The following is a 144,179-nucleotide window of genomic DNA, read 5'->3' on the forward strand; positions in this document are numbered from 1 at the left end:
GGCAACACAATGAGTACACATCACAGTGGACAAATTGTGCCCAATTGTGTCGTTGTCCCTCCAGCAGTCCAATATCATGTATTACTGGAACCATGTCCTGTGGTCTGATGAGACGAAGGTAAACTTGTTTGGTTCAGATGGTGTCCAGCATGTGTGGTGGCGCACTGGTGAGGAGTACCAAGACAACTGTCTCTTGCCTACAGTCAAGCATGGTGGTGGTAGCATCATGCTCTGGAGCTGCATGAGTGCTGCCAGCACTGGTAGCTGTGGTTCATTGAGGGAAACATGAATTCCAACATGTACTGTGACATTCTGAGACAGAGCATCATCCTTTCCCTTCTGAAACTGCGCCGCATGGCATTTTTCCAACTCGATAACGACCCCAAACACACCTCCAAGATGACAACTGCCGTGCTGAAGGTAAGGTGATGGACTGGCCAAGTATGTCTCCAGTACTAAACCCAATTGAGCACCTGTGCAGCTCAGGTGAATTCCATGCCCAAGAGGATTAGTGCTACATAATAATGATGTTCACACAAAATATTGACCCTTTGAGCACAGTTTGGACATGTTCACTGTGAGGTGTACTCACTTGTGTTGCCAGTTATTTAGACATTAATGGCTGCGTGTTATTTTCAGAGGACAGTAAATCTACACTGCTATACAAGCTGTACACTCACTACTTTAAGTTATATCCAAGTTTCATCTCTATAGTGTTGTCCTATGAAAATATATAATAAAATATATGCAGAAATATGAGGGGTGTACTCACTTTTGTGAGATACTGTATGAGGTAACTGCAATTCAGTAATATTATTTTCATTGTGTGAATGCAGGTTTCAGACACAGCTGAGCATGTGAATGCACGACAAACATGAAAATAAGTTTTCCAGCCATCTCTGATGTCCAACAGTGCAACAGAGGCTGTGCTCTCCATCCAATAAGCAGGGTTGGGATAGCTGCTGAAAAAAATTGTAGTTAGCTTTTTTGTAGTTTTTTCCCCAAAATTTGTAGCTAGGTACAATTTAGCTACTTTTCCAGAAAGAGTAGTGACTTTTTGAAAAGAATTGCGCCACTTTTTTGCTACTTTCAAAGCACAATTGTCAGAATGTTTGTTCATGAATCTCCACCTGACACACCAAACAAGCCCAACTGACAGTGTGAACAAGACACTGTATTTAATCCTGTGCCAGAAAGAAAAATAAAGCTGCAAATATAAAAAAAAATGTAAAAATCACCAAAAAGTGTAGCCAGCAATCAAACTTACACACACAAAGGCGTGATGTCTAACAAGAATTAAAACTAAATGCAAAGTCAATCATTCCAGATTCTAACAAAAATCAACAAAAATAACTGAATATAAACCAGAGAATTTTGTGCAAAGCGTTGTCAACTGTTGAAATAAAACTGCTCCAATTTAAACATTTCAGCAAGATACACTGATCAGGCATAACATTATGACCACCTCCTTGTTTCTATCCTTATTGTCCATTTAATGAGCTCCACTTACTATATACAGTACTGTGCAAAAGTCTTAGACACCCAAGACACATTTTCAAAATCTATTTATTTGTGTAGTATGTGTTTATTTGCCGGTGGCACGGTGGGTAGCACTGTCGCCTGTGCACCTCACAGCAAGAAGGGTCTGGGTTCAATTCCCCAGCCAGGTGTCCAGGGTCCTTTCTGTGTGGAGTTTGCATGTTCTTCCCTTGTCTGTGTGGGTTTCCTCCCACAGTCTAAAGACATGAAGTCAGGCCAATTGGACATGCTAAATTACCCCTATGTATGTCTGTCTGCCCTGGGATGGACTGGTGACCGGTCCAGGGTGTATCTTGCCTTCCACCCAGTGACCACTGGGATAGGCTCCAGCGCTTCATGACCCTGAGGGTGAAGCGGCTTAGAAAGTGTGTTTATTTGCTGTGAAAAGTGTTGATATTTGAATAAACATCATTTATAGAATATTAATTAATAATGATTATATATATATATATATATATATATATATATATATATAGTGATTTTGTGGATGTTAGTGTGGAAGCCCAGTATTATATGTAGTTTAAAAGCAGCTCCTGGTTTGACCAATCAGTGCTCAGTAAATTGAGCTCATGATGTAATTGCTGATATTAACGAGTCTCTGTGGTGGCTGTGAAGGTGTCAAGGAAAAATATGGACCCAAAAATTCTTGTTACTTTTTATTGTTTTTATGTTCATTCATCTGTTTCTCTGCATACTTTGTTAGCCCCCTTTGACCCTGTTCTTCAGTGGTCAGGACCCCCATGGAGAGCAGGTACTATTTGGGTGGTGGATCGTTCTCAGCACTGCAGTGACACTGATGTGGTGGTTGTGTGTTAGTGTGTGTTGTCTTGTATGAGTGGATCAGACATAGCAGTTTCAAACATCCCTGTGTCACTGCTGGACTGAGAATAGTCCACCAAGCAGAAATATCTGGCCAACAGCATCCTGTGGGCAGCATCCTGTGACCACTGATGAAGGACTATAGGTTGATTAGCTCATACTGTACAGCAAGAGATGTTGTCTCTGGCTTTACATCTACAGGGTGAACCGACAATGCAGGTAGGTCTAATAGAGTGGACAGCGAGTGAACACTCCAGCAGCACTGCTGTGTCTCATTCCCTCTTACCAGCACAACACCCACTAACACACCACCACCACGTCAGTCACTCAAATAGTATGTGCTCTGTGAGGGTCCATGGGAGTCCTGACCACTGAAGAACAGGGTAAAAGGGAGCTAACAAAGTATGCAGAGAAACAGGTTTACATTGTGTTAAAATGTCATGATGAACAAACCAGACAAATTGAAATTATCCAAAATTACTTGGAAAAAAAAAAAAAATCCATTCAAAGTTTTTTCCTTCTGCTGTGAAGGTACCATTTCGAAGATGCAAGGTCTTCTGTAAACAGGGCCTTTTGGAAGCCTTAAGTAGGGTTTTTTTGGTGGCTGTAAGGCCTTAAGCAGCTGCTTATTTCACTTATTAGGTAAAGCTGGCACTGCCCAACAGTAACAAAATCATGTACAGTATAGGTCAGTGGTTCCATCTCCTTTGTGACTGTAGACCTCTTGCTCTTGTTCATATGTGATGTGTATTCTTATTACAGTGGATTCTCAAACTGGAACTGGAGTTTTCCTCTTTGTTGTTAATTTTTTTGGTGGCTTGCTGCTCTTTGATTTATCCATATTTCTCTCACATGCACTGTCTATGCTCCTAAAAAATAAACACCTCAAAAATTGTTCTTTGCCTGATGTCATGCCTTAAGAACCTGTCAATGGATGGTTCTTTGGAGGATTGCAGTTGTTACTGCCAAGGGTGGCACAACCAGTTATTAGATTTATGGAATTTGATGCCAACAACACATTCCAAGCAAGTTGGGACAGCAGCATGTTTACTGCGTTTCATCACTGCTTCTTTTAACAACAGTCAGTAAGCTTTCAGGAGCTGAGGAGACACTGCTGTAGTTTTAAAAGTGAAATGTTTTCCGGTTCTTGTTTGATATAGCATTTCTGTTCATCGGTTCAGGCTCTACTTTGTCATATTTTTCATTTCATAGTACACCAAATGTTATCAGTGGTGACAGGACTGGACTGAATGCAGGCCAGTTTAGCACCCAGACTCTTTTAATACGGAGCAATGCTGATACATGCAGAATGTGGTTTTACATTGCCTTGCTGAAATCAGCAAGGCCTTCCCTGAAAAAGTCTGGATGGCAGCATATTGCTGTTGTGGGAACAAAAAGTAAAAATCCTACTTTACTTTAAACGAAAGTCAATGGAACCAGACTTTTTTTCAAGTCATGTGAAAAAACAATAGTCATTTTCAAAATTTATCAAAAACTGAAAAACATCAAAAACTGAGATTTGAAGTTTTGTTCCGACAACAGTGATATGTTGCTAAAACCTGTATATATTTTTCGGCATTAATGGTGCCTTCACAGATGTGCACATCATCTGCCTTTGTCTTCTGTAACTCAGTGGATTATTGTTTAGCCAGACTAGGTTTTGGATGATTACTACAATTAACACTGGGCTGCCATGAGGAGAAGTTTGAAAATGGCTAAATACACTGACATATAAAATCACTATTTAATGTATGTTATTTGTATTTGTTCTAGTGTTAGTGCTTTTCTGAGCAAACAAACCTGTAGTGCCCAGGAAAAAAAGATTTTGAAATAAACTTTTCTCAGGTACCTGAGGCTTTTGCACAGTACTGGAACACATGATTTATGCCTAAAAAACCAAGATTCACAGAGGTGAAGGAGCTTAGGTAAAACATTCAATAAAGCTCTCTTATACTGTGTGTGTGTGTGTGTGTGTGTGTGTATGTGAGAGAGAAAGAGAAAGAGAGAGACAGAGAGAGAGCAGAGTGACAATATCAGTCAGTCATTCCACAGTTAAACTGTTGCCAAAAGCAGCAAAAAGTGCCAGAATGTCATAATATATACATATATACATATATATATATATATATATATATATATATATATATGTGTGTGTGTGTGTGTGTGTGTGTGTTTTCCTCATAGATGCTTATGTAATTCAGTCTCTGCAAGGGGCAGACTGAATTAATGCAGAACCTACAGCGCTTTCAGAAATCAGCTGCATGTTGCCTGAATCTTCGATGCTGATTGATTTATTTATATGCATTCTGACAGAGAAACTTTGTATTTGTATATTGTTTAGTTGAATAATTCATGTGTAATTATGTTTAATTGAATCAATCATGTGTAATTAATGGAGATGAATGTATTAATGACAGTGCATCATGCTGAGTCTGCTGAATACTGCAGAATAAAAATAAGACTCTACAGAAGTCGGTTACTTTGATGAACGAGCCAAGACTCTGTTTGAACCAGGCATTGACAGGGAATGTAATAAGGCCTCAATCACGAAGATACAGCACAGCAAATCTAAACACTTTTCGTTTTTCAAAACTTCGTCCTCCCTTGAGCAATCTATCTGTTTTGTGGCCTGGTTTAAGGGTGCTGTTTGTGCTGATGTGAGAAGTAACAAAATTGAGACAGATTCTCCATCAAAAAATGTAATAAGTTTTCATGCACATTAACCGTGAAGCATAGAGCCACTAACAAAATTCAATTCCAGCTTTTTAAATTAGAACATGCTCCTCTCATCTCGCTGTGTCCGTTTGCTGGTGTACCTTATAGCATCCAATTTAATATGCAATCTAACTTCTGGCAGCCAGGAGGGCTCCTACACTTTACAGCTGATGGAAACTTAACCCAACTATTCATTATCTACACAAAATGGTACATGCCACATTTGCTTTGCTGCCTAAAATACTAATGTTTATATATCAAAAGGCTGGAAAAAAGCACTTGCACATACAGTTAAGCCCAGAAATATTTGGACAGTGACACAAGTTTTGGTATTTTAGCTGTTTACCAAAACATATTCAAGATACAGTTGTATAATCAACATGGGCTTAAAGTGTAGACTCTTAATCTGAGGGTATTCACATCCTAATTGAAGGAAGGGTTTAGGAATTATGGCTCTTTAATATGAAGCTGCCTCTTTTTCAAGGGTCCAAAGGTAATTGGACAATTATCTCAAAAGCTATTTCACGGGCTGCATGGGGTATTCCCTCATTAATCCATCATCAATTAGGCAAGTAAAGGGTCTGGAGTTAATTCCAGGTGTTGCATTTGCATTTGGAAGCTGTTGCTGTGAACCCACAACATGCGGTCAAGGGAGCTCTTAATGAAAGTGAAGCAGACCATCATTAGAAATCCATCAGAGAGATAGCAGAAATGTTAGGAGTGGCCAAATCAACAGGTACATTCTGGGAAAAAAGGAACACACTGGTGAGCTCAGGAAGTCAAAAGGGCATGGACGTCCATGGAAGACAACAGTGGTGGATGATCTCATAATCCTTTCCATGGTGAAGAAAGACCCCTTCACAACATCCATCCAAGCTAAGAAAACTCTCCAGGAACTAGGTGTATCAGTATCTAAGTCTACCATAAAGAGAAGACTTCATGAGAGCAAATAGAGAGGGTTCACCACAAGGTGCAAACCATTAATCAGCCTCAAAAATAGAAAGGCCAGATTAGACTTTGCCAAAAAACATCTAAAGAAGCCTGGAACTTCTGGAACAGCATTCTTTGGATGGATGAAACTAAGATCAACCTGTACCAGAATGATGGGATTGAAGATAGTATGGAGAAGGCTTGGAACGGCTCATGATCCAAAGCACACCACATCATCTGTAAAACATGGTGGAGGCTATATCTTGCTTTGAAAAGCTCCTTGTTGTCAAGTGTGCAGGCTGCTTGCTGTTAGTGACCAGCCAACATTTAGTGCAACTACAAAACTTTCTCATCAAACTGATAAAAGCACAGAAGTGTGTATACTGGGCTGAGTCTATGCGGAATGTAATTTCTGACTTATTTTGATATTCAGTGGTTACTATTGAAGCTAGGCCTTCAATTTGAGCCATAAATGTCAAAGCATAATGCTAACTTCTGCTAATGTGCATATGAGGTTCTAGTAGTTTGTTAGCTAATGTTTGTAAGTTAATGGCATTTTTTGGCAGTTCTATATTAAATATAGACATTTGAAGCCTCTAAAAGACTTTCGATTAGCATATATCATCACACGTATATGAGCTTGTTGGACATCCCTTTCCAAAACCATGAGCATTAATATGGAGTTGGTCCCCCTTTGTGGCTGTAACAGCCTCCACTCTTGTAGGAAGGCTTTCCACAAGATTCTGGAGAGTGACTGTGGGAAACCTTGTCTATTCAGTCAAGAGAGCATTTGTGAGGTCATGCACTGACGTTACATGAGGGCCTGGCTCACCATCAATGTACCAGCTCATCCCAAAGGTGTTCAGTGGGGTTGGGGTCAGGGTTCTGTAAAGGCCACTGGAGTTCCTCCACACTAACCTTGCCAACCAATGTCTTTATGGAGCTCAACTTGTGTACAGGGGCATGGTCATGCTGGAAGAGGAAAGGGTCTTCCCCAAACTTTTGTCACAAGGTTGGAAACATATAATTGTGTAAAATGTCTTTGTATACTGTAGCATTAACATTATCTTCACATGAACTAAAGGTCCAAACCCAAAGCCTTATAACAGCCAGAGATCATACCTCCTCCTTTACTGTTAGCATCCACACCCAGATTCATCCATCAAAGTGCCAGGTAGTGAAACATGAAAGTCCATTACCTTCACTTTACACTACTCCAGCTGTCGCTTGGAGTAACAACCTTAGTCAGCTTTACCTACTTCATGAAGCTCCTGATGCACAGTTCATATGCAGATGTTGCTTCCAGAGGCAGTTTGGGACTAGTCTGTAGTGAGCAACGAAACAGAAGATACGTGAATTTTATGCACTACATGCTTCAGCACTCTGTGGCCCCCACTCAGAGTTTGCATTGTTTGCCGCATTATGACTGAGTTGTTGTTGATCCTAGATGCTTCCATTTTACAGCAATACCACTTAGGCCCAATCCCATTTCACTCCTCACCCCCACCCCTGAGCCCTTAGCCCTCCGTTTTGCGCGTTCACGTCTAGCATTAGGGGGTGTCCCAGTTTTTGTTGAGACAGAGGGGTAGGGTGAAGTGTTAGGGCTACATGGCCCTCCAAACGGAATGCTGTGTGATGGCTGTGTGAGCGACCAAAGAATCCCACAAATGTAAGTATTTTCTCCGTTATGAAACTAACCATCATATTATCTTAGTTTAAAGTCATTTCAATGTATTATGGTCATTTTCTTCACAACAAGCACAAAAAATCGTTAATAGCATGCTAATATCTCGGTACCTAGCTATAGCTAACTTTCCCTTTCCACCTTAAATAGTCCAGCAGTGTTGACGCCTGAACCGCCAGAAAGTAACTGTAGCACCATTTAAGGTGGAACGAGAAAATTCAAACAAGAAGCTGCGAATAGCTGACTTCAGCTTCGTATCACCAAAGAATTAGGAGTGGGTGATAATAAATAATTGTGTCTCTCTTTGAAAGCATATGATGCCCTAAGCATATGATGCCTCACTAAAACCCAGAAGTTTTCCCTTCTTGGCTCTCACTGAAGACTGGCCGGGTCGCCTACAGAGCAGTGCTAGCGGCCTGTTAATGAAGCGATGTTTTTTCTTTTAATTGAGGGTTGTCCCATTTCACAGGGCAAAATATTAACCACCACCCCTTGTAACTCAGGTCCAAGGGGTTAGGGTGACACTCGAAAATAAGGAGTAGGGGTAAAAACAAGAAATGGGATTGGGCCTTACAGTTGAACAGGGCAGATCTAGCAGGGCTTTATTCACTGATAAGTCATGTTGTGATTCAACCTTCTGTCAGATCAGCTGCCATGATTAAACAATACTTGCATCATGTGCTACTGTTTGTTTTAATAAAAACTCTTCCATCATGTTTGAATGATTTCTGGGGGAAAGAGTTTATTCTGACCATCTTTTTGGGAAAAGAGTGATGGAGATGTGTTTTAATACACTGGGACTTGCGTGTATTCTTTTTCTTAATCGCATCCTAGGCTTTGTCTGTTTCAGCTGGCTGTTCCAGTAGGTATTTGTGCCTTTGGCAAAAACAAAAGAATGCTGTGGATTCCAACAGCCTTGCACAGTTACATTTAGAAAGCAATTTCTCACTTGAATAATGAATTGTTTGCTTTTTAACAGGTTGATGGCTTGGATGTTAATGAGCACTGTTAGAAGGGGGTCTGTGCAGTGACCCCTCCTGTAGAGGAGTAATGAGGCTGGATGTTGTACTCCCAGAAAGATGATAAGCTACACCACGATTGAAGGAGAAGGGCGGGATTTTCACTCACAACTAAATGAAGGAGAAAATGAAAGCTGACATGGTTGCACTGATTTCAATATTTAATGCCACTTTCCATAAGTCATACAGGGCCTCTGGAGGCATGCAGAGCTGAGTAGTGTGTCATAAAGCCAGTTCAGGACAGTCTTTCTTTAGAAACATGGCGTTCCTTTAAAAGAGATAGTTTTGGTCTTATTTGCACAAAATGCTACAAAGACAGGATTTGATCTACTGCTAAACGAGGAGTTTAGTGTTTTGAACCAAACCTAGATGCATCGCAGTACATCTCAGTGGCTTGACGTGGACAGATAAGTTTTGGATATGGAAAAAAACCCCATCATGTTGGTCAATGTGCCCAAACAAAATCTTATTTCAAAGAATTTCTCTGAGGACATAACTAGAGTACTCAAAGAGTGTCATTAACTGGTATTTGTCATTATATGATGAAGGTAAATCAGATTAATTAGAAGAGAAGTTCTAGTGTTCTTCTGTTTCACACTTTGTTCCTTCAACACCTTTAATTGAATATATTTTGTGCAACGTTGTGGAGCGATGAGGAGGCGGATGCATATGCATATGAGATTTATTCGGGGCAAATCCAGGCTCATGATCAAGGCAGTCCAAGTTCAATGAGCCAACATGGAGAAATCGTGACATTTTGATAGAAATGTGATTTACTAAACTGTAAGTGAACTGGATTTTTGTCAATAAGTGTTTTTATAGCGTTTAAATGCTGTTTTTTAATTTAATTTAATTATTTATGATTTTTAGATGTGAGGTACCTCATGGGCCTGGCTAATTAACTGACTAACTGAATGTTAGTAGTTTTAACACTGTAACATACACTGTGTGGGAGAAGTAGCAGCTGACAGAACATTTTTACAGCTGACTTTTTAAAGTAAAAAAAAAAAACAATATCAGGCTGTTTTGGGACTTACATCTGGCTTACTTTCCCTCTTTGCACCTCAGCCTGCCTGTGCTTTGCCACAACGTGGCAAACAGCTGGAAAGAGAAGTGATTCGGCTCACTGTAATGAAAATACATCATTGACTTAAACTGTGCACGGCTATTTTGGATTTTGAAAATATACAAAAATATATTAAATGCACAGTCCATTCTAAAGCAAGCATGGATCTTTACTACACTCAAATGATTATATATACCAACCTGCCTCGGTGTGATGATTGCTTTATCTTATCACAGCCCACTTTGTGTAAGGTGTGATTGTTTTCAAAGCAAGAGGTTCTCACACCCCCCGTTGTGTAAATATTATATCGGTGATGTAAATTACGCATATAATACAGGATGCATATGCATAACTCACCTTTAAAAGTAAGAAAGAGCCAAAATATTGCAAAAAGGCGAAAAAGAACAATATTGAAATGTTTTTATATTTATTTCAATTATTTTCATTCGCTTCTCTTAAATGGTTTATGAGAAATATTCACTCAAGACGTTTGACATATATCATTTATTGCAATTGCTACCATTTACTGGTGAAGAAAAATAGTAGTAATTTCCAGCTCTGGAACTGTTTTAAGTGTTACATTTCAAAATGCTGTGCTTCCATTACTAAAACATTTAGATATAGCAATTAAAAAAAAAAGAATAGCTGTATAATGGGAAACACATTTTCATTTTTCTGAAGGTGGTATTTTTTGTATGCTTAATTAACACATGAATCCCTAATAAACTCAGGCACTGAAGAAAGCCTTTATTACCTTCATCTTCATTCATTAGTACTTGTTTCAGTAATTTACTCTTGTGGTTGTTAATATATGACATTCATTTGTTCCTGATTAATGACTCATTATTTTCTGATTAGTTATTCATTAGTTAATGCCTTAATTACTGACAGGGCAGGTACCCTTAATGTAGTGTTACCTAATAAACTAATAGAATGGGCTTTAAGATGGCTCCATGGATGGCTTTGAAGGGAAATGACTAGGCCAAGTGGATGAGGGCTTGTTAAAATCACTATTGAAATGCAGGTATAAGTTTGATCTGACATCAGTCTTTAATACATTCATCATGTAAATTTATACACAACGACAATAGAAATATGACTATTTACATACACACACACATATATATACACGTATATATATAATTCGTAGCACAGAACTGAAGATCTGACACTAGTTTAATAATGCAGTGATTTTCACATCAATACCAAATGCCTGTTTCTCAGTGTGATAGTGGAGACTTGTTACTATCCCCAGATTAACCAGCTGCTAGACATTTCATGCCTTCTCCTACAAATGACCACATTTAGCAAACAACACCTCAGAGTGAGGCGGACAAACAGTGCTGGAGCCACAGCAGCTGTTTTGATGGCCCCTCGCTGTCCACAGAGCCAGCTGATGAACGGCCATGACACAAAGAAGATGTCAATCAATCCATCACTCTGCGGCAGGGGTAGAGAGCAATGTCAAGCCACTTCCTTCACCATGAATATCAGAGAGCAGTTTGCTAATCAGAAACCAGCAGGCCCTATGGGATTTTCAACCACTGAAATCCAAGCAACGTTTGAAAAAGAAAAAAAAAAATTTAGAAAACAGCTTGACCTCTACTGAGGTCTTGGCTTGAATCTTTTGCCAAATTTCTGGGTGCCGAGAAGGTGAAAAATGTATGCACTGTGATAAACAGGCCAAAGTGGACTGGGTCATGAAAGCACGGCATGAAAGCATGAATGCTATACACATGAAGGTACTTTTAGGTAGGGTTGCGCCAATGATTTTTTTTTTTTTACGGCAGATTCATCCATGCGTAATTAGCATTTGCAAATTTATGTAAATCCTACTCCCCTTTTTATTGCTGGCTCCATCCATAGCGCTTCTACTGGAAGACTAAAAAGCTGAGTAGCACAAAGAAAAGTTTTATACGTCCAAAGATGAGTACACTGCATTTCCATTCAAAAATAAACTGTCTTTACAAGATATTGAGTTCAGACACTGATAAAATAATAATGTTAACTACTTAAAATGGGAGGACAAAGGATTCTAGAAACCATGTTTGCATCAATCAAACCAGGGAAATCATTTAGAGTGGTAAAGCTGTAGGTTTTCAGGTTCAATAAAGAGGTTTTGGCCACATAAGCTCCCCATGAGATTTAAGCTAAACATTAAATTTAGTGAAATTTTAGATGCTGAGGGGCTGAGGTTAGCCAGTGATGAGGATTCGTCCTCCTGTACAAGGTCTTTTTGTAAATGTTAATAAAATGCAAAGAATGCAGTTTTTACAGTATTTTAATTATGAACACGAGAACTATACTGTCTGGTTTACCATGTGATTGCTCCAGTTATGAAGAGCTAACTAGCTAGCATTTAACATGAAAAATTGTGCAACATCAGTTACACATCATGCTAAAGAGTTTTAGAAAATACAGTAAGCCCAGTAAACTTCAGCTTAGTGTGTCATTATATTTTCTCATTCGCACCATTTCTTACCTCAGACGGATTCACTGCCACGTCTGTTCTCACCACGGATTCTTTGTGAGGAGTTCCGTCAGTTTTTCTTTCACTCGATCGAGGAAGTAGTGTTTGGAAATGGATGAGATTGGCCGAGTTGTGTTGGTCAAAGTTATGCAATGTTTTGAAAAAGGTGTAGCATCAGTTTTCAAATACTGTGGTAGTGCGCTTGCCTGTCCTGTGTTATGTACATCATAAATTCAAAATAAATTAAAAAATGAAAATAACATTTGAATGTTCAGAGCAAAAATCTGCTGACTGGACCCTCTGTGATGACGCATCCCTACAGCTTTGTGATGTCCTGCTAAAAACAATACATTTTAACATTAGAAATATTAAAAATAAAACAATCCTTCTAGCAAAACATGTAAAAGCTAACTTCATATTACTTAATTAATTTACTGGCAGTCTTACTGTAATTGTTAACTTTGTGCTGTACAGAATTTTGAGATGAGCTACAAGCAAAACTAAATGACCTTTTATCTATTGTTACAAAACTGTAGCAAGGCCAGGGAAGCAAACACAAATAGCTTTGTTCAGTGTTACACAGGTTTGGCCTCAGATGGTTGAGTGCAGCTGTGACCTGTCTTAATGCTGTGGGCAGAGATCAAGGGGTGCCAGTGAAAATGCATTACTTACTCTTCTCACATGACAACCACCTCCATCCACTGACAGTGGTAACAAACGACTTTCATACAGCACACTGACCCTTCGACATTCAGCCAGAACAATCCTCAACCCGTTCACCTCCACTTGTTTAGAGGAACAATTACAGTCCACAACCCTTTTGATGAAGGGACAGATTTAACAGTCAGGCTTTTAGACGGAGCTGAGTGTCACCACTAAAGAAGCTATAAAATACCGAAGGAAATGATGTCATGACACTATAGTCACTCATTTTGGGAGCTTTATTTATCTGAAGCATATTTTATCCTCTCTCCTATTTTCATCATAATATTTTCCCCTCAAAATTTTGATGATTTACAAATGCAGTCCCCATGCTGTCCCATGTTTAAATGTATATGAAAAAGCACTAGAAACTGTGAAACATTTATATACATCACACAACAGATGAGAAGAAATCAGACTATTAACACAGAATTTCACTGTTCAAACTGTTCAAAGCTTCCCAAACAGAGAAGGTTTCTGGAATGTTACTGAACAGAACTGAATCATGAAAATGCCCTTGACCGGAATCATCTTTTAGCAGTTCTGGTTCGAAGTTTTCTCTTGATGATGAGATGATCACTTTCTTTGTCGTCTTGATCTACTCCAATGATCTGTGAAAGAAATCAGCAAATAAATTCCATTTCTACATAAAACTTGACTCATTTCCTATTAATAGTTTACTCTCTCTATAACAGATAACAATAAATATACCCTGATAGCCTCTTCCTCACTATTGTAACAAAACAGGACAAAGAAAAACATTCCTAAATGGGAAGTTCCATCCATTTTTAAAGATTCTGCACAATTTAGTTGATACATAAACAAAGTAATTCAGAGCAGTTTGATGCTTCATTGTAGAAGACTCAAATTTCTACACAGTGATGATGATGACAGGAACCAAGAGTTGTGATATATAGAACTAAAATATAAGCATTTTATTTACTAAGCACAAGTGAAACCTAAATGTCTGAGTTTTGATATGGCATGAAATATTGGAAAAATAGTAGTATATCTGAAAGAAAAAAACTGGGGAAGAAATGCATCTCTCCATCAAGAATGCATTTTAGAAATACATTTTTGGCCAAAAGCAAAAATATAAAAAAATGAATTATGCATTGGGGGACAATTTCATAATGGAAACTTTTAGTTCCGGTCGCTGTGAACAATTCTGAATTGGTATGTTTCTCTAGAACAGTGCATTTCACATCACACCATAGTTACACACTGAATGACTATGTTTACATCTTAACGATTTAACTATGCAGAACGTTTGATAAAATCAGTGGACTTCCCCTTCTTACATTTGTAATGTCTTATTACATTGTCAGTGTCAGTAAATATCAGACTCTTTCTGCTGTTCCACTGAAACTTTCACACAATAGCATAATAAATAGATTTTCATACGACAGTCATGTTATGTAGAATGATCTGCATCACAAAAGCACAACTGACCGGATGAGAAGGTATATCAAGAGGGGAGGAAATCTGGGTCTTGAAGAGCTTGCGTTTGGATCTCTTGGGTTTGTTTGTGTCCATGGTGATCTGTGACTCTGGGGACTTCACAGCAACCATTGCCATGATTTTTTTAGCTGCACAGAAAGCAGAAGCATGGGTTATACAGATATATGGGCATCTGCAAGTCACGTTCAATAGCATTGACAGAGCTTAAAATAAAGAGCCAGTACTGACCTTTGCTACCTAGCAGGGTTGGAGAGCTCTGGATAAAGTCACCAATCTTCTGCAAAGTTCCATCTTTTCTTCCTTTCAGGCTAACGGGAGAATCCTGGTGCTTTAATTGATTGCCCTTTTTACCAAGCACTGAGGGAGACTTGAGGGACAAAGAATATTGACACAGAAATGACCAATGAATGCCCTTTCAAAGTTAAAAATCAAGAATTATTGAACACGGCATAAAATGATGCTGATCACATCAGTTTTGGTGGGTTAGTGGGAAAAAGATGAGACACATACACAGGAACTGCATATTAATAAAAAAATAAAATAAATAAAATAAATAAATAATTTTGGTCCCTGAAATGAACGTGAAAGTCTGCAAGTAATGCACTACTCTGTTGTACCTGTTGCATCACAAAGAAGAATTTCTGAGTATTATAGAGCAGTTCCATCACTATATTGGCCAATCCCAGTATTTTCTCAGACTGAAAAATCTTAAATCTTACTGGGAAGTGCTGAGCACAATTAGTAATTGCCCAATACTTCTCAAAGTGATCAGCAATACAGTATGGGCCAATTTCCTTGAACTAAGCTGCCGTTCCAATGGTGAATCACTATAGAAAATTCTTTATAGTCTAGAGTCTCTGGAGGCTGTACACTAGATGTTAGAATTACATTGCTGTTAGGATTTGACTGAATTCAGCCACAAGAGTACTATTGAGATCACATAAAATAATATGAGATCATATACCATGATGCCACTGCAACTCAAAGAAACTGGATGGAGCTCCATCACTCCAGAGAACAAAGTTCCACTGCTCCACAGCACAATACTGGGGGGCTTTACATAAGCTGTGAGTGTGCAGAACTGAACATGTCTATCGGAAGTGGGGGCCCATAAAATGGCTGAATTCAGTAATTACTAATTATTTAGCTAAAGGTGGCCAATCTGACAATAATTATGATTATCATGATAAATTATATCACATTACTTCACAATATGTTTTTGAGTATATCGTGATCAGCAGCACCTGAGCACTGAAAAAAGGCACGGTTCATTAGGAAGAGAGCTTAATCAGTCCTGTTTACTAGGATTTAGTTCAGCATGTAAAACATTCAATAAAAATCATTGAGCCTCATTCATCAACTGTTTACTACTTAAAGTTTTCATGAAGATTCTGATTGGTCAATGTTGTCTCATTTGGGATTTGTTCTTGGGACAGAATCTACATACAGAACAGAATCTACACACACTCAAGAGCACAACGTTGCAAACAGTGTTGCAGTTTAACAACACATCATGAATGTGATGAAGACTTTTGCTTATGATTATCTCAAGGACAAATTTAAGAAAAAACAAAGATATTGGTGAATGAGGCCCACTGTATTCAGAGTTTGATGGCTATTTTTTTGTTGTTGTTTAAACGTAGCACTACTGGTTCTTTTTTGTCTGTTCCAACTTACCAAATCTCAGGACATTTGTGAAAATGTTTTGAAGTATTGTGATATTCTGTATTACTCCCATATCACCCCTCCCTATTTTGCAGCCTAAAGTGCAAGCACATTACCTGCACAGACTGCACATTAGCCCTGGAGTTTCCTCTGAGCCGCAGGTTCTTTCTGTTCTCTGACTCCACCGACTTCTAGATCACACACAAACAGTATAGATGTAAATTTACAACCCTACAAAATTTGATTAAATTAATGAATCCTTTAGGAAATAATTCAATGCATCAAATTCTCAATTCGGGTCTACTATTTTGCTACAATTCAAAGTTATTTATTAAAAAAAAAAAAAAAAACCCACACAACAAGTGTTTTTTATTTGTTGTTTTTTCATATAACTATAATTTGTGACAATCAACTCAAATTCCATCTTTCAGCTGAATCAGCACTCTCACAATCATGCATTTTTACATCCTGTAGTTTGCAGCATTTAATACAGACCTCCATCTCAGCGCTCTTCCTTTTCCTAGCTGTGCGTCTGATTTTGACCGTGACTGACTCCTCATCTCCTGGCCTGCGGACATTGACGCGGTCAGGCTTGAGCGGGGTGAAGCTGATCTCCACTTGTGGTTTGGGGAAGCGTTTGTCCTCTCTCTCACTCTCCGTGGAGAGCACTGAGGAGTTCTGCTCAGAGCCATCAGAAAGAAGATTGATGAGGACAAGCACTTGCAGGCTTGCATGTGTTAAAGACGATTTGAATAAGTGCACTGATACAGGGTTCAGACCCACAAAATATTCATCAGGAAATGAAAGGCATATAATACCACACCAGCACTCACACATTTCAAGAACCTCCAAAAAGAAAAACCCCTCAAAATCAACCGATTAGCCCTGGGTGATGTAATCTGACATCATCGTTGATGGACAAGTAACTTGATTGCGATGTGTGAAAGATAATAATCACCGTTTTGGTAAAATAACTGAGAAAACTAGAGGGGACTAAATGTACCATTGAGCAGCTTGAAGAAATATGTTGGGAAATTGGGGTTAACATTTAAGACATGTGTGGCTTGCACATGAGTAGTCAGTTTCTCTCTCTCACACACACACACACACACACACACACACACACACACACACACACACACTCTTACTTAAAATTTTCAATAAAATTGAGAAAGAAGAAAAAAAAAAACAAACAACACACACACACACACACCATCGATAATCACGTTTTTAATCCAGAAAATACTGTACTATTTTTAGATGGTGCTTAGGCCCAAATTGGACAGATGATTAGATATGACTAATAACTCAGACTGCAATTCTAGGCTACTATGTTTGTATGTCTAACATTGTCATTACACTGCTGATCCATTTTATGATAGTCCATGTGACTTTAGTCTTGATTACTATGTATTATAATTGTGTACATATCCATTTTAATGAATACAGTGGGGTGCAAATATCTGTGGCCACAAGTGAAAATGCACCCATTTCTTTTCTCATTTAATAGCAGTTTTCATATTGCTAATTAAATTAGCTTAATCTGAGCGAGATGTAGAATATTTCAATACATTTTTGAACTTCTTAATATTAGTCATTTTGCTTTAACAAAAAATGCTGACCTTCTTGTACAAGGTCAATATCAAATTTTCATTTTACCTGTACCATTTATTTGTTTTAAATGTTTCTAAAAGCTTCTGTTTACTTCCAGGCTGAAATGAAAATAATAAAAAAATAATCCCAGATTTTCAAAGTGGTCTCACATATCTGGACCCCAAGATATGTTCATAAAAAAAAATAGCTTTGGTCTAGCATTCCTATATTAGTGCATCCCTACTAAATACACTCATGACAAAACAATTCTAATGTTGACAATACTTTGAAATCATCAGCACTAGTAATTTTGCTGATTAAGTTCTGGTCCTGTGTGTTGCATTGACTAACTGTTCTGTGCTGACCTCCTGCACTAGAGAACCAGAACTTCTTTGGATAACTTTTTATAAAGCAGTAAGTAAATGATTCTTCTCCCTTTGCAAGTGAAAATCCATGTTCTGTCCTATTTAGCATTTACTGATTTCCACATTATTTTTATAAATGAGTTGTTGTAGTTATGAATCTGTTATACACCAGTGAGTCAAAACATGATGACCACCTGTGAGTCCTCTGTGAGCCACTAAAACAGCCCTGACTCTACAACACCACTGAAGATGCCCTGTGGTGTCTGGCACCAAAATGTTAGCAAAAGATCCTTTAAGCCCTGCAAGTTGCAAGGTAAAGATGCCAAGGATCAAACTTGTCCAGCACTTGCCACAGATGCTTGATCGGATTAGGATTTGGGGACTTCAGAAGCCATGGTAACACCATGAACCCTTCTCCAAGTTCCTCACATATTTTCTGAACACTATGTGCAGTGTGTCAGGGTACATCATCCTGCTGAAAGAGGCCAATGCCAATGGGGAACATCAGTGCCATGAAGGGGAGTGAACTCAATCCGCAATGACGTTCAGGAAGTCGCACATGCCCTCCACCGGCTTAGTCTTCTTTTCACAGTGCATCCTGGTGCTATCAGTTGTCCAGGCAAATGGCGCTAACATACCCGGCCATACCATTGGACCAGGCAATCTTCCTCCGTTTCTTCAAGGTCAATTTCCAGCACTTTCCATTTAAGAGATACTCTAATCCAGTGATCAGGCCATAATGTTTTGGCCCGTTTCACAGTTGCTCAGGTCATTACTCCTGCCCATTTCTCCTGCATCCAACACGGCGACAAAGAGAACCGAATGTTTGCTTACCGGCTAATATATCCTAGACGTTGACATCCACTGTTAAGAAGTAATCAGCATTATTCATTTCATCTGTGAGTGGTCATAATGCTTGGGCTCATCAGTGTATACTCCTAGTTATGACTGTAACTGACCATTTTTATAATCCATTAATCCAGACCATTATTATTTCACTGGTAATGATTAAGTTCTGCAGTCATAGTACCACTGTCTGTGTGACTAGCAATTTCTTCTGTTAATGTGGGACATGTGGGACCAAACTACAGAAGCCCTTTGTCCATCTGTCAGAATGACTACAGCCATTATATGAACATTAAGGTGACTGTTTTCATGTTTAACAAAGCAGTGACTTGATGTCTTCAAAGACTAATTGTCTGGTTTACTTCTGGTCTAAGCAATGTAGTTTATATCTTAATCTAGAGAAAGCATCAAACCTTGCTGTCAAACATCTTTAGACCTTTTTTCTTGTTGCTTAAATGTGGTTTTTAAGCCCTATTTGGACAGGATTAAATTGACATGGAGTCCTGGGTAATTAAATTTTCAGCATTTTTGTCAGTAATTTTCTCCCTCCTGCCCCGAGAAAATTACAGGCCATATTCACTTACTGTTTTTCACCAAATTTAGTCCCGCCCGGATACAAATGATTTTTGAAGCTGATACTGCATAAGGTTGGAAAAACTGTTTCATCTGACCACTGCTACTCACCATATTTAGTCTTCTAGCATATTTATCCCTTATCCATATTTAACATTGTTCAATCGCAATAATTTGGATTGGGTGGGTGGATAGATCTTTATTGATCCCGAAGGGAAACTGTTACAGAAACAAGACATAATAATAAACTTGCATATACTACGCAGAAAAATAGAAAATAGAAATAAATCTAGACATAAGTTAAAGGCCAATGATTTTTTTTTTTACGGTCTTTCAACTATTTACTTAATCATGGTAGCAGTTGCTTCCATCCTCTCTACACTGAGAGAACAGTAGAAGGAGGACCAACATCTGAGAAGCAAGATCTTGCAAACCGATTAAAGGTGCGACTATAATGGCAGCTACATGTATAAAGCCGTTATATTCAGATATATCATCAACTTTTCAGGCAAATAGAGCATGATCACTATGACCACCTGTGACGCAGATTCAGGTTCTCGCCCCTACTGTAGTAATTTTCTTGTTGTCCAGATGAATGAGTATTGGTGTGTGTGTGTGTAATATTATATATATATATATATATATATATATATATATATATAAAGAAAAGGGATTTGAGGTTACTTTTTTTGCTTTTTGCCACGGCTCAGTCATCCCTCTTTGTGGTAAGTTCATAAGTTCATAAGCATTTCACCTATGAAGCTTGGATACTTGTTGAATGAATAAATCACAACTACGGACCACAACCTGCTTTGAGAAATAGAGCATAACAGAGGAAGTTTACCACTTCAGTTTGCTCTTTGCCATGGATCTCTCTCTGTGATTGCCCTCTCACCTGGTCTGCTTTCTCTTTTGGCCTTTGGGCTCCATCAGGGGACATACGCTCTCTTTCCAAGCTCTTCTCCAGCTTCTTATCTGCCTGGAACATCAGAAGGAATCGGTTTCTCTCATTATTAAAGACAAAAAACAGCAGAGAAGCCAGTAGGATTTGGAAATGCAGTCAGATCAAAGACTCTGGTTGTGCTTACTGTTGAGCATCTTGCAGTTTGTTCCCCTTTCTGTTCCTCCTGGTCCAAGTTACCAGCGTCAGAGCCAGCAGCTCCTTCCCTTTGGCACTTTTCCTTTAGCTTCATGAGCTCTGAAAGGAACCATTAGGTGTTGTAGTCATCATTAATTAGAGCAACATGGAAAAATGTGCACATTAAATTGTCCATTTTAAAGCAAGACCCTCCTCTCACCTTCACTTAAGGATTCAATCTCATTCAGTCTAGCCTCCAGAACTTGCTCTTGTTCTATTTGTATCCTCTCTTTGTCAGTGAGATTGAGGCACATTTCTTCAATCAGCTTCTCCTTGGCCAGAAGTGCTGAAAACAAATCAAATGTCAGCTCTCCTTATTTTAAGAACACAATCTAATGCCATCAGTTTAGGGGGTTTAAAATCAAGAGGCTGCGATAACCACTGAATTGTTTCTTAAATAAGCAAGCTTGTTTTAAAGGATTACCCTGACAAGCATCCTGGTGTTGCTGGAGATCTTTTGAGCTGACTGCGTTGGCGTGTTTCTATCAACAGGGAAAAAGGAATAAGTAAACAACCTAAAATGAAACCAGATAAAGATCTCCAAGTTAATGACACTAAAGAAAAGTGCTCACAGTCTTCAGCTGTTCTATAGCCTCCTCCTTATAAGCCAAGCTGTTCAGTGCTTGATCCTTCTCCTCCTTTATCTCACAGAGCTGTTGCTTCAGCTTTCTGATCTCTTCAGTTAAAGATGTTATCTGGGAGGGAGCACATTTGTTTTACATGTCAGTTCCAATATTGGAACCTCAGCTATTCTAATAATTCAGTTACATACAAAGCACAGTTACTAACCTCTTTCTGTAGTCGTTCAGTTTCTACTCTGCTCTGAGACAGTTTTTCATAAAGATCAGAGATATGCTTCTCTTTTTGCTGCAGATCAAGACTTAAACTCCCAATTTTATCCAGCCCATCATCCACCTGTTTTTCAGACCTGTCGGAACAGAAATCAATAATAATAATCAGGACTGATACCGCACACCCTCAAGTGTCATTCAGCATTACATACATAATGGCTTAGTTAACAGAGCACATTGCATTACATATTTTAAAAAGACCACAAGTCTATTTAACACTATTCAAGTTGGATTAGTTTTATCAGGAGTCATTCAGTAATGTAACGTGTAAGAGATCTGATTGGCCAAGGGGTGTGTGCAGTGTGTGTGTGTGTGCACACAATCTCCTTAGATCAGCCATGTCAAACTGGAGACCTTCTGGGCCAAAGTGCTGCAGAGGTATACCATCATCTAATGCTCTAATTTAGTTCAAAAAGGCCTTGCCAATTCAACTTTGCCATTATACCAATACAGGGTTTTAAAGTATAATGAAAACACTGTCTGGCTACTTCTCTGTGCCGTTATTAACAAAATAGATTAAGGACAACAGTGCAATAGATAAAAGCTCAGACAATAGGCATTGACAGTGAATACAGATATGTGCATGAAAAAAAGTGTAGGTCAGAAGGCAGAAGTACAATTTAAAGTGCAAACTATAGTTATTATATTATAATAAATAAACTATAATAAACATGTAGACTGAATGAGCTGAAGGCATGTTTAATGAGGCAGTGTACTGAAGTCTGCAGTGTTCTATGGCACATGTGTCAGGCTCCAGCAAGCACGGGAGCCTGACGCACGTGACCTAGATTATCACTGAATGCACAGATTGAAATGCTATAGTCAGGATCTACACATCAGTGTTACACGTCAAGACCATAAAATATTGAGCTATACTGAACAACAAAATGTGTGCATGGCTGTTTTAATTATCATGTATCATTACATTATCATTAGGGGTGATTACGCATCAGTGGCCAGTATTATTCACAGATCAATGAGAACATTTATCAGAGGTTCAATACTGAAACTGCAAACAATTATGAACAATATTTTTGCACCATATTTTTGCTCATGTGCACAATGACGCACATGTAGTCACTAATTGTGGCCATTTCCATTTGTTTTTGTTTCAATAAGAGTATATACACCCTCAAAGCTACAGCAGGGCTGTGCGTAATGTAAAATTTGCACAAATAACTTTTTTGGCACAGACATTAAAACGACATAAAATGCTTCTAAAAAGGAAGCAAAACAAATCATTTTGGTTCTGCGGAAAAACAGAACAAGTATGTTTGTATTTCAAAATGTTTACTTGGTGTATCAATAATTAATTATCTCCATAATAATTCTGATTTCCCACAAGGAGGCACTGTTAGCACGAGTTTTTCCTCCATCTTCGAGCACAAGGAAACCCACATCAGCATTAAAAAGTGAGTACTTCCCTAAGATTTCTGCATACATTTTATTATAACTTTTCATGTGACAACACTATAGAAATGAAACTTGGATAACTTAGTCAGTGTACAGCTTGTATAGCAGTATAGATTTACTGTCCTCTGAAAATAACTCAACACACAGCAATTAATGTCTAAATAGCTGACAACACAAGTGAGTCCACCTCACAGTGAACATGTCCAAATTGAGCCCAATTCTGCCGTTGTCCCTCCCTGTGTCATGTGACTTGTTAGAGTTACAAGCTTCCAGGTGTGAATGGGGAACAGGGCTGTTAAATTTGGTGTTTTGGGTACAATTCGCTCATATTAGCCACTGGATATTCAACATGGTACCTCATGGCAAAGAACTCTCTGAGAATGTGAGAAATAGAATTGCTGCTCTCCACAAAGACGCCTAGGCTATAAGAAGATTGCTAAAACCCTGAAACTGAGCTATAGCACAGTGCAAAGATCATACAGCGGTTTCCCAGGACAGGTTTCACTCAGAAGGGGCCTCAACAGGGTCGACCAAAGAAGTTCATGTCTATGTATTCAGCGGCATATCCAGAGGTTGGCTTCAAAAAATAGACGCATAAGTGCTGCCAGCATTGCTGCAGAGGTTGAAGAAGTGGCAGGTCAGCCTATCAGTGCTCAGACCATACACCGTACAATGCATCAACTCGGTCTGCATGGCCGTCGTCCCAGAAGGAAGCCTCTTCTGAAGCTGATGCACAAGAAAGCCCACAAACAGTTTGCTGAAGACAAGCAGTCAAAGAACATGGATTACTGGAAACATGTCCTGTGGTCTGACAAGAACAAGATCAACTTGTTTGGCTCAGATGATGTCCAGCATGTGTGGTGGTGCTCTACTGAGGAGTACCAAGACAACTGTGTCTTGCCTACAGTCAAGCATGGTGGTGGTAGCATCATGTTCTGGAGCTGCATGAGTGCTGCCCGGCACTGGGGAGCTGCGGTTCATTGAGGGAAACATGAATTTCAACATGTACTGTGACATTTTGAGCATGATCCTCTCCCTTTGGAAACTGTGCCGCATGGCATTTTTCCAACTCGATAACCCCAAACACCTCCAAAATGACAACTGTCTTGCTGATGTTAAAGGTGATGGACTGGCCAAGTATGTCTCCAGACCTGAATCCAATTGTGTCTAACATTCACCAGCTCCATGATGTCATTATGGAGGAGTGGAAGAGGATTCCAGTAGCAACTTGTGCACCTCTCGTGACTTCAATGCCCAAGAGGGTTAAGGCAGTGCTACATAATAATGGTGGTCACACAAAATATTGACACTTTGAGCACAATTTTGCTGTGTTCACTGTGAGGTGTATTGACTTATGTTGACAGCTATTTAGACATTAATGGCTGTGTGTTGAGTTATTTTCAGAGGACAGTAAATCTGTACTGCTATTCAGGCTGTACACTGACTACTCTGTTATATCCAAGTTTCATTTTTATACTGTTGTCCCATGAAAAGATAAAATATCTGCAGAAATGTGAATAGTGTACTCACTTTTGTCAGATACTGTTTCAGAGCTGGTTTATGAGAAGCCTGCCCACTTTCTATTTCCCTCGTTATATCTGAAACACGACTGCAAAACAGCGCAGAGCGCCCATGAGCGATTACTTAATGAATGGGAGTAAATGGTTTTCAAAGGCTAAAAACAAAAAACTGTTTGTCATCACTTGCCCAGAACCTTCCTTTAATTTTGAAAAATAAAAACACATTTCACTGAAAAATAAAGCAAAGAAAACTCACCAATTTCCACCTATTATTATTTTCTGCAGCGCACAGGTTTTGGGCAATAGGACGGTGGTATTATTGCTACTGAGTGCTGATTAGCTGATGAGCAGAACAGCTCATTGGCTGTTCACGCTTACACACGTCATGGATGTACGTGAGGTGCCATTTAAGCTCTTAAATATAAGAGCAATGTTTGCTATTACGCTATTCAGTGTTCAGGAATAAAATGTATTCCTTTACATTAAAAATGTTTAAGCATTTATAAACTATGATATCAACCCATTCATTTTGGACTCTCTCAGGAGCGCTCTCTTGCGTTTAAGAATCTCGGATGGCATTATGGAGCAGCAGTTCTCATCTCTTCAAGTTCTCTGGCACATACGGCTGAAGTCATACGTTCCAAATTAGGAAATTAAATAGTTTATTAATTAAAAGTAAAGGCTTACTGTTAAATGTGATTTAATCAGCTTATTATTTTAAAAACAGACTAAAGATAGTAAAGCAGCAGGAAATGGGGTGCTACAAAATATTGTTCATTATTGCTATGTTTATATAGAATGGAATATGGAAATTCTATACTGGTAAATCAACAATTAGAGTGAAATAGATTCAAACAAGTATTACTGGAGGAGCTCCAGTTTCAACAAAGCTTAAATAACCTCTTTAAAACAAACCCATTTTAAACAGCACTTTGCCTTACCATTGACAAAAAAGTTTGGCAAGTACTTACTTCAAGAGCTCCTGAGCTTTAGCTTCCAGTTCTGCATCCTTATGAAGAAGCTCTTCTTCCATCTCTCGTCTCCTCTCCGCATCATCCCTTGCTTTAGAGCTCTCGATAGTCCTCTTCTCCTCCTCTTCTTCTATTTTACACCGCTCTTTCTTCAAAACCTCCTCGGTTTGGCCAAGTTCTTTCTGAGTGTGCAGCAATTTCTTCTGCAAGGCTGTGCAGTGGGCCTCTCTCTCAGCAAGCTCCTTCTCCAGCTCCAAGACTCTCTCAGAACTACGCGTGAAGGCCTGTTCATGCTGCCCCAGCTGTGCTAACTGCTGCTTAAGACCTTCCAGCTCTGTTTGAAGCTCAGACAGACTTCCCTTCATCTGCTCCACCACAAGCTTCTCAGCTTCGTAATGGCCAAGAACGTTCTGGGTCTCTTCTCTTTGGGCATCTCGCTCCTGTTTAAGCTGATTGCACTGGTTCTGGATGTGGCACATTTCTTCTCTGGTCTGACTGAGCTCTTGCTCCATGGCCTTTATTTTCCTGCTCTTCTCTTGGGTGCTGGACATCATCACCTCACACTCTTTGCGGAGGGCCTCAATGGTTTCCTGGAACTCACAGCCTTTCTTTTGTCCCTGAGTGCTAAGTTTCTGGCGCAGTTCCTCAGCCTCCAGCTTCAAGGATTCGATCATACTGGACTGCTCACAACACTCTTCTTCACGTTCTCTGATAAGAGCTTTGGCTGTTTGGAGCTGCTCGGAAAGCTTGGCTGCCACACTCGCATGGGTGCTTAATTCTGTTTCCATAGCTCTGAGCTTGGAGTTCATATCACTGGCTGCCTGCTGAAGCACATTGAGCTCGCTGGCAAGAGCCCTATTCTCATTTGAGAGTTTCATGGTCGCTGCTTTTTCCGTTTCAAGTGAGGACACAGCAACTTCATAGGCACGAGCCTGCTTTGTGAGATCCTGCCTAAGATCGTTCACCTTCTGCATAAGTGAAAGCTGCTCCTGTTTGAGCTCATCCAAGCATTTGTCTTTTTCTTTTAAAGCTTGCACGAGCTGCTGAATTTCTTGGTCTTTCGTTTCCCATTTGCCATCATTAAGCATACATCTGCAGTTGTTTCTGTAATGTAATATTTCTCCTTTAATGGTGTCAATAAATGTTTTCTGAAAAAAGGAAAGAAAAACAAAACAGCAATATAATTACTGCAAGTTCACTTAGGGTGCATTTATAGTTGTAGTTTGGTTCCTTGTGTCTGGAACAGCAGAAAATAATACATTATTGCATTTTAGTTCTGGTTCACTTAGCCTTCATACAGACACATTCAACATTAACTCAAAAGATGTAAACAAAAGTCATACCATTAAAAGGTCACAACTGATTGGACAGATTTTATGATGTACAATATTGGAAATGCCTGCTGAGCTTTCTGAATATGTTCTCTATTCTATCAGGGCTTGTTGGTTTTATTTATATCTTGTATTATCTGTCTTGTGGTATTAGAGCAATAAGCAACAAGACCAGAAACAGCCCCAGAAACGTGTCTTTTCAGCAATCGCAGGTCTGAACGCCCCCTGAAATCACTTTCTGCAGTGCCCTAAAACATATTTTACATGATAGCATTGCCTGCCATGCTTTCCTAAACTGCACAATATATACAGGATTTCTGGTCAGAAACTTGAAAATTGCTTTTGTTCTTGGTATTGTTTTTTTTTTGTATGGGTAGGTGGTTTTTGCTATAAGTTTAATAAATAAAAATTAACCATGTGAAACTGATGTTACTGTAGCTGTGTGTTGTTTTGCTTTTGTTGTAATCACAACATCTTTTAAGCCCCATTCATGTTTTGTGAAGTAAGGGGTTTTGTGTTACCAAGCTCTATACAAGACAACTTAAATCCGCAAAGCGCAAATCACTGCAAGCTACAAACACATTATTCAAAACAACCACAAACTGAACCATGTGGAAGCGGAACTAACTCAAATACACAACTCGTATGAAGTATACAGCCCTTCACAACAATTAATAAAGTATACTCACTTCAGTCACACATGCACACAAAAGCAGATAATAAATAAATAAACATGCTTCGCTCTGTACACCGTTTCTCCTGTACGTGCCATGTGCAAAAGGGACCACAATGACACTGGACTGGAGTTTTTTCCCCCCTCCAGCGCAACTTAAAAATTTTTAAAAATTAAAAAAAAAAAAAAAAAAATTAAAACCTCTAACTATCATAATACATGTTGATCATAATGTCACACTGTCAGACTCGCAATACCAGTTGAGTGTTAACGTGTCATGTAAAAGTAAATTTATAAATATTGATACGCGCATCAACATGACATATTGCTGTACTGATATTTTGAACAGTCTTCAACTTCAGCACATTATGCTGGACAGTGAAAAGACCTATGGATAAATCAACGAAGAAAGTAAAAACGGAAAGCTACAGCTCCCCTAAAGTACTTCTACATAAAATTCCACAAGCTTTATCCACCATTTTTATAAGAGAAATTATTTAATCTGCCTTTAAAGGGAAAAAGCTTAAAGACAACATTTTCCTGCAAATTTTGATGGCCAAAAGCAATGACTACATTCTGGTAATTCTTTTTGTCCATTCAGGTTAATAAATCATGATTAAGTACAGAAAAGAATGTGATTAATCATGATTAATTATTTTAATTGCTTGCCATCCCCAATTACAACCTGTTATGATATCAGGTATCAGTAGCGAAGTAACATACTGCAAAATAAAGTGCAGTTAATTTGTTAAAGCTTACATCTTCAGTAGCTGCCTCAATATTTTGATCCAAAGTAGTCTGTAGCTTGGAGATCATTTCGTCTTTCTCTTGGCAGATTGCCATGAGCTCCTGACACCTTGTTTTCTGATTTTCATAATTCTAGAAGAAAAGACACAAAAATAAAATCAATAAATCAAATCAATCAGTTAATCAATATATGGAAATGCAATTATACTGCAAAACAATGACTGCTGTGAACAAAAAACAACCGTGTTGGCCTCCAGTAGCTTTTCACTAGATTTTTGTAGCTCCACATGCACAGCTTCCATTTCTGGAATGAAATTGACAATACAATTAGAATTACAAAACACTGTCATGCTGGGTTCAATATGATAGGATCAAAATCTGTAAACACACCCTTGGTTTTGATATTGAGGAGCTGCTGGCTTTTGAGGAGCTCTTCTGCCATTTCGTCCAGCTGCGTCCTCAGCCTGCTGACCGCTCCAGGAGAGTGGGCCCCCCTCTCTAGACATGTCTGTGCTGCCTCTGCATCTTTCTTTATCTTAGCCAGGTCATTTTGCATCGCTTCAATCATCCCATCCAAAAACTCTGTCTTAGCCTCCTGAATGACAGAGGAAATAGCACAGTATTTCATAACACAGCATAAATAAGGAAGGCCTATGTAACAGATCACTCATATTTACTTGGTCAAATGATGATGCAAATGGCATTCAAAAAACATTCCTGTTAACTGGCTCAAAATAAAAGGCATGTCTTCACCTTAGTTGCCTCTTCACCAGAGCTTGCTTCTGCTAATTCACTGGCATTTTTGTTGACTAAAGTCTTGAGTATTTCCAATCTCCTCTCAGCTCTTTCTTCAGCAATTTCTTTCTCTCTCTGAAGACGTTCACTGTGGAAACAAAGCATAGTCTGGTTGGCAGGTTTAGAGTTAAGAAACTTCCTTGATGAATAAAATGTGCTTTGCTTTACTTGTAATCCTTTTCCATGTTAGAAAACAGCTCCATGAACTCCGTGGTAACTTCTTCCCTGATTTGAGATTCCATAGCTAGTTTTTCAGATTCTGTCTTGAAGAGCTTTTCTTGAAGCTCATTGACCTTCTGTTGCAGCTGAAATAAACAGTCACAAAATGTGTTAGATGCATGCTGGAACTAAATTCTGCTGTGAAGTGGATCTACAGGAGTATTGGTGACCAATGGCCTAAAGCACAGGTTTTCAAAATGTGGGGCGTGCCTCCTGGTGGCGAGTGAAGGAATTGCATGAGGGTGCAGCACACAGTTTGAATGCCTTTGCTTAAAGAAGTAAAGATCACTGGAATGATGGGAGAGATAGAAAAATGGCAAACGAATACTTCCACAACTGCATCAGAAGACTTTTTGCTGTTATCCATTAACCTATGCATTTAATAATGTTAGTTATGCAGTTAATAAACAGTCAAATGTAATGTCACATGAGATGCGGTGGCAAACTGTGACTAAAGCTAGACTAGCACACCTTTGAGATTCTAGGTGTATTTTTGCACTAAGCTAATGATGATTTGCATGAACATTTTTCAGAACTTTGTGTATACACAGCTTATCTTTGCAGTTTGGCAGTGACTCTTTCAGAAATGAGCACTGACAAAGTCACCAGTTTTCCAATTCTAACAGCTGACTGAACAAGTTAGGCTACCATTCGCAGCCTAGAATGAGGTTTTCTTGGCTCACATATTTGGTCTCATGCACTGGAAATCCAAACAGTTGTCAGTTTAAACCATGTGTAAGGGCCTCACTCCAGCTCGTGAAGTCTTAACCAATATAAAAGCAAGCGTGTCTGTATTTAAGATTTTAACTAATTTTCAACCAACCCTTAATGAAATAGTTTTAAATACATTCTGATTATACAAAATAAAAATAAACAAAAATTGCAGACTAAATCATTAGACCTTCTCTGTAGGCTAATGGCTAATAAGCCCTGTGGGTTCCCTCTGTGATATGTCCTTCTGTCACATTCAACAGGCCAGCTAACCACCTACAAACAAAAGCTTCTTAATGGAAACTTTCTAAAATAAGCCCACATATTGACAATTTTGTATCTGTTGGAACAGGAGGGTTGACCCCAAGTGCTGAAAAAAAAAAAGAAATTGGTCTTATAGGGAAACATTCTGAATAAAGAATTTGAGGCAGCTAGCAAGCTAACATCTTGAGTCTTATGCTGACTCAACTTCAAATATGGATTTCAGTATTCCAAAATACATTAAACTCATTAGTTAGGGTGATTACTGCTGACCATAAGATGTTACGAGCCTGAAACTTCCATAATTAAATACAATATACTAATAACAGGATGCATTCAGACATCAGGGATACCATACCTCACACAACTCTTGATCATCTCCAGCTTCTAAAACAGTGTTTTCTGCCATACTCTCATCACCACTCTCTTCCTCTTCCTCCTCCTCCTCCTCCTCTTGTACTTCCATGTCTTCATCATCCTCATCCTCCTGTACATCCTCTAAACTTGTCTCCCACCCAATGAGGGTGCTTCTCCTTGTCCACTCTCTTTTGTCCACATTATTGATCACCATAGAGACGTCTCTGGCTGATTTTTTGGGCATAGCACTAAATACTGGCTTCGGGTTCAGGACTACAACCTACGACACACAACCAAAGACACAGTCAGATCATAGCTGATAATCAATCAATTAGAAACATTCTGTGATTTTAGTGACTCAGATTTACAACAAAGTGGCTCCATGCTCTGAAGCTATAACAATTTAAGTCTCTAACCTAATTGCTCCACTACCAGATTCAAAATCCCTCACACACATTTTTAACAATGCAGCCTTGGAAGCGGGTTCAGGCACCCTCGTTTCAGAGTGGCACACTAATGTACACATCTATAATTACGAGCAAAACGGTAAAAGTTTACAGACATACTTAAATATAAAAGCAGGGTTTCACTGATTTGTCTGCCCGCATATTTCCTTTATGTTTCTATGATAAAACGGAATGAATAACCAAACAATGATTCCAGTTCAATTAGTGGCACTTTGAACATTATAATATAAATATAATTATATAATTATAGTATAAAATATACAATATACTTATTTCTGAAACTTTCTGAACATTACAAGCTTGAACTAATCAAGGGTTTCAGATATTAAAATCTTTTGCTATTATGTGAAACTAGTAACTAGTAAACTGCCATGGAACTAATGACCTGAATATGGCAATGGGAAAGAGGAAGTTATGGAGAAACAAGAACATGACTGACCTTCTGAGCCACTGCAGAGAATTTCAGGACGTTCAGGGTTTCATCGAACATAGAAGCGCACTGGTTGACATTGACAATCATGCAAGCTTTTCCACGGCCACAGAAAAAGCCTTGCAAGTAATGAGTCAGTTTGCTTTCTCTGAAAGGAATATGCTGTTGGAACCTAATAAAAAAGGAGTACAAGTAAAACTCGTTGTAGTAAAACTTGTTTTCAAGGAAGGTCAACATGGCCTTGAAACAAGACATCTGAAAAATACACAAAACATGGATACATATGGGCCCATCCAGTTTGCTAATTTAGCAGCTTTGTCAAAAACTCACTTTGACTGTGTCTGATTCAGTCTCAATGCATTGATGCACTTCCCCAGAGTTAAAAGAGATGTGTTGATATTGCCAGCTTCTTTTAAGCGGTCTCCTCTGTTCTGGGTTTTGGCACATCGCTCTGATCCTGCCAGATCACATAAAGACAACCTGGAGCAATAAAAAGATTTAATTAATAACACTTCTAAGCCACTGAAGGCCAAGGGACTTCCACATTGCATTGCATTTCCTTTTTTGCTGCTTTACATGATCGACTTGGATATTAAACACCAATGGAATCTGGTACTGTGATTGGTCAAGACCATAGCACACAGCATTAAAAATAAAAATTAAAAAAGATTGTTAGAAATATCAATATTTTAAAGGCTAATGTTCTGAAACGATTAAAGGGCCTATAACAGAAAACATTATGATTTTGACTTTAAATAAAGTGGTTTCGTGTAGTTTGTACATATGGTTGATGGTCTCAAACATATTCCCCAGTTTATAAACGCCGTATATAGAAACTAACCTGCAAAAACAGTCGGTTTTAAATTCAGTTTGTCATGAAACTCAATGCATTTACATATGTCCACCAATTTAGCACATTGTTTAGTCGCACCGATTTACACTGAAATTATAAAGAGCGTTTACACCCAGACTGCTTTTTGAGTGAGGTACAATACAGACAGCCAATCAGAACACAACTCATTTAAATACCAGTCTTAAAAGGCAAAAAATAAAGTAGAAGATACATGTAGAATGTGGATGAGTGCTTAAAGAATACTTTGCAGCTCTAATTGTCACCAAACTAATAAATAACGTAACAGTCAGGTGAGGGATCAAATTACGATTTCTGGCAAGGAAACAGCATAGTGTGAAGTTTTCACAGTAGACTGTGATTTAAAGCCAAAACAAACAAACAAACAAACAAACAAACAATAGAAGATTCTCACTCGCTTATTGTCTGGACCCGAGGAACACCCATATCTTCAATTCGCAGGATTCGGATGGAGAAAACACTATGGCTGAAAACCAAACAGGTTTGAGTTATATTTCAATCAATCAACCAATCACCAAAAACATAGATGTATATTTTTCATAAAGCTAAAAACATCTTTATAACAACTTCATTTAAACAGATGTACCTTCTGCTGGATGCACTGTTGAGCTTTGTAGATGAAAAGGTCTGATTTTTCCGTCCAATCTTCAAAACTTTATATGCTTCATCTGCACTGTTTACGTGCACCCATGTGAGATCTGTAAAAATATTGTTCATATTAAATTCAGTAAATGAAAATATGAGTAATTAATTCTTTAGTGCTCCGGCAACCCCCGCGACCCTGACAGAGGAGCGGATTAGAAAATGGATGGATGGATGGATGGATAATTCTTTAGTGTGCAGCTTTGCCTTTTTCTAATTATACAATAGACGGAGCTGGTAAGCAAATGCTTTTCAAAAGGGAGTCTTGTATTATGTACAGAAAAATAGCAGAAGCAAGCTAACCATATAAACATCTGGTTACCTTTTACAAAGGTGTTGCCTTTCACATCTTGGCACAGGCGCAGAACATTCCTTCTCTGTGAACTATTTGAAGCAAAGTCCAGCAGATCATGGATGTTTTCATTGTAGATCTCACAGAAGGAAACCCACACTGAGAACTTGACATGGGAGTCCTCCTCCAAGCAAACACTCTCTCCTTCCAAATCACTACAGCTGGACCCTAAAGCAGAAGGGAACAATTGTACTCAGCATCAACTGCTGTATCTTATAAAATAGAAAAAAACAACAACTAAGAAGCAAAAAACAAAACTATAACTACATAAGCACAAGGTCAGATGGTACTTGCCTTCAAGTAATGTGCTACAAGCAGAGTGTGAGATGCTGGAGGTGCTTTTCTGTAAATCACTCTAAAGGAGAAAAGGATGAACAAACATGTTAAGACCTTAAAATGATATAGCATGAAATGCAGGAAGAAAATACACTGGTGTGTAAAATGCAAATCTACAAGTGCAGATTAATCAACATAAATTTCAGATGTTAAAGTGATTAATAAGCAATTATAGTAATATAAAACAACGCAAGCATTAATTTAAAAAATACTGGGCTATATTTAAGCATAAAAACAACTGTTTTATTGTCTGTATTCAACGGCTGTGTAAATGGTTCCTTCTGTCACACTGGATTGGACCAAAATAATGGAAGTGAATAGATCTATTATGATTACAGATGCACCAAAAAAAATTTCAGCTGAAAATGATCACATTTTTTGGCTTTTCTGGCTTAAAGAGAAAAAGGCATAAAATCTGGCTCCCCCAATAAAGACTCAATATGACTACTATGAAGTGAAAAATAATAGCTTAATAATAATAATATAACATATGATATTATTATATAATATTATATAATATAAAATAATCTTAATGATACAGAAAATTATCCATAATAAATAAAAACACTGTTTACTTTGTTTTCCAGTGCAGGTGTGTTTGAGCAGCAGCAGATCACCAGTGAAAATGCTGGTTATGTGAAACTATCTCACAGTTTCAATGAGCAAAATTAAAGAAGTTACTGTTTAAGAATATCAAGAGAAAAATTCTCCATTAAAGGTTATAAACCACTTGAAAACATTACTCCCACACCACCCGCATGCCAACACCATCTGTAGCCTAAGCCAAATAATGTAATTCACTGCCTTGGATGACCAGTCATTCACTGTTATTGAGGACCCTGGATTTCATGGCACATACTGTATACCACAGTATGTTTAATTCCATAAATATTTACACATAATAATTGCAGTTTACATGTATTGTAAAACTCGGCCCAGTGTGTCCCGAACTTCAGTTTCGGACAGAATTTTCATTTTCGATACTTGACTAATTCCAATCTTGTATTTGAAAAACGTACAAAAACTCTCTTCTTATATTGTACCTCTTTGAATCTTCTTAGTATGTTTTTCTTAATTGTTGCTTCCTCGTCCTGCTGATCTTTAGTCAGTCTTGTGAAGTCTATGCAGCGATGGGGCTTGATGTTATTTTGAGTATAGATTCGTCCCTCAATACTGTTAAAGATCACATTCAGTGACCTTGGCAGAATTCCCACATCAGTTTCAGGACCTTAAAAATAATAAGAAAAAATAAATAATGCAACTTCACTGCTGAAGAACTCTGATGCTCATGAAAAAGTAGCCTTGAAAGAAAACCTCACCTAAAAATGTAAATGTCTTTCCGGCATTGGTAACTCCATAAGTGAAAATCAGGGAGTTTTCTCCCCCCAGCACATCTTTCACAAGGGCTTTCGTTGTTCCGTCAAATATCTGTCTTTGTGATGTTTCTGGACCATACACCTGCAGAATTAACGTATTATTAACATAACACAAACAACATATATTCTGAACCGTGTTCACAAGTGTTCCCAACCGGTGTTAATGCTACAGAGTAAATAACAATAGCTAGTCTTATACCTTTGAAAACTGGAATCGTTGTGCAACTTGGGGCCCTAGTTTTTCACTTTGCCTGGCTGTTAGTGACGTTCTCGGGGCCTTCAGAACCACAGTGTCGGGGGAGTTGACTGAAATGCAATCCTGTTTAGGGAGCGTGGTGTTAAAACAAGTTTATTACATATCTGACCATCTGATTTAAGAGACTGTAAAGTGCACTGAACTGTGTCCACACCTGCGATTCACCAAAATTGCTCTCTGTGGAAGTAAACGGGCGTATCCTGAGATAGACCTGCAAGTGCTCCTTCTCCAGTACCACAGGTCCCTACAGGCAAAGCTCAGTTTGATGCACTCAGCACAAGACATTTCCAATAAACCAAGGAATGAAATGAATTTAAAACACTGTTTAATGCTTAAACATGCTATCAGCACTGTAAACGTAGTGTTATAACACAAAAGCTCTTAGCGTAAAATAAAACACATGAGCATTGCCTTGGATGTGAAAAGTTAACCTTTACAAAAAGAACTCCAGATTTTCTAAAAAAAAAAAATCAATAGAGCTGTATAATGTTTTTACACTCATTTACATGATTGTTCCTGTGTTATATCCCTATAGCATTGTCTTAGAGCAATGTAAACATCAATACTTTGTATTCCTCATGGTCGCATAGCGTAGCATGCTGTAACTAATATTGCTATAAGGTTAGATCGTCATATGGGATGAAACTGTAAGCCATGAAATTTTACCTGAGATGGAGGTATTTTGGAGAATTCGACAAAGAGATCTTTTCTTAAATCTTCTACAATAACAGATCCTACTCTCTCCGGTTTGGAATTCAAGCTGAACTCCATGGCTCTGAGGAAAAATGAAAAGACTAGCTAGTTAGGTAACAACAATACGCCAACTTCAACTAGCGAGATCGGTTACAACCTAGTTATAACCCAGCATTATCACTGTAACTACTTTATGTAAAACTAAGCTACAAACCTTACTGACTGCTAGTAACACTTATCTATCGCGGAGACACTTTGGCCATAGTACAACAAACGTAGCACAGCGTGCTGTTATATTAACATTATACAGGTCAAAACAGGAGATGGAGGGTTCCGCCAGCAGCAGCTAACCTAACTAACGTTAGCTAGCTAACGTTACACGTTAACCGAGTTAACGGCCACCTCCGTCCCTCGCTGAGAAAAACAAACAACTATCCACGAGTAAAAAAAAAAACAAACTGACAACACCACTTTGTTTGAAATCGGTTCCTCTCTTCGCCTGTAATGTTAGTGTTTTATCTGCAGTTACCGCCGCTGGCGAACCCGAAACACCTCTCAGCTTTTGTGTTCACATCTGCCGCGGTCTTCTGTTTAAATTACACCAATCGAATTGTTCCCAACGAGCCGAAGTGCTTGCCGGGAGCGGAAGTGGTGATAGTGTAGTTTTCGCTAGTTCGACTTCAAGGAATTGACGTCATGTATGAACTACATATCCCAAGAGCAGCTGTCAAACGCGTAAACCCATGTGTTTACACGGCGCCCATGCCTCGAAAACGGTGCTGCTAGCTAGCTGTGCGTTAGCTGCTTTCTATAAAGTTACAGTAACACAAAATAGTGCTTTACAACAACACACGAGGATCTTAACGTTAAATGAGAGAATACGTTTAGCGTTTAAGAGCAGATCATTTTGATTCTGACTTTGGAGAAAATTTAACATTGAGTTGTCTGTTTTCGGCAAAAAAACAAAGTAAAAATGTCTGTGTTTATGGATTTAAACATCATCGCCATCGCTGACAAGGCAAAGCTGCAGAGCACAATAGAGACAGCTGCTCACCGTAAGTTTAACTTTTAGCCAGTTGGTTTGCTAACTAGCAAGTTACATGTTGCCAAACATCTGGTCTTCCTGAATACAGTTGCCTTCTATTGGGTAGTCTTGTAGCGTTAGTTTAGATAGGTTACATGGCTAAGTGAGAAGTCCAGAATCACGATAGGCATCTGTACTGTCCAAGTCTGTTCTTCTCTTTATAACTTACGATATTAACATTTTATTTATTATAACATCTGTTGTAAACATGCCTACTCACCTTATACGGTAACGTTTCTACCACAACAGCATTGAAAGTGAGTTTTTATCATTATGTAAAGACAAGGAAGGAACTTTTGAAAAACTGCAAGCACTTTGGTGATAATTAGACTTTACCTCAGCGGTTACTAATCCTGGTCCTGGAGATCTACATTGCTAAAGACCTTAGCTCCCACACTAATTAGCCGTAGGTGAGCCATTTAATTATTGCATTTAGGAGCCTTTATAGAACTGCGTGAGGAGTTTTACAGGTGGGTGAAGGTAAAACTTGCTGAAAGGTCCTTTTCCTGGAAGAGGGTTGGTGACTGTTGCCCTACATCAGTGGTCGCCAGGCCTGGTCCTGGAAAGCCATCTTCCTACAGAGTTTATTTCCAACCTGTATCCAACAAGCTGCTCCACCCCTTACTTACCACTAATACCTCTGATCCAGCCAATCAGGGAACGTATGTTAAAAGAGTTATTTGTATTTCTTGCAAATAAAAAATAAGTTAAACCAAAAAGTAGAAACAAAAGGGCAGTCAACAGAAATACAAGGCATGGACTTGATGTGTAAAATTGATGTTTTGGAATTTTGCTATTATCTCATTTGTAGGGTAAATATTGCGAAGGATCTTCAAATGCACTTCTCTAGCTTAATTGGAAAAGTAGAATTTATAGGGTAGAAGCTTTTCTCCAAATAATATCTGTGATTAATGCATTGCAAAAGACTTCCTCTGGAGTGATACATTTGTGAGTGAAATGCATTCCTTAGTAATTTATTGCTACGTTTTAGGTCATGAATGCTAAGACTTTCCACTAAAAACTTGTACTCACCCCTCACAGCATCTTTTAGAACAACTGCGTCTTGATAAGCCGAACAAACCCATTTGGAACTCGTGTTATAACAGAATTAAATTCAAGAATACAAGTTTCCCTTTTCATCAGACAGATCAGAAAAATAGTCAGTTCTCTAAGAAAAGTGATGTGTTTTTTAGCAAGACTAATCCATGTAGTTCTGTCTCAAAAATGACCATAAACATTTCTTTTTAAACATCATATCTAATTTTATTTTGTTTCAGTTGGCTACTCCACGGTTGCAATAAATTATGTGGTTGAAGGGCAACAGAAGAAACAGGTGATCCTTTGTGCTTAAGCTTTGTCTATAGAGATGCTGTGCATGTGTTTGAAATTTGACGAATTAAACATTGTACTTATGTCTTGATGTTGATTACAGCTAATTCCTAAGCCGCAACCAGTGGCAGAGCTCTTTGAGAAATTCCCAATCGTACAGGTGACTTGAGAGAAAATTTATTTGTGATCATTGAACTTCTATGTGGCGTTTTTTGTTGAAAAGCAGTCTGAGTCTTCTAATCCATGTTTCCTTTCACATAGGGTAAATCCAGGCCTATTAAAGTGTTGAACCGTTTGACAGTCGTAGTCACAGATGCTTCTCACTTTGTAAGTGTTAATAAAATGTCAGGTAGTAAAGTTCTTACAAGCTAGAATTACTAATAATCTAATGCATAATTGAAACATATTCTTATGTGTCATTCACTTTAGAGGTTGGCCAATGCGTACAAAGACTTTGACATTTTGGCTGTGTTTCCCAAAACAGAGAAGCTGTTCCATGTAAGTCAAACAGTTTCTATGAATATGTAGATAAATATTTATTGTTCTTTTTAAAAGTTCATCCTCAGTGTTTCAAGCCCTCTAATAATCTACAGCCCTATCAAGAAATTTAATCTATTTCATTATGTTTCATTCCAACAGGCAGCCTGCATGACCTATGATGTGGACATCATCTGCATAGCAGCAACAGAAAAGCAGCCTTTCCACTGCAAAAGATCCCCGGTCAATGGGGTTAGTTCACATTATATTCATGAGTCACTGTTGCATAGTGATTACACTGTGATACACTTAATGTGCTTAGCCTCTGAGCATATATTAATATATCAAATAGAGTAGGTCTATCACAATTTGTTGATAAAACTTGATTTCTCAGTTAAAAAAAATCATAAAATACATTTTACCTTCGCAGTGAATCGGCAGTGATTTGGCAGTTGAGCTCAGACACTAGACATTTTTAAACCTTGAATACGACACCAATATGATACTTTTTTCAGCATCTTTTTTGAGAAGCGACTTCAGCCTCCTAATCTGTTTGTAGCTGAGGTAAATCTTAAAGCAGAGCAATTAAGTCTGCGTTTGTGTTTATAATTTTAGCCTGTACTAATACATCAGCTCATACTTAGACATATTTACAGCCAAGATGGTAAAATGGACATAAAATATTGTGGCTGTCAAGGAGGTTTGATTATTTGTTGAAAGGACAAAATGGCTCTTCTTTACATTTGGGTTGCTGATCCCTGACCTAACTGAGTCTTAGAAACACTTGACCACTTAATATAGTCACTCAATTAAGGACAAGATACCTCTTCAGTCATGTAGCCTATCTAAAGCAGTAAGTTTAAGCAGTCTGTATGTGTTTTAAAAAAACGAATCATTGTTGATGATAAAATTGGTTACTGCTCTGCAACATTCATCCAACTGACATCCTTTTTTTATGCTATAATGAAGGAAGAAGCATGACCAGAAAAATAACTTGGGGGAATAACTGCCTGGTCAAAGCTCTCACCTGTAATATGCAAAACAAAATATCATAGCTGGTTGGGCTCATTTATGAACTCCACAGAGAAGGATTTATTATGTGAGCATAGTTCGGTCAAACAGTGCATGGCAGCCAGTAATAAATGATAGTATTGATACAACACTGACAAACATAGTAGTATTTAAGTTCTCTTGCAAAAGTCAGAAAGCTGCCCAAAAAAACTGGATCAAATGTTTAATCACATTTAAAATATTACTACTAATGGAAACATTTATTGCACAAGTAACTGTTCGCATCTAAACAAAATTGCTTTTATGAAATACCGATAGACCTTGGATCTCTGCCACTGTGCATTATGGTTGTACTGTAGTGCTGTCTCTTTTAACTCTATTCTCTTTTCTTTTTTCATCCTCTTTATTAAATTGTTTTGTTAACTGTAACTTTTATCCATAGTATCAAAAATAAGTACAGATATTTTTACTTTGCTATAAAAAATATTTAGCCCTAATACAGGTCTAAACAGTTGTCCTACTGGTCTCTCTTACAGTAGAGAAGCAGGCTGCAATGGACATGCTTATTTATCTGCAGCCTTAAAAATACTGTGTAATGTAATTGTTAGATGGGAACTTGATTACTAATTAAATCAATAGTGGCAGGCCTAGAGAAGACCTAGATGATATCACTCCTATTTCCCTTATTGTGATTGTGTCTTTGTCCATGTTCATTCTGTAAGGCTATTGAGAGGGGAGTGCACTTTGAGATAAGCTACACAGCAGCCATCAGAGATTCCACCATGAAGAAATACACCATTGCAAATGCCATCAATCTGATGACCACATGCAAGGGCAAGGTAAGTTGTGCTGCACTCTTTGCTAACACAGATATTCACATATTATGCTCATAATGTCTGATATGTTGAAATAACTGTTTTTTTCCCCCCAATTTTTTAGAATGTGATTGTTGCCAGTGGAGCTGAGGCAGTAAGAGAGCATGTTTTTCTTTACTTTTTTCCCTTTAATGCTTGCCGTGAGGAATTGGCCTAGTATGTAGTCATTTATTCCCTGATATTCTTCTTGCTTTCTTATTTAGCCCCTTGAGATGCGTGGCCCGTACGACATTGCCAATCTGTATCCTTTATTGTTTGGGGCTATCAAGAGTTGTACTGTGTTTGAAGGCTTGTATGAGTTGGAATGATCCTTAATGCAGAGTCTAGGGGGCTAGTGTTTGGCCTCTCAGAGGGGGACGCTAAAGCTGCTGTGTCAACTAACTGCCGATCGGTCGTACTGCATGGAGGTAAGTAATATACATACTCTTTAGCTTTCATTATCACCATGTTGCAAAAGCAACCAAATTATCTTGTTGTGAAGTTTCTGTTCATGCTTATGTTGCTTATTAATCAAGTACTCTGAATTGGTTTTATACTTATTTAATTGATAGAAAGTATCTTGTTACTCTTAGTAATGTTGTTTCTAAGTAGTATGCTTTTTTTATGGTGTTCCACAGGGAGCCATTCTTAGTCCATTTCTTTTTTTTATTGTATTCATTTTGTTTATTTTATTGATATAATTTCTTTTTATGTTACAAAAATGGGGTTGCTTTTATTTTATTGGGTGCTTTCTGTTTATTATAATCTCTTTAGAGCAGTTTGAGCAGCATTCTGTGTGTGAAAGGTGCAAAAAAAGTACAGTAAATTTTATCAGACACTGTTTTAAATTCAGTCTTGTTTCAGCTGAAATCTCAAGATAATACTTGCTGTTTATAAACCTTATATTAAGATACTTTTTTTGTTTCTTTTATATTGTAGAAACCCGAGCAACAGCGTTGGGTATCATTCACACCATGAAGAGACCCCAGCCACCCAGTGAGCAGCCAGAAGAAGAAACTCCAGCTGCCAAAAAGGCCAAAACTGAAACAGATTAATTCAGACACCAAGTAGGAATAGGTTTTTTTTTTTATTCACATTGTTCAACTAGTCAACTTTTTTCTTTTTTTTTTTTGTTGTTGAATATCTTAAAGCTCCAGAACCTGATTTTCTGTAAGTTTTTTTTTTTTAACTTATTGGTAGTAAAACATAAAACATCAAAGTATCAGTTAAAAGGGTATCAAACCAAACAGAATAGTGCAAATAATGTTTACTCAGAAAATAATATATAATAAGCAACAATGAGTTTATTTGAAAACAAGAAACCAATAAAAACAACAAACAATACAAGTCTTCTTAAGTGCATTCAGCATGTCAATAAATACAGATTATCATTGAAAAATGTATCTAAAACACTGACATTAGTAAACATAGCACACAACCTGAGGCCAAGTTCTGTTTCTTCAAGAAATGTACTACTAAATGTCAATGTGTAGTTCAGCATGCAGCCAAAAATATTCCCTTATAACCTTCTCAATCTGCCACTAAGTGTGAGTCAATCCATGATTCACTTTGCATTGCTTTCCAAAGCCTTACAAAATGCTTCATACCGTCTCACTTTCATATTAAAACAAGTAACTGTGTAGTTCCAGAGGATGTTTAGCATCACAACACATACATTTTGTTTTACTTTATTTTACATTGCGCAGATATTGCTGTGCACAATTAAATGTTTTCATTTCTTTTTCAATTCACTTGGCTTGAGACTTGTCATTAAAGTTGTCAAGAATGGTTTTAGCTCCACTCTGCCACTCCAAAATACTGTCCATGGGTGATTTCCCCTCCTGTAGAAAACACGTTTTATGTCAGTTCAAGAAAAGCATGTATGTCTGCAGCAGCTTTGTCACCAAATCCCTAAATCACTGCCATATAATACAAAATGCTATAATGTATTATCATTCTATTGAAACAGGTCTGGTATATAAGTTAATTCCCATAATGCTATTCACTTGTACTGAGCACTATTTGCTTGGCCAAACTAAGGAGTGTGTTCCTCAAAATGTCAGTAGATGGCACTGTGCATATTCTAAACAATCCTTGAAGACAGGGCACATGGGCCTGAGACCACTTTTGCATCATTTTCTACTCTAGTATTAGAATTGATCGAATTGTACAAATATACAGGAGAAAATTGAGCTGGGCTTCAGCGCAAAGAATGAGCTTTTTCCTGGGCTAAAAAGATTTACAGTAGGGAAGGTCCAGTGAAATATAAGTCAAGATTACGCATAATTTTCTAGCTGTCTGGAGAAAAGCATTAAATACACTTACCCAATTCTTCACTTTCAGGTTGGCTCCATGCATCAGGAGTAACTGGATGAATTTGAATCTGTTCAGTCGGACGGCATCATGCATTGGTGTGTCTCCCTCCTGAATGGAAAAAAGATTTAATATGCCTCGCGTTTTGGCTTTTATTGTGTCTTTGCAGAAATGGTGATAAGGGCACAATATATGGCTTACTCTGTCCTTTGCGTTGACATCTGCTCCGCAGTGAATGAGGTGTTCAGCACATTCATAGTGACCTGTCCTCACTGCCACATGCAGGGGAGTGCTCTGGAGCTATAATACATTGGGTTTAAGAAATATATCAGTATTGCATCTGAGAGAAAGGATGCCAGTTAATTATGTGACATTAGGACTCTCACAGAGAAGATTTTTTTTTTCTTTGACTGCATAATGGGCCAGCCTACAAGAGCTACTGACCCCATTTACACCTGACTTTTTCATGTGACTTGTTTTAAGCACATGCATTAAGGCAATGTACACATTTGCATGCCTCAGACACACTTGTATAACATCTGGCTAAAATATGTCTCAGGCCACCTCCATAATTATGAGACCAACATGAGTTTTGAGCAATCACATACAAAATGACCAGGTATTAACGGGGATGACCAGGTATTAAGGTATTAACACTGAGCCTTTCAAACAGTAGGCAGCAGTATACCCTTAATGATGATGAAATGAAGCAACTAGGGAGTGGGGAACTTATTTTCTTTTCCATCTGATAGTTATACTTTTATACTGAAGGATTTCTTCTACTGAAGAATGTAGATTTCTTCTTGATTTCTACAGTTAAAACCAGTGAAAAGTGCATTAAAAATATTATTTGAAGGCATTTGGGCCTTCGCAGTAGTGTAAATAAACTGTTGTATGTATTGTATTTATGTATAAGTAATCTAAATGCACATCCATGAGACAGTTGCAGTACTGCAAGGATTTCCTGTGCTGTAGACACTATGATACAAGTACCATGCAGTCCAATAAAACTAGGCTTTCCTTATTTTCTTACCTTGTCTCTGGCACTAAGGTTGCCATTGTGGTTCAGGAGCAGCTCTAGCACAGGCAGGCTTCCTCCGCGAGAGGCCCAATGAACAGCAGTTGCGTCAAGCTGGATTGGAACAAAAATGATTAAGAAATGCATTTACTTGCCACTATATTAGATACACATTGTTGGTAAACATTAGATATGTACAATTAAATCAAATCAAATAAAATTTTTATTTGTATAGCGCTTTTTAGGAGAGCTCGACAGTCAGTCATCCATCAGTGTCTGGCTGGACAGGTGGGCAGCTCATGTTTTTTTCTTTATAATTCATCCTTTAGCCCTTCATCAGTGGTCAGTTTTAGACAACAGGACTACTGTTGAGTGGTTATACATGGTAATCGTCGTGCTTTTTACAGCTGGTCTGGTTTTGGCGGTTGCCAGGAGAGCGGTACTTGTCTGACTGTATTCTGTCAAGTGTAAAGTTTGGTGGATGGAGTGGGGTTTTCACAAGTTGGGCTCGGCCCCTTAGTTCCAGTAATAGGAACTCTTAATGCTTCAGCAGACCAAGACATTTTGGACAATTTCATGCTCCCAACTTTGTGGGAACAGTTTGGGGATGGACCCTTCCTGTTCCAACATGACTGCGCACCAGTGCACAAAGCAAGGTCCATAAAGACATGGATGAGTGAGTTTGGTGTGAAAGAACTTGACTGGCCTGCACAGATCCCTGACCTCAACCTGATAGAAGACCTTTGGGTTGAATTAGACCGGAGACTGCGATTCAGGCCTTCCTGTCCAACATTAGCGTCTGACTTCATAAATGTGCTTCTGGAAGAACGGTCAAAAATTCCCATTAACACACTCCTAAACCTTGTGGAAAGCCTTCCCAGAAGAGTTGAAGCTGTTATAGCTGCAAAGGGTGGGCTGACATCATACATCATATTAAACCCTATGGATTAAGAATTGGATGTCAAATAATTTCATAGGCATGTGAAGGCAGACCAGCGAATACTTTTGGCAATATACTGTATCTGATCACCAGCGGTTCTGTGGTGGACAGAGTGGAGGGGGCTTCTAATTTATGAACTAAGAGATGGACTACAGTCAAGAATTGTAAATCTACATAGTGCACCATATTGTAGCTGTTTGTAATAAAAATGTTTGATGTATTACGATGTAGTAGTGCTGGATTCAAATACATTAATGAGGTAAAAATACAAGAGAAAAGATGCCATAAAGGAGGCGCATTTGTGTTTGCTCTCTGGAGTCTTGATTTACCCGTCAACACCTGAGCTGCTATCACACCAAGTAACAGAGTGAAAATGGCAGGCCTTGAATAGCAATGTGTAAGGCGTCTGCATACTTGTACTCCATCTCGTATGCAGTTTTGCAAGCATGTTAGAGAGAAAACTTTGTGAGGGTAATATCAGTGGGGACCTAAAAATACATGTCTAATTTAGAATTGTCATGCTTATATTCAAACTATAGCTAGCATTCTAGTAAAAGTCTTCTTTCTTATGTCTAATCAGGATTATATTTTTCCCTGTGGATGCTTCCAAGCTCTCCGATTGGTTAGGCCTTCTGGAACTGTACAGGAGGCCTTACACATTTGATTAAGTAGGGACACAAGTAGGAAGTGACAGAGGAATCAATCAATCACGTTTCAGGTACTCTAGGCCCTCTGGAAGTCCTGCATATGCCGTTGTCTACGAATGTGTGCAGGGACATGGGAAGTGAGGGTGCTGAAGGTGCGTTAGCACCCCCACATTTCAGGATTGACTAACTGCAAATGCTAAAATTTATAAAGATCTGATTTCAACACTGATTTGATCATAGTTAAGACCTATATCTGCTTGTTTTAGTTGACGTTTATTCATATTGTAGCATTCTGCTACTGGCTGGCGCTGGCACTGGCGCCTGAGACTCTGGAGTTGTGGCTAGGCAGATAATCACAAGCAAAGTCTCATGGTAGCATGCACCCTCCAACAAGGGACTATTTATGTTGTTTATTCTTGTTGTCTGTTAGTTATAGTTACACGAGTTTGTTACTTCTGTTATTTGGTGTTGGTGAAATGTGGGCTTTATGGGGGGTGTGGTCACTGCGGGTTGAAGTGTGTGGCTAAAGGTCATTTCCCCCTTGAGTTAAGTCTGGGTTCTGTGTTTCTTTCTGTTGGTATGTTCAATAAAGAGCACTTGTTGTAGTGGCTCATAGATTAATTAAGTTTTTACATTTATGACCTAAACTGAGGCTGTTATTGTCCCAGTTTGCCACAGGTTAATATGTGGATTTATGAAACAGGAGATCATTTTGTGCAACCTGGTGGAACCAGTTCTAGTCAGAATCAATTTCATAGTAAATTCCTAGTAAATATAGTAAATTGTGGCCTTTTTAGGGATTTTTCAATATTTTATCAGGTGTGGGTTGTACCTTGTCCTTGTTTTCAATTAAAGCCCCAGCTTCCAGCAGCCTCTTCACAATCTCCACATTGCCTCTCGAACAAGCTCTGTGTAGAGCTGTGCGGTTGAACTAGAGAGAGGGAGAGAGCGATTATCAGCTCTGTGGGGATTTCAGAAGCTAGCTAAGCTGTTTGAATAAAGAGAAGTGGTTTGCTTTGGTACTCACATTGTCACACGCATTTGGGTCCGCACCCCTGGCGAGATAACTCTCAATCATCGACAGTTTGTTGTCCATAGCTGCCTTCAGAAAGTCATCTTCATCAACAAAATCACACTGTGGGAAGAACCAACACACAAGAGCTTAACATACTGTAACTAAATTACAGTATATATTCTCAGGTTATATTTGAGGCTACTTAGACAAAGTATTGCCCATGCATTATTTATATGGAAATTTGGATAATTACGGAAGATTTTACAAAAATCCCAATGTTTATGAACTTTCAAGTGTTAATGTTATTTCTCACCACAGTGTGAAATGCTGGAGGTGTTTTGAGCTCAAGTGTCTTTTGGACTTTCTTCCTCTGCTGAAGTTCTATAATCTTCTGGAGGTTGTCAACAATGTCTTGGCTTAATTGACCACCTTCATTAGCTTCTTCATCCTGCTATATAATAAAAACAGATGGTGATTGGTATTTATCTTGTTGTTTTAAGCACATAGTCCTGGGATGGAATATGGATGTTTTGACTTACCTTGTTGATTTCATCATCACCGTCATGTGTACTATAGATTCTCAGCTCATCTTCTCTGTCTTGGCTGATAGATGCCTTATATGTCAAAGACTCTGATTCTTCATTGACCCCACATTTCTTGCTGGTAACCTTAAAAAGAAAGAGAAGTTCTTTGGTGAAATTGAATATGCATGACTCCTATTTTAGATAAAATAGTTCTTTATGGATGGCTTATTAAATTCATGGAGCCTCAGGGCAAATCATGAATGTTGTCTAACTGAAATCATAGACTGTTCAGTCGTGCAAATTTTTTAAGACTATTTTGATGGTTTTCTGCATAGTTTAATCTTAGAGATGTAAAAAAATTATTAAAATAGTTTGATGTGAAATGCTTGACTGAGGAGTAATTTACCAGCGTAGATTTTTTTACAGTGATAGGAACTAGGGGTTGTGATGCAACAAATATAGCAATTTTCACTACCCAAATTGACCAGAGATTCTACCCTTTTTCTGTGGTATATAAGTAAGGTTGATGCACATAAATCATGCTGAAATTGGGAAAAAAACAGTTTTCTTTAAGGTCTATAACAATATCTCAAGCATCATTTAGCTTATTTATAACCATTTCATATAGTAGCTTGCTGTGAAATAGCTTTTAGACACAAACACTTCAGGTGTCTGGTTCCTATCACCACCATTTTGAACAACTCTCAGAGTATTTCACACCAACTTACTCTAAATATCTCTATTTACATTTAAATGATTTAATAATAAAAACATTTTGAAAAATCAGTGGAATTCCCCTTTCTGTCTTTCTGAGAAGTCATGGACTGATGTTTTTCATAAATGTGTGTGAGTAAACGCTCAAGAAAATCCAGAGGGGTATCTCGTGAAGCAGGATTTCTCATTTTATCTGGATAAATTGATGGTTCTAATAGAAACATACATAACTTCTCCTATTGAACAGGTTTGACTTCGGGCTTAAGTCATCTAAACTCAAACCTCTAATCCAAAAGTGTACACAGCAAAAGATCCTGACAGGAAACATCAAACAATCTTTAGTAGCTTCAGAAGTTTTGGAATAACAGTAACAATGGTAAACCACCAACCCTAGTGCACCTACCAGCCCTTGAACCCGTAGCACTCTCATGTGTGTCGTGTAGAGTGAATGGAAGTCCAGTGATCTTGCTGTCTCTTGTGTACCCAACTGTACTGCACCCAAGCCCAATATCTCTTATATATGCTTTAGGATGATATCAAGCCCAGTTTGCCCTTCCCCTTCTAAGCAAGTCATGCTGTCAACACTGAGGTGAATGCACGATTAGATGTCAGTCATGTTTTGAACGGTACGGAATGTAAGTTATAAAAAAAACTCAGAAGGTGCCTCAAGCTGCCAATCACCACTCAGTGGCAGGAATGCAGGTGAAACACAAGTGGGGTTGACTAAGTTTATGCTACTATATCAAAGGAATTTTAGCAATTACCATCCATCTGCTCATGCATGCATGCACCAGCTGACTTGGGAAAACGTTAATATTTAAATGACCTAAACAACAAATCATTAAACAAATACATGAAGTAACTTAATATAGGATGTATTTTCCCTTCAATTTCTTTGAAGTCTTGTACAGAAAGTAGCAGACAATCTTTTACAGAAAGAAGAGTCAGTGTTATTCCACTCTGGCTTTAAACAGTCGAAAAACATTGCAAGTTAGTTTGTGTTTAATATCAGTCCAAATATTCTCTATAGGGTTTAAACGTGGACCTAAACGTTGACTAGGCCAAAATAACCAGTGATTATAAACCATTTCATTTTGGACTTACATTTACATTTTGCCAATGTTTTTGCATGGGATTGTACATTAGTAGAAAACGTCACTTGTGTCCTTCAACCCAAAAACTCAGTAGATCAATAGGAAAGCCCAATGTGGACCCAATGAAAAGGCCAGAGGAAATAGCAAAGAACACAGCCATAGTAATGGTCAGTAGAAACCAATCGACAATAATAAATCCACAAAAAATGTCCAAAAATCACTTGGAATAAAATGTTCTTTCATTAGTGTTCATTTAAACAAACAGCTTTTCTTCCTTTTCCTATAAAGTTACTATTTTGGAGATTTCGTTATTACAGCTACCGTGTAATTCTCAGACATGTAGGAAATGTTTATTGAGAGAAAACTGATATCATTAAAGGAGTCCTTGTTTATAAGCTGGTCTTCACAGCGACTGTGGGGTTCTCTCAATAATATCTCTATAAAATCTCATCGCCTTACTTTATAGGCTTGTTTTCATCTCAAGTTTCTCGCTTCACATTGCCGGTGCTGTCACCAATAAAAGATGACTATTTTTGATTGAGTCAGTGCTGAATTATGTTGGACTAATGGGTCACAAGGGTGTTCAGCATGTATGATGGTGGCCTGTTTTACAAGCGTGCCCTACATTGGAGCCTGTAAATCATAAAATGGTGAGGACTCCATCGTTAAAGTCAGCAAATGAGATGATAAACAGCTTTGACTAACGCTGAGGCATCACAAAAATTGCATGTGAGGCATCTGTTGACTGAGTGACATCTTCATCTTTGGCAGTGTGGGTGGTAGACTGGAGCATTCTTTAGAGCACAGAGCGTCTCAGTGACTAACAAAATATTCATATGTAACCACTATATTTGATATTTGTCTCCAGTAACGGCACTAAAAAGAACATTTCATTGCCCTAGAAATGTTTTGGATATCGTACACCATGAGACTGTAAGTGTGGAAGCACCACAGCCACACATACACTGAGCACAATAGAGGAATAGTCTGCTCTCCCTGAATGTATTTCTGTTCCATTTGCTGTCATGAGCACAAACCCCAGGTGCCACATCAGACAACATCCGCCTTTTCATTTAGCCCATACAAACACAACACAGCAGGTCCTTTGTCCCCCTGGAGTCCTTCTATATAAACAGTTGTACTGATCACACTTTGTAGAGCCGGTAGAGCGTACTAGATATAACAGCAAAACAAGTAAAACCCTCAGTTTTGTCTGCCTCGTCCAGCTGTCAGTGATTCGTTCTTATATGTCTATGTGTTGGACAATTATTAATTATTAAAAATCAGAAATGATTTCTTTCTGTTTGAAATGCGTCAGGATCTCACTGTTTGTATCCACTGCTTATAATCATTTTACATTTGTTGTCAGCATGAACTGCACTTGAGACAACTCTTTTGATGAAAGCTCATCTTAGTGCTGGACTGTATTCTCCATAGTGCCAAAACTGTGTGCAACTGATAAAATAAATGCAGCTCAGATTCTAGAAGGTGACCACCACATGAATGTTATACTACTGAGAGAGATATTAAACTTGAATTAAGAATTGTTCACAGTGGTGAAAGGAACCAGACGATTAAAGCTCCTGCAGAGAAAGCCATGACATGAAGTGGTGATGAATGTGCGGACCTGATGTCTGACATTGTTTTATGATTGTTTTGTGATAATCCTTTGTCCAAAAAATGTTTAAGTACATTAATGATGGTGGGGTACATACAGGGTGTTGTAAGGCAAAATGTTCTCTAAAGAAAACCTGTCCCCCCAGATTTACCACTATTTTAACGTTGTCATTGGTGGTTTTGGATAGAAAATAAAATTGGTATATTTGTGTTGTACAAAATGCACAATTCCTGATATTTTTGGACCAAATTTCCACATTTAAAATCTACAGAGAATATTTGATCTCACATTAAACATGAACTAGCTTCATGTTTTTCAACTTGTGAAAGCCATCAATGCTGAGTGGAAAAACAGTGACTCTTTTTTTCTGTAAGAGGTTGTCTGCAAGTTTGGACACAAGACTTTCAAAGTTTAAAGTATTCAAACATAAAAAATATCTCAAATTAAGTCACCTTATCTACTTGTTTGATGATTTGTTGCTAAGACCATTAGAAGCTTATTGTTTTGCCATTTTGGGCTTGGCAATTTATTTTGCTTGGGAGTGTACAGACCCATCATGATCCTGGGTTTCTATCACCACCACTGTAAACAAATCTATAAGTATTTCAGTAAATTTCTCCATAATAACCCATTTCAACCCACATCTGATCAATGGTTGAGATATAAACAAAGTCTTTCAGAGTTGATTGTTATGAAATGGCTGATAGCAGAAAATTGCACTCTAATTTCTTTACAGTGGTGGTGATATGAATCCATAGTTGTAGTGTTTACAACATTATATACATCATTTTATTTGCAATACAAAATGACCAGTAAACCTCTGGGTGTCTTCTGAGTTTTTATATGTAATGTTAATATTGGCAAATCGGTGGCAAAGTCTCTGCCATAAATTGCCTTTCAGTAAAACAATGTTGCAGCATCAAGTAATGTATTCATAAATAGTTATGTAATAGCTATCTGTGAGGGAGCTTTCAGAGGCATTAAAACACTTTGAATGTCTGATTGCTATCACCATTGTGAATAATTCTGACTGTTTCTGTAACCACTCTGCATGAATTTATTCATCTTGAAATTTGATGATGTAAATGTGGTATTCCTCTTTAATGGGTAGATATTTCATGCTGCTGTAACAAAATGACTCCATACAGGGTTAAACAGCTACTATAAATGACAATCATTTAATTATATAAATGTTATTACTTTTCAGGTTGTGGTGCTGGCCATGTTTTTATCTATTGCTAAAAGAGTCACTGTTCTTGCTATGCTCAAAAGAAAATGTTAGCTCAGTAGGTAAGGTGCAGTATTATCACCTGCCATAGACTCTATTCAGAGTATTATTCCAAATTTCAGTCAGGTGAATTTTGATGACCTTAAGGCACAATTACTTTAAATTTAAACTGAATACCATGGTTGCATTTTAGATGACCACCTCTTTTCTCTTAATTTCTTATATACAGGAATAAGCCAGTGTCCTTCAACCCAAAAACTCAGTAAGTAAACATTGAGATGGGTCAGGCCTCTCTCTGCTGTAAATATGAGGTACATGATGTCAGAAAGCAATGCATAGGAAGACGCCATATTCTGATGCTGTCAGACTGTCAAGGCTTCAGAGCAGTAAAAGACAATGTGAGAATGTTAGGCATTTTCATGACTTGTTTTTGTGGGACTGATGTGCTTTTGAGTACCAAAAATGGTACACAAATTTTATAATTTTCAAATGACAATTTGACAATATGATAATTTCCCGGTCTTTGTTGCCCCTGTCCCAACTTCATTGGAACGTGTTGCATGCATCAAATTCAAAATGAGTGAGTATTTTCAAAAAACATTAAAGTTTTTCCTTTCAAACATTAAATATCTTGTCTTTGTGGTGAATTCAATTCAATATAGGTTGAAAAGGATTTGCAAATCACCGTATTCTGTTTTTATTTATGTTTTACATAATGTCCCAACTTCATTGGAATTGGGGTTGTATATAAAATATATAATAATAAGTAATAATAAAGTAAATAATAAACAGTGAAATAGTGCAGTATTATACTACAGTTTGTTTTATGTATGTGAGCAGTGTAACGCTCTAACAGAAACCCAGACGCTAGCGGATAAGAGGTTAGGCGATTTATTCGTCTACCTAGCAGCCAAGTCAACAAAAAGGGGCAAAATGCTAAAAAGTAGTCCAAGTTCAGCCCAAAAAACCAAATAAGCAATCCAAGTAACCAGCAAAAGTACCAAGTCAACAGACGTAGTAGAAAACACAAGTTCAAACGGTCAAAATCACGAGTAGACAACAAGGAAAAACCGCTCAGTAAGTTCCCGATAGAAAACAATACCTCGCACTGACTGATTGTCAGAGCCAGGCTTTAGTACTCTGCTCTAATAAGGCACAGGTGACATCAATCAAAAGTCTGGAGATTGTGAGCGCAGATAGGTGCACGAGCCTGAGTCTGGAGTCACAGGATCTCCCAGAGTATTCTGGGAGTTGGAGTTCACTTGACGAGCTGAATGCGTGACAAGCAGCATATAAATAAAATGATATATTTCTGACAGTAGCCCTACACTTGTGCAGGCTGACACAATGTGTCAAGCAACCCCACCTACATCAGGATGCAGCTCTGTATTTATTTCTTTACTGAGCTATCATTACTTATCCTTGGCTTTCAAGATATATCAAAATGCAGCTGAATTAAATCAGATTTTCAATAATCTCTCTTTACAGTACAGTATAAGATAAGATAACATAAATTAAGATAAGGCTTCATTGTCATTCGCATCACATGTGGTACATGAGGTGGAATGAAATAGTGTACTCAAGGTCCCAGTTAACTCCCAAAAGTAACAATAAACAATAAAGAGAATGTGCAACGGCAATGTAGCAGCAAATAAATCAAGAGGTTATGCCTTCCTCAAAGCAGCACTATATATTTATTTATTTTTATTTTTATTTGAAAGAGGTAGCTTTCATAATTAGAGAAAAAAAGGAGAAGAAAATTATGCTGTGTGAAATGCTGCTGTTGGTCTGCCTGCAAAGCCTAAATCATTTAAAAATCAAATATGTTAGATTAGATTTCACAGGAGTTTTTTAGACCACCTTAAACATATTCATGTATTAATGTGGCATGTGAAAAAAAAAAAGATGTTTAGGCTCGATATTTATGCCTCAAATACATAATCGACTTTATACAGATGAAGATATGATGACAATAATAGATAATTCACTCACATCTACAGAAGACACAATCCTTATTATGTTCTCTTCAATATGTATTTAATTTCACTCATAATCATCAGATTCATCCCCTCAGGGAAGGGGTCTGAAGCACAAGCCACATTACAAAATGTTGCATGTTGTACATTATCTGCTCAATTACACTTTACCACCAGAGAGGTCTCCAAATTGTAAATTTAAAAGCTAAGTTGAATGTTGGTTGAGTGAGTGGTCATTTCTTTACTTTTGCATTTCCACTCGTTTTTTTTTTTTTTCTAGGCTACTTTTATTTCTACAGGGTTTAGGCTACTCTGCACACTTATGATTGTTAATAGCCTCAGTGTGCTCAGAGGAGTATGCTAAGTGCTCAACCCCACCACAGTGGCGTACCCCACACAGACTGCTCTGCGAGTTGCTTAGCAACCAGACACATTGCCATTGTCCCACTGAGAATAGGACCAGTCCGGACACAGACCTGACACAAATCTCTGCACTGTTGAGCAGGGCTTTGACTGGGTGTGCACTCAGGAGGCTGAACACTCAGAACAGCAGAGAGTGAGTTCAAATAAGTCACAGCTGAGCTGATGCATCTTATATAGAGCTTTTAATAACCTTCATTCTCAGAATATCACAGTCTTGTAAAACTCTATCTGTATGTATGTAAAAATATCTGTCTGCCATTTTACGGGGCTTATCCCTGTCATGTTAACTGCAGAGTTACAGAGTTACTTCTCATCCTTGTTCATCCATGATTATCAGTCATGTTGAGTTTCATTCTGTCCTTGTGGTTCAGCATCTGTACTGCTTTCCACACTGCAGCTTTCCACATTGCAGTCTTGTTGGCCTAACTGAGTAGCACAGCAAAAATTAGAGCAGTTAGGAGAACTTTTGAATAAAGTAAGTTATCTGAACTCAAAAAAGCTGTGAAATCGGTTACCTTAAAAGGTTCCTATCATAAAACTATTTTAAAAAATATTGCTCACTGTTTGAAAAGTGTTTCATCAATTCTACTAAAAAATACTTTAAGTTGTAACAAGCAATTGAGCTGGTTTTATTCAACTAGTTGTGACTCTAGCTAATAAGCAGCCGCTTGGTGCCCCGTGGCCACCAGAGGGCATTCTGGGTTATTGCTGTACATTATGTTGACTAAGATGCTCAATTGAGGGGAAAAGAGCAACTGGCACAGAAAAGGGCACATGCATCTGGAGCCAAAAAAGGGGGAAAAGAAAAAGAGAAGATGAGGAGAAAAACCTTAAAAACAAAGGCATGTTTTGAGATTTTGTGGTGATAACGTTATGCCATTTGTTTTGGCTTGTAGTTGGACAAGAAAAGTGGACCTGGGGTCTGTCTACTGGAGCACTTTCAATGACAGTTTTTTTTTTGTCAGCTTCACAAAATCTAACTAACACAGACATGGTTAACTGGTTTTACAGCAGCAGTTAACAGCTTTCTCTGGTAACCCTTTTAATGGCCAGGACCACCAAGGAGCCCAAAGTTTTATTACACAATTCTATAACCTAAGAATAGCTCAGTTTGCATTGAAGCCCTGTAGTTACTGAATAATTAGCTTTAGTATGTAATACATTTTAAAAGAGATTGTAAACGGTTAATCCAGGATGTGTATGTGTGCACATGAATGCTTGACAATTATGACAAACAGCCAGTCATGTGAAACATGAGGATGAGTTGCCAAAAAAGGAAAAATATATCATATAATAGCTAAATGTGTAGAAAGTAAAACATTTATAATGGTGAAAAGGCAGGGCTTTCATCACTGCCGCCATGGTCAGATAGATCCAAGTTTAAAGTTAGTTTGGTGAGCAAGAAAAATGCATGGTTCACCGAGCTCTGGGTTCAGAAAACTGAGAAGGTTACCTGTAATTAAAACTGTAACTTCTTTTCTTGCAGGAAAAAATTGATTCTTAGATGCATCGCGATGCGGACGTGAACAATTCTGAATCGATTCACAAATGTCAAAATTCGATTTTCTTTCATTTATACTGCAGTGTTGACGGAACGCAAAGAGCGGAAGTGGGTAAGTGCAGCGCACGGACAGTCTGTGGCGGCACATAACAGAAACACTGGATGAGTGAGAAATCTGACTGGCTCCCTCTGCGTTAAAGCCAGGTTAGGTCAGCAGTCACAACTCAAATGTTAAGAAGAGCCATTTTGTCCTTTCAACAAAAATCAGACCACCTTGGGAAACACATTTAATGCCCAGTATGTCTCAGTGTGTATGAATGTCCTAGTATAGGCTAAAAATTATGAATGAAAACACAGACTCACTTTGCTCCGATTTAAGCTTTAGCTCTGCTAGTTACAGCTGCTCTCATCCCGTCTCCGCCAGAAAACTTTTCCTCAGAAGTAAAGCAGCTTATTGTAAAATGTCTCTCATCGTTCGACTGTTACGAGGCTGAAGTCGCTCCTTATTCTCCAGCTTCTTGTTCGAATTTTCCCGTTCCACCTTAAATTCTGACTGAAGCACCAAATGTATATGCGGCACCATTTAAGGTGGAACGGGAAAATTCTAAAGAGAAGCGACTTCTGCTTCACAACTTTTTAGTGTTTGACAGTCTCGTTGTAGATTTAATGTTCCAGGAAACCAAATAAGGTGCTTATAAATGTGAATAAGTCTCTAAATGTTCATTTTAGCTAAATCTCCCTCTGTCTTTTTTCGTAGCTACTGGCCAGGAGAGACTGTGTTGCTAAGTGACCTGCAGTCTCATTGAGAAATGGGGCTTTCGCGCTGTGTTGCAGCAACCCGTCTCGCAGACATTTTACTGACACAGTGACCCCTGACTGTCTACAACGAGACCAAATCCGGAGTTATAAAATCACTAAAGAAAATGGGCAGGACGGCTGTAACATGTGCTGCATGGACATCCATTATCACAGGATCTTATTTCACCGTAACTGTGCATTTTATCACAGATGAGTGGTAGCAGCGTCTAATGTGCTCCAAAAAAAAAAAAAAAAAAAAAAAGCAGTGAATGAGAGCCGTCCAGTTTACTTGCCACATCACTTCTATTTGTTTTACTAATAAAAGACATTGGAAGTAAATTCATTATGGATCATTACAAATACTTTGCTTTAAAAGTACCAAGCCATCACACAGTGAGGAAAAAAAAGATCCTGTATAGAAAAAAAGATGCAGCAATAATCATTTTATAATCACATCTGAATCGTAATCGGATCGAATTGTGAGGTGCCAAGAGATTCCCACCCCTAATATATATATATATATATTATATATATAGAGACACAGATACATATTTATTAGACAACTTATTGATGTCTCTCTCTAAAAATATTTGAGTTTGCACAACAAAATAAATTGTAGTGCCAATTTCCACTAACCTTTCTTGTTTACTCAGCTTCTGTAAATAATTAGCAACACTGACTGATTCTGTCAGCACAAAAAAAAATTAGATTGGCAAACAATGTTGAAAGAATATATATATATATATATATATATATATATATATATATATATATAGGATAATATAGGATATAAAAATTACAGTCCATGTGCTGGGTGTAGACACTGACATGCTACAGGGCTTGAGACATTTGATATTTGTACATTTTAAAGTTTTGAACTTTTTTGCATGATGGACTGAAAAAAAATCTAAGTAAATTTTTATTAAATTGCAAAAAAAGCAAACATCTTTAAAAACACCCTACTCCATTATGTGCAGGTATCAAAAATCAAGCGACCTATCTTTAGCACACAATGAGGGGTTGAAGTAGTATGTGAACATTGTTAACGTTTCAAAGCGGACCATTCACTCCCCACCTCACACAATCCATAACTAGAAACTAAGCTGCAAAAACAACACTTCAACATATTCACATTTATCTACCGTTTCAGCCTACAGCAGTTTATCTCTGCCTCTCTGTGAAGTTAGAAATAATGCTTCAGTGGACATCATTTTGAATATATAGAAAGCGAAGAACACAATCACAGTAAGGGTACACATGCTCTGAAAAACCTGATTACCAGTCCACCTCTCTTCATTGGATTATGCAAGAAACTTAAGTGTGCTGTTCACACTCTTATTCAATAAAAATGGACCTAGCCCAAAATATAATGATTTTTACTGACTGTTTTGGTTCACATTTAAACCCTATAGAAAATATTTGATCTCACATTAAACACAACTAGCGAAGTGGAACAATACTGACTCTGTATAAGTTGTGAACATGTGTGATGTGTTGTTTAGTCTCTGTATTTAAGCTCATTGGATTTAAAATTAAATAATACCTATGACATTCAGGTGCTGTCTTTATTTAGTGGTCACGTGAGTCGCTGGCAGTTTGTCGGAGACGCTAAGCATTTACAGCTGCGGCTGTGAAAGAGCGCACATGCAAAAGAGAAGAAGTCAAGGTGTTGAGTATGTGGGTCACTTCTGCATGGCTGTGGGTCTTTCTCATGACTGGGACAGCTGCTCCCATGTGTGAGGTGACGCCACTCTGAGATGGCATGCGGCACATTTCCAGCCCCTGCTGTGAGGATATGGGGAGGTGTTACCTTACTGATTTACCTTCTGAAAGGCATATGAACCTGTCGCCACACAGTGCTGCTACAGCATGCCATTCTCTATATTAATCTGAAATACGAAATGTGAACTTAGTGCTGACATGTAGGACGGTAGAGGAAGCACACTGTGGTAGATTTTCATCAGGCCTTTTAACACATATCAGTGTTATGCACACAGTGCCCACACAAGATGAACATGGATTTGGAAATCTAATGATTACAAAGGCTATACCTGAATCATATCAACCAGTCGTATCACTGCCTATTTACACAGTATCCTGGGGCAGGAGGCACAAATGTCAAATGTCAATTGGTCATTTTTTAACGGCAGTACAGATGTATCCTTTGCAGCCTTATATATCCTATAATTCTGTGTGTCAACACCAGAATTTGACCCAGAGCCATAACTCGAGAATCTTTAAGCTTTAAATGTGTTCTTCATACTCAGACATCTCAAAAATGTTCTTTAAAGAATCATCCATTTAAAGGTTATTTAGGGAACCACAGGCAGTTCTTCTATGGCCTCCACTTGAGTTTTTTACTTCAAGAGTGTACGTTAAGAGGGATTAGAGCGCACATCTATGTGAACTGCTAGCTGGAAAGGTCACTATGTGTTCAGAATTGTTTTCTAGAAATTAAAATGGTCCTTTACATTTTCTCCATGTTTTCCTGACTTTAAAATAAGTGGAAAACAAAGACAAAGCTAAAGATACAGAATATAAGTTGAATGTAAATGTAACTTATTGTTTAACTAATGCAATTAATTATGTAATCTTTTAAAGTGCCCACATCATAGAAAGCCACACTTTCCTTGCTTTTGGAAATAAAAATGATATTAATACATTTTAAAGGTTTAAAACACTTCCCTTTTCACTCACCAGTCCACACTGTCCATAAATGGAAACCAAGCTGAAATAAAAGTCCTATTTTCGTTCAATGTCATGAAAAAAACAAATTTCATATACCTGCCTATTCAGCCTACAGCAGTTGAATACCATTTCATTTTACATAGTGCTTCAGTCTTGACTGCCTTTTGAATAAAGCACAATACAGGGCAGCCAGTCAGCTGAGCTTATTTACATATTTCAGTTTTAAAGGCACAGTGAAAAAAAAGAACCTGTTTGAGGCAGAAAAAGTTAGAAAATCATCAACATCTTTGTTAACCGCTCAGTCCAGATAGGGTCATGGTAGCAGTTGAGAGAGCAGAGAACCCCAGATGACCCTGTCCCCCGCAACTTCCTCCAGCTCATTCCTGGGAACCCCAAGCCGCTCCCAGGCCAACTTGGAGATATAATCCCCCCAGCGGGTCCTAGGACGACCCCGGGGTCTTGTCCCGGTAGGCTGTGCCTGGTACACCCCCACTGGGAGGCATCCAGGGAGCATCTGGATCAGATGCCCGAACCACCTCAGCTGGCTCATCTCATGGTGGAAGAGTAGCGGCTCTACTCTGAGCTCCACTGGATGACCGAGCTCCTCACCCTATCAAATAGAGTGTAGCCCACCACCCTAAGAATAAAGTCAATTTCCGCTGCTTGTATTCACGATCTCCAAGTCCATAAAACACATGTAGACTGGGTTGGCAAACTCCCATGCTCCCTCAACAATCAGTGAGATGGTGAAAAGCTGGTCCACGTCCAGGATGGAATCTGCATTGTTCCTCCTCAATCTGAGGTTTCAACTATCGGTCAGAGTCTCCTTTCCAGCACCTTGGCATAGACTTTCGCAGGGAGGCTGAGCAGCGTGATACCCCGATAGTTGGCACACACCCTCTGGTCCCCCTTTTTAAAAATAGGGACCACCACCCTGGTTTGCTAGTCCAAGGGTACTATTCCCGAGGTCCATGCAATATTGCAGAGGCATGTTAGCCATGACAGCCCCAGAATATCCAGAGCCTTAAGCATCTCTGGACAAACCTCATCCACCCTTGGTGCTTTGCCACTGAGACAAACTACCTCAGTGACCTCCACCAGGGAAATGGAACTTGACACACCAGAAGCCTCTGGCCCTGACTCCTGTGAGGGAGGCACGTCTTCCGGATTAAGGAGGTCCTCAAAGTGCTCCTTCCACTGACTGATAACATCCTGATTTGAAGTCAGAGTTTCTCCACCCTTGCCAAATACAGCTTGGGTGCAGCCACCCTGACTGCTCCTAAGTCACCGGACAGTTGTTCAGAACCTCCTTGTGGCTGAATGAAAGGCTTTTTTCATGGCCTCACCAAACTCCTCCCATGCCCTGAATTATGCTTCTGCCACTGTTGTGGCTGTCACCTTTTTTGCCTGTCAGTACCAATCTGCTGAATCGGGAGTCCTTCAGGCCAACCAGTCCCTAAAGGCCTCTTTCTTCAGCTTGACGGCCTCCATCATCACTGGTGTCCACCAGGAGGTTCTTGGGTTACTGCCCTGACAGGCACCCACAAGCTTTTGGCCACAGCTATGCCTGGCAGCGTCCACAATGGAGGTTTTGAACAGGGTCCATTCAAACTCCATGTTGCCTACCTCCTCTGGGACATGAGAAAGCTCTCCCAGAGGTGGGAGTTGAAATCGTTCCGAACAGGGACAAGCAAGCAAGCAAGCAAAATTTATTCATATAATGCTTTTTACAACAGGTGTTGTCACAAAGCAGTTTTACAGAACAATCAGTATTACAGAGAGAAGAGAAAAGAAAAGAAAATCCGGGCCTCCGACAGTTGTTCCCAGCACACCCTCACTATTCACTTGGGCCTACCAGGTCTGACCATCAGTCTTCCCTGCCATCTGATCCAATTCACCACCAGATGGTGATCAGTTGACAGCTCAGCACCTCTCTCCACCTGAGTGTCTAGAACATATGATCCCAAATCAGATGAAATGACAACAAAGTTGATCATTGACCTTTGACTCAAGGAGCTCTGGTACCATGTACACTTACAAACATCCTTGTGTTCGAACTTGGTGTCCAATAACCATTCATCATTCGGGTTTAGATCGGGCAGGTCGTTCTTCCCAATCACGCCACTCCAGGTCTCCCAGTCATTGCCAACGTGAGCATTGAAGTCTCAAAGTAAGACTATGGAGTCTGTAGGTGGGACCCTTTCCAGAATCCCGCCCACTTGATCCAACAAGCCTGAATACTCTGACCTGTTGTTTGGTGCACAAGCACAGTCTTCACTCCAGACCTGGGAGACCCTACCAGGAGCATATTGCTCCAGACGACTTAGCTCTGAAGATCCCTAGACCACACAAGCCCTTCCGCCACGACAAGGCCCCCGATCCAGGAAGGAAGTTACATAAACTCTCATTTCATGAGAAATGTTCTCAAAATGATAAATATTAGATATTTCAACTACATTTAAAACGATGTGACTTGCTAAGACGTCACTGTCTGCAGTGTAGTTGGTTGCACCACTCAGGAGCCCAGGAGCCCTCAACTAAAACTGTGTATCCAGGGGCCACATCATTGTCAATTGCCCAGAGATCTAGTGAGTCACTAAATCCAACCCTGTGTATGCATTTAAGTTATTTGTGATTGTCTTTAAAAAAGCATTTATTTCTGATAAGAAAGGGCATGTCACGCATCCAGCAAACTCCAAACGAACTCCATTTCCTAGAACGCAACAGGAGATCATGTGACTGCTCAGCCACAATCAGAGTTGGACTCTGACACAAACTCCATCACCCAGGATTCTATGGGAACTCACATGACCTCTGACTCATGTCTGCTCTCCTAACAGTGCTCACAAACCCCAGAGTTATAACCGGGTTCACCTGTGTAGAATGTCGTGTGACTCATAGAGTTAGTATATAAGCCCGGGCTTTACTTAGGTTAGTTGTGAGGTATTGTTGCTTGTGAACTACTGAGCATTTCATTCTGTCTGGCATTGTTTTGTGTTTTTGACCCCTGCTTTGCTTACCTGTTTACGACTTTGTGCTTCATTCTTTTTTGTACCTTTGCCTGTCTTTTTGGATCCATGTTTTGACTTTTGGCCCGTTTCTCGTTTACGATTTTGTCCCTTTTTGCAATTTGGAGCTTAAACCTCTCTTTTACTGTGATCTGCTTGCATCTGAATTCTGTTGCCTTGTCACAGGGCAATTGTAGGATTTTGCTATTAGAAAATTTTAGATCAGAACTTTTAATTATTCAGGAATCTATTTTTTCCTGCCTGTTATTATTCTTAGAAATGCTGGAGACTTAGGAAATGTAATTAAATATGTAATAACATTAACATTAAAAATAACTCAACACACAGCCATTACTGTCTAAATAGCTGGCAACACAAGTGAATACACCTCACAGTGAACATGTCGAAATTGTGCTCAAAGTGTCAATATTATGACCACCATTATCATCTAGCACTAATCCTCTTGGGCATGCAATTCACCAGAGGTCCATGGGGTGCTACTGGAATCCTCTCCCTCTCGTTTATTGTACATAAAACTACACAAATGTTTTTAACTTTATTTCCCAGGGTATATTTTGGTTTATCCATCTGAATTTACATGACCAAATCATATGGCAATTTATTCAGTAACTATGTGAAATAAATGTAAATTTTCGTTTAATTTATTTATGTATTTTTTTAAAAGAACCCATCAAATTAACAAAAATGTGTTTTATGATCATCCACATAGATGCTCTTTGTATTATTTTCTAAAAATAATTTTTACAGAGTTAATCACTGAAGAGACGCCATCTGTTTATAGTTTATAGCCCAGATTTGTGGAAAAATGGGTCGACTTTCAGTAGACAAAAAATTGTGTTCAGCTTCTTTTATTATAAAGGTTTAAAATTACCCATATATTTGACTGGAAAGAAAACATGTACAGCTCTCATATGATATGACGAAGTGCGTTTTGGAACCACCGGTCGTCTCAAGGAGTTAAGGGATAATTGAGCTCAGCGTTCCACTACTGAGAAGAGCTGTGTTGATTCTCAATGGCACACATAAAACCTTTTTAATACAATTTGTCTGTCTGTCCTCAATCTATATGACTCACCTTTGTAAAATTCAGTTCCTTGTCTTCGTCAGAAAATAAATCAAAGGAGTGGTGCTCCATCAGTGTTACTAGCCCGTCACACCTAAAACAGTGACAAAACATTAGCTCTCCTGCTTTTACTCACATATGCTTAGAAGTCACAAAATAAAGTATGAAAAAAGTGTCTGTGAAACAGCAAATAAAAAAAGAAGCATTTCCTCTGTTCACTTGTGTGTATATTTGCCTGGGTTATTTGGCAGTGGTGGGGGTGATGCAGACAGATTTCCATTTCAGGTCGCCTTTGTTCATAATGGAAATGTTAGTGTCACTTTACTCTGAGTGCTCTTTTGTAGATGATTAATAAACTCTTAACAAAGTATCAGTAGCACATCAACAACATATCAGTGACATAGCAGTAGTGCAGCATCTGAATATATTGAGGCAAATATCTTGAAGATGTACTTTAAATACATTACATTAAGTAGGTGTATTGTTGATATGTTACATGAAGAGGACTTAATATGTTATTTCCATTAACCTAATCCTAACTCTTACCTTAAGCTAAAACCTAATCTGAATCTTGGGCCTGATCTAAACCCTAACCTTGACCTTAACCCAAAACCTAATTCATAATCTTGGGCCTAGTCCTAACCTTAACTTTGACCTCAACCCAAGACCTAATCCTAACCCTTACCTTGGCCCTAATCCTAGCCATACCTGTAACCCAAAACCTAATCCAGTTAAACTCCAGTTACAGAATGGGGTCAGCAGCATATCTATAACAGCTTGTTGAGGATATTGAGATGTCTGTAATATACCTGTTACATGCTCAGTGACCTCTCAGGTGAACATCTGCACATAGGAACTCAGACACTCGAAATAAAGTTGAAAAACAACTGAATTTAAATTTATTTAGACTATGAATAAATTTTATTCACCCATTTAATTAAAAGTCTCTTTATAATCTACTAAATGTTAATATTTTAGTGAGAGTCTGTTGAGTGTTTATTTAAGCTCAAAAGGAAGACTCAAAATAAAGTATCACTGAAATGTTTGCATGTTTTTCTTGCTTGACAGTCATATTCAGATTCACAGTCACTCTTGCATACAGAGTGAGTGCGGCTGGTGTAGAGAGGGCACAGAGCGCTGGTATGTGTGGTATGTTTATTAATGAGGTAACTGCTAAGAAGTGCTCTGAGCTGCTGAGCTGACCCTTTCCTAGCCCAAAAGCACAGGTGACATTCCTAATATACATGACTATGGGCATAAACAAAGTTATGTACACTGACAGTGCGCTTTTGTGTGTTTGTATACATACATACATATATATATATATATATATATATATATATATATATATATATATATATATATATATATATATGCACAGATCATTACATATATAGTTCTTGCAAATATCTATTGTCTTAACACTTAAATGTTTAGTGTCGTTAGTCTTTTGGTCTCCAGGACTATATGTTAAAATGTCTGTGACTTCTGTGATGTTTTACTATATTATAGATATACATTCCCTCAAATGTAAGCTGACAATCAATATTAGTCATTCAGTTCATTTCAAATCCAGTGTTTCAGTATCCAGCCAAAACAACATAAACAAGTTACTGTCCAATTACTTCAGTTCCGTTCAGAGTGCTTTATTAATCCCAAAAAGGGCAATTCATTTGCAGCTTTCCCCATCCATATACACAACTATACATATACATACACATACATACATGAAAATGTACATACATACACATACATACATACACACAAATACATACAAACATAAAGAAATGAATAAAATGACTATGACTCTAAAAATGCATACTTAATGATTCTATTACATCCAGACTTATTTCAAACTGTTACAGCACTAGGTTATAGATGGTATTACCTTCTAAACAGTTATAGCTGTCCTTACCTTAGCAACTGCAGGACCAGCAATATGCTCCTTCTGTGATAAGCTGTGAGCAGTGATGGTCTTTTGCCTTGAAAATTGCTCAAGGTCTGTAATGTGGTTCACCCACTATGGAAACACCAAAGCCACTTATGGTGATGTCCTTGCTTCTGTGTGTCAAATTCTCTCCCACCCACTATTTCTTTGAGGCAGCACTTTTTTATCCTCAACACAAGCTGTGTGGAGCTTAAACTTGCTGCTCCCCATTTGTCATAAAAAGCTGTCAAAGGCAAGTGTGACCAGCTGCAGTGATCAGTAACTTCCTTTTTCTCCACTCTCTCTCTCTCTCTCTCTCTCTCTCTCTATATATATATATATATATATATATATATATATATATATACTGCTCAAAAAAATAAAGGGAACACTCAAATAGCACTTCCTAGATCTGAATGAATGAAATATTAATATTCTCATTGAATACTTTGTTCTGTACAAAGTTGAATGTGCTGACAACAAAATCACACAAAAATCATCAATGGAAATCAAATTTATTAACCAATGGAGGCCTGGATTTGGAGTCACACACAAAATTAAAGTGGAAAAACACACTACAGGCTGATCCAACTTTGATGTGATATCCTTAAAACAAGTCAAAATGAGGCTCAGTATTGTGTGTGGCCTCCACGTGCCTGTATGACCTCCCTACAACGCCTGGGCATGCTCCTGATGAGATGGCGGATGGTCTCCTGAGGGATCTCCTCCCAGACCTGGACTAAAGCATCCGCCAACTCCTGGACAGTCTGTGGTGCAACGTGGTGTTGGTGGATGGAGCGAGACATGATGTCCCAGATGTGCTCAATCGGATTCAGGTCTGGGGAACGGGCGGGCCAGTCCATAGCTTCAATACCTTCATCTTGCAGGAAGTGCTGACACACTCCAGCCACATGAGGTCTAGCATTGTTCTGCATTAGGAGGAACCCAGGGCCAACCGCACCAGCATATGGTCTCACAAGGGGTCTGAGGATCTCAGCTCGGTACCTAATGGCAGTCAGGCTACCTCTGGCGAGCACATGGAGGGCTGTGCGGCCCTCCAAAGAAATGCCACCCCACACCATTACTGACCCACTGCCAAACCGGTTTGCTGAAGAATGTTGCAGTCAGCAAATTGCTCTCCACGGCGTCTCCAGACTCTGTCACGTCTGTCACATGTGCTCAGTGTGAACCTGCTTTCATCTGTGAAGAGCACAGGGCGCCAGTGGCGAATTTGCCAATCCTGGTGTTCTCTGTCAAAGGTGTCCTGCACGGTGTTGGGCTGTGTGCACAACCCCCATCTGTGGACGTCGGGCCCTCATACCATCCTCATGGAGTCGGTTTTGGTTCTTGCCCTCCTACGGCCTTATAGGTGGATCGAGGTGTCATTCATCATCCTTGTCACGCTCGTCGCCTACTGGCCAATCAGAGGGCGCTACCGGACCAAGAGAGGGGCGGGACTCTGTGCTCAAAAGCTGCGCAGTGGCACTTGTTTGGAAGCCTTCGGCTCGCTTGTTCTGTTCACGCTGTGCTGCTCAATTTGATATCGCTGTGTCGTAAAGTTTTGTGCCTCAGTTTAGCTTTGCTGTTATGTGTAGTGCTGTTGTCATTGTTAACCATTTGGTATTGGTTGTTGTTAATGTCTCCCCTTTCTTCTTACTGTGTTTGAGCTGGTTTCCTGCTGGAAGGAAGAGTAGTTTACATCGTGCGCGCACTTACACTGCCACACGCAGGTAGTTTAAGTGTCTAGACACACTAGTTTAGAGGCGGGCACCACCCCCTGTATTTTTGGTCTAGTTTAGTGTAGCAGTCAGCTATTTTGTTTTGGTAGTTAGACAAGACACAAATACTAGCCAGTGTAGTTCTTTGGTCCATTTCTTCAACGTCCCGGTTTGTTGTCTTGATGTTTTGTGAACATTTGTGTCTGTAGTATACTGTGGATGTCCTTGAAATAAATCTGTTTTTCTGTATACTCTGGTTACCTCACTGGTTGGCCATCTCCACCTACTCACACCACACGTTACTGTCCCCACACCCTCCCTTGGACTGTAGCTATTTGTGGGAACGTAACATTTGGGGGCTCGTCCGGTTGAGATCATTGATACATTACTCATACAACATCAGATCACTGAACTGTCCCATGGTGTTTGTGGGTGGCCTGGCACTGGTGTTCTAACTTTATGTATGCATACAGTATGGCAACCTTTGACTTACAGTTGTTCATTGCTTCACCTAGCCTGGAGGCGATTGAGAAGTGTCGCAAGGATGACTTATTGGAGATAGCAGCATATTATGGAGTTCAAGTAGCTAGACAGTCTGTTAAGAAAGATGTCAGAATTAAGGTCATTAACAAGTTGAGGGAATTGGGTGTTTTAGAGTTTCCCCAGCCTGTTACTACTTCTGTGGTGGAGAGTGGTGTTGAAAAGGTGGTGACTCCTGTTGAAGTAGCTACGGAGCAAGCTAAGCCTGAGGTTGATCTCAGGGCAACATTGCCTCATTTCGACCCTTTTTCTCCTGGGTCTACAGGATCACTTCATGAAGCTTGTGCTAAAGTGCGCATCACACGTCTCCAATTGGAGGCTCAGGAAAAAGCACATGCACGACAGGCAGAGCTGGACGTAAAGTTGGCCATTCGGAAGATGGAGCTTGATGTTGATCGGGAGGTCCGACTACGGGAATTGGAGATCCGAGCAATGAAGATTGCTCCTCATCCAGCTCCCAAGCCGGACATTGCACCATCTCCTCCTTCTTCCCCACGGTCTTCTCCAGCAGCTACTCTGGTGGCATCTGCTTCTGCTCCTTCAGCTTTCAGTCCACCTGGTTTGATGTGAGTAAACATATTGCACTCGTACCACCATTCAAAGAGGCTGAGGTAGATACATACTTTGGTGTGTTTGAGCATATTGCTACCGCTTTAAACTGGCCTAGGGAGCTCTGGTCTCTCTTGCTGCAATGTAAATTAGTAGGTAAGGCTCAAGAGGTTTGTTTGTCTTTGCCGTTGCATGATAGTTTGCAATATGACTTGGTTAAAGCTGCCAAACTGCGTGCATATGAGTTAGTTCCAGAGGCATATAGACAAAAATATCGATCGCATAAGAAAAGCTCGTCTCAGACTGTTGAATTTGCTAGAGAGAAAGAGACCCTACTGGATAAATGGTGCACTGCGTGTAAAGTCTCTGACTTTGCTTCACTGCGTTAACTAATTTTGTTAGAAGAGTTCAAAAATTGCTTGCCTGAGGATGTAGTCATTTATCTTAATGAGCGTAAGTTTGTATCTCTTTCTGAAGCAGCAGTTTTGGCTGATGAGTGGATGCTAACGCATAAGCTGGTTTATAAGACAGCTAGGGCAGACTCGCCCGTGTTGCCTGAATGACGGCCTAAACCGTCCCAATCTGCACGTTTTTCTGATGAGTGTTTCTACTGTCACAAACATGGTCATCTGATTGAAGACTGTCCAGTTTTGAAACGTAAACAGGAAAAGCAAAACACTGGTCCAAACAAAAGTGTTGCTTTGGTGGACGGGCATCTCTCAGTTAACCCTACAGCTTCAACTGGTACTCCTGATCCAAGCTACCAGCCTTTGGTTACTCGGGATACTATTTCTCTTGAGGGTATTGAGCAGCTTCAGAGTCCTGTGACAATTTTGCGTGATACTGGTGCAACTCATTCATTTGTTTTGGCTGGGTTGTTGCCCTTTTCTGAGCAAACATTCTGTGGTTCACATGTGTTCTGCTGTGGTATTGCAATGAAATACGTTAAGGTTCCTTTGCATCATGTTTTGTTGTCCTCAAGTCTAGCCACTGGATTGTACGGAGTTGGAGTTTGTCCTTCTTTGCCTGCTGATGGTATTACATTTATTATGGGGAATGACATTGCTGGGGGGAAGGTTCTCCTAGTGTTAGAGGTTTTGGATAGTCCTAAGACTTGTTTGCCAGATGAATCCTCAGATCATCCTACTGTGTTTCCAGCATGTGTTGTCACTCATGCTAGAGGTCAACTTCTAGAAAATGTGGTTGATTTGTCTGATTCATTCTTGGCTAAGGACAGTTTGCCAGACCCTGCTCTGTCAACACCACCATTTGCTTCATCAAATGACTGTAGACAAAACAGAGATATTGGAGATATGGAAGCTGATAAGTTAGTCATCAGCCGAAATCAACTTATAGTGTCTCAGAAGGCAGATTCTGATCTACGTAAATGTTTCTCTGGGCTAAGCAGTAAAGACGAAAATGCGAAAATGGTCTCCTCATGTTAATGCAGAGGCAGAAAGTGTTTATTAGATTGTGATACCTACTCCGTTCAGACAACATGTACTACAGGTAGCACATGACCATCCTTGGTCAGGTCATCTGGATATTACCAAGACATATTCCCATATTCTTAAACATTTCTTCTGGCCTGGCCTTAGAAAGGATGTAATTGAGTTTTGTCATTCTTGTCACTTTTGTCAGTGTACAGGAAAGCCCGATCAGGTTATTATCCTATTCCTGTCATCGGAGAACCTTTTGAAAGGGTGCTGATTGACTGTGTGGGTCCATTACCTAAATCTAGATCTGGAAATCAATACTTGTTAACAGTTATGTGTGCTGCAACTCGTTTCCCTGAAGCTATCCCTTTGCGAAAGATTACAAAACTAGTTGTAATGAGAGCTCTGATCAAATTCTTTAGCACTTTTGGTCTGCCAAAAATCGTACAGACTGATCAGGGTATAAATTTTTTATCCAAGCTTTTCTCGCAGGTTATGGTCACTCTCAACATCACTCATCGAGTCTCAAGTCCATATCATCCTGAATTACAGGGCGCATTTAAAATCTTTAAAATCTTTTTTGTGGGATCGTAACATAGCACCTCCAGCCTCTGGACACTACGCTGACAGACACAGCAAACCTTCTTGCCACAGCTTGCATTGATGTGCCATCCTGGATGAGCTGCACTACCTGAGCCACTTGTGTGGGTTGTAGAGTCCGTCTCATGCTACCACGAGTGTGAAAGCACCACCAACATTCAAAAGTGACCAAAACATCAGCCAGAAAGCATAGGTACTGAGAAGTGGTCTGTGGTCCCCACCTGCAGAACCACTCCTTTATTGAGTGTGTCTTGCTAATTGCCAAATATTTCCACCTGTTGTCTATTCCATTTACACAACAGCATGTGAAATTGATTGTCAATCAGTCAACTGTCAGTGGTATTATAGCAAAGTAAAAGCGATTGGGAACAACAGCAACTCAGCCACAAAGTGGAAGGTAACATAAAATGACAGAGGGGGGTCAGCGGATGCTGAGGCACATAGTGCGCAGAGGTCGCCAAATTTCTGCAGAGTCAATCGCTACAGACCTGCGAACTTCATGTGGCTCAAGAACAGCATAGAGAGCTTCATGGAATGGGTTTCCATGGCCAAGCAACTGCAACCAAGCCTTACATCACCAAGCATAATTCACAGTGTCAAATGCAGTGGTGTAAAGTGCCTCCACTGGACTCTAGAGCAGTGGAGACATGTTCTCTGGAGTGATTCACGCTTCTATAATGAGGAGCAATGAGGAGGTGGACGCATATGCGGAGAAAAGCAAGATTTATTTGGGCCAAATCCATGGTCATAACAGTCCAGGTTCAATGAGCCAACATGGAGAAATGGAGGGACAGACATAACAAGATAAACACAGACTGAAACACACAGGCCGGAATAACATAACACTAGCATACAAAACACTTCAGTACAAACAACACATCCAATACACAACACACACAATACACAGACCAGCCACCAACTATGAAAAACACAGAGCTTAAACACAAGAGGGCTAACGAGAGTTCACAGGTGGAAACAGGTGGGAACAATCAAGGGTGGACACAAGAAACAAGGGGGCAGAACTGGGAGGAAACCAAAAAATGGACATGTAAACAGAAGCACATGGAAGACTGGGAGGGGCCAATCTGGCAATCCAATGGATGACTCTGGGTTTGGTGGTTGCCAGGAGAATGGTACTTATCTGACTGTATTGTCCCAAGTGTAAAGTTTGGTGGAGGGGGCATTATGGTGTGGTGTTGGTTTTCAGGAGTTGGGCTTGGTCTCTTAGTTCCAGTGAAAGGAAGTCTTAATGCTTCAGCAAACTATTTCATGCTACCCACTTTGTGGGAACAGTTTGGGGATGGCCCCTTCCTGTTCCAACATGCCTGCGCACCAGTGCACAAAGCAAGGTCCATAAAGACATGGATGAGCGAGTTTGGTGTAGAAGAATTTGACTGGCCTGCACAGAGTCCTGACCCCAACCTGATAGAACACCTTTAGGATGAATTAGAGCAGAGACTGTGAGCTAGGCCTTCTCATCCAACATCAGTGTCTGACTTTACAAATGCGCTTCTGGAAGAATGGTCAAAAATTCCCATAAATACACTCCTAAACCTTATGGAAAGCCTTCCAAGAAGAGTTGAAGCTGTTATAGCTGCAAAGGTTGGGCTGACTTCATATTAAACCCTATGGATTAAGAATGGGATGTCACTCAAGTTCATATGCGTGTGAACACAGATGAGCGAATACTTTTCAGTATAGTGTAAACTGAATGTGTAATGGTGTCAATATTTAATATTTACATATATGTCAAAAATATAAGGAAATATATTACAAACTTAACACATTTGAAAAATGAATGGAAACATTTTATTTGCATGTGGGTTTGAGGAAATGTCATAAAACCACTTTTAGTTTCCTATAGAACCTTTCAATGGATGGTTCTTTATAGAAATATTTTTTCTTTAAGGAAGAATTTTTGAGACATGTGCATGTGAAGAACTCTTTTAAACTTTTAATGTAAAGATTCTATAACAATTTGTTTTTTCCTACAATCATACATTTATTTATTACTAGACTACAGATGAATCTCAGACGGGATTCTGCATGGAGAATGTAATGCTAGATTTAATAAAAATGCTGCCAAAAAGGTTTGATATTTTCTCATGAAAAAAAAGCATTTGCTCTTAAAGAAACATCATATGGGTCTCTATCACAGTCTTCAGGCTTTTGATGTTCCTTTCTTTCCCATTATGAGTCTAAAAAGGCACACTAATTATGCAATAGCCAGCAAGCTACTCATATCCTCTTTTTTTCCTTTAGCAGGGGCTCTGAATTTATTATTGATTTTTTAAAATACAGTATCTGGCAGCTGCTAAGGGGTAATATCTCATTTTCAGCTGGTTCCCCAGCAGTTCTGGCCCCACCCAGGGAACACATTAGAGGAATGAAGACTATGTCCTGTCTCCTGTGGCTTTCAGTCAGACCATTTGTGGCCATTAATTAAGCAGCTTCATGTGGACATGCTAATCAACAATGTTTCTGTTTCTTTTTGATTCCAAAGAACTGAGTGGGCTTGCTATAAGAGAATAGTGCTTTTAATAATGGAGCCAAATATGATTATGGTATTTATCATTACTGGGATAAGCTCACTCTATGTATGTTTACAGTGGAAGTTTTGAATATCCCTGGCCAGTTTAAATTTTTTATTAATGTTCTAAATGAAAATACATTAAATAACACATACTTTACAGGGGACACATGCATATGTCATAAAACTGTAAATATAAAATATGCCATAACTTTTGCACAGGCCACAATTTGTCCCACTATGTTTAATTCAGGAAATAAACGGTGATTGTGCAGTAAAGTGTTCTCAGTAGAAGGTGTGTACTCTGCAAATCAACAAAAAGTAATTTGACCAGGGACAAATTGCACAAGGCTGAAAATGACTCTATAGTTAAATCAGCTCATAGTGTAAAAATTGAGCAGTCACGTCAAATTAAAATGATAAAGTAGCTGGTTATACAGCTTTTAGCTCAACATGGGGACACCTGAGTTCACCCAATTCAGACTTCTTACTTTAATCAAATGTTCTCATAACTCTCATTTCTAGTTCTACATCTCGGTTAGATAAACAATATAGAGCTCATGTTTTACTCAGTTTCCCCTGTGACTCTTTCTGTCACACAGCCCCTCCAGATATATATTCAGAAATATATATACACAGGACAGCTGTGGCAAACTCAAAATCTCCCGATACTGGGGTGAGTTATTAGACAGTTGCACTACATGGTGTCATACTACTTCACAAAGTTAATCCACTAAATATTTTCTACAGTGTATTAAACATTTATGAAAAAAGAAATCTTAGTAACTTTAGGGACTCCTGGGAGGTGAAACAAACTAAGCCTTCATCTCAACAAGAATTTGAACCCCAGCAATGCCATAGCCCAGGGGTGTGAAAGTCCAGTCCTGGAGGGCTGGTGTCCAGCACAGTTTTATGTTTTACATGCTCAAACACACTTGAGTCAGCTCATCTGAAAAGTGAATCAAATTCCATATTATTAACCTAACTTAAAAACTGAAAAATACGAGTTAGAACTCATGAACTCTATTGTGCTTAAAATGAGTTGAGCTGACTTTGATTTGTTACTGTGTATTGGTGACATTTCAATGCATACTGTACCTAGCACAGAACTCTAAACCACTCTAGTGGAGCCACCAACCTCTAATGACTGAAAACATTTTTTTGAAAATATAATCGTCTGGCCTTTTTGATGATTTACACATTGCTCTTTCTATGTGTCGTAATAATTCCAGCGTTACTGCCATACAAATATGAATGTGTAACAGGTATGAAAACGAGCATAATGAGCTTTACAGTGCTTTAGTCGTATAACTTTATAACTGTATAAGCTTTTATTATTTTATTTATCTTTTTATTATTTATTTATCTTTTTTATTTATTACATTAAATCAATAGACTGTATATACACTGCTCAAAAAAATAAAGGGAACACTCAAATAACACATCCTAGATCTGAATGAATGAAATATTCTCATTGAATACTTTGTTCTGTACAAAGTTGAATGTGCTGACAACAAAATCACACAAAAATCATCAACGGAAATCAAATGTATTAACCAATGGAGGCCTGGATTTGGAGTCACACACAAAATTAAAGTGGAAAAACACACTACAGGCTGATCCAACTTTGATGTGATATCCTTAAAACAAGTCAAAATGAGGCTCAGTATTGTGTGTGGCCTCCACGTGCCTGTATGACCTCCCTACAACGCCTGGGCATGCTCCTGATGAGATGGCGGATGGTCTCCTGAGGGATCTCCTCCCAGACCTGGACTAAAGCATCCGCCAACTCCTGGACAGTCTGTGGTGCAAAGTGGCGTTGGTGGATGGAGCGAGACATGATGTCCCAGATGTGCTCAATCGGATTCAGGTGTGCGGAACGGGCGGGCCAGTCTATAGCTACAATGCCTTCATCTTGCAAGAACTGCTGATACACTCCAGCCACATGAGGTCTAGCATTGTCCTGCATTAGGAGGAACCCAGGGCCAACCGCACCAGCATATGGTCTCACAAGGGGTCTGAGGATCTCATCTCAGTACCTAATGGCAGTCAGGCTACCTCTGGCGAGCACATGCCACCCCACACCATTACTGACCCACTGCCAAACCGGTCATGCTGAAGGATGTTGCAGGCAGCAGATCCCTCTCCACGGCGTCTCCAGACTCTGTCACGTCCGTCACATGTGCTCAGTGTGAACCTGCTTTCATATGTGAAGAGCACAGGGCGCCAATGGCGAATTTGCCAATCCTGGTGTTCTCTGGCAAATGCCAAGCGTCCTGCACGGTGTTGGGCTGTGAGTACAACCCCCATCTGTGGACGTCAGGCCCTCATATCATCCTCATGGAGTCGGTTTCTAACCGTTTGTGCAGACACATGCACATTTGTGCCCTGCTGGAGGTCATTTTGCAGGGCTCTGGCAGTGCTCCTCCTGTTCCTCCTTGCACAAAGGTGGAGGTAGCGATCCTGCTGCTGGGTTGTTGCCCTCCTACGGCCTTGTCCACGTCTCCTGGTGTACTGGACACTATGCTGACAGACACAGCAAACCTTCTTGCCACAGCTCGCATTGATGTGCCATCCTGGATGAGCTGCACTACCTGAGCCACTTGTGTGGGTTGTAGAGTCCGTCTCATGCTACCACGAGTGTGAAAGCATCACCAACATTCAAAAGTGACCAAAACATCAGCCAGAAAGCAGAAAGGTACTGAGAAGTGGTCTGTGGTCCCCACCTGCACAACCACTCCTTTATTGAGTGTATCTTGCTAATTGCCAAATATTTCCACCTGTGGTCTATTCCATTTGCACAACAGCAGTGAAATTGATTGTCAATCAGTGTTGCTTCCTAAGTGGACAGTTTGATTTCACAGAAGTTTGATTTACTTGGAGTTATATTGTGTTGTTTAAGTGTTCCCTTTATTTTTTGAGCAGTGTATATAGTAGCTTACAGCACATACTGTAAAGTTTTTATAGCAGTTATAACCTGAATATGAAATAAATTGATATATTATGAGACAGTGGTGCGCACAGATGTTGTGCAGGGGCAGGGGCTGACGTGTGGTGGGAGCACTTCTGAAAGAGTTCATATCAAGACTTTTTCAGTATATGAGGACACAGTAACATTATCAATAAAGGTATTCTGATGCTGTTTTTTAATTCTACAGATATCTGACTTGAAGATTAACCCCTTAAAATCTAAGGCTTATTACTCAGTAACTATGGGGACTTTATTGCAAACTGGTTGAGCTATTCTTAGGTTTTAAAAGTGTGTAATAAAACTCTGTAAGGGTGTAACCAAGGTCATATTTAGAAAACTGCTCAGATTTAAAAATCCACTTTTTTTTTCCTAATCAGAACTCTGTATGCAGTTTTTTCATTTCTTTTTTAAGATTTTATTTCCTGACAGGAGTCAGATTTTTAAGTAAGATATCAGATTATGGAGATAATTCATTTAACATCTAGCTAGTAAAGCTACACTTTATTGCAAAAAGTATTAACTCACCCATCTAAATCATTGAATTCAGGTGTTCCAATCACTTCCATGGCCACACGTGTATAAAACCAAGCACCTAGGCATGCAGGCTGCTTCTACAAACATTTGTGAAAGAATGGGTCGTTCTCAGGAGCTCCGGGAATTCCAGCATGGTACCGTGATAGGATGAGATCCGTGGAAGTCCAGTCATGAAATTTCCTCACTACTAAATATTCCACACTCAACTGTCAGTGGTATTACAACAAAGTGGAAGTGATTGAAAACAACAACAACTCAGCCACAAAGTGGTCGGCCACATAAAATGACAGAGCAGGGTCAACAGATGCTGAGGCACATAGTGTGCAGAGGTCACAACTTTCTGCAGAGTCAATCACTACAGACCTCCAAACTTCTTTTGGCCTTCTGATTAGCTCAAGAACAGCGTAGAGAACTTCATGGAATGGGTTTCCATAGCCAAGCAAATGCATCTAGGCTGTTCATCATAAAGCGCAATGTAAAACATCGAATGCAGTGGTGTAAAGCGCTCCCACTGGACTCTAGAGGAGTGGAGACATGTTCTCTGGAGTGATGAATCATGCTTCTCCATCTGGCAATCCAATGGATGAGTCTGGATTTGGCGGTTGCCAGAAGAACGGTATTTGTCTGACTGCACTGTGCCAAGTGTAAAGTTTGGTGTGGGGGGTGGGGGGTTGAGGAATTGGGCTGGGTCCCTTAGTTCCAGTGAAAGGAACTCTTAATGCTTCAGCAGACCAAGAGATTTTGGACAATTTCGTGCTCACAACTTTGTGGGAACAGTTTGGGGATCTTCCTGTTCCAACATGACGGCACACCAGTGCACAAAGCAAGGTCCATAAAAACATGGATGAGCGAGTTTGGTGTGGGTGAATTTGACTGGCCTGCACATATTCCTGACCTCAACCCGATAGAACACCTTTGGGCTGAATTAGAGCGGAGACTGCGAGCCAGGACTTCTCGTCCAACATCAGTGTCTGACCTCACAAATGCGCTCTTGGAAGAATGGTCAAAAATTCCCATAAACAACGAGGACCCGGCAACCCTCTCTCATATGTTTTGGTCTTGCCGCAAACTGGGGAGATTCTGGGATTTTGTATATTCTACACTTTCAACAGTCTTTAATAAACATCTGAGCCCCTGCCCTCTACTAGCTATTTTTAGTATTTACATCGGCAGTACTCGGTTGAATTCTCGAGAATTAGAATCTATAGCTTTTGCTCTGTTATTGGCAAGGCGGAGAATTCTTATAAGCTGGAAGTCTCGCTCTCCTCCCTCTCATTCACTTTGGCTAAAAGATGTTGTTTTCTTTTTGCGCCTCGAGAAGATCAAGTTTAGCTTGAGGGGTTCAGTGGACAACTTTTATAGGTGCTGGTCACGTTTCATCTCCCTTTTCAGGTCCCTCCCGCAGCTTCCTGCGGAGGACTTTGGTACTCACCCCTCTTGAACATGCAATAGTCCCAAGCCCCACCCCCCCTCTTTTATTTATTTATTTATTTGTTTATTTTACATCAATGTTTCACTGTTTTCATTTCTCTATTTTCCTTTCATATTATTTTATTTGCATATTGATTCACGATTATAAGGCTGTACTTTGTAATTGTTGCTTTAGTACTTTTGTTTTTTTTTAATGTTGTTTTTTTTTCTTTTTTTGTATTTGTGTTGTAAGACCTGTAAAAAAGCAATAATAAAATTTTTTTTTAAAATTCCCATAAACATACTCCTAAACCTTGTGGAAAGCGTTCCCAGAAGAGTTGAAGGTGTTATAGCTGCAAAGGGTCGGCTGCCATATTAAACCCTATGAATTAAGAATGGGATCTCACTTAAGTTCATATGTGTATGAAGGCAGACGTTTGAATACTTTTGGCAATATAGTGAACATGATGTCAGAGTGGTTTGTTATGAAATGTTTAATTCTAGAGAAACTTACCAAGTCAGAATTGTTCATGTTGATGGTGGTAGGAACCAAACATCTGATGAGTTCAATGTCCCTAAAAGCTACCTGACAGAAAGCTATTACATAAAAAAGATTATGAATGTGCTGCCTGATGCCTGAGACATTGTTTTCCATAAGATTTGAGATACGGATTTGGATCTTTCAACACACATGCTGGCTGGGGATGTACATTCAGGGTGTTGTATTGCAAAATAATTCAAATAAATAATATACGAAAATGTACTTTTTTTCAAATTCACCAATTTTCCATCATTAACATTACATATACAAAGTCAGGAGACATGTGTAGACTCACTGGTTGTTTTGGATAGTAAATAAATAACCTACATTTGTAGTGTAGACGTTGCGACCCCTGGTTCCTATCACTACCACTGTAAAGAAATCTAGTACAGCGTACCACTTCACATCAAAACACCGACAGACTGTGTCAGAAACAGATCCCTGTTTACTATACAGTTCAGTGTTTTGAGGTTCTGCCATTTTGTAGTGATGTCCAAAAACAGTGCTGAAGATCCAGTGCTCTCAAATAATCCCACAATGCATCGCAATAATGTACAACCAATCTACCCCAGGGGGTAGGGGATACCCATAATACATGGTGTCATTTGGTTTGAAGATACACATGTAACTTCTCTCATGGGATTCCTGAGCCCAGCTACAATATCGGCATCTCTTCAGACCTGTTACAGATGTAAGTCAGCTTTTCTTGTGTACGCAGTCAAACTCAGCGGACTGGTGCATGACGTTTAGAGTGCGTATGTGACGCAATGAGCAAACTCGCAGGACGTAGCGTCCAAAATCCTTTACTACCATAACAATTTATGATCCCTATAACACTCCTATATATAGTGATCCCGACTTTTGAATGTATAGGGTTTAGGGGACCATTTCATTTCGGACAAGGCAGATGTGAACATCTCAACGCCTAAATTATGCAGAAATGTTGAAAAATCTATTGAATTGCCTGTTAGTTATTGTGCTTTATTGCATTTATAGCAGCATTTTTTTATGCTTACAAAATAATGACTGATGACTGGGTGGGAAGGTCGAGCCCCAAATAGGATGTCACTTAGGCCCCTCAATCGTTCAGAAACCCTGCCCATTAAGACACTCAGAGTTGGCCCAGCTTGTTCTCCTCCCTAGAAGTCAGGCTTAATTGATATACAGGTTGAAGTTTGCCCTGCGGGCCACGGCCGTACAGTAGAGGAGCAGCGGGTAAGTGAAGGCTGCGCCCTAGTTTGTGTCCAATCAGAGAGTGTATAGGATCTGCTGGGGAGTGAAGAAAGCAGCAATGCGTAAACAAGCGCTGCAAACTCCTCCGCCCCTTTCACCCCCCCCCCCCCCCCCCCCCCCCCACACACACACACATACATCTCCTCCACTAAAACCAGTTCCGTATTTCTGCTCTCCTACTTTCTCATGTGACAGCCAACTCGACCCCCCAAAAGCCCAGCCGAAATCACACCGCGCGCCACCATGAAGGAGCACTGCTGATTTTTACGAGGTAAGAAAAGGCTCTGAAAGTGGCCGAGGCGATGCCGTGGCGTCTCGGCTTTCACACGGTGCCTTTCGGTGCTAAAGTTTCGAGTGGGCTGGGAGACCGTATCGTGTGTCTAGGATCAAGTTGCCGAGAGCATGTGTTAGTCCCGCAGCTACATGACAGGTTAGTGATAGTTAGCTGTTTAGTCAGCGTTTCCTTTCTCCCTCCGTCTCTCCGAGCGGCGCACAGATGCTAGCACGCCGGGCTTTAGAGGTTACGTTTACGCTTCAGCACGCTGTTCGCTTCAGTGTAGCCAGTTCTCTAGTCAGGAGAGGCGGATGACAGCTTTCCACTGCAGACGAACAGGCGATGTTAATGCTTATGAAGAGCAGGAGGCTAATAGACACACACGTCGTGTGTTGAACAGTGTAATGAGGACCGGTTTATGTCGTTTTAGTGTCGTTGATAATATGACATGTCTGTTTCTCAGCCTTCAGCCCACTGTGGAGCGACTGTGGTCTTGAACTGGGCTAGATAAACTTTAGCAAGCTTGTCTTTCTCGCCTAACTTTGAGCTCATCGTGCTAGACTTGCGTGCCATTAAGATTTCCCCCTGCAATCAAAAATGCATTTTAAACATTGTTATTTCGTGTTAATGGAGCAGCCTGCTCCATTTATCCAGCGTTACCTTTACGACACACCAAAACACTCAGGTTCAGGTTAAATATACTTGCTATGCATTTTCTCCTCAGTTTTAACCGCGGGCTGTATGAAACGTCAGTTAGTGGTTGTTCAGTGAATGTCAGCGCAGTCTGAGAGTAACATCAGTTTCGGTTTGAGAGAGGGGGGCGGGGCTTAGGACCGGATGACGCAGCACGCACCTGTACGGCACAAAGTTTTTCCACTAGATTTTCTATAGTTAGGACAGACTTTTTCGAAAATTTTCGAAATAAGAAAGACTAACCTTCATATTTCTCTAGTTAAGATAAGCTGATCATCTCGTCTATTGTCTATGGCCCCATTCAATGTCTAATGCCTCTAAATAAATGATTGGTATAATTTTTTCCTGACTTTTCCCAATTTAATGGGGACAAGTGAGTAAACATAAAATGAACATGATGATGTGTTTTCAGTTTTGATTGTTTGGATGATGCCGCTACAACATGCAGGTTCATAATCTTCAAACAACCTTTGTTGGCTTTAGGGCCCTAACCTAACATGACATAGTTACTGCAAGAGCCAAGGTACGAAATGCGGGGGGTTCAAATATAAGGATAGGTCGATGTTTAGCTACAATCATCAAGCTTCTGTCTTTGATATTCTTAACTAATGATAGATGCAATACTGGTCTACCTCAGTGTAGCACTCTAGCCAGAATACTTCAGAAAATCCACCAAATACACCATAGCATATTTGTAAATCTAAAAATATTCCCAATTTCTGAGTAGATTGGTAGAAAGAGTGAATTATGACTCATTTGTCAAACTGAAGGCAAAACAGGAGGTCTACATTAATGTGTGGTACAGTGCTAACAAACTAGAAAAGAGCAACAAAAAGTAGAATTGTTAAACCAAACATTTTGTTGCCATTGAAGCTAGCATCAAAGTGGTTATGCTGAGTTAGCAGCCAGCCAACGCTGGATACGCCAGCCAAGATGGGACCTCCAGAATACGAGGGGGGTATTTCACACACTGGTGAGAACCACTGATAGTCCACATGACATGGGTGAGGGGGAAACATCATTTCCACCAAAACTTCCCACCATTTCCTGGCGGTTTAAATCGCTGGAGTCCTCCTGACCCCAAGGATAAAATATGTTAGTAAATTTGAGGCTAACTGAAAGGATAAATAATTGTGTAGACTAAGAAAGGCCTATATGAGCATTAACACAACTGCTGACTTTTCATCTGCAGTGTTGCAGGGACACCTACAACATTGAATGCTTACAGTGTTTTATATATATTTGTAGCATTGAATTAAACTTTTGCAATGAACACATTTATGATTAATGGATTAATCACCTTCTGCAAATTTGAATAATGATGTAATAAATACATACAGGGTTAAATCAAGTTCAGCTGGAGCTGTAATAGTAAGAGAAGAAGTAAGAGCATGTAAATGTGAATCCTATTTTTTAAAGCACTTTTGTCTCTTTTTCTTCTACAGGCACAAAAGGCTTCAGCAGAGGAGCACAATGTTGAAAATGCAGCACACATGATATTGTATTTTTCATTCAACGCAAAATGCCTGGAAGTAAAGGCAAGGCACACTCTGGCAGAGCAGTGCTTTGAGCCCTATCTCCAGCTGTTCACTCCATATATCTTCATCAGCTCCATACTCTATCTTGCCGATATCCCTCCACCAGCCCTGCAGCAACAGGTGAAGATGACCACACAGAGGAAACACTTAGTCAAGGATTTTAACCACTTCATCACCTGTTACGTGTGTAAAGGATACCTGATCAAGCCCACTACCGTGACTGAGTGCCTGCACACCTGTGAGTGCCTCTCCTTGACACATATGGTTCATTAAAGCTCCAGTCAGGGACAGCCAGGACTGTGTCACTAATGCCTGGAATTTAGCTCTGAGAATACTAATGGATAAAGAGGGAAACATGTTGTGTTGTGTGGTCTTCTGCCACTGTCCTTGTGACAGCCCTGTGCAATACATCCTTTTTTTTCTTTGTCTCTAAGGACATTTCTTATGAAACACATAGTTAGTGTTACAATTCTGTGGAATCAATAGCCTTTTACTGGGGATGGCTGTAGAAGCCGACGCCTTCTGTGTTCTACAACAGAGATTGCTAGAGATACACAATAGCATGATTTCTTTTCCAATATAAATGCATATGCTTAAACTTTGGTTTTCAGTTTATTCCGATACACAATGCTGGTTCTAACCTTCCCTAAGCAAAACCTGACTTAGGGTTCTCCTCACCTAAACCATCCTCATCCTCTGTCAAAGTAGCATTAAACTTTTTACACATGCCTTACTTCCTCATACTGCTTAACGCAGAGGTTCGTCCTGTGTTGTACTGTTACAAACTTCTTACCTTCTGCATGGATAATGGATGATGATAGATAAATGATAGGTGATTTGATTACCTGAGATAGGTCTTTATGAGACAAAAGTGTACTCATGTCCAGCTTTGTACGAAAGTCCATTTCCTTCAGGTAGGAGAAAAAAATGTATTTGTAAATGTTTTTTTTCTCTCTGACCATTTTTTGTTTTTTTGTGAAATGTTACGTTTTATATATATTTATATACACACACACGTACCCACACATTTTCTAATCCACTTATCCTTCTGGGTCATGGGGGAAGTTGGGGACTATCCCAGCAGTCACTGGGTGGCAGGAAGGCAGGAAACACCCTGGACAGGTCGCCAGTCTTATGTATTTAAATGTATTTTAAAAATTCTGCATTTAAAAAAAATATGTATGCACTCTTCACACAGAAAGGACTGTGGTTGCCCATGTGGGGAACGGAACCCAGGCCCTTCTAACTGTGAGGTGATTGCGTGGCCCACTGCGCCACCATGATTTAAATAATGTGATATAAATTTTATATAGAAATACATACTCATACTCTTCAAATTGTATTTGAAGATGTATTTATTGTATAGTGCACTGTATTGTGAAACATGCTTTGCTCTTGAGAGGAAGACAATGTATATGTAGTGAGACAAAAGTGCAAAAACATAGCGACCACAAATTTTGTTTTATTATATACTATATTGCCAAAAGTATTCACTCATCTTCCTTCACACTTTGTGTGAATTGAGTGAGATCCCATTCTTAATCCAGAATCCCCCCTCCATCAAATTTTACACTTGGCACAAAGCAGTCTGACAGATACTGTTCTCCTGGCAATCGCCAAACCCAGACTCGTCCATCGGATTGTCAGATGGAGTGTGATTCTTCACTCCAGAGAATCCATCTCCACTGCTCTAGAGTCCAGTGGTGGTGCTTTACACCACTGTATTTGGCGCTTTGCATTGTGCTTGGTGATGTAAGGCTTGGATGCAGCTGCTCGGCCATGGCAACCCATTCAATGAACCTCTCTACGCTGTTCTTGAGCTAATCTGAAGGCCACATGAAGTTTGGAATTCGCTGAGCTCTTGAGAGTGACTCATTCTTTCATAAAGGTTTGTAGAAGCAGTCTGCATGCCTAGGTGCTTGGTTTTATGCAACTGTGGCCATGGAAGTGATTGGAACACCTGAATTCAATGATTTGGATGGGTGAGTGAATACTTCTGGAAAAGTAGTGTAGGTGCTGAAGGGCTGTACCAACAGTCACCTTTTACTTGAGAATCAGATCAGATTTTTTTCCGCTTTCGATATTTAATGCATCCTGTTTGCTAATGTTGGCCCAGTACCGACAGTGGGTATTGGATCTGCACCACCTCTAACAGTTATGATAATAAGGAAAGATTTGAATATGAGATTGGATGGAAAAGTAATCTGATCCATCAGTAGGTGTTCACTGATAGTAAATATTTATTCATGATTTTGAGATTGGTGTATGTTTAGTGGCGTGTGTCAGGTATGTATGTGTTTGATGGAGTGAAATGGGAAAGGTGAAAGCTCACTCTCAGAAATGACACATCTCCAGTCATCAGGGTGAGCACAAGTTATCTGCAGCCTTAGTCACCATGACAACAAATATCCTCCTCCTTGAATGAGCTTTTTTTGTTCAGATCATTTGTTTGTAGGAGTCAGTTGCTTATCTTTCAACAAACTTGAATGGAAGAAAACATCAAGGCTTCTGTTTTACCATGTCTTGCATTTGACCAGAAAATTTGTTTTAGCTAATCTTCCAATACAGAGTGCGTTGGTATGAATGAGTGGAGCTAATCCTCTAGTGTTACTGTCATCGTTTGTACGTAGCTTGTTATTGCTTAACCGATACGCTTGCCGTGAATGCCAATGTTTTGTGCAGACATCAGTGCTCAGTTGTAATACTGACTTCTTATCATGGACGAATGGATATGACAGTAGGGCCCTGAATGGTCGTGCATGATGTATAGGTCAATCCCCTAGCATACAGCCAGGCAGTTATGCACACATAGCAATTTGCTCAAGGGGCTAATTTGCCCTATATTTTACCCCACTCTTCCAGACCATTCTATATATTGCTGACCTGATTGTGTCTGGTGCTGTTTTGACATTGCTGAGATTACTCTCAAAGAGAAGTATGTGCTTTTTACAACATTTAACTTACAGTTCTACAATAGTAGCTTCATTACTATATGAGACAGTATTAATGAAGATGTTAATGTGTGAGTCCTAACTATGTCAAAAATTCCCTGGCTTTGTAGGACAGTCAGGGCTGACTTTGTAAAATGCTTTTTATGTAAATTAAATTTGTATTTTTTTTAAATTGAAAGAGCAATAGCTTTTCTTGGTTACTGAAAATAAGGTCAGATTTAGGCTTAGAAATTTTTCAGTACATATAGGTACTAGCATAGTGCTGCAATTTTTATTTTTCTAGATCATTTGAGTCTAGCCCTTAATACTGTGTCTAAATTTCATGATGAATGGACCAATCATAATGCTCCAAAATGACCTGGAAATGGAATGATCTCATTACATTGGCTTACATTAAAAAATCCATTCATTATGAAAATATGACTCAACTGACAGACAACTGAAATGTTCGAGTGGTATAAAACAATCTATATTGACAAAAACAGAGGTACATGTTTTTGTATGTGTGAAGAGTTTCATTCCGAAATGCTTTATAGAATGAGCTTTTAAAAAGAACGGCTGACATATAATGCAAAGACCATTGTTATTTCTCTATGAGGCTGGTAATCATAAAATAGCATTGATATTTCATATTTGTGTAAAGCCAATAGCAATATATGAAAAATGTCATGAATAAATAAAATCCTGTAATGCATTTTGCAGCGAGCAAAACTCTTCATATGCAAATTTATGTACGTGTGAATGTATGTGTATATAATGCAAGCAGGACATGTATGACCACCTCAGATAGTGTATAAAACAGTCTATGTGTGCGTGTGTGCGTGTGTGCGTGTGTGCGCGCGTGTGTGTGTGTGTGTGTGTGTGTGCGAACATCAAGGTAGTTGTGCAGTGCTGCGGTTGGCTGGAGTTATATGATAGGTGCAGATTTGGCCAGGCTGGGCCTTTATCTCGCTGCCAGGCCACAGGCTCCGTTTCACTTTTCCCTCACTTTCCCTTGTGTCCTCACCACAGCAGATATGCAGATTTCAGCCTTACAGCTGCAGATACTCTGCAATTTCATACCCCTGTAAAACTCAAACAGGAAATATAGGCAATCACAGTATGCAGTTTTACAGATGTTTAAATGCTGATAAAACCGAGATTTGCTCAGAAGATGTGTGGCTCAAGTTTCTCCCAGAAAGCTGGAGTTGAATGCTCCATATAATTGCATGCATTGCTGTTGTTTCTGTCGTTTAATAAACAGATAATCAGAAGGATAAAACTTGTTTTGTCAACCATGTTTATTTATGAATAGTAAACAATGTTTTTTAGCTAAGTTTCATATCTCCCCTCTCTCTGTTCTTTTCAGTTTGCAAAAGTTGCATTGTCCAGCATTTTGAAGACAGCAATGAGTGTCCCAAGTGTGGTATCCAGGTGCATGAAACAAACCCCCTGGAAATGTTAAGGTAAGACTGCACTTATCACCTGTTAGTAAAAAAAGAAGAGATTACAGACTTTTCTTTTGAGTGTGATAATTAACCTCTTAAAATTTCAGGCTTATTACATACTAAGACTTGTTATTCAGTAATTACAGGGACTTCAGTGCAAGCTAGTTGAACTATTCTTAGGTTATAGAAGTGTGTCTCAGAACTTCTATAAGTTAGAAGAGTCTGTGTTATTTTCTAAAAAGTATAATTAAAAGGCTCATGTCCCACGTTTTTCTCTCATAAGTCCACATATGATGTTTGTGTGGCTGTATGTATCAAAAACAGTCATTCATTTTTCTTAACCATTTCCCAAACTCTCTTTGTCCCTTTGATTTGTTACTGTGGTATTAAGACTGCTCTACATATAAATCAGCTCTGTCCTAATTGGCTGCCTTCTACTGAGCTTCATTCAAAAAGCAGTCCTGACTGAAGCACTGTTTATAACTTCATTATGGATGAGTGAGGCTGCACCATAGTCTAAATAGTCTGAATGGATATATGTAAATGTAAAACGAGATTCTGAATGAGCTGTTTTTGGAAGCTTTGTTTCAATATAGCGATTTTATGGACTGGAGAGAAAAAAAAGGAAAAGTTGGTTTTCCATGATATGGGTCCTTGATGAATATTAAAGAGTTTCGCACCTGAGAAACTCATCTGATAACATTTGTCCATTGAATTATTACAAGAAAGTCACCCATTATTCTAAATTTTTGCATAACATTCCACTCCAAAGTCAAGTGTATTTGATCAACTGGTTTGTTATTGAGCTGTGATTTGTATTTTTCATCATGAACACTGTCTTATTATTCTGGGATGGCCCTTCACTTTTTTATAACAATTTAATATTTTTATGCAATCTTTTAAACATTTTGTTCACTGTAATTTATTTCAACCGTAAATAGAGCAGCAGTTACATTCTCGCATCTGTACAGGTGCTTGAATGTGAATGCCACACCATTTAAGGTGGAACGAGATTTTCAAATAAGAAGCCAACTTTAGCTTCGTCAAATTTATCTAGTCAGTTGTCTCATACATGCATCCTATTTGCTTGCCCCTCCGACCATCAGACACTGCTGGAATTTGGAAAATATTACAGTCCTTCACACTATCAGTACTACCTGTCCATGGCTGGAATTTGCTCGCACTGGGTCACAAGAACATGGCTGGTCTGGTGCAGCTGACCAAGTCAGGCAGCACAATAGGAAAATACCCTGGTTGTCCATGTTAGGCTAATGCTAACCCCAAAAGACTGGTAATTCTTTCACTGCTGCCTTGAAAACAAAGTGAACTGCTTCTTATGCAACAGACTAGACAGTGGAAGGTGATCGAGAGACTACTGTGTTTTCATTATCTGTAACGTTGTGGAGTGATAAGGAGGTGGACGCATATACAAAGACAAGCAAGATTTATTCGGGGCACAGGTGGAAAACACAGGTGGTAACAATTGGGGCGGAGTCTGAAAAAAAGGGGGCCGGACTGGGAAGAAAAACTAAAGCACATTGACACGTAAATAAAAGCACATGGAAGACCAAAGCAAAAGCACATGGCTAACTGGGAGGGGCCAATCATGACATTATCATTTAAAACCTGACCGAAACATCATTGGCTCAGCATTTACTAGCTAGGTCTGCACTGCTTGTACATTACATTATCTGTGCTTATTTGAGGTATACTGGTGTAATGGTTACGATCAAACTCATAAAGAATTTCAATTGGTATACAATATGAACCAGTATACCACCCACTAGTAATTAGCACTATGTGCATTATGGTGAAAATTGAGTGGATTAAGCTTCAGGCTAAAGTTTCAGTTACACTGTTTGCTCCTGTCCCATAGGCACCTCTCAGGTCAGGAAAACAGTGACTTTGTGAACAGTTGGTGAAGATTTCCTCTGGCTAACAGAGATCAGTGCTGAGTCCTCTGGCTGCAGTTGTATGGCACTGAGCAGGGCAGAGTGGGGGATGCAGTAAATTTGATCTTGGCAGGGATGTGTTCCAACCAGCAGCTGGACTGCTGAGTGTAACTCTGGTCTCAGCTGTGAACCCTCACCAGCCCTGCCCCCCTGCTCACACACACACACACACACACACACACACACACACACACACACACACACACACACACACAGGTGCTGCCTTCTCTGCCACTGGCCAGAGTGAATGAACGTGCCGTGGCTCCAATAGCTGCAAACCGCAACTTCTGTATTTAGGGTGAGCTCAGCAAAAGTGGGTCATCATGTAAAATGGGAAGAATAAATTTCATGCTGCTTTGGTCTTTGGGTCACTGGAGCCAACATACAGTCATGTGCAAAAGTTTGAAAACTTGAAAACCTATTAAATTTATACATTTCTCGGTGAAAATAAGTTAATGTATCCTGTACAGGGAACACACTTGAATCTAAAATTTTTCTGAGTTTAACATATTGACAATTAAAACGTCATAAATTTAGCACTAACCACAGTTTAGGTTTTATTTTTTCCAATATGTTAAATTGAGGAAACTGTATTTAATGTGTAGGAGTGTGTGACAAAACTTAATTTGAACAGGGATGCCCAAACTTTTGCATACACCTCCATCTATCATGAATAATTATCCCAAGGGTACTTGTCATTTAGCAATTTTCAATGGCCTGCAATTACTGATGTGGGTAATGATACATGATACACTGATACTTGGTTGTAATCTGAAATCAGTCTAATTCCTCTGAGCACTTGGCTAGTGCTCTGACAAATCGAAATAGTTTTATGATAAATAAGGAGGTATGAAGAGAAGGATTCAAATAAGAGAATGTTCCAATGTTACTCAACATGCTATGTAAAGTGGGATCCAGTTTTCAAGCAAAGTTGGACACTTTTAAAAGCCATTTTGGTATATTACGATACAACCCCAATTCCAATGAAGTTGGGACGTTGTGTAAAACATAAATAAAAACAGAATACGACGATTTGCAAATCCTTTTCAACCTATATTCAATTGAATATGCTACAAAGACAAGATATTTAATGTTCAAACAGATAAACTTTATTGTTCTTTGCAAATATTCACTCATTTTGAATTTGATGCCTGCAACACATTCCAAAGGACAGGGGCAACAAAAGGGAAAGTTGAGGAATGCTCAAAAAACGCCTGTTTGGAACATTCCACAGGTGAACAGTTTAACTGAAAACAGGTGATTGTCATGATTGTGTATAAAGGGAGCATCCCTGAAAGGCTCAGTCATTCACAAGCAAGGATGTGGTGAGGTTCACCACTTTGTGAACAACTGCATGAGCAAATAGTCCAACAGTTTAAGAACAACGTTTCTCGACATGCAATTGCAAGGAATTTAGAGATTTCATCATCTACAGTCCATAATATCATCAACAGATTCAGAGAATCTGGAGAAATTTCTGCAAGTAAGCGGCAAGGCAGAAAACCAACATTAAATGCCCGTGGCCTTCGATCGCTCAGGTGGCACTGCATTAAAACCGACATCATTCTGTAACGGATATTACCACATGGGCTCAGGAACACTTCAGAAAACCACTGTCAGTGAACACAGTTCCGCTCCATCTACAAGTGCAAGTTAAAACTCTGCCATGCAAAGCGAAAGCCACATATCAACAACACCCAGAAACGCTGCCGGCTTCTCTGGGCCCGAGCTCATCTGAGATGGACTGACGCAAAGTGAAAAAGTGTCCTGTGGTCCACATTTTAAATTGTTTTTGGAAATCATGGACGTCGTGTTCTCCGGGCTAAAGAGGAAAAAAGAAAAGGACTGTCCGGATTGTTATCAGTGCAAAGTTCAAAAGCCAGCATCTCTGATGGTATGGGGGTGTGTTAGTGCCCACTTGCACATCTGTGAAGGCACCATTAATGCTGAAAGGTACATACAGATTTTGGAGCAACATATGCTGCCATCCAAGCAACGTGTTTTTCAGGGACGTCCTTGCATATTTCAGCAAGACAATGCCAAGCCACATTCTGCACGTGTTACAACAGCGTGGCTTCGTAGTTAAAGAGTGCAGGAACTAGACTGGCCTGCCTGCAGTTCAGACCTGTTTCCCATTGAAAATGTGTGGCGCATTATGAAGTGCAAAATACGACAATGGAGACCCCGGACTGTTGAGCAACTGAAGTTGTACATCAAGCAAGAATGGGAAAGAATTCCACCTTCAAAGCTTCAACAATTAGTGTCCTCAGTTCCCAAACGCTTATTGAGTGTTGTTAAAAGGAAAGGTGATGTAACACAGTGGTAAACATGCCCCTGTCCCAACTTCTTTGGAACGTGTTGCAGACATCAAATTCAAAATGAGTGAATATTTGCGAAAAATAATAGTTTATCCGTTTGAACATTAAATATCTTGTCTTTGTAGTGTATTCAGTTGAATATAGGTTGAAAAGGATTTGCAAATCATCACATTCTGTTTTTATTTATGTTTCACACAACATCCCAACTTCATTAGAATTGGGGTTGTAATTTATCATATGTTTAAAGCTAATGTCATGCCCACTATGACATGTAAAACTGAGGTGTTTAAAACAGGAAATTTAATAACAAGCTTAATCCTATGTATACAGGTACCAGTATTACCCTACTAATGCTCTGCTCCTTTTTGGTGTGTAGTGTGTATAGAGAAGCCTGCAGACACTAAGTATAGATCATCCTTTTTTAGATGTACAAGCTATATATTACTAAGCTATCGTATGGAATCATGTTGCATATAGACGTAATTCAACATAACTAAGTGGCTTTTAAAAGTCAAAGGAAAGGAAGAGAGGACAGAGAGAGTGAGAAAAGGTAGGGACCATAACTTTTTCTGGTTAGACCCCATGATTTTATTTAGGTGGTTTATTGAGGTAGTAAAAATAAATAAATAAATTAAAACTTAAAGAGCAGTTAGTACCACTCATCTATGCATATATTAGACCTACATTGTTAAAATAATCTTATAATGATGCACTTTTTAGTTTACTTTATAATAATAATAATGTTCATAATTTCTGCATGAATAAAATGTTACGTCAACACCATTCCTCCCCAATATAGTTGAGGCCAGTTCCACCTGCCAGCTAGGTCTCCCCTTGGCTGGGAGGGTGATCGCTAGCACATGCTTCCTCCGAGACGTAAGAAGCACCACCACATCTTTTCAAGCTGAGGCTAATGGAGTATCACTGGACAGCTCAACGTGCTTGGAGGAGCTTGTTAACCGCTAGTTCTGTTACATTAGTTAACAGACATTCACACTGGCAAGATTTGAGTGATGGGGGAGGGCCATCATACCTTTCAGCAGAATAAGACACACAAGAAATTTATTCACAGTGTCCACAAATACAACTGTGTCGAATCATAACAGGAGCTTGTGTAACCTCAGTTTCTAAAGCTCGGTCCTGCAGTCAGCTAGCTAGCTACAGATTATGGATATAATATCAGTGCTGCTTAGCGTTTGAATACCAAACATGATACATCTGTGATCTGTCATAAAATGAAAATCTGCATTCTCCAACATTATCTGTAACGTGTAATTAAATCTCTAAAATAACCAGTAGACAGATTGTGCTCCATTTTGCCCTTTTTCCTTGCTATTCAGAGACCAACAGAGTAGAGCGAAGGGGTCTGGTTCCTGCAGGGAGGGATCTTGTTTTTCAAAATCAAACACATAAGGCTGTCTCTAGCATTGTGAGTGGTGTTGTGCTCAACTGCATCCTGGTTGTTTACGTTGCCAGGGAGATGCCACTTTCACCCTTATATGTTCTGACACGCCCCCAGAGTTCTGAGCAGGCAGCAACTTATCTCCTATTAAATTGTTTATTTGCATATCGCTGCAGTCAGAACCTTGTATCTCCATTTTTTGTCATTTTTCAGTTTTTGACATAATCTGAAAATGCCTGTTGCTCTTTACATTGTATGTAAATTGAAGATGAATGGAACTAAAGAAATGGCCTAAAATAACTTGGAAGAATGTCTGATTCTATTGACTTGCATTGAAAGTTAAGTAGGTTTTTTCCATCTCCTGTAAAGTTACCATTTTGTAGATATGAAAGAATTCTTTTACAGCGTATTTTCACTATTAAAGCAAAACCGTAAACAGACGCAACTATGTTGACAGCAGATTTAACCATTACATGTAACCAGGCCATAGAAGTTACTAATTTATGCTTCCTTCACTATAGATTACTTGTTAGTCTAATCATAATAAGCCAGGCAGACAACACAGTGTGTGATGATGTTATGATAGAATAATCTTCAGTCAATTATACTGAGCACAAGATTCACCTTGGCTAGAATATAAGCTGTGTCATTAAACACATGTAAGTACGCACCAGATGGTGTAGCTTAGTGCACGATACCGCTGTTCTCCATGAGGCAAACTAGGTTTGATTCCTTTCCCATGCAAGTACACAGTGTGATACTGAAAACAGTCCTTGGGCAAGACTCCTATCGCTACATTTGCCTCTATAACATGATTAAATATTAGGTTGCTCTGGATAGGAATATCTGCCGACAGCATAAATGTAAATGTACTCAGCTTTAAAAAGTAATTAGCTTACATAAAAAATGGTTGTATTTAACTTATTTTACCACCGCATAACCTAACTTATGTAACGTAGCTTCACAGAGCAGCGCTGCTGAGGGTTGACACTGTGCTGTGGAGAGCAGAGTGTACTGTTGTCACTTGTAAATCATTACAGAACAATGTAGTAAATTGTAAATGGTTCAAATGAGCATTCAGTTTATTTTGTAATTTTACAAGTGTTCAATATGAACCTCCTCCAGCTGTATGGACAACATCAACACAATAGTCAAGTTCATCCCATACTCAATTGAGTATGTCGGGGGTCTCTGTACTCACAGCTCTTTCAATGCGATTTTGGAGATAGCCCAATGTGGAATCAATGGCGAACACTCTGAGCCGTTGGAGGTTCACTGCTGACAAAATCACATTGCACATTTACGACGGATTCACTCTTAATGAAGCGGAAAATTCCAAACGCTTTCTGCTCAGCGATCACCATCTCCTCACTCAATGTTGATGTCAAAATTTAATTTGGTGCTTTAAACTGTGATTTCATCTGTAGAAATCCAGTGTTATCGAGACATTGATAACATTAAAGTTTTAAGCAGCATTCACTTTCTGTTTGCTCCACAGAGTAGCCTAACACAGCAAGTTACGCTGATTACTGATTGTGGTATCAGGTTATACCTGATTCGTAAATATCTTGATTACAGATTTTCATCTAAAGCCTTCAACACAGGATAGAAAAACATTTCACTGCTCCATTGATGATGGCTAGCTGTCTAGCTGGCCCATATCCTACATTTTTCTTGTATTTTATTTTGCCCCCTGAGGTCCATATAAAATGTGTGTGGTTTTGTGTATCAAGTAATAGTTATAATTGATTTTTATTGACCTCTCTTTATCCCTTAAAATACATGGATTTTGTTCTGATTGGCTGTCTGGTATTTTGTCACATTCAAAAAACACTGAGCCGCAACACTCCTTATAATGGATGAGGCTTATAACTGCTGTAGGCTAAATAGGTGGATATATGTTAATGAGTTGGTTCTTGTGAAAAATAAATTTTTGCTTTTGCAGTTTAGCTTGCTTATAGGGACTATATAGACTTTAACAGTGTTTACATATTACTTCAAACTCCTTTATTTCAAAAACAGTAAGGAGAATTCAGTTTTCCATGATATGGGCTCTCTTTAACCCCTCAAATGGCCAGGTCCAAAGTTTCACTACACACTTCCATAACCTAAGAAAAGCTCAGCCAGTTTGTGTTTTGTACATAATAATCTACTAAATGAATAATCGATTATTCAGATTATGAATCAGTACATTACCAAATAACTTTTAAACAACAAAGATGAATATCATTCAATATTTCACTGTTTTATTTAACTTTCCTACTAAGATAAAAAACAAAATGTAATCATAAATTGTAAATTTAAATCATTCTCCTGTGTTTGCTGACTTTGAACACACCGGTGGCCTCGACGCTAAGATGACAGTGCAGTGTTTAAAACTGTAAGCGTTATCTGGAAAGTGAACAGGGTCGCTTTGATTAACAGTTACTTCTCTGTTCCAACTCCATTAACGATATAAGAGATCCTGAATTTTTGGAATAGAAAATGTTATAGATTGGCTCATAGTGAGGTCACGATGCTCCATCATGGAGGTTATGCTCCCGTGCCAGCTGAGCTCGGCTTTACAAATAGCACAACTGACAACCTTTTTTCTGAGTTTAAGTCCACACTTTTGAGGATTTTGTTTTTGAGGCTGCCATCATACTGTTTTTAACTTTCCAGTGAGTGGTATTGTGAAAATGTTACTAGTGAGTGCCAGAAAGACACCATTTAATCGACTACTAAATAAGTTGGCAACTAGTTTGGTCCTCGATTTTAGTCCACTACGTCGAATAATTGTTGCACTCCTAGTATGTAATAAGCCTGGGATTTTAAGGGTTTAAGTGTGTCACAGAGAGACTTTGAGGCAGAATGTAAGTGCGAGTAAGACTTTATTAAAAGGTGAGTGAGAGTTGGAAATGTCCGGCGCTAGTGACTCCACATGTGTCTGTGCTGGTGTGAACAAAAATGTAAAAAGAAATCAGTGGCTCATCTACACTTATTTTGTAATCATCTGATCCCAATTATTTCAATGATCACAGTAATACTCCACAGTTAATACATTTCACAATCAAATTTTACCTGACAACAAAAGACTGTGTATTTGGTGTATTTTCGGTTATTGAGATTAGGCAAATTTGTGTAAATAAAAGAAAGAAAAAACATATTTATTGAAACCCATCAACAAACGTTGATCTTCTGTCTTGGTGTTATAACATGTTTCGGGTGTTTTTCCATTGCACAAAAAGCTGGAAGCTAAGCTTTCTATTGGCAGTCGGTCCATAAGGTTCCAGGTTTATAGTTTTGGGCACCTGCTTAAGATTGGTACCAATAGGACCTAATGGTATTCGAGGGTGTTGTCTTAGCTTATAGAAACTGCCAGTGGGCCACAGCCATTTAGGGTGTTAACAAATTGTTCACTCTTCTAGGTAAAGATAAGTCTTTAATAAGTGCACCAGAATGTGATCTAGAATGGGATGCTGATGTGTCGATTGCTATTTTTAGAATTACTTTGTTGAAAGCTCATTAAGGTGAGATAAACTTGTTAGCTAATGATAATATTTTTACACCCTACAGAGAAAAGCAGAAGCATTGCTTGATTATACAAATGATTCTGTGTTTTTCTGTGAGAGTATGAACAATGCAGTGTATCACTTTATGTCTGGCAGTAACTTGCAAGGTAGCCAACTAGTAAGCAAGAAAGTAATAGAAGGCATTGTCAAAATTCTTCCTCAGATATGAATGTTGTCAGAGCAGTTATACCAGTATGCTACAAATAACAAATTACACTTCAAGTTAAAATGAAAGCGCAGCAGACCCTCCATCACCTTCCACAGCATCTGAAGTAGTCTGCTTCGAGTCACAGGATAAATTGATTGCAGATCTTTTGGGGTTGGCATTAGCCTAACATGGATAAAAATAATAATAATAATAATAACTAGATGTGCATTTACTGAAGGAACCTGAGAAGTGCTTGAAAAGAGCTGCAAGTATGTGTGTGTTTCTGTGTGTTTCTGTGTAGGTGAACAACACCTCCTTAGGTATGTGTCTGTGTGTTTGTGTGGTGTGTGTGAGAGGGAGAGATGTATGCGTTTGGGGGGGTGGGGGGAGTCATTCAAATTAACCATCACTCTTATTATGCAGCTCTTAGTGGAGAAGCCTTGTTTGAGTCCGATTTGCACCCTCTGAACAAACAGTCATAACTCGGGAAATGTTTACTCTATTGCTTAACCGGATAGATGGTGTGAGATAAGAGGATTATTTTGGTGTAATGTTTTGTGTATTGAGAAGAAAGTGTCTGAGTTATGACAAGTTAAACACAGAGAAAAATCTTGAAATAAGTAGATTCTGATTTTGAGAAATTTACATGGGAGTGAATAGGGCAGTTTTCTGTGCCTAGTGCCAAACAAATGCTCATAAATCTAAAGCTAATTGATAAAATGATGAGAAATTTTGAGGTTTCAGAAAGGATGAGTTTCTCTACCATTTAAAAGTGAAAATGAGTTTCTAGGTGAAAGTTTAAGGATTTTAAAGCTGCGTCTGTGAGACTGAGTGGTCTGCTGTGACGTCATCAATGTCAGTTAGAATTTGAAGTTCTAGAACATTCCGCCATTCATTCTTATGGGAGGTTTATAATTTTTAAACTTAATTATTAACTATTAAAAACTATCAATTCAATCGACTCCAAAAATACATAGTTCAAGTCACAGCGCCGAGACCTTTGAAATGCAGTTTGAACTGAGTCTGTACATTAAGTGGTTCGGGCTGTATGCATTGCAGAAAAATGCGGAAGAAGAATAAGAAGAACTATGAGAGATAACAATAGAATGCTTTTTCAAGCAGTCTAATAATATTTTTATTTATATAGCACTTTTCATGCCAGTGGCAGCTCAAAGTGCTTTACAGACAGGTGATAAAATCATCATTAGTATTTAATTAGAATCAGAAGAAAAAGAAGAAGATTAAATTAAAAGATAAACACCACAAGACATTCAGCTTTAATTAAATGGTCATTTAAAGAGATACATTTTTTGTTGCTTTTTAAAAGTGAGCACTGAGCTTGACTGTACAATAAAAGGTGAAATTGAGTTCTACAGTTTAGAAGCATAATAACTAAGAGGCTTCTCCATGTTTTCTGTATTTTACAGAGGGTATCTGTAGAAGGCCACTATCTGCAGATCTTAGATTACATGCCGGAACATAAAGAGACAGACACTCTGTGATGCAAGCAGGTGCTTTAGGGTTGTTTTGAGCTTTAAAGACTAGTAGCAGAACCTTGAAATCTATCCTGAATGATACAGGCAGCCAGTACAGTTCTTTCAAAACGGGAGTGATGTGATCTTTCTGTTTTGTTTTTGTTGGGATGCGAGCTGCTGCGTTTTGTACAAGTTGTAAGGGATATGTAGTTTTCTTAGGAAGTCCAGTAAGAAGTGCATTATAGCGATCAAGTCTACTTGTAACAAATGCATGAACACGTTTCTCTGTGTTGCTCTGAGATAGAAAAGGCCAAACTTTTATGATATTTCTTAAATGATAAAATTTAATGTAAAATTTAAATGATACTTTAGTGAGCATGTTTACATGCGGGGTGAAAAAAGCTCAGAGTCTAATATCAAACCCAGATTTCGTACTTCAGGTTTGGTATATGAAGCTAAAGAACCAAGCTTCTCAAAAATCATTTTTCTCTGAGTTTCTGTACCAACGATCAGTAATTCAGTTTTTTCATGATTTAATTGTAGAAAACTTTGCGACATCAACTGAGAAATATCTGACACACAGCTGGTTTGTCTGTCTACAGAGTCTTGATCTTCAGAAGGAATAGAAATGAATAACTGGGTGTCGTCAGCATATAGATATGTTTGTTTTACTACTTTACACATTAAAAATATTTCAGGTTCACTTTGGTTGTTCATATTGTGTCGTCAGCGAAGAAGAACAGGCAGGAAAATTGTCCTTTAAAGGCAAATGCTCTTTTATTGAACAGGCAGCACCTGAAAATAGCAGGCAGGCCACTTCTGTAATACCACAAGCACCACAAGTGCACATCATAAAGCTAACAACACCTTATTTACAAAGACAGTCTCTCTAAGGCAGCGCTTCCCAAAAGCCTCCTCAATGCAGCCACTCTGTATGGCCACGCCTCCTGCACTCCCATGGCGGCACAAACCAGTGGTGGGACGCTGCAGTATCGAAAAGTGAAGGGACATCCTAGAATAGTAAGCCACTGTTAATCTACAAAAAGGGGTTTATTTAAAGAACTAAAAGGGACACAACATGGTAAATGGTATGAAACCATCAGAAACTTTTTAATTGCACTATAATATAAATGTTTGCCCATACCAGCCACTACTACAAGGTGTCTAATTAGTCTAATTAGATGCTTTACAGTTGCATTAAATGAACAGTAAAACAATTAATTGTAATTATTTTGAAGTTGTTTCATTTGTTTCAAAGGTGGAAAATGAATTCGAACTAGAACTGTCTAAGTTCTGTTGATTCCCATTTGGGTCAGTTTTTGTTTTAGAGTGTGCAGTAGCAAAACGTCCTTAGAGGGCAGCGGTGAGGTGAGTAATGTTAGTTTATTTGAGGTTGAGCTGTGTTTGTAGTCAGTTAGGAGTATTGACTGCGAGGTTGAATGAAAGCTAATCAGACTTCTGTTTTAATACAAGACAATTAAATCATTAAGTGACAGTGATTTATGTGGCAGTTAATCATCAAGTAAAATGTTATGACTGTGACAAGCTTATGTCCTTGCAGCTCGAGTCACTTCTCTTTTCTTTTTGCTCCTTTCTTTATCTCTTTGTTTACAAAGGTTGGACAACACTTTAGAGGAAATCATATTCAAGCTTGTGCCTGGCCTTAGAGAAAGTAAGTGTATGGCTCTTAAATTGTGTTTTGGAAGTAAATGACAGCAATGTTCTGTGTCACTGATGAGGCAGTGGGCTGAGCTGTTTCCTAAGTTATGTACTCTCTCTCTCTCTCTCTCTCTCTCTCTCTCTCACTTACTCGCTTAATGTTCAGGGGAACAACAACGGGAGATTGAATTCTGGAAAAGGAACAAGTCAAAAGAAAATGCCGATGGTGAGTATGTTTTTTCACTTAAAATTCAGAGAAATCCTTTCTGATAACCCAGTAGCCATAAGTGTTTCTCTGGCTCAGATGCACAGCCCTTTTTTTCTTACAGTTTTCCTTTGAATAATAAAGCCCCTCACACAGCATCAGAAGATGCCATTGAGAGCATCCAGATGGAGCCGTATGTGGCGTATAAGCTACGTGCCTGTTGACTATCACATATGTACACAGACAGAAGGATTAGGCTGACTGAGAGCCTATTGTTGAGACACACAGCTGTGTAGGTGCAAGAGGGGGTGTTAAATTTGGAATATAAAGGTGACAGCAGACAGCTGCTGTCTGACAGCCCTCTCGAAGGAGCTCTGATTAGATCTCTCTTCATCTTAACGCACCGAGGTATGTGGGAGAAACACTCAATTAGTTCCAGATAACTAAACTATGGCTTATGTTCTCTGCTGACCCATTAACCTTTTAATACTGAGGCAAAAAATGCAGCTGTTCCTGGTTTTTATCTACTGTTCTGCTTTAATAATGTGATGTCTCAAAGTTGTCACACATATGAATAGGGATATACTTCACACTTTAGTCACCTTTATGTTTTACTCTTAAGGCCATTACACACCAATTGCATCAGCAAATGACACAATAAACTGTGCATAGCGAACGGAACACAGATTATCTCTGAATATTAGTATTGTTCAAAAGGTTTACACACCATGAAAAAGAGAAAAACAAACAAAGGCAGTGTCTTCTTCAAGCAAGAAAAAGGCTCCATCCTTTTGAAATCGCATTAGTAGCACAGACAGGTCCACCCCCTCATTCAAGAAATGAACTTTATAATAAGCTTTATAGGTTCAAACATGTTGTATGATGGCTGTAACCCTGTTTCAGCTGCTTTGGGAGATGCTAACCTCACAAAACAGAGGATAAACTAATCATTTGGACATTTGTCATGTACAAGTTACTGCTGCAACTGATCTGTAATCGTGGTTGTTGCAGTGGCATCATAGAGCATCCAGTAACAAGGGATCTTCTGGCTGCTTCTTTTATATAGTGATAAAAAACACAAAGAAAGTAATTTTGCATCCTGATACATGTAACTACACTCAAAGTGTGGCCATCACAGATATTAAGCAAATATTTTACATAAAACGTATTTAAAAAACATAAAAATATACTTTGTCTTTATATTCATTAGAAGCAACCCATTTTGGATAAATCCCAAACTGATTTAATTGAATTGTATAAGACCTTTTAGATTTTTCCCCTACATCTTAGTGCGCATGTGAAATAGCAACAGGAAACACATCATCAGCCTGGAAAAAGCTTCAGCTATTATGGTGGACATAATTTCATTTTTACAATCTCTTGCCATCCTTTGTTATACAGAGCAACTGCAAAGAAACAGTGATGCACATTAACTTAATTTGTGTTTTTAATGTTTTCAACCAGATTTTAATGTTTCATTTTGCTTATTTTGATAGATACTCTATACAACACCAGTGAACTAGCTAGCTAGCATCCTTGCTAGGTCTGCTGTAATGTTAATGGGTACAAAAAGTAGATTAAATAAACAATGGGAGTGATTTATAGTGAAGCAGTACATAAAGATTCCTTTAATATTCAAATAACAGTTCATGGTTTTTGTAACTGTAGGTGACCTTGGCATATTAGCATCGCATGAAGTGACTGATAGCGTTAGCTAGATAACTTGCATGATGGTTAGCACGAGAGCTGTACCTCAATAGTACCTCAATGTTGTAATGTTGTGCACATAAACATTTGCTTTAATTAGTAGTTCAGTTGCGAGTGAATAGAAATTCTAAACCAGGGAATTTGATCACAGCCGAAATATATAAAATTATGTTTATTTCTTTCCCATTAGACTTTAATGTTTACATGTGTCTTGTAATGTAACTCAGCAAATACTGTTAAATACAGTTTGGACTACAATAAATGTTTGTGAATTTAACATGTAATTGTGCTGTGAATTCAGAAAGTACTATTAACTCTTTAGAAATATGTGTTATGTAAAAGAATTGCATAAATCCTACAAGAACTTCTAATTTAAACATTATTACATTCATTCAGGTTTATTGAACATGATGGAGAAACAAATTATTGTAGCATTTTATACATTTGATTTATGCATTTAAATTCAATGTAAAATTGACATATAATTAAAATACATAAGTTTTAACTTTTGGGTTTAAATATTTTTTGAGTGTATCTTAATTTTTTTTTATTAAAAATTTTTGTTTAAGCACAAAGGTGCATACATTGTGTGGAAAGTTCATGATGAACAGACCAAATGGGACCAAATGTGTTCATGGCCAAGCTCCCTCTTACTTAAATGAACTGCTAGTACCACAGACACATCTACAAACCCTTTGCTCTGTGCATCTCCACCGTCTTCTTCCAACCAGAACAAAACTTAGTACCATGGGTGACCATGCCTTTTGTTCTGCAGCTCTACGCCTTTGGAATGCCCTGTCTGACCATCTGAGGAAGCCTCAGACAACTGATTGTTTTAAAAAGGGACTAAAGACATATCTTTTTAGGAGGACAATAAAAATAAATACTAAAAAAATCATATCATAAGTATTCACAGCCTTTGCCATGACACTTAAAATTGAGCTCAGGTGCGTCCTGTTTCCTCTGATCATCCTTCAGTTGTTTTGACAACTTGATTGGAGTCCATCTGTGGTAAATCCAGCTGATTTGACATGATTTGGAAAGGCACACGCCTGTCTATATATGGTCCCATAGTTGACAGTACAACCCTAATTCCAATGAAGTTGGGACATTGTGTGAAACATAAATAAAAATGTATAAAATGTACAAATATCATTGTACTGAAAAGTTGAAGATTAATTGCAATTGCCTTTTATATTGAGGTAGCAAAGGGTGTATATGCTGACTCTACTCTGATTTAATGTAATGTGTTACTATCAATATACAACCCCAATTCTAGTGAAGTTGGGATGTTGTGTGAAACATAAATAAAAACATAATACAATGATTCGCAAATCCTTTTCAACTTATATTCAATTGAATACACTACAAAGACAAGATATTTAATGTTCAAACGGATAAACTTTATTGTTTTTTGCAAATATTAACCCATTTTGAATTTGATGCGTGCAACATGTTCCAAAGAAGTTGGGACAGGGGCATGTTTACCACTGTGTTACATCACCTTTCCATTTAACAACACTCAATAAGCGTTTGGGAACTGAGGACACTAATTGTTTAAGCTTTGAAGGTGGAATTCTTTCCAATTCTTGCTTGATGTACAGCTTCAGTTGCTCACATCTTCACATTTTCATTACCCGCACTCTTTTACTACGAAGCCATGCTGTTGTAACACGTGCAGAATGTGGCTTGGCATTGTCTTGCTGAAATAAGCAGGGACGTCCCTGAAAAAGACGTTGCTTGGATGGCAGCATATGTTGCTCCAAAACCTGTATGTACCTTTCAGCATTAATGGTGCCTTCACAGATGTGCAAGTTACCCATGCCATGGGCACTAACACACCCCCATATCATGCTGAGATGCTGGCTTTTCAACTTTGAACAGATAACACAGGACACTTTTCCACTTTGCGTCAGTCCATCTCATAGGACCTCGGGCCCAGAGAAGCAGCATTTCTGGGTGTTGTTGATATGTGGCTTTTGCTTGGCATGGCAGAGTTTTAACTTGCACTTGTAGATGGAGCGACGAACTGTGTTCACTGACAGTGGTTTTCTGAAGTGTTCCTGAGCCCATGTGGTAATATCCATTACAGAATGATGTCAGTTTTTAATGAATTGCCGCCTGAGGGATCGAAGGCCACGGGCATTTAATGTTGGTTTTCTGCCTTGCCGCTTACTTGCAGAGATTTCTCCAGATTCTCTGAATCTTTTGATGATTTTATGGACTGTAGATGATGAAATCTCTAAATTTCTTGCAATAGCACGTTAAGAAACGTTATTCTTAAACTGTTGGACTATTTACTGACGCAGTTGTTCACAAAGTGGTGAACTTCGCCCTATCCTTGCTTGTGAACAACAGAGACTTTCAGGGATGCTCCCTTTATTCCCAATCATGACACTCAGCTGTTTCCAATTAACCTGTTCACTTGTGGAATGTGCCAAACAGGTGCTTTTTGAGCATTCCTCAACTTTCCCAGTCTTTTGTTGCCCCTGTCCCAACTTCTTTGGAATGTGTTGCAGGCATCAAATTCAAAATGAGTGAATATTTGCAAAGAACAATAAAGTTTATGCTTTTGAACATTAAATATCTTGTCTTTGTAGTGTATTCAAATGAATATAGGTTGAAAAGGATTTGCAAATCATCGTATTCTGTTTTTATTCATGTTTTACACAACGTCCCAACTTCATTGAAATTGGGGTTGTCCATGTCTGAGCACAAACCAAGCCATGAAGTCTGAGGAATTGTCTGTAGACCTTCGAGATAGGATTGTATCGAGGCACAGATCTGGGGAAGGGTACAAAAAATTTTCTGCAGTATTGAAGGTCCCAATGAGCACAGTGGTCTCCATCATCCGTAAATGGAATAAGTTTGGAACCACCAGGACTCTTCCTAGAGCTGGCTGCCTGGCCAATCTGAGTGATCGGGGTAGAAGGGCCTTAGTCAGAGTGGTGACCAAGAACCCAAAGGTCATGTTGACAGAGCTTCAGCATTGCTCTGTGAAGAGTGGAGAACCTTCCAGAAGGACAACCATTTCTGCTGCACTCCACCAATCAGGCCTGTATGGTAGAGTGGCCAGACGGAAGTTACTCCTCAGTAAAAGGCAAGAGAAAGCCCACTTGGAGTTTGCCAAAGGGCACCTGAAGGACTCTCAGACCATGAGAAACTAAATTCTCTGGTCTGATGAAACAAAGATTGAACTCTTTAGCCTGAATGCCAAGCATCATATCTGGAGTAAACCAGGCACCGCTCATCACCTGGCCAATACCATCCCTACAGTGAAGCATAGTGGTGGCAGCAGGAACTGGGAGACTAGTTAGCATTGAGGGAAAGATGAATGCAGCAATGTACAGAGACATCCTTGAAGAAAACCTGCTCCAGAGCGCTCTGGATCTTAGACTGGGGTGAAGGTTCATCTTCCAACAGGACAACAAACCTAAGCACACAGCCAAGATTTCAAAGGAGTGGCTTCGGGACAACTCTGTGAACGTTCTTGAGTGGCCCAGCTGGAGCCCAGACTTGAACCCGATTGAACATCTCTGGAGAGATCTAAAAATGGCTGTGCACCGAGGCTCCTCATCCAACCTGATGGAGCTTGAGAGGTTCTGCAAAGAAGAATGGGAGAAACTCCCCAAAAATTGGTGTGCCAAGCTTGTAGCATCATGCTCAAAAAGACTTGAGGCTGTAATTGCTGCCAAAGGTGCCTCAACAAAGTATTGAGCAAAGGCTGTGGATACTTAAGTACGTATGTATGTGATTTTTCTTTTTTTTTTTTTCCTTTTTTTTGAAAAATAAATTTGTAAAACATTCAAACAAACTTTTTTCACTTTGTCATTATGGGGTATTGTGTGTAGGGAAAAATGAATTTAATCCATTTTGGAATAAGGCTGTAACATAACAAAATGTGGAAAAAGTGAAACGCTGTGAATACTTTCCAGATGCACTGTATGTGTGACATGCATGGATTGCAACTACTCTGGGACAAATTTATGAGTCAAGGGGAATACCAAAGTCTCTGAATGTAAATCTGGTGATACATTAAAATAGCATTTAGCAAATCATCAGCTTTGGAACAAAATATCCAATTTTTTCCATATGATTTGAAAGCGCCAGTTGGTCTTTATATTGTGTCAAACGTTTGTGATGAATGGACCAATAGAAATCATCCAAAATGACCTACATTAAGACCTTTAACTTCCATTAAAAATCAAGAATGTTTTCCTTCTCCTGTAAAGTTATCTTTTTGCAGATATGAGGAGATATAATAGGCTAATGCTATATGCTGTCCATAATCTTTTGGTTTTAGTTTTTATGGATCTCATAATCATGCTCTAATGGTGTCAGTCAGTATTAATTAAATAAAGCTTTTTCACTGTTTTAAAAATCTGATCAATGTTGCTTCACATTCTGCCTCCAAAACTGCCTTGTGGGTATGAAACGATCTGCCTCATGAGCTTGGCATTCAAATTTTGTCTACACAGAAAAGTGGTTTGGCTTTATTGAACATTATACAGTTTTTCTGCCATCTTTTTGCTCCCTGAATTACCCAATCACACACCAGCCACACACACAGTTTCCTGAAGGGTTGAATCTGCACAACAGCTCATAAGAGTGTGCAGCTGTAAGCAATTCTTAATGATCGCGTAATTACTTTCCTTCATTTCCCCCAAGTGCGTCTTCCCGAATATCGTCCCTTTCATATAGTTATATGAGAGGAAGAATGGTGCGACTGCTCTTTCGGGGCATATCTGTTCAGTGCAGCCGCATGATTGTGCGTCTTGTTTGCACTTCTGAGCTGCTTGGTTTTGGCTGTATTCACTCTGTGAAGGTAAAAACAATGTACCTCATGCATACTGCATGTCTGTGTTGTTACCTCCATGCATTCTTAATTACATACATAAAACATGAGCGTGTGTTTCTCTCAGGATGCCTGTTTCCATGATCTTCTTCAGCTATGTGTTCCTGCATGTTCATGTAAATCAACAGTGATTATTGCTGTTGTTTCAGATGATGGCCGTAAGTGTAAAAGGGCGAAGATGGAGGAGGAGATTGATGACCATGGGGACGGAGACTACCACAGGAGTGACCCTCAGATAGCCATCTGCCTGGACTGTCTGCGCAACAGTGGTCAGATGGGAGAGAATATTGTTAAGGTTAGCCATTTTTGACAAAATCTCTCTTGCCCCAGATTGCATCTCCATCTCTCTCACTGTCTCTCCTTCTCTCTCTGTCTTTTTGTCTCTCTCTCTCTCAAAAAATTACTTATAAATAAGGATGCACCAATATGGGAATTATGGGCCGGTGCAGATATCCAGTTTTTTATTTACTGATATACTTTTTCATGTACTGGCAATACTAGTGGTGATACTCAAACATTACAGTACCTGTAACTACAGTCAGGTCCATAAATATTTGGGCAATGAAAAAATTATTGTTATTTTGGCTTATTTTGGCTACCACAGCATATTGAAATCAAATTGAATCCCTTACAATTGCATACTAAGGCTTCTCATTCTTATTATTAATAATACTTCGCCTGATGTAGAGAAACCCCTTCACAACAGTTGGCCAGATAAACACCCTGTGGGAGGTAGGCATATCATGTCAAAGTCAAAAATCAAGGGACGACTTCACCAGAGTACACACAGAGGGTTTACCACAACATGTAAACCATTGGTAAGCCTCAAAAACAACAAGACCACATGAGAGTTTGCCAAAAATAGCTTGTACAGTTCTGGAACAACATCTTATAAACAAATAAGACAAAGATCAACTTTTATCTGAATGATGGGACTAGAAGAGTATGAGGAAGGGAAGGAACTGCTCACGATCCAAAGCATTCCACCTCATCTGTCAAGCATGGCAGATTTAGTTTTATGGAGTGGGCATGTATGGCTGCCAATGAAAATGGTATTTATTGATGATGTGGCTGCTGGCAAAAGCAGCAGGATGAGTTCTGAAGTGCCATCCATCCATCCATCCATCCATTTTCTAAGCCGGTTCTCCGTCAGGGTCGCGCAGGGGTGCTGGAGCCCCCAGCAGTCTTCGGGCGAAAGGCACGATACACCCTGGACAGGTCGCCAGTCCATCGCAGGGCAGACAGACAGACACAGACAGTCACTCCAGTTCTGAAGTGTATAGGGCTATATTATCTGCTCAATTTCAGCCAGATGTTTAAAAACTTATTGGACGGCACTTCATAGAACAGATGGACAATGACCCGAAGCATCGTGTGAAAGCTTGTAACAGTGATGCCTCCCTTCCAGACATGCTTAACAATTTCTATGCTTGGTTTGAGGCATATTCAACATCTCTCTGAGCACTGCAGTCGTTCCAACGTGCTTCAAGTCCACCATCATCATCCCTGTGCCGAAGAAGTCTCCAGTGTCCTGCCTCAATGACGTGCTTTGAGAGACTTGTCATGAGCACATTAAAGACCAGCTTCCTCCTTCACTGGACCCACTGCAATTTGCATATCGCCCCAACCGCTCAACAGATGATGCCATCTCCACCACACTCCACTTGGCTCTTTCCCTAGACAATAAAGACACCTATGTCAGAATGCTGTTCATAGACTTCAGTTCAGCATTCAACACCATCATTCCTCAGCAGCTGATTGGAAAACAGCCTGCTGGGCCTGAAGACTTCCCTCTGTAACTGGATCCTGGATTTCCTATCTGAGAGACCTCAGTTAGTCAGGATAGGAAATAACATCTCTAGCACCACCACACTGAGCACCGGTGCCCCTCAGGGCTGTGTGCTCAGTCCACTGCTGTTTGCTGACTCATGACTGTACTGAAAAGTACAGCTCAAACCACATCATCAAGTTTGCTGATGACACGACTGTGGTGGGTCTGATCAGCAAGAATGACGAATCAGCATACAGAGAGGAGGTGCAGCGGCTAATGGACTGGTGCAGAGCCAACAACCTGTCTCTGAATGTAGACAAAACTAAGGAGATGGTTGTTGACTTCCGAAGAGTGCAATGTGACCACCCCCCACTGAACATCACTGGCTCTGCCGTGGAAATCGTCAGGAGCACCAAGTTCCTCGGTGTCCACATCACAGATAACCTCACCTGGTCCCTCAACACCAACTCCATAACCAAGAGAGTCCAGCAGCACCTCTACTTCCTGCAGAGACTGAAGAAGGCTCATCTCCCCCCTCCCATCCTCACCATGTTCTACAGGGGGACTGTGGAGAGCATCCTGAGCAGCTGGATCATCGCCTGGTTTGGAAATTGCAATGTCTCAGACCGTAAGACCCTACAGCGTATAGTGAGGACAGCTGAGAAGATCATTGGGGTCTCTCTCCCCTCCATCATGGACATCTACACCACACATTGTATCCAGAAAGCCACTAGCATTGTGGACGACCCCATCCATCCCTCACACGGACTTTTTTCACTGCTGCCGTCTGGCAGAAGGTACCGGACCATCCGTGCCACCACTGCCACACTCTGCAACAGCTTTATTCCTCAAGCAGTCAGGTTTTAAACTCACAAGGACTGAGCTAAACCCCGCCCCCCCTCACACCTATACTCCACACACACAACTCTTTTGATGCTCTATTTGCACTATCTGGATCATTGCTGCTACACTGTGTTTTCACTGTTTTACTCAAGTTTTTCTACCTCAGTAACTGCTGTGTGTATGTCATCTGACTGTGTGATTCACAGATCACAGCCTGTTATATATCTCTGCACCTTATTCCACTACCTCATATCCAGAAATGTGTGCTGTGTCGGTGCTGCACTGTTGTTCTCATTACTGTGTCTAATGTCTGTTTAATTTATCGTATTTATTATTTCTAGTTTAATTTTTGTTTGCACACTATGTCTGCACGTTCACACTTTGCACTTTGTGTTCCTTTGTGCACCGTGTTGTTCCTGGAGGAACATAATTTCACTCCATTGTGTACTTTTACATAGATGGAATGACAATAGACTTGACTTGACTTGAAAGCAGCCCAAGACTTTTTTTAAGGCAAATAAATGGAATATTTTGCAGTGGCCAAGCCAATCACGTGCCCTCATTCCAGTCAGGCCTGAATTTCACTAACTGAAGGTAAAATGACCAGAGAAGAAGCAGGAACTGAATACAGCTGCAGTAAAGTCCTGGCAGATGTCTAGGGGTTCTAGACTTCAGGCAGTCATTGACACCACAGGATTTTCAGCCAAGTATTAAAAATGGCACTTTAACATCTGATTATACTAGTTTGTCTTTAATTACTTTCTCTAAGCCTCTAAAAATGGGGGCAGCTATGTATGAAAGTGGTAGCAAATGCTCCCACAGTTAGGATGTAAATGTTCACTTTGGTCTCATATTCATTATTTAATTTCAACTCCAATTTGCTGTGGTACCTAAAGTAGTAATAACCTTGTTGCTGTCCAAATATTTATTGACCTGGCTATATTTATAAAATTTAGAAATTGGGAACTGGATTAGCATTACAGAGACATGTAATATTTATTTCTACAGAGTTACAAATGTAGATTTTGATATCATTGTACTGAAAAGTTGAAGATTAATTGCAACTGCCTTTTATATTGAGGTAGGAAAGGGTGTATATGCTGACTCTACTCTGATTTAATGTAATGTGTTACTATCAATATACAACCCCAATTCTAATGAAGTTGGGACGTTGTGTAAAACATAAATAAAAACAGAATACGATGATTTGCAAATCCTTTTCAACCTATATTCAGTTGAATACACTAAAGACAAGATATTTAATGTTCAAACGGATAAACTTTATTGTTTTTTGCAAATATTCACTCATTTTGAATTTGATGTCTGCAACACGTTCCAAATAAGTTGGGACAGGGGCATGTTTACCACTGTGTTACATCACCTTTCCTTTTAACAACACTCAATAAGCATTTGGGAACTGAGGACACTAATTGTTGAAAATTTTTAGGTGGAATTCTTTCCCATTCTTGCTTGATGTACAACTTCAGTTGTTCAACAGTCCGGGGTCTCCGTTGTCGTATTTTGCGCTTCATAATGCGCCACACATTTTCTTTTTTTTTTTTTTTTTTTTTTTTTTTTTTTTAAACCTGTCATATCTGGCCATTTTTGCAATCGGAATGGTAATCCGAATGTACTGATGTACCAAACATATTTGTTTTCACAAGAAAAAGCTCTATAGGTTACTAAAGCCTATTCTTGTTAAAGTTTTTATTTTATTTGTTTGGCCAGGCCTGACAGGCAATAAAAAAGAGGACAGGAAAGAAAGAGAAGAAGGGAGGAGAGAGAAAAAAAAAATAATAATAAATAATAATAATAATAATAAATCATAATAATGATAATTAAGTAAGTAAATAAATAAATAGAAAAAAATAATAATAATAATAATAAAAAAGAGAGAAAAAACAAATAAAATAAGTAAATAAACAGACAACTAAATAAAAATAAATAGATAAATAAGTAAGTTAAAAAAAAAAAAAAAAAAAAAAAAAAAAAAAAAAAGGGGAGGGGAAAAAAACAATTATACAGATATACATACATATACATATTCACATATACATATACATATATACACCCAGACATAATTCTACTATTTGCTGCTACATACATACACATGTTTACATATCTATACATATGCCTCTATACATATACACCCACCCACCACACACAATTCTACTGTTTGCAGCAATGTGTATATGTGTGTATATGCGTTCACGTGTCATGTGTCATGGAATGTGCTCAGCAATGAGGGCAAGAAGCCGCAACCATGCCCCCGTGGTCCAGAGACAGATAGGGAAGGACCCGGGGGACCCGGACCATCCACAGCCCATTAGGAACTCAGGAGACCTGAGGCCACACGCTCCGACGGCCACCGCGTGCACGCCCCAGAGGACGAAGAATGGAGGCCCCAGACAGAGCGCCCACAGACAAAGGGCAAGTGACCGGAGAGCCAGAGGCAATGAGCAGCCCACCCCCCCCGGCAGGCCAACATCCCCAGCATGAGCCGAGCATGCGGCCCCCGAGGGCCCAGGCGCCCGAGACCGGCCGACCCCCGGCAGGACCCCCCCCCCCCATGCCAGAAAGGCCCAAACCACCCTCAGGACACAACCGCCAAGGGAGCAGGGCAGGGACCACGCCACGATGTCCAGTCATGCACCCAGGGACCCACAGGGCACCCATACCCCGGGTGTGGGGCGGAGTCGGCAAGCAGCGGGGAGCGGTGGGGAGGGGTAACTCCTGCCCACCACCATGTACCACAGATGTCCAGGCTCAGCAAGTCATAGACCCAGGCCCAGCTGTCCACACACACATGTTCACATGCACCCACACACACCCACACCCACACTCGCACACACCAGTCACCCACTCATGCATACACACGGAACATACATGGACTCACAGTATCGGCGGGCGGACACCAGCACGGGTCAGCGGTAACCCAGGGAGGCAGCCACCCCGGCCCCGAATGACCGGCCGGTCTCCCCACCAGGCAGGGTGCACCAAACCGGTGTGAGAGGACCTGCCCACCCCCCCCCCACACACTCAATATGTGTGTGAAATGAAAAGAATGTGTGTGAGCTACAGTGCAATTAAAATTGGAGGGACAGAGGCAATGTAGTACTGAATAACAGCACACTGCCACGCTGCCCCCCAAGGCCCTCAATGTCTAATGTGTAAATAAAATTGAGGGGCAGGTAGCAGTGAGCAGATAAGTGAGGTCACATCAGCAGCGCCACCCACCATCCACTGAGTGACACCTGCCCCCCAAAGCCCTGTGTGTACTGTACTGTGTCATGAAATGTGTCATTGTAAGGGGGGAAAAAAGGGGAGGAGTGGGACATCACGCATCACAGCGAGCAGAGCCAGGTAGGTGGCCCTACTCACTGTAGCATGGGCCCCCCTCCCCCAGAACCCCCATGTGTAGTGTGATGTTTGACTGAGTGGGAGGAGGGGAAGGGTCAGGATAAGAAAGACCGAGAGGCAGAGAACTACCCCTCGGAGGAAGAGAGCCAGCTGGCGCTAGCTCACTAGGCACCCCGGTTTCCTACACCCGGCCGCGGCGCAGGGAAGGCCGGCCCAGGGCCCGAAGCGGCCAAGCCCCCAGGACACCACCGCGCTCCAGGCCGGCGCCCGCCCACACAGCTGACACAGCACAAAACATACACACCCACACGCACACAAGAGACAACAATTATCACACATACACATACTCACGGTTACAATACACATACTCACGATTACAATACAAACACACACACATACATACCAACACAAACACACTCACCCGCACAAACTTCACACACACCCATATATACGCAAACACAGTGGTCCTGGGTCCAGAACCAACCAGCCCTATGTGGTTGTCCCCCTACTTGAGTGCCCCACCCCTCCTCCCGGGAGGCATCAAGAATCCTGGAATGCCAGACAGACACCCCGGCGCGCCCCAGACCCCCATCACCCGGCGGTGCGCCCAGGGGGGCACAGACCCCTCCAGCGCAGGGAGGAGCCCAAACGGGGGACGGGCGACCCCAGGCGCCAAGGCCCCAGATCCCACACCCCGGCCCACACAGAGGAGGCCAGCCCCCCGGACGGGGCCAGCACCCACCCCCACGGGTCCCCAGGTCCCCACCCCAAGACCGTGAGCGCACACATCCAGGCCCCCCACCATCAACAACAGGGCCCGCACACAGAAACCGCAGAGCGTCAGCCCCCATCTCCAGTCCAAGAGCCATCAGACATCCAAAAAATTTATACCTAGATATCTAATGTTGCCCGACTGTAGTGATGTAGGTATGATGTTCTGAAATTTACAATTCAGAGGCAAAACTGTTGATTTACTCCAATTAATGGAGTAATCTGATACAGATGAGAACTTATCTATAAGTGTGATTGTCTTTAGAAGAGCGGTTTGTGAGTTCCCGAGGAAAAGTAATACATCATCAGCATAAAGGCTTATTTTATGGTCTGTATTTTCTGTTTGGATTCCTTTGATGTTTACATTCTGTCTGATTTTTGCTGCTAGTGGCTCAATGAAGATGATAAACATTGAGGGAGAGAGTGGGCAACCTTGTCTAGTTCCCCTCTGCAGACTGAAGCTTTGTGAAATAAGATCATTTGTCCTAACCCGTGCATTTGGAGAGCTGTATAATGTTTCGATCCAGTTTATAAAGGATGGGCCAAATCCAAATTTATGTAGAACTGCTAACAAAAATTTCCAATTTACCCTGTCGAATGCTTTCTCTGCATCTAAAGAGACTACTATTTTTTCTAATTTGTTAATGGAACAGTAATCTATTATATTTATTAGTCGGCGTGTGTTATCGGCTGAGTGCCGGCCCTTGATAAAACCTGTTTGGTCCGAATGTATAATATATGGAGTGATTTTTTCTAATCTTCTTGCGAGAACTTTGCAAATAATTTTAAGGTCTACATTAATAAGAGAGATTGGGCGATAGCTAGATGGAAGTGTTGGGTCTTTGCCTGGTTTAAGAAGCAGGCTAATGTTGGCAGAGTTCATGTTTGGGGAGATTGTGTGGTTATTCTTGATTTGAGTCACCATTCTGAAAAAAGTAGGTTCTAACACAGGCCAAAATTCTTTATAGAATTCTGCTGGGAACCCGTCTGGGCCTGGGGCTTTATTATTTGGAAGGTGCTGTATTGCCTTATAGAATTCAGATGATGAAAACGGTGAATCAAGAGTTGTAATCTGATCCTCATTTAATTTAGGTAGATTTATATCATTAAGAAATTCTTCAATTTCAGCATCAGATGGATTAATCTGTGATGAGTATAAGGCTTCATAAAAGTCTTTAAAGGAGTTATTTATTTGTTGTGGGTCATGAGTAATATTACCGACCGAGTCTTTAATAGAGTGAATAGCTGTTTTTTCTTTATTCAGTTTTAACTGATTGGCCAGGAATTTTCCAGATTTATTTCCATGTTCAAAGTTTTCCAGACGCAACCTCTGCAACATAAATTGTGTCTTCTTATCAAGTATTTCATTTAATTCCAATTTAAGTTTCCTCAGGCTGTTAATTATATTTTCTTGTGGTGATGCAGCATAGGCATTTTCTAAAGATTTAATTTTCTGTTCCAATTCTAATATAAGTGTTTTTTCTTTATTTTTCTTATGTGCGCAGTAAGAAATTATTTTACCCCGCATTACTGCCTTTCCTGCTTCCCATAGAACACATGGCGATATTTCCGGCAGATTATTTTGTTCTAAGTATATAGCCCACTCTCGTTTAAAATAATTAATGAAATCTTGTTCTTTAAGTAATGATGTATTAAATCTCCAGTTCCTAGTTGGTGGTGTAACTCGTTTCTGTGTCAGAGACACAGATACATGCGCCACACATTTTCAATAGGAGACAGGTCTGGACTGCAGGCAGGCCAGTCTAGTACCCGCAGTCTTTTACTACAAAGCCACGCTGTTGTAACACGTGTAGAATGTGGCTTGGCATTGTCTTGCTGAAATAAGCAGGACGTCCCTGAAAAAGACGTTGCTTGGATGGCAGCATATGTTGCTCCAAAACCTGTATGTATGTCGGTTTTTAATGCAGTGCCCCCTGAGGGATCGAAGGTCACGGGCATTCAATGTCGGTTTTCTGCCTTGCCGCTTACTTGCAGAGATTTCTCCAGATTCTCTGAATCTGTTGATGATATTATGGACTGTAGATGATGAAATCCCTAAATTCATTGCAATTGCACGTTGAGAAACGTTGCTCTTAAACTGTTGGACTATTTGCTCACGCAGTTGTTCACAAAGTGGTGAACCTTGCTCCCCAGCCTTGCTTGTGAATGACTGAGCCTTTCAGGGATGTTCCCTTTATACCCAATCATGACACTCACCTGTTTCCAATTAAACTGTTCACCTGTGAAATGTTCCAAACAGGTGTTTTTTGAGAAATCCTCAACTTTCCCAGTCTTTTGTTGCCCCTGTCCCAACTTCTTTGGAATGTGTTGCAGGCATCAAATTCAAAACAAGTGAATATTTGCAAAATACAATAAAGTATATCCATTTGAACATTAAATATCTTGTCTTTGTAGTGTATTCAGTTGAATTTAGGTTGAAAAGGATTTGCAAATCATCGTATTCTGTTATTATTTATGTTTTACACAATGTCCCAACTTCATTGGAATTGGAGTTGTATGTAAATAAAGACACACTAGGCCTACACAATATTTCTTATATAATTTGTTAATCTGTATTGTGATATTGGTGAAAATGGTGTTTGCAATAGTGATATCACATAAGACAGCTTGGTACATCAAGTGCATCATAATTTTTTGGGGGGATATTTTAGAAAATCTGGTTTTCTCTCACTTCAGAGTAATGATTAATGACACATTCACACTAAAACATACTGTGGCATGAAAAATAAAAGTATCAAAAATTGTAATACTTGTAAAACGTAGTCAAGTGCAGTAATAAAGTACAAGCTCCCAAATAGGCCTAACCCGGTACTTTTGGAGATGCTAGAATCCTATCACAAAAAAACAGGCTGCTCAGATAGGACTGATCTAATGCTGCACTATGCAAATGAGCACTCCAACCAATCACTGTTTTATTATGTGCTTTGAGCATCCTGGCCAGTCACAGATGTTTCTTTGGTTGTTTGTATGAATCAAGGCATTCTCATGATCCAACAGGAAGGGCAGTCTAACCACATCACAAAAAGTATGTGGTAGTAATATGGTACTTAGTGTTATTAATATAATAGCCATATTATATTTTGCACAATTGCTGTATAATGTAATGATGATATGACATTTCTTACAATCGCAATAAAATGCCATGGCCATGTGGTATTTTGAACAATTGCAATATAACATAATGGTTTGATGGTATTTTGTACAACCACAACATAATAAAATGATGATATGGTATTTCACAATAATATAATGATGATATGGTATTTTTCACCATTATCATACAGTTATATAATATAATAGTATTTTATTCATGCTGTGCAGTCTGTTCCATCTACAGCAGGGCATATGCTTCAGTTCGATTTTTCATATAGTATCTTTATCTTCACTAGAACGTAAAAGAAGCAAAGCTGATCTGCAGTCTTCATTAAAGCCTTGTAGATCAAATACATTAAAGCATTATTGATGTACTACTCAGTGATGTAGTACCCTTCACCTCTATGCTGCCCCCACGCTCTGTCTCTTCATTTACTGTTCATTCTCTCTCTCTCTCTCTGTCTCTCTGCTCGATCTTGCTCCTTCCTAATTTTCTCTAATTGAGTACGAAAAGCGTGACATGATCCACTGATGAAGTGCCGCTTCTAGTCCTTTACGTCCCACTTCAAAGTCTGCTTATTTTAATGACACTTCTTGACATATATGATCAGCACCTTGGTGTCTCACTAATTAAAGTATGAGGTTTCCTTTTATGAGGTAATTTGTGTAATGCACATTATTCAGGCTGACAGAAGCCATGTTTGAGTGTTTTAAAATACTCACAGTATACAGTTGTTAATTGGAGAGCAGCCAGTATATTGTGCTGTTTTGGGGAGAAGTTCTGGACTGTATCTAGGAGTTTTAAAGTTTGAGAGTGACATTTTCTGGTTTAAGGACTAAGAAAATCCATTCTGTTCATGTGTCTTGCGGTGGGAGGAACTTTTGAAAAACTGCAAGCACTTGAGGATGGAAACATGAGGGTGGGCTGTTTAAAATTGTATGTAATCCAAAAGTGAGTCAGCACTGTTAAAAATCAGAGGTTATTTCAACTCGAAATGATATAGTAGCTGATCACTCAACGTGATGACACAAGAGTTCATCCAACTCAAAACTTTCTCTTAATTTTTTAGTTTTGCATCTCAGATAGTTAAATACAGTAATTTTTTAATACTCAGTTTCCCCACTAGCCAGGACTCCATCATATCCATCATATTCTAGTAGACATTTTCTCCTCTTGGGGACGCACGTATTGATGGCTATGGCATTGCTGGGGTTCAAACTCACAACCTCCTTTTGAATTGATAGCTTATTCTGTTGTACCACTCAGGAACACATGAAACATGTAAGTTTGTGTCCATAAATGTTTAATACACTGTAGAAAATATTTGTTGTTTTAACTTTGCAGAATAGCATAGTCGCATGTGGTACAACTGCCTTACAATTCATTCCAATATCAGGAGATTGTGAGTTTCAATCCCTGCAATGCCACAGCTGTCCATATCCAGAAGCCCAAGGGGGAAAAAAATGTCAAATGGAACTGTGTGATAGAAGGAGTGCCAGCTAGTGGGGAAACTGACTTACCAAACGCAAATTTGATTTTGCTTATCTAACTGAAAGACCTAGAAAAAAATGGGTAGGAAAATTTTTCACTCAACTAAGACGTTGGGAGAACTCAAAGTTGAGTCAACTTAAGAAAAGCCATGTAATCAGTTACTCTATGATTTTAAGTTGAGCAGACTTCTCATTTTTTACAGTGTAACTTTACTGCCAGCAAGCCTAATATCACATCAGTGTGTATTAGCATCAGTATGTATTAGCCTCTCCATTTGTGCATTTGTTTATTGCTGTTGAAAGGGGTTTAGAGCTCAGTGCATGCTGTGTATTGTAGGAAAAGAATGTCAATGGACAAAAAAATAAAAAGGATACAAAACCTCTGTGAAATTGATGAGATTAATACTGCATTACAGAATATAACATAACTTGATAAATAACATATTAAATGGTAGTTTTAAGCTGGAATGCCTCTTTAACCCCTAAATTGCCAAGTCCCAGCGGCAGGCACAAAGTTTTATTACACACTTCTATAACCTAAGAATAGCTCAGCCAGTTTGCACTGCATTCCTTATAATTACTGAATAATTGCTATTATTGATTTTAAAATAAATATTTTTTAAGGGGTTAAGTGCATCTGTCCTAAGCTGAATGTTCGACTGTATTAACATTCCTGATTGAAAACAATAAGATATGACTTGTGATGCTTACGCTTCTGTTGAGCTTAGCGAGAATCTGGAGCAGCTGTGACAGTGTGTTCTGTATTTTATATCCTCTTCAGGGCTTAATGAAGAAATTTATTCGCTGCTCAACTCGCGTCACAGTCGGAACAATCAAGAAGTTTCTAAGTCTGAAGTTAAAGCTTCCGAGTTCTTATGAGGTAACACTTGTACTGTGTGTGTTGAAGTGTGAATGAATGAAAATCCAAGCTGTTTTCATTACATCATTGTTCAGAGTTGCCAGTTTATTAAGTATACCTACACTGTATGTCCAAAAGTTTGTAGACACCTGCTTGACAGCTGTTCATTTTATCAGAAACATCTGTCATATAGGGGCACCTTGTAGGTTTACAGCTACTCCCTGTGATTGATCTGTTCCTCCACAGTTTATTGGCTCTCTTCTACCCTTTCTATCCATGGAAGTGGATCACAACTGACCAGGCATTATTTGGGTCATGGTCTTTGGCTGTGACACAAATAGTAGTGGCATGATTTTTGTGCAGGTACCTGTGTATCAGGCAGAGCAGGGTTGTTTCATTTGTCAAGCACCGTTTATGCTTACTTACACCTTGTAGGCACACACTTAGCATCTAAAGCTAAAATTTTCCACACTGTTTGCGTTAGTCATCCTCTAGCCCTTTTTCACAGGTCGGTTTCTGCACACAGCACCATTGTTGGCAGACTATTCTCAACCGAGCAATGACATTGAGGTGTGTAAAAACCTCCACAGTGCTGCTGGGCCTGATCCACTTGTACCAGCAGCAGATGGGCTGCAGACAGTAACTGTGCACACAGTGCACATCTATAGTTGGTGTTTCTGATAAAATGGCCACTAACTGTAGCTACTAAAAAACTAGCAAATCATCATGTCATGGCAAGAGTACAATATACAGTCATATGCAAATGTTTTAACACTGCCAGTCACATTATGTGCTTTGTACAGAGAACTTTTACATGGCATATTTCTGCAAAGTTCACAGTTTCTGTTTATTTGCTGAGTCTAGCATGTTGGAAAAAATACATAAAATATAAACATACAGGCCACATATTATGTTTTATTTTAAGTGTGCATTAAATTGTGCAGAAGTGTGAACTCTGTAGGGGAAGAGTTTACCTTTGTTCACTTAGAAAATCAACAAATCATGTAATTTAACTGAGGCAGCCAAACATTTGCAAATGCCTGTACCATTTTTGTAGAATAAATTTATCTTTGTGCCAGACTCACAGTAGATCAACACAGGGTTTCCCTCTTTGCAGCTAGACGTTCTATGCAATGGAGAGATCATGGGAAAAGATCACACCATGGAATTCATCTACATGACAAGGTGGAGGCTTCACGGTGAAAATGTAAGCTATGCTGCCGTCTCTTCTTTTCACCTCATGCACTAAATCTGTAGACTGTCATCTGTTCCACTGACATAAATAGAATGGAAAGACCATATTTTATAGTCAGTGTTTGCTTCTACGCTAATTAACCTCCGATCATGTGGTGGCTATCTATACACTGTTCTGTAGAGGAATCCTCAGCTCTCAGCTCTCACATGATGTTGCTTATCTTGTTTGTTACACCTCAAAGCATGTCACCAAAAAGACATAAAACATAATGCTGAAGATGTCGTCTTTATATATCAAGTCAGTAAAGGTTATGGTGGCTCAGAGTGGTGGTGGCTGATGCTGTTATCACTGTCTGATGTTTATCTCAGGAACACTATACTTTAGGACTAGAATATATTCCCAGCCAGCAGCAAATGAAAGCTGAACATCTTAGAAAAAACAGATACTTTCATTATCAGAAAGTATTAGACAAAACAGACACTATCAATGTCAGAAAATATGTCCTGGAAGATTAAGTGACCCTTATTAGTCCCACAACAAAATATCACCTCAGCATTTGAGCCATCCTTGAAGTGAAACATCACAGACACTAGGGGGCAGTGAGCACAATTGCCCGAAGTGGTGGGCAGCCCTATCCACAGCGCCCAGGGAGCAGTTGGGGGTTAGGTGCCTTGCTCAAGGACTCCTCGGTAATGTACTGTTGGCTCAGATTTTAGAACTAGAACTCTTTTTTTTCATATTTCTCTCACACTGTTACTGTAGAATGTTTTTCATGTAATTTTATGAAATTTTAACATAATAACTATATCATTTCAATTTTAATCCTGGTGAATTATCAAGTTCAGTTCAGTTTAGGAAAACAATTCTAGTTTAGAGTAAATTCAGAATCTTGCCCATAGCCTAAAACCATGATCATCAAAACAATCTGTAAGTAGTATTTATAGAATTGAACTTCATGCGACTGAATAGTTTTTTATTTTTAGGTTGGATTTTTAGGTTGGTCAGGTGAAGATTGACCTTAACTCCTTTAACTGTCCAGGCATCTCTACTCTAAATAAGGCTTAGAAGATTGTCACTTTTACATGAGGCTATAACAGAAAGTGCTGCCACAGGGTCTGAGGCCAAGTCATCAGAGGCTGGAGTGAAACACTGGGTGAAAAGACAGCTGTTCCTGTAAGGAACAAATATGTCTCAAATATGACATCCTAATTAGTGGGGCTGTAAAAAATGCATTTGCAGTTTTCAGGGTATTTTCAAATGTAGGGCTGTATATTTACACACCCACACAAACACACACACATTATATATATATATATATATATATATATATATATATATATATATATATATATATATATATATATATAAAATGTAAATATGTAACATAATAATATAATGTAAATATTCTATTGAATATTATTATTCTATTGAATTATCATTGTTCTGAGTATCTTCCCTACAGTTCTGGACAGCTAGCTAGCCAGCATGCTCTCATTAATTCTCAGTAATAAATGCTACTTCATAATAAAAATTATTCTGTTGCCTTGAATGGCAAGAGTATCGCAAGCTGTGCCAAATCACAATTTTTTTCATGCTTTTGAGTCCAGTGTGCAGAGCTGGCAGCTGTGTGCTACTGGTGACAACTAAAAAACTTTGCTCATGTAAATGCATGGGTTCATAAAAGTAGTTCATATGTCAGGTATTGAAAATGGCTTTTGCATTTTTCTGAATATTTTTTAAATAATCACATGTATAAAATATATTTGTACATTTGTTGTATCCCTATGCAAATAGTTCCTCCAGGCACATCTGTGTATTTGGTCTCTCTCTCTTTTTTTTTTAAAGAATTCAGAAACAAACTGCAAGATCTCAATTGAATTTTGGTGAAATTTGAGATTTCATGATGCACTGAATAATTTCCTAGATGAAGCATCATCCACTGCAATTAAGTTATCAGGTCAGAGATTTATTAATACTAGCTGTTAGGGCCTGCAGCCTCTGTCCTGGTTGGCTCTGGTGGTGTTTGTCCTGCTTTTGCTCCATGCACACTCCCTGGCTGGGATCTATTTTAGTCCAGTTAAGTGACACACATACCAGGAAGTACGCTGAATTAATTTTTAAGGTATTTCGTTCTACTTTCATAGGACGATATGTCTTATTAAAGTTTGGTTAAATGCAGCATTGTGCATTTGCATGGCTGAATTCTACCCTCTGTGCAGAATAGATTTAATTTCTCTGTACTCTTCCTTGTAATTTTGTGTTAAACTTACGTTTTCTGCTTTTTTCCTGGCACTCAGAATGAATAACTTAATGGCCATTTAGACTGGAGATCATTTGAATGCTCACTTTCTCTTAGGACCTCCACTATTTTTATGATGCCAAAGTTAATTGGACAATATGCTGCTCAGTTGTTACATGGACAGGTGTGTGCTATTCCTTCAAACAGATAAACAGATAAAAGGTCTACAGTTGATTTCAAGTGTGGCATTCACAACGCAATCTGTTGCCCTCAATATGGCGTCCAAAAAGCTGTCATTGCCAGTGAAGCCATAATTTGGTTGAAAAATCAAAACAAACCCATCAGAGAGATTGCAAAAATATTGTTTGGCCAAATCAATTATTTGGTACATTCATTAAAGAAAGAACACACCAGCAAATTCAGTAAAGCAAAAGACCAAGAAGATCACAGAAAACAACTGTAGTGGAAAAGATAAATAATACTGAATAAGAGAAGAATTCTATCCCTGGCGAAGAGGAACCTGTCACAGCAAGATCTAGAACACCCTCCTGGAGGCAGCCATATGTCAAAGTCAACAACCAGGCGGAGACTTCATCAGAGTTAATATTGAGGGTTTACCACAAGATGTAAACCACTGGTATGCTTCCAAGACTGGAAGACTGTTTTAGAGAAGAATATGGAGAAGGGAAAGAAATGCTCATGACCCCAGGAATACCAAATCAAATGTCAAACATGGTGGAGGTAGTTTTATGGTGTGGGCATGTATGCTTGCCAGTGGAATTGTTTCTTTGGTATTTGTTGATGATGTGACTGTTGACAATTAGCAAGATGAACTCTGATGTGTATGGGGCTCTATTACCTGCTCACATTCAGCCAAATGGTTAAAAACTCATTGGACAGTCAGATGGACAGGGCATGCTGTGAAAGCAACCCAAGACTTTTTTAAGGCAAGAAAATGTAATGTTTAGTAATGGCCAAGTCAATCACCTGACTCCATGCAATTAATTTACTGAAGGCAAAACTGAAGGTGAAATAAGGTGAAATTATCAGAAACTCATTCTTAGTGCACTGTCGCTGCAGTAAAGGCCTGGCAGAACATCATCAGGGTTGAAACCCAGCATATGGTGATCTCTGTGGGTTCAGTAACTTCTGGTAGTCAACAGCTGCAAATGATTTGCAACAATTAAAAATGACCATTTAATTTATGATTGTTTGAGTTTGTCCAGTTACTTTTGACCCACTAAAAGTCTGCTAAAAGGGTCATTTAAGTCCCCTAAATGTGGCATACAGATGTCAATAACTGAACATTCAAATATTTGTGGACTTGCAAATGCTTGAATTGGAAAAATGGAAATACCCTCCATTAGTGCAAGCTGAAAGCAGGCTGCTAAATTGTTGGTTGTAACTGTCGTTTATTGGTGAACGATGTATCAGCTGCCCATATTTTGTGCACCCTTAGTATAGATGAGATTGAATCTATCAGAAAGTTAGTGTACCTGAGCTAAGATCTGTGCTGTAAACTTTAAAGTAACAATCAAGATGTTGAAAGCAGCGCAATGAATCATTCTGAGAGATGTGTAGAGATCTTCCAATAAAATAAGGAAAGGTTGAAGGTGCAGCCGTACCTGCAGCTCACGTGATTTAAAAATCAATATTGGAGTGACACGACTGTTTCACATAATAAGCGATGGGGTTACAAACAAAAGCGGAATATCACAAAGCTCTCATTATCCAAGCACATAAAAGAAGGTGCAACAACCACTTGAAGTTCTGTGGGAATTCTCACTGAGCTCTAAAGACTGAGAAGTGGGTCAGTGTAGACCCACACTTCATTTCCCCACACGCACACCTTCTTCTTGCTTTCTGTCTCTAAAAATAGCACCCTGCCAGGACTGAGTGTAATGTATTAGTGTGTGCATATGTATGACAGTCTGTATGTGTGGGTGTGTGTGTGTGTGTGTGGGTGTGTGTGTGTGGGGGTGTGTATGAGTGAATGACTCACCTGCACGCACTGCAGTCCAGATGCTCTCACTCTATACAGCTGCCAGCGAGCCCTCTTCATTTCATCACTGCTGTGTACTCACATATTCTCACTCATGTTCCTCCTTCTGATTAAGCATCCTTAATCACTTCAAGGCTCTGTTTACATAAAATGCCTAATAAGTCTTTATAACCTAATCTGAACAAAAGGAATAATGCCCATCCCTCTTTCGTTTTTCATGCTCAACTTGTGGTTGTTTTCCTCAGGTTCTTTTTTTTTGTCTTTTTAGTTGGAGTCAAAATACATTGTAAACTCCCAAGATGAAATTTATTAATTGGATTGAGTAAAGAAAACTGGAAGGATAGCCATCAGGTTTTCTAAAGTAAACATATCAGTTGCTTCCTCTCTTTTAATAGACTGCTCAACTGCATGGTTATACATTTCGCATTGTAATTTGAATCACAGTGAGCTCACAAATCCGTCTCCTACTGTGGATTAATTCAGCTAAATTGTTACTGACATTCCTCTTTTTTCTTGTGATGAAGACATAACATCTCGATTGTGCATCTATAAATATCTGTCAGCCTTGTTATAACTTGTGGAGAAGCATGTTAAAGGTAATTAGCCTACAGCTGTGCAGTGCTTTCTGCAGCTCATTGGCTGTTAGCACAAGCTCTTTCCACTCTCTGAGGCTATGTAGGGGTTAAATATGTCCATGATTAGTATAAAAACATGAAAAATCAATCTTTATGTAATCTTTTTTTCATTCTTCATTTAAGTGTACTCAAAAGTAGTACATATACTCAAAATAAATACATTTAAATGCATTACTTATTTGTAACCCAGCTGTTTTGCCATTACCCACATAAATGGCCTAATGTGCAGGATTGCAATTTCTTCTGCTTTTGGGTGCTTTCTGTGTTTGTTTGTGTTCTGGGGCTCTTCTTATTCATTCAGTCACAGCTTGTTTTCCTCTCCAGTGGGTGCATAAGGTTAGGAAAATGAAAATTATTTGATTGGATTTTTAATACGATATCCAATTTAATGCACATGGATATTTATACTACTATTATTTTTCATTTTTGTGGTTGCAAATGTGGTTGCAATGTCCCTAAAGAGATACTTTAAACAATCAGCTCAACCGGCAGGTAGATGGAGAACATTTGATGTGTGATTCACATAGTCGGAATTGATACCAAAATAGTTTTGCACTGTGTACTTTTTAAAGGGTTATGTTAATTAAGCTGGTCATTTTTGACTTTTTATAGTTTTATTTAGTAGTCAAGGTGAAACGTCTCATCATTTTCTGTGTTTTTGTTGGTTTCTGTTCTGTTCATTCTCATTTTTCTTATGTTTTATCAGTTCTTTTCAGATTTTGAGTTTTAACATGTATTTTACAGGCATTTGTTACACTTACCATGGTGTTGTTTTGTGTTCAAGTTTACCAACTTATTGTATTGCTAACATACAGAGAAACTATGGGTTGTAGTTTCTGCTCAGATTGGCGTAAGTATGCATGAGGCAGTTCCCTGAAATGGACGATTCTGGTTATTTGAAATTAGCTGTTTGTTATTAATGGACTACTCCACAAATAACAAACAGCTGACTTTGGATTTGAATAAAAGAAGTACTTTCTTTTAAAGTGACGTTGAAAGAAATGTATCATAAGTTTAATTTTAAGTAAAAAAACTTAATTCAAAAAATGCTTTCCCACTTTTTTATGTCACTACCGAAATAGAGTTTTAGTCCTTAGGTGGAACCTCATTTTAACCACCAAAACATGTCTTCTGGAATTAAAGGCTCAGTATACGATCCTGAAGATTTTAACGCAACAGCATAAGAAATGCCTTCAGTGCTCCTTCCAAAACTACATCATCCAAATTCATGGGCATGCATTGACAAGACAAACAACACAACAAAGCTGTTTTTTTTATCTTTGACTGTAAAACTCTTCACAAATGTTGGATTAAAAGTACCCTGTCAGACAAATGCCGTGATATAATGTTAGTGAACATCCACACAGCAGTTAATGCAGCTAACATTAGCTAGGTTACATGCTACATTTGCTGCTGTGAAGCTAACCAGTTGATTACAAACATGAACAAATGGTACAAAACAACACTGACCTACTGGTTCTGTGAAGCAGCCAAAATTATTTATCACCTCATCCTTTTTCATTCTTGATAAAGCTGAAATCAGCTTTTTTTGCGAGCTTCTTGTTCAGATTTTCCTATTCCACATTAAATGTTGCATCAGTTACATTCATTATATTATATTACATTACAGCCAATGCATGAGTTCAGTTCAGATAGTGTATAGTAGTGTTATGATTGTTTTGTTAGTCACTAATGGAGTGTTAAATCATTTGTTTAAAAATAAACACACAAACACATTTTCCAAACCACGTATCCTGCGGTAATTGGGCAGAAGGCAGGATACACCCTGAACAGGTCAGCAGTTGATCGCAGTGAAAATAAACATCAAAACATAAACTGTATTAAGGTATAGGGTTTCTTAAAGCTAAAGGATGTTAGTCCAAGTATGTTAAAATATCAAATGGGTTTTGTTTGGTAGAACGATCCACATTTCATGTAACAATCACTATAAAAACACAGTTATAATAGAAGTCATTTGGAAGGTTTTTAAAGGTAGTGTTTTCTCTTCCTTTAATAACCCAAGGAAATGTAGCAAAACTGTTGTTTGTGGTGATTGATCAAGTGCTACAGCTGCAGCAGATAGAGATTAGGTGGAAAAACACTGAAGTATTCCTTGAAATATTTTATAGTAACTGTTATTGCAGCTGTATTCATGTCTAATGCACTGTATTATGTGTTTTATGTTCTTTCACCAGGCTTACCCAATGGTACTTGAATATCGTCCCCGAATTGATTTTGGATAGAAGGGTAGAGGCTCCTGCACTACTCTCAGCCTATCAACACACAGAACAGTGAATGGATGTGCTGCACAGGAGCGACACCATTCTGCTTTTAACCTCTTTTCTTTCACATTTTTAAAAAAATTCATTCCTCTTCTAGAACTTTCTCATTCTTCAAATTTCTCTTCACCACAGGAGCTCTTCGAAAACTTGCTGACTCTTGTTCCAGTTTGTTAGTAGGATGTTTGTTTGCCATGTATGTCTCATTCCTTTTAGTGGTCTAGCAGCAGAACTGTTGACATACGCAGTTTTGGGCCCAAGAAAATACTTTAACTCTTCAAGTGCTTTCAGTTGTTATGTCAGTTGCTTGTATCAGTAACTATAATAGTGCCTTTTTCACACATTCTGTTTCAGTGATGTGAGTCACTGATCCCAGCCTTTTTGTACAGATAGGCCTACTTCATATTTGAATTTTGTTCATAGTTAGTAAGAAAATACACAGTGGTGTCTTATCAGTCCCAGACATCTTCTGTTATTATTAGAATAAGCTACATCTGTCAATATCGTGCTCTCATTTATGTCCCTGAGCTGCCATACTGTAGCTGAGCCATAAAGAGCAGCAGTGTATACAGTGTCTACTGGGATTTGTTCCAATTCCTTTGCAACAAAGAAGGAACCCAGGTTAGCAGAAGTGAGGAAAGCATGCATGTCTTCCACTAGAGTAAAGGAACCTTTGAAGGAATTAACTTGATATATATAACTCACTTAGAAGTGAACATCTGAAATTCAAACATCCTCTAGAGATAGTATACACAGTTTCACAATTAACATAAAATACTGAATACAGAAGATTGGACAGTGGTTGTGAATTGATGCAGGGGTCATATCCATAACACAACTATAGCCTGTTTTTACCTTTCCAAAATGACCAGTAAACATGCAACATCTGAGATTTTATAATGTTGATAATAGTGAAATACTGAAAAACCTTAAAAAGACATTATTTGGGTGCTATTTTGCCTTACCGTACTAATGTTGGACGAGAAGGCCTGGCTGACATTGTCCGTTCTAATTCATCCCAAAGGTGTTCTGTCGGGTTGAGGTCAGGAATCTGTGCAGGCCAGTCAAGTTCTTCTACACCAAACTCACTCATCCATGTTTTTATGGACCTTGCTTTGTACAATGGTGCACAGTCATGTTGGAACAGGAAGATCCCCAAACTGTTCCCACATAGTTGGGAGCATGAAATTGTCCAAAATCTCTTGGTCTGCTGAAGCATTAAGAGTTCCTTTCACTGGAACTAAGGGGCTGAGCCAAACTTCTGAAAAAAAATGACACCACACCATAATCCCCCTCCACCAAACTTTACACTTGGCACAATGCAGTCAATTACCATTCTCCTGGCAACTGCCAAACCCAGACTCGTCCATCAGATTGCCAGAGAAGTATCACTGTTGTAGAGTCCAGTGGTGGCGCTTTACACCATTGCATTCAACGCTTTGCATTGTGCTTGGTGATGTAAGACTTGGATGCAGCTACTCGGCCATGGAAACCCATTCCATGAAGCTCTCTATGCTGTTCTTGAGCTAATCTGAAGGCCACAAGAAGTTTGGAGGTCTGTAGTGATTGAATCTGCAGAAAGTTGGTGACCTCTGCGCACTGTGCGCCTCAGCATCTGTTGACCCTGATCTGTCATTTTACGTGGCCTTCCACTTTGTGGCTGAGTTGCTCTCCTTCCCAGTCACTTCCACTTTGTTATAATACCACTGACAGTTGACTGGAATATTTAGGAAATTTCACGACTGCACAGGTGGCATCGTATCACGGTATCACGCTGGAATTCACTGAGCTCCTGAGAGTGACCCATTCTTTCACAAATGTTTGTAGAAGCAGTCTGCAGGCCTAGGTGATTAGTTTTATACTCTTGTGGCCATGGAAATGATTTGAACTCTTGATTCAGTCATTTGGATGGGTGAGTGAATACTTTTGGGAATATAGTGTATATTTCTAAAATTCCACTTTAAGAATTAAACATAGAAGTAAATATATGTAAAGTGATGTAATGACTTAAATCCAGTATTCAATTAATTGATTTTTGTCAAAGGTATAATAAGTAGTTTAGATCTCTTAGTTATAGTAGAGTAAATATGTTAGGAATCTCCAAAACTGTACTTAATAAAGTACTAACACTCAGAAAAACCGTGAATCCCTTCTAATTAGCAAAATAAGGTGGTTGCTGTTGTAATAAAACCTTATACCTCAGCAATAGTAACTTTGAAGGAGAAGGAAAATGTTCTAAACTGTAAATGTACAGCAGTTTTATTCATTTTAGACCATTTCTGATGGTGCATTCATGATGAAATTTGCACATAATGTAAAAGATAACTGGTGTAATCAAATGGTGATAAATGTTGATATGACAGTGATACAACACTGCTATGCACTGCCGCTCTGAATGGACAGCATGAAGTATCTATATTAGCCCAACATAACTACTGCACGTTAAAATATAATGAAGGTTTTTCTTCATCAGTGACGGCGGCTGTGTGCTGAACTTTTTCTACCCTAGTAAAGTCTTACTCACTGGCTCCAGCTCAATTACATATACTGTTATTGAATTACCCTCGGGTTCTCATAAGCTTGGATTGTATTATCATTAAGCTACATATTTTCAGTATTTCTGTTTATTGTACTGTATATCTTGATGGTGCTTCTGCACTCATACATTTTTTTACAAATTCACTTGTTAAAGCTGCACTATGTAATTTTTTGGGGAAAACTGAAAAAGTAATAGAAGGAAAAAAGGCTAAAATATGGTGTGTGCAATGCTGCAAATTGCCCTGTAAAGGCTGCTGTAGTTATTTTAGAGTCAGAGGTGTCAAGTCGGATGTCACAGAACTTTTTCAGACTATATCATATGTCTTTACATATTAACTTCACATGCATGGGCTCAAATGTTTATGTCTAAAATGCAAAATCAACATTATACTGTTGAAGATATGATAATAGTACATAATTCACTCACATTCTCAGAAGACACGTCCTTCGCTCAGTTTTGTCCGAGTTCTCTTTGAATGCCCTTTCCACTGCACTGGTGAACGTCAGGATCATGCGCTTGGCGAAGGAGGCCACACACAGTATGCACAACCCAGATTTCCACACAAAGAGCACACATTTCCACCAAAGAGGTCTCCAATTCCCCACATCTTATGTAATGCAGCTTTAATTCATTTTATGTTGCTTTCTTCATAGACCTAATTCATTTTCCAAAGGTTGTCTTGGTGTCTTCTTAGGCGTCCTAGCTTTAAAACGAGGCCAGCAATCCTGTCTAATGTCAAATTGCTAAAAAAAAGTGTCCAAAAATATGTGAGTAATCAAGGCACAATCCGAGTGAGCTTACTCTTTTATTCCTTAGTTTTCCATCTGAAGTAACCATGCCAAGAGATGCAATCCCATAATTAGATCTTGTGAAGTTAATGCTATAAACACAACCCTCATGATACTGTCAGACCTTTCATATTACACCAAAGATGCAAAACTTCACCTAAAAACAGCACTGAACTTGCCTTACAGCTACCTTACATTCACAGATGCTTTAAAAGCCACTGAAGGCAAAAAAGGATGGCTTTCTTTTTGTTGTACATTAGACAAACTACCTAGCAAAACAAGCATTGTAGACAGTATTTCAGCCAATTTTCAGAAACTTGGTTATGGTTGATTAGCTGGATTAGAATTTGAGCCTTTGAAAAGTTCCATCTAACCAATTTTGATGGATTTTACCAAAAAAAAAAAAAAAAAAAGGAACTCATTTTTTGGTCATCAAACATCAACCTGTAATGAAGCCTAAGAAACTCTTTTTGTGTGTTCTTTATTGTGTGTACATCACTAGTGCTTGCAAAAAAGAACAATTTTTAAAAATCAAGTAGTTGTTTAAAGTGGTAGAGGAATAAATGTTTAGACCGATAATCCTTGAAATGTCCTTGTGCTGCAATGAACTATATGTATTTTTGTAACAGGAAGCACTTGTAGATATTTAAAGAAAATTGTTGTATGTTTAACAAACACAAGATGCTGCTTAGAATAATCTATTTTTCAATGTAAATGTGCCTGAGATCATTCCTATAGAGATTAGACATGTACATACTGTATGTGAAGCATTGTTTAAATACATATCAGTCAGTGAATGAAGAACTGCCTCTGTGTTGTGTTTTGGATTCTGAAGTTTTTGAATAAAAAAAAATCATTTGAATAACCAAAGTGATCATTCAGCCTGTAATTCAAAACATTTTGCATTGGTGGAATAAAACCTCATACCTCCAAAATGGTACTTTTACAAGAGAAGGAAAAACATTCTTAACCTGTGATGAAAGTTAATGTAACCAGATTTATTAACTTGTAATGAAAGTTAATGTAACCGGGTTTTTTTCTGAAGTGATTTTGGACCAGTTGGACCAGTGTAATCATTTGTAATCATGTGCAAGACATTTTTAACCTGAACCTCAATGTTTAGCAAATCTAAACTTCAACCTAGATATTTTAGGTTAAATTGGATTTTTACCAATGTTCTGTAAAGCATCTCTGACCTAGCACATATAGCTGCAGCTTGCATTTGTTTTTAGTCATTACTGTAAAAAAGTGCAACAGGGAAATGTTGATGTTTGAAATGATGTAAAATATTGCTAATCTGTTTATTTTGTGTTGCATTGTTTCATTCAAGGTATTTGAGTTGAATACAGTCAGTGAAATTGCTTGTTAACACATTCAATTTTTAGACAAGAAGATAGCATGTTTAGTTGAGGTAATTCCTTTAAAAATCCAGAAAGAAGATCCATCTAAGCATGATATGAAACGGAATATGGTGACTGTTGGGAATGTCTTTTCCTTTTCTGCTTCTTGTAATGGTTAAGATTAGGCAGTTGGTAAGGGCAGTTGGTCCAAACACAGCTGGAAGAGTACAGTTTGTACCCAGAGTCACATTAGTAGAGCCCACAGCTATTTAATCCATGACTATCCGATGACACAATTACATCTAAATCTTCAGGCTCTGCTGAGCTGCAGAGTGTGTGGAGCTGTTGGCCTCATAGTTTCTCTGTGATTTCATCTGTGGTTTATCTGCCAAGGATAGAATTTCTCCTCGGTTAAATCTACATTTCAAGTCCTTCTGCTGCCTCTGCTTTTAGAGTGGTGAGCAACGCTGCCAAAAAATAATCTACTGGAAAGCCACTTCACAAACACACACACACACACACATCCTTTTTTGGAGTTTGATGAGAGTGGGAGTAGAATATAGCTCTGTGCGTGTGTGTGTATGTGTGTATGTGTTTGTATGTGTTTGTATGTGTTTGTATGCATTTTTAGTTTCAGAACAAAATTGGTCCATAGATAACCTACACTTTCAGGACCAAAAACTGTGTAAAGTGTTCTTTGACAATAGCTGTTTTAGTTTAACTGCTGAAAGAGAAAAATCTTGGTTAGTTGGGTTTGTCTTAAAGCATCGTACAGGCCATGTAATGTCTGGTTTGGATTAATCAATGCTTCATGAAATTTGACAAATCCATACAATGCTAACCTGCTCACGTCTGCTGCTTTTTTTGTTTGTGTGCAGTCCAAAATAGTCACTGTCAGAACAATTTGGGGGTTTTAGCTTAAAACAGTTTTATTAGCTTATGTGAACTTTGAATAATAAGTTAAAGTGGCATTAAATTAAATTATCTCAAGTTTTTAAGGCAAATTAAACACTAACTTTTTAAGTTAAAACTTTTTTACAGTGCAGTCTATTAGGTGGCTAAGACAATATTTCATCTATACCAATCAGCCAAAATATTATGATCACTCACATATGAAGCAAATAATTCTGATTATGGTTAATGATAGTGACACTGATAATGGTAATGGCTAGACGACAGCAAGGTTTGTGGGGTGCTCCTGGTCAGCAGTGGCAAGTTTGTGTTGGTCATCCTGTAGTCCTTCATCAGTGGTCAAAGGATGCTGCTGTCTGGATATTTTTGTTTGGTAGACTATTCTAAGTCCAGCAGTGACATTGATGTGCTTAAAAACTCTGATTAAAAACTCTGATCCACTCCTACCAGCAAGACACACACTGCCATTTTACTTCATATTGCTACCTAGATGCTACATAAGATTTTTGCACAGTAATATATGTGTAATACATATGCTTGACCAGACATCCTGACAAGGTATAAAAACAAGTATATGTGTATGTGTTTGTGTGTGTGTGTGTGTGTGTGTGTGTGTGTGTGTGTGTGTGTGTGTGCTTTCTCTCAAGTTATAAAGAAGGTCACAGAGTACACAGAACACAAAAAGGCCCTGCCAAAAAGAGACTCTCTCAGGCGGTGGTCAGCTTTTCTTACTCTCAGTCAATCCATTTCTGACAGAAAACGCTGCTCTTTCAGAGGGACGTTGTCAGGGCACTTGGCACCATGCTTAGTGAAAGTCAAGTTCTGTCCAGAACAGCCAGGCCAAGAGCTGTCTATAGTTCTGCCTCTGGATTTCCACTCGTCACCTCAGCCGAAGACGGCGTCACTTTTTCCAAAGACGCTCTCTCCACTTTGTAAAGAAGCAGAGAAATGCTCCTGACCAGAGCCAAATTTATTTTCCGTCTGGACAAAAGGAGAAACTCATGCCTTTCTGAGATTCTATCTTCATAACTCTCTGTCTCTCTCTCTCTCTCTCTCTCTCTACATATATATATATATATATATATATATATATATATATATATATATATATATATATACACACAACAGATAAAACAATTGTCATAATAATAATAATAATAATAATAATAATAATAAATTGCATGTGTTTGTAGGTATGTATCTCTGACATGCTGTGCTCACTCAGTGGCAGGTGTGGACATACTGCGCTGCCAGCATGCAGCACTCTTTAGTTTCGCCTAGAACACACAGCAGCTTTTCTGTGTTGGATAGAAGAAATATAGGGGTGATTTTAGTAAAGAATTCTGTTTTAATCTGAGTGAATTTGGTGCACTAAGTCAGAAAGTGCAGGTCTGTCTCGGGCTTATTCTGTTGGCAATGCTGGCATAGCATTTGATCTTTGTGTAGCTAAGACTTCTTGTGTCTGCCCCTCTCTACAGCCAGGCGGTGCTGACTAAAGGTTTTCGTCAAGGTCTCACTGGGTCAATCAGTGCTCAGGTAATTTGCTATGCTATACAACTGGCCACATAACACTGCATTTTACTCTGTGAGTTTGATTCAGTTTCCCAACAAGTGACATAATTTATAACCCCACTTCCAAAAAAGATGAGATGCTGTGCAAAATTTAAATAAAAAGAAAATTCAAGCAAAATGATGTGCAAATTATTTAAACCCTATATTTCATTGAATATAGTACAAAGATAACAAATCAAATGTTGAAACTGAGAAGTTGATTGTGAAAAAAAAATGCCCATTTTGAATTTGATGCCAACAACACGTTCCAAAAAAAGCTGGGATGGGGGCATGTTTACCACTGTGTTTCATCACCTCTTCTTTTAACAACACTCTGTAAGTGTGAGCTGAGGAGACCAACTGCTGTAGTTTTGAAAGTGAAATCTTTTCCCATTCTTGATTGATAAAGGATTTCAGCTGCTCAACAGTTCAGGGTCTCCTTTATCGTATTTTTCCCTTTATAATGTGCCAAATGTTTTCAGTGGTGACCGGTCTGGTCTACAGGCAGGCTGTGTTAACACCCAGACTCATTTAATACAGAGCAATGTTTCTGTAATACGTGCAGAATGTGGTTAATCAAGGCCTTCCCTGAAAAAGATGGCATCTGGATGGTAGCATATGTTACCAAAACATATATATATCATTCAGCATTATTGGTGCCTTCACAGATGTGCCAGTCACCTGTGCCATGTACACTAATGATCCTCTATACCATCATGAATACTGCCTTTTGAACCATGCACAGATAACAAGCTGAGTTGTCTTTAGCCCAGGGCATCCATGATTTTTAAATGTTGATTCACTGGACCACAGGACACTTTTTTGCTTCACCTCAATTTTAAATGAGCTCAGGCCCAGAGAAGGTGGCAGCATTTCTGGGTCCTGTTTATAAATGGTTTCTTCTTTGAATTTGAGAGTTTTATCTTGCATTTGTGGATGCAGCAGTGAACTGTTTTCAGAAGTTTTCAAAAGTCTGAGCCAGTGCAATTATTTCCTCTACAGAATCATGTCCATTTTTTAATGCAGTGCCATCTGAGGGCCCAAACATCATGGCCAGCAAATACTGGTTTTCAACCTTGCCTCTTGCATACATATATTTCTCCAGATTCTCTGAATTTTTAAATATTATTGTGTACCATAGATGATGAAAAGCAAAAGTTCTTTTTTATTTTGGGAAAAAATGTTGCACTATTTGATTGTGCAGTCTTTCACAGAGTGGTGAACCCCTTAAAATGGGCAAATAGTTTTCAAAAAATTAATGAAATTTCTCAGTTTCATCATTTGGTATGTTGTTTTTAAAGACATTTCAATGAAATATATGGTTTAAATGATTTGCATATCATTGCAGTTTGTTTTTATTTACATTTTTCACAGTGTCCCAGCTTTTTTGGAAATGGGGTTATAATTAAAGTTGTTTTATAATTCAGTTGAGTATATTTAGGTTTGTTGCTGTGTTCTGGTCTGAGCCTGTAAAATGTTAGTGAGGGTTGTTAGTGTGTGTTAGGGAGTCTTAGTGGGGTGTTAGTGAGTGTTAGTGGGCTGTAAGTGAGTGTTGGTAGGTTGTTAGTGTGCATAAGTGGGGTATCAGTGAGTGTTGGTGGCATGTTAGTGAGTGTTAGTGTGCATTAGTGGGGTATTAGTGAGTGTTAGTGGGATGTTACTGTGCATTAGTGGGGTATTAGTGAGTGTTGGTGGCATGTTAGTGTGTGTTAGTGTGCATTAGTGGGGTATTAGTGAGTGTTGGTGGCATGTTAGTGTGTGTTAGTGTGCATTAGTGGGGTATTAGTGAGTGTTAGTGGGATGTTACTGTGCATTAGTGGGGTATTAGTGAGTGTTGGTGGCATGTTAGTGAGTGTTAGTGTGCATTAGTGGGGTATTAGTGAGTGTTAGTGGGATGTTACTGTGCATTAGTGAGGTATTAGTGAGTGTTGGTGGCATGTTAGTGAGTGTTAGTGTGCATTAGTGAGGTATTAGTGAGTGTTAGTGGGATGTTACTGTGCATTAGTGGGGTATTAGTGAGTGTTGGTGGCATGTTAGTGAGTGTTAGTGTGCATTAGTGGGGTATTAGTGAGTGTTGGTGGCATGTTAGTGAGTGTTAGTGTGCATTAGTGGGGTATTAGTGAGTGTTAGTGGGATGTTACTGTGCATTAGTGAGGTATTAGTGAGTGTTGGTGTGGTGTTAGTGAAGGAGTTTTAGTGAGTGTTAGTGAAGGATTAGTGTTAGTGGGGTGTTAGTGAGTGTTAGAAGGGTGTAAGTATGTTTTGTTGGGGTGTAAGTGTGCTGTTGGTGTGACATTAGTCAGCGTTAGTGAGGTATTAGTGTGTACTAGTGGTGTGTTATTATGTGTTTGTGTTGAACTGTGCTTCAGGACCAGCTGAGTGAGGGGACTTTGTCTTTGCCCCTTTTTTATATATTTATAATTAATGGAAATTGGCCTAATTCTGGCCTGCATGCATTGTTTGTGTTTTCTGTGCACTTTAAAAATAATTTTACACAGATCTGCATGCAGTCTCAATCGGATGTTTGTCCCATTTGTAAGCGGACTGCACACGTCACTGCCATGAAGGTCAATTGACTCAAATATCCTTAACCAAATTCACATTAATTTGTTGTTTTATTGCATAGAAAGCCCTGTGAACTTTGCCTCTCAGTTATTCATTTAAAATTTCCAGTAGAACTCTTTTTATACCTAAATGATCAACAATAAAAAATATTCAATATTATTCATACCTAACCTAAGTGTGTTTTGTTTCCCTGAGGTCTGGATCCTTTTTTAAATATCATTACGTTTGTCTTTGTCAGATTTCCAGGTTGGTACTGCCCCAGCAGGTCCAGGTTCTGCTGTAGACCCTGCGCTGTGGGGGAAGGCAGAACCAGGTCGTCTGCACAAAGCAGGAATATAATCTCAGAGTCATGCAGAGTGAGACCAGGATCTGTACATTCTCCTAATATTTTTACAAATTCATTAATACAAATTGTGAATAGTGCTGGACTTGTTTCACTCTGTGCTCCTGAAAGATATAAAACATTTTATTAGGGTGTGTAGGGTGTAAATATGATTAGTGGTCCAGTTTGACTTCTACACAAGACAATAACCTACGCTCAGAACCAGAGTAAATTGTTTTTAAACAGCCAAATGAAATGTAGAACTTTTCATTTATCATTTTATCATTCAGGCCCAGATGCTTTCTTTGGTCTTAATTTGATTATCCTTTATAGCCAATTCTAGTTCTTCAAGCTTTTTTTAGCTCTATGATTTGCTGAGCATTTGTATTTGACTCTACTATCTTGAAAAGTTTTTTAAATGATTTGTCCAAATATCACAGTATTGTATTGACAGTTCTACATGGTCTTTTTAAAACTTGTTCCTATTCTCTCAGAGCTCATTTGTGTCAGCTGCTTTTGAGCGTTCTGTGCTTTTTGGTTCTGAGTGTACATTTATACTGCTTAAATGTTAAAAGAAGCCATATGTTTGTTTGGATCTGCTGTTTTTTTAAAGATCATATTTAATTTTTTTACTGTCAGATTGTCTCCTCCTGTGCTGTGAGGATATGTGGTTCCAGAAAGCTGTCTAAAAGTGTTTGAATTTCTTGGTCTCTGTTTGCTTTCTGGAACTCTTCTGTGCTGTTTTGGGCCCCTCTGCTCTCCTGATGCTGTACAGCTTACTGGGCTGTGTGTCTGCAGTGCTGATAGTCTCTGTCCTTTTAATGAGCACAGTAATTTGGCTGTGGTCAGATTGTGGGGTCAGTGGTTTAACAGTGAATGCACTCAGAGAGAAAGGGTCTAAATCTGTTGTCATATAGTCTGCTGTGCTATTCACAAGAGAAGAGCATAATATGTCTCTTACTAAAGAGTCCCCTTGTGTATTTCCACTGACGATGTACAGACCCAGACTCTGGCAGAGCTGAAGAAGATCTTTTAGATTCCTGTTTGTTATGCTGTTGTGACTGTCTCTGTGGGGATAAAGAAAACTGGCTAATAAAATACATTTTCAATATATCTTTTGGTGTATGTATAAAGTCATGTTGTGTCATGTTCTGGCATTCAGATTGTCGCCTGGGCCTGGAAATGGTAACTCTTTCCCTCCAACTCAGTAAACATGTGTTCAGAATAGTAGGGAGACTATGGAGGGAGATGTATATAATGCAGTGGAATAGGTCCTCATGTGAAGGCATTATAGTGTTTTTGATTTTAAACCAAATGTGGTATTTTCCTGTTTTTGAACATCTACATATTGTAGATTTGAACTGTACCATATTATTAGGCCTCCTAATCATCTGCCTTGGCATACAGTCTACTTTTTCAAGCCAATGTCTGATGAATTCAAGCCTTAGATATTCCACAAACTAACTGAAAGTGATGCTATTTTTTCTTGCATTCTTTTCTTTTTGAAAAACTCCAGTTTTTATATGAGTCTAGTACAGATGTACTGCCATAACTGCTTGATCTCACCCATGTCGTGAGTGGCAGGTGCTCCTCTGAGGGCATCAGCATAGCTGCGGTGCTGCTGTGTCTATTGCTGTCTGTGCTGTGCTCTGCAGGCTGGTCTTCTTACTCTCTTACTCCTGTTCTGCTCTAAGGTCATTTGTGCCTGTGTGGATGACGATGCAGGCAGGCTTGTCAAGGATATTGTCAAAGAGGATTTGATTGGCATCTTTTGTTCGTGGGCACCATTTCTTTGAAGCTCTCTGCTTGGGGAAAAGCTTTTTTTCATGTAGGAATCTCCCATTAGAATCAATGAGTCTGTTTGCAGTGCCCCTGCCCTGCTGGTCTGTGGGTCTTGGGTTTGAGTGGCGAGAATTAGGTCTGCTTGTTGTTTCTTTGCTTCTTTGTGGGGGCTGTGGGTGTGACTGAGGATGGTGCAGCATAGTGTCTCTGTGTGGGTGCCATCATCTGGGTGTTGGCTGGCTTAATGGGGCTACAAGCATGATCTGTGTGGCTCAGAGAAGGTTGGGCATGGTCAGCACAGGCAGTGTTCTGGAGAGCAGGCTGAGGCTGGGCTTTGAGAAACCCTACCATAGTGTCTCTTTGGTGTATCTCCTGTCTGAGGCCTGACAGCTCTGTTCTCAGCCCCTGTTTTGCAATGTCCTTGCACTTTTCTGGCTTCTCTTCTCAGTAAGTCCATGTCCTCAAGCAGTCTTTCTATGTTTTTTCTCAGGTCCTACAGTGGACTCTCAGGGCAGAGGCAGTACTGGCTGAGGGGCTATGTCTTCTGCAGCAGTGGCAAGACTGTTGGGGGGACTGTGTGTTTCAGATGTGACTACTGTTCTCTCACTTTCACACTGTTGTTTGAGAGAGTGGAAGGCTTAGTCAGCTGCCTCAGTGCAGCTTCACTTCCTTGCATCAAGACCATACCATTCTGATATGTGTTGTCTGCACTACTAAGGAATCTATGAGATTTCACGCTTTGTTATGTGGCTGTGCTTTATACAGATAATTGAAGGCCACATGTCTGTGTGTTCAGTGTAGAACAGCAGGTTGGCTATTTTTCCTGGTAATTAGGCTGCAGTCTTTAAATAAGGTTTCTAGATTTTCCCTCTGTGTTTTTAGCTTGTCCTGCTGCTGCAGCTCTGAGAATGAGTGTCTGCAGGAAACTCAAACTCTCTGGCTCCGCCTACTGCTGCAGCTACAGCTATTCTCATACAATGTTTCCTTTTTTTCAAAAATGCCAGAAGCCTAACTGACCACTCAGGGGAGGGGCGTAACTGACCACTTGGGGGAAGGGGCTCTCAAATGTCACTTTTAGAGCACTAGCAGCTTAGCTAAAACCTTTAACTGTATTTTATTACAAACTAATGATATTAGCTCTTTTTCTAATGATTTAACTTCTTTCAGGATTATGTCAAATACAGCTGTGTTAAACATTCATCCACAGTGTTCAGCTATGGCAGGTGCTTTCTTACCCCTAATGTGGAGGAGAAGAGATCTGCCTGCTGGTTTCATTATTCCAGTCCTTCTCTCTGTTAGCTGCCTGATCCCTGTTTTCCTGTCTGTGTTGTCCGGATCTGTCCCTGTGGATGTCTTCTTGTTCATTCCAAGAGGTTTAAATGTTCTTTCTCCTGTTCTCTCTTCCTTAGTCCTCTCTTCTGTTCTGGCCTTTGTCCTTTGCTTTTCTCCTGAGTTTGTCTGGTAAAACTGCTATGTTCTTAACATTTTTTTAACATTTTAACTTTTTTTAATGTTTCCTTGCCCAATTTAATTTCTAAATCAAATTGGGTTTACTATTATGATGTGATTTTGTAACGACTGTTTTCTAAGTTCTGACTCATTTTAAAATAAGAAAATGGCATGACTTCTTAATTGTTCTCTCTCCCTCATTTTCTCTCTCCTCTCTCTCTTTTCTTTCTCCACCTGACTCTCCTTCTCTCCCTCTTCCTCTCCTCTCTCTCTTTCTTTCTCTCCTCGCTCTCTTTCTCTCTCCCTCTCTCCTCATCTCTCTTTTTGTTCTCTCCTGTCTCTCTCCATCTCCCTTTTTTGTCTCTTCACTCCTACTTTCTCTCCTCCCTCTCCATCCTTTCCTCTTTCCCTCTATCCTGTCTCTGTCTGCCTCTCTTTTTCTGTCTACCTCCACTCTCTGTATGTCTCTCTCTCCTTCTCTTCCTCTCCTGTCGCTATTTCTCTCTCTCTCTCTCTCTCTCTCTCTCTCTCTCTCTCTCTCTCTTTCTCTCTCTGTCTCCCTCTAAGTTGGCTGAAGGTGAACTGGTCTCAGTAAGTTCAGTGACTGTATAGGCAGCAGCACATCTGTAAATTGCTCTAATTACCATTCCTGTTTACTCAGCTGCTTTCATTTGTATGTCTGTACAGACTCCACAAACGTTCAGCTCGACACATTATAATTCCAACTCTTTGAATCCTGACTCTGTTGAGTAAACATAATTATGGAGGGGAAAAATAGACTATTACATTACACACAGTCCAGTGTCTGAGACACTGCACCCAATCAGTTCTGTTGTCAGAGTTAATCAGTAATAAATACTACACTCTCAGAAAAAAAGTGCTAAACTGTACCTTTCAGGGTGCCATGTCTGTCACTCAGTCCCTTTACTCCTCAGTACTTTTCTGTTGTAGTTTTGTTGAAGCTGCTGACTCCATATGCTTGGTCTTGGATTTTTATATTTTTCTATATAAAGCTACATTGATTGGGAAATGTCTCTGGTGGAAATTTACAATGTGCAAGCAATGTTGAAAGCACATTTTGTAATGCCGATTGTGCTTCAGGAGCCCTTCCCTGAGTGGATGAATCGGGTGATTGCAAGAATGATCAAAAAGACGTCAGTCAAAACTTGTTAAAGGACGTGTCTTCCATGGATGTAAGTGACTGACCTTCTGTTGTCATCTTATCTTCATCAGTATAATGTTGATTTTGCATTTGAGACCTAAACATTGAGCCAGACCTTCTTTTTGAGCTTCTGCAAGTGACGTTAATATATAAAGACACATGACGTCGTCTGAAAAAATGCTGTGAAATCCTACTTGAATCCTACTCTGACATTTAAATGATTATTTCAGGCTTTACAGGGCGACTTGCAGCAGCACATGTACACCATATTTTAGCATGACTCAGTAATGACACTTTAATAAGTTATAAAAAGGTATAAACATGAAACCTACCTTTGTAATTGATTATAATCAGTTCTGATAATCAATGACAAATGTTCTAATTGGTTCTATACAGAAGCAGTAGTTGTTCCAAAGCATCACTTCAAAGAACCATCTTTATCTTTAAGAGTCCAGTGTATTTATATTTATGTTGTGTATGTCGTATTGACAGGTTGTCACTTGCCTGGCTCAACCTCCAGAAGACATACAGAGGTCACACATTCGCCCCTGACTGATATGATGGCATAAACTTCTGCATGACTGTGGCTGTTTTGAAATACAGTAGGCAGATTGTGTGGTGTCTGTCCTCTGCTTCGTTAGACTGACTACACTGGTTGTCATTGACAGACTGTGTGCAGCTGACTGTCATCAACTCTGATCTTTAAAAGCAAAACCTTCATCTCGCCACAGGAATAGCAGTAGGTTACTTTGAAACACAGGGGTCACAAAAGAGAGGGTGCTTATATGTCAGCACTGCTGATCAGTCTCTCATAGTGTGCATTTGTCCTCAAGAAATAAACCCTCAGACCCCTTAGAGTCAAAGTCATCACTGACAATAACAAAAACATGGTGTAATTTGCTATTAATTGTTTCTCACTCGTAGCTCAAAGACACAAGCAAAGAAACTCTGTCAAAAGTGCGGATGTTAAACTCTGGAACGATAACCACATCTGTGTTTGTAAGCATAAGAAGACATATATTGTGCTTTGAATTGATGGAAAGTTGTGGTTGTGAGCAGAGCCTTGTTTTCCAGAAAGCTTCTTAATTCTATATTTTTTTGGCTTTTTTTTTATATTGAGACAACTTAATAATTGAATGACATAAAGCTTTCAATGCAGACACACATTTTCTAAGCCCCTTCTCCATGAGGGTCGTGGGGGAGTGCTGGAGCCTATCCCAGCAGTCATCAGGCGGAAGGCAGGATACACCCTGGATAGGTCGCCTGTCCATCGCAGGGCAGACAGGCAGACACATTCACACGCACACGCACACACACTCACATTCACACCTAGGGGCAATGTAGCATGTCCAATTGACCTGACTGCATGTCTTTGGACTGTGGGAGGAAACTGGAGTACCCAGAGGAAACCCATGCAGACACGGGCAGAACATGTAAACTCCACACAGAAAGGACCCTTGTCACCCGGCCAGGGAATCAAACCCAGGCCCTTCTCGCTGTGAGGCAACCGCCCTACCCAGCATGACACCGTGCCGCTACCAGACTGTGCATTAAAACAAATTTTTGGGACAGTATGGGAAACACTTCTATTTTAAATTGAAAACCATATAGAAAGACCTAACCTTATGCCTTCAACCCAAAGACTGCTGGGATAGGCTCCAGCTCCCGCAACAACCCAGAAGGATAAGCGGCTTAGAAGATGTATTCCATCACCTTTCTTTTTACAACTCAATCATCATTTGGAAACTGAAGACATCAGTTGATTCAGTTTTGAAAGTAGATTTTTTTTTTGTCATTATAAAAGTTTTCATATAAGCTGTGCAACAATATGGGGCCTGTATTGTCTTATTTAGCATTTGCATTTGAAGTTTTGGACTGCAGGCAGCTCAGTCTTCACCCACACTCTCTGATTATGGAGCCATGCTGTTGCAACTTGTATAGAATGTGGCTCGACACTGTCATGTTGAAATATGGATGTCTCTGAAAAGGACATTGTCTAGAAGCAGGAGATCCAAAATGTGTCTATATATGTCAGTATTAAAGGTGTTTTCACAGATGTGCAAGCTATCCATGCCATGGGCACTAATACGCCCCCATGACCATGACAGACCATGGATTTTGAACTTTAGGCCAAAAACAATCAGGATGGTCCTTTGGATCTTAGGCCAAGAGAACACGATGTCCATTATTTCTATAAACAACCTATAAGATCAATCTATATGTCATCTGCCTCTCACCATGTGCAATTGGTGGACTTGTGTGTTTGCCTACATTTTGTGTGAAACTGTCCAAAAGACATATAGGAAATCACTAAGAACAGACCATCACATCGGAAACTCTTCATTCTTCATTCATTTGACACTGGAAACACATTTGAAATGATATGCAAAGAGTTTACAGCCACTGAAGCTTCTGCAGCCGTTTTGCAAAGTATTGACAAAGATAACAGATAATTTTGATATGAAAGACATTTGCATTACTTATCCTTAAAGGTGAAATTTCAGATTTTAAAGAATTTATTTTTAATTTAAAATTTAAAAATAATTTTTTTTAAGAATTTAAGATTTTTAAGCAAAAATCAGGGAAAATCCTTGAAACCCCAGGTTATTTAAAATGCTGTTTTAAATAGACAACAAACAAATGATAAATAGTTAAACCAAACACATCATAATTAATTTAAGATGCTGCTTTCCAGAAAACTGTTTCAGTGAATTTATTTTAAATCTATAAAGCAGTATAAACAAACACATGCGTTGAGTTTGAGGTGGGTAGTGGGGGGAGGTAATCATATATTTAGATAATCTGATTTTAGTTTTGTGTGTTTAGACTGTGTAAAGATAAAAAACAAACAAACAAACAAATACATTTTAAAAAGCTGTTATGGTGGTGACGTGCCCAATGCTACAGTTAGTGTGCTGCCTTTGTAGAGCTGCATGTAAAGCTTGGACAGCTCTATTTGACTTAGAGCATCACATCGTTTGTAACATCCTTTCCTCTTATTTTGTTGTGAGGCACGTACACCAGCAAAGCTAAACTGGACCTGCTTGTGCTTTTATGCAGAAAACTCAAGCTGGGGATGAATATGAGGCAGATCACAGTCAGAGCTGGAGAAATATTTTACTACAAACTGGAAATTGGCTGCTGACTTGAAATTGTAAAGAGTGATCATTTGCCTGAACTGCTCGTATGATAGAGTGCATGCACATATCTCTTCTAGTTCTCTCACTGGCTGTTTCCTAAATCACTTGTTCAGTTGCTTCACTGACCATCGCACACAACAGGAATCATTTTGAGTTGTAAATATCAAACACATTCCAAAGACTCCAGAGCTTGACTGGAAGGCTAAAGATTGACAAATTTCTACTCTCACACTACATGATCTGCAAAATTGATCCAAATTGTGAAAAATTGTCTGACGGTGCAAAGTTGGGCTAACATTGGTCTTTCGTTCATGACAGATAAACAGGGGCCTACCAAACATTTGTGCCCAGGTGTCTATAACTCGGTCAGGTTTTGTTTTGCAGCTTTAAGGCAAGTTGCTATGCAACATAATCAATAAATATATTGAGATGTGATCTATTGTGCCTAAAGTTTCAGTGAGTGAACACATCATTATACAGCATCGTTTAATATAACAAACTTGTAAATCACCTTGTAAGAAGTCATTTTAAACTTGTTTGCTGTAGGTAATGCTGATCTTCAGTGCAGTGTGAATAGCATTAAATGATGAGGTACAAGCTGTCATCACTTGTTAGCGACATTAGCCTTGCAACTAAGCAACATCAGTCAGCTCTTAGCTGATCAGTTACATTTATGGTAAGGGGTCACACTGTCAAGTTGAAACCACCTAAAAATAATAATAATA

At 39.2% G+C, this 144,179-nt stretch overlaps 4 protein-coding genes across 7 annotated transcripts; 2 read left to right on the forward strand and 2 right to left on the reverse strand.

Moving 5' to 3' along the window:
• Positions 1-13,169: 13,169 nt before the first annotated feature.
• Positions 13,170-37,509, reverse strand: kif20bb (kinesin family member 20Bb). Of its 4 annotated transcripts, none has more exons than XM_017681941.2 (30): positions 37,278-37,509; positions 35,831-35,939; positions 35,319-35,408; positions 35,108-35,227; positions 34,852-34,990; positions 34,576-34,760; positions 33,491-33,551; positions 33,167-33,364; positions 32,789-32,900; positions 32,597-32,668; positions 31,662-31,811; positions 31,341-31,503; positions 30,436-30,714; positions 29,055-29,191; positions 28,845-28,974; positions 28,482-28,686; positions 28,334-28,395; positions 28,104-28,223; positions 25,341-26,488; positions 21,375-21,513; positions 21,158-21,280; positions 21,010-21,067; positions 20,746-20,871; positions 20,536-20,645; positions 20,343-20,426; positions 16,566-16,748; positions 16,187-16,261; positions 14,634-14,772; positions 14,397-14,533; positions 13,170-13,555 (listed from the first exon to the last, which is right to left on the reverse strand). In XM_017681941.2, the coding sequence occupies exons 2-30, from the start codon at positions 35,933-35,935 to the stop codon at positions 13,472-13,474; spliced, it is 4,734 nt and encodes a 1,577-aa protein (XP_017537430.1). In that variant the 5' UTR covers positions 35,936-35,939; positions 37,278-37,509; the 3' UTR covers positions 13,170-13,471. The 4 variants fall into 4 exon arrangements, with proteins under 4 accessions (XP_017537430.1, XP_017537431.1, XP_017537432.1 ...); XM_017681942.2 differs by lacking the exon at positions 37,278-37,509 and adding an exon at positions 36,387-36,441; XM_017681943.2 differs by lacking the exon at positions 37,278-37,509 and adding an exon at positions 36,072-36,352 and having other exon boundaries at positions 16,187-16,258.
• rpp30 (ribonuclease P/MRP 30 subunit) lies at positions 36,613-42,363 on the forward strand. The gene is made up of 11 exons (XM_017681945.2): positions 36,613-36,912; positions 38,219-38,274; positions 38,374-38,430; positions 38,532-38,597; positions 38,700-38,768; positions 38,910-38,999; positions 40,481-40,597; positions 40,698-40,727; positions 40,837-40,874; positions 40,961-41,040; positions 41,552-42,363. The coding sequence occupies exons 1-11, from the start codon at positions 36,831-36,833 to the stop codon at positions 41,665-41,667; spliced, it is 801 nt and encodes a 266-aa protein (XP_017537434.1). The 5' UTR covers positions 36,613-36,830; the 3' UTR covers positions 41,668-42,363.
• Positions 42,300-65,368, reverse strand: ankrd1b (ankyrin repeat domain 1b (cardiac muscle)). Its single transcript, XM_017681936.2, has 10 exons — positions 65,117-65,368; positions 63,214-63,295; positions 47,085-47,213; positions 46,859-46,996; positions 46,558-46,665; positions 46,363-46,461; positions 43,959-44,057; positions 43,127-43,225; positions 42,938-43,036; positions 42,300-42,453 (listed from the first exon to the last, which is right to left on the reverse strand). The coding sequence occupies exons 2-10, from the start codon at positions 63,271-63,273 to the stop codon at positions 42,361-42,363; spliced, it is 924 nt and encodes a 307-aa protein (XP_017537425.1). The 5' UTR covers positions 63,274-63,295; positions 65,117-65,368; the 3' UTR covers positions 42,300-42,360.
• A 13,952-nt stretch (positions 65,369-79,320) lies between these two features.
• pcgf5b (polycomb group ring finger 5b) lies at positions 79,321-126,799 on the forward strand. Its single transcript, XM_017681937.2, has 9 exons — positions 79,321-79,461; positions 81,603-81,933; positions 85,995-86,091; positions 98,536-98,591; positions 98,745-98,804; positions 105,495-105,640; positions 117,477-117,575; positions 118,672-118,761; positions 125,821-126,799. Exons 2-9 carry the CDS (start codon positions 81,651-81,653, stop codon positions 125,866-125,868), a joined length of 879 nt encoding a protein of 292 aa, XP_017537426.1. The 5' UTR covers positions 79,321-79,461; positions 81,603-81,650; the 3' UTR covers positions 125,869-126,799.
• Positions 126,800-144,179: the final 17,380 nt, after the last annotated feature.

This window comes from Pygocentrus nattereri, chromosome 13 (genome assembly GCF_015220715.1).
Source record: "Pygocentrus nattereri isolate fPygNat1 chromosome 13, fPygNat1.pri, whole genome shotgun sequence".
Classification (NCBI taxonomy): Eukaryota; Metazoa; Chordata; class Actinopteri; order Characiformes; family Serrasalmidae; genus Pygocentrus; species Pygocentrus nattereri.

Coding starts and splice junctions, on each gene's coding strand:
- kif20bb (XM_017681941.2), bottom strand. CDS start 35,935: ATGGAGTTCAGCTTGAATTCCAAACCGGAGAGAGTAGGATCTGTTATT. Junction 29,192..30,435: donor ATGATCAAGAGTTGTGTGAG/GTATGGTATCCC, acceptor TGTTTATTTCAG/CTGCAACAGAAGGTCAATGA. Junction 20,646..20,745: donor GATTGAATCCTTAAGTGAAG/GTGAGAGGAGGG, acceptor GGTTCCTTTCAG/AGCTCATGAAGCTAAAGGAA.
- rpp30 (XM_017681945.2), top strand. CDS start 36,831: ATGTCTGTGTTTATGGATTTAAACATCATCGCCATCGCTGACAAGGCA. Junction 38,769..38,909: donor AAACAGAGAAGCTGTTCCAT/GTAAGTCAAACA, acceptor TCATTCCAACAG/GCAGCCTGCATGACCTATGA. Junction 40,875..40,960: donor CCGTACGACATTGCCAATCT/GTATCCTTTATT, acceptor TGCAGAGTCTAG/GGGGCTAGTGTTTGGCCTCT.
- pcgf5b (XM_017681937.2), top strand. CDS start 81,651: ATGATATTGTATTTTTCATTCAACGCAAAATGCCTGGAAGTAAAGGCA. Junction 86,092..98,535: donor AACCCCCTGGAAATGTTAAG/GTAAGACTGCAC, acceptor TTGTTTACAAAG/GTTGGACAACACTTTAGAGG. Junction 105,641..117,476: donor TGGGAGAGAATATTGTTAAG/GTTAGCCATTTT, acceptor TATCCTCTTCAG/GGCTTAATGAAGAAATTTAT.
- ankrd1b (XM_017681936.2), bottom strand. CDS start 63,273: ATGGAGCACCACTCCTTTGATTTATTTTCTGACGAAGACAAGGAACTG. Junction 44,058..46,362: donor TAATTGAAAACAAGGACAAG/GTACAACCCACA, acceptor GTTCCAATCCAG/CTTGACGCAACTGCTGTTCA. Junction 43,037..43,126: donor ATGTCAACGCAAAGGACAGA/GTAAGCCATATA, acceptor TTTTCCATTCAG/GAGGGAGACACACCAATGCA.